The 144,179-nt window shown below is 38.4% G+C and overlaps 3 pseudogenes; 2 read left to right on the forward strand and 1 right to left on the reverse strand.

Moving 5' to 3' along the window:
* The first annotated feature begins 9,223 nt into the window (after window positions 1–9,223).
* Window positions 9,224–68,206, forward strand: LOC119065848 (28S ribosomal protein S31, mitochondrial-like; annotated as a pseudogene).
* A 4,209-nt stretch (window positions 68,207–72,415) lies between these two features.
* Window positions 72,416–82,216, reverse strand: LOC119065849 (programmed cell death protein 2-like; annotated as a pseudogene).
* Window positions 82,217–99,258: 17,042 nt separating this feature from the next.
* LOC119065850 (ATP synthase F(0) complex subunit B1, mitochondrial-like) lies at window positions 99,259–99,992 on the forward strand (annotated as a pseudogene).
* The last annotated feature ends 44,187 nt before the right edge of the window (window positions 99,993–144,179 follow it).

A 144,179-nucleotide genomic window follows, 5' to 3' on the forward strand; every position in this document is an offset into this window, starting at 1 on the left:
AACAATATTGTGGGGACACAGAAAAAACTGTCGGTTATTCTGCCCTGTCACTAGGACTTCTTTTACTCTCTCTTCTGAAAGCCTATAGACTTGCACCTAAGATGCAAGTCTATCATCCAAGATGAGAGACACCAGCAGTCGCCACTGCTGGCTCGGACACTCCACACATTTCCTCCTCAGAGCAGTGGATGTGAATTCATCCACAATGAAGAGCTTACATAATATGTTCTCTTAGAGTGGCAAAGTGGAGTGTATTTGCAGTAAGGCCAATTCATATCGTAGGTGCTAATGTATTTGGTCTTTATTTTTCATTGAAAACCAGTACCAAGGACTAATGGCCTCTCTCATCTTGGCCAGGACAGGGCAGATTTAGTAGGTTGCGTTCAGGCTGCAGAGTCTCACGATGCTCTCCAGTAAGGAAAAGCCTTGGAGACAGCCAGTGTTGCGAAGGCTTACGGCAAATTGGTTTCCACTTAGTGGTCCTGATATTTTAGGTTCAACAAACCAATTAATATAGTTTACTGGTAAAGAAAAGGATTTAGGTTGGATTAGATACAAATTTAGGGCAATTTTCTCCCTTCTACTGGTGGTAAAAAGATTTAAAAAAAATAAGCTTAAACTGTGGCTACTAACATACCTGTAAACCACCCCCATATTATGTAAATTTTCTGGTTTTCTGAGGCCTTGATTCTAATAAGGATCTGGTAAATATTATGAGATATTTAATACTCTATTGTTTTTATTCAGGACCTAAATTAGGATTAATTTTTTTAGGATTTTTGTTTTCATTTTTCACTTAAGTAAGCTTTATTGAACTTGGAATGTTTCTGACAACTGTATCTTCTAAAGGTCTGTAAAAGACCTTTTGCCTCAATTTCCCCTGAAAACATATTTCATGAGAAGTAAGAATTACTAAGAATACCCAAATAAAAGTCATATCATTTTACCTTTATTGTTTCAAAGATCAAGTGACTTGAAAATAGGCATATTTTTTTCTATAACACAGTCTGAAGGCTGTGACATGGACTGAAACCCATTTTCTACCCAGTGGGCCTGAAATTCTAGCAGGTTCATTCCTGACCTCTGTTGCCTCTGAAAACACACGCAAACATGCCACACAGACAAAGCTGAGAGCAGAAGCAGGGATGAGAGGACAGCTTTATTGCTTGTCATGCCAATGCCTTCTCCACCCGCTTAGGTGCTCTTTCTCTTTTATAAAATAATATTTTATTCCTTCAATAATATGAATTAGCATTTATATAGCATAAACTATGTTATAAAATATTGCAAATTTCCAGCTCATTTCTCTTAAATGATTTACTCATTTCATGCTCCCAGACCAAAAAAAAAAAATGTACACTACAGGGCAACAGGTGCTTCAAAGTGCCTCGAGAAAAACACATCCATCATAATGCCATTATGTGTTATCTGCACATTATTTATTGACTTTCTAGCCTTGTCCTAAGGTAGAGTAAGCACCTGCAAGCCATGGTAATGGTTTTCACAGGATGCTTCCACATTCTAGGCCATTTTCATCAAAGCATTGAAGATTTGTGGCTTGATATCCTTTATATACTTTATATAGAGCACACTCTTCAGCTAATATAAAAATAAAGAAAGCTACATAAAATAATTTTCTTCAGTCCTTCTCTCACATCTAAATATGTGTGTTGCAATAATATCTCTTTATTCTGGAGGTGTGCCCTCTCCTCCTCCTGCCACTTACACCTTTGTGCTACTCTAGTACCAGGTTGGATCACCACATACTATGTATTTTCTCAATGCATCATACTTACAGAAAGACCCATGCTTTACAACTCTATGCAGGTTTCCTAGTGAAAAACTTCAGTGTGGCAACAACCCTTAGAACTCCTCATTTTCTGCATGAAATATAATGGTTTTGTAATTTTACATGGGGTGGGAGGGTTGCAACACGAAGAAGGCAAGGCTATTATGAATGAATTATAAAATAATCCTGTAGGGTAATTAAAAACCTATATTTTTCCATCCTTATAAAAGTTTTTTTCTTGCATTAGTATAGAAAAAGGTGCTTTAGTATAAATAGGGTCTTTGGCTTTAGTTCTAAGGGCTGATGTAAACTGCAAAGATTTTCTTCTTTTTCAGAAAGCCAGTGTGATAAAAGGATTTATGGAGCCAACTATTGTTGAGTGATGATGACATGAGGCACAGCTGGGAAGTAGATGGTTAGATATTTCTCGTTTTTCCTTTTTCTTTTTCAAAGTGTGAGTATCTACTTATTCTATTTTTTACTAGTGTTATTTGGCAAGGGTGAGTGCATATCTTGCCCAGTATAGTTTGGTTCTAAATGATATTCTTAATGTCCATTGCACAAGGCCATGGAGTGAGATACTGAAAAATATAGAGGAAGTGGTCAATATTATTAAGAAGCAGTCAAGGATTATACCAGGCTTTTTTCTTAATGGCTGTTGTAAAAAAGCTTAATAAATTAGCATGAGCAAATGCACGTGGTTAACTAGTTCTTGTAACCCAAATGCAGTCATGCAACACACACAGTTGGCCTTAGGGACGATGGGGACAGGGAGGCATTCACCTTCTGAGAGTCTCTTCTTCTTTGTGTGGGTTGGATTTAATTTTACTGATGAAAATGGGTTTTCTCCATATGTGGTAGGAATTCCAGCCTTACATTCCTCCAGCTTAATAATTTGAGAAGAAAGTAGTTCTTTCTCTTCTAAGTCTAGTTAGTAAATTTTCTGGTGCTAGAAGTTTTCTGAGCCAGTTCCTCCTGAGGATATATATGAGAAATAATATTGCTATGAGCAATGTCCAATATCTTACTGCCTATGTTTTCTTTAAGGATGTTTTATGGCTTTGAGTCTAACATTTAAGTATTTAATCTATGTTAAGTTTATCCTTGTGTATTGTATAAGAAGGTGGTCCGACTTCATTGTCCCCCAAACCACTTGTTGAATAGACTATCTTTACCCCATTGCATATTCTTACATCCTTTGTCAAATATTAATTTATCATGAAGATGTGAATTTATTTTTGGGTTCTCTATTTGTTCCAGTGATCTATATGTCTGTCTTTATGCCAATACCAGGTTGTTTTGATTACTATGGCCTTGTAGTATATTTTGATATCAGGTAGCATGATTCCACCAACTTTGTTCTTCTTTCTCAAGATCGCTGTGGCTATTTCAGGGTCTTTTGTGGTTTCATATAAATTTTTGAAAAATATTTATTCTAGTTCTATGAAATATGGCATTGGTATCTTGATTAGAATTGCATTGATTCTGTAGATTGCTTTGGGTAGTATGAACATTTTAATGATGTTAATTCTTTTTATCCATTAACAGTATATCCTCCCATTTATTTATATCTTCTTCAATTTCTTTTTTTCAGTGCCATAATTTTCTAAGTATAGGTCTTTTACATTATTGGTTAAATTAATCCCTAGGTATTTTATTTTTTCCATGTAATTGTAAATGAGATTGTTTTCTTACCTTTCCTTTGTGATTATTATTGGTATATAAAAATACAACTGATTTCTGGATATATATATATATATATATATATATATATATATATATAGTATCTTGCTATTTTACTGAATTCATTTATCAGTTCTAGTAGTTTTTTGTGGAATATTTAGGGTTCTCTATATTCACTATCATGTCATCTGCAAATATGGCAGTTTTACTTCTTCTTTTCTAGTTTGAATGCTTTTTATTTCTTTGTCTTGTCTGATTTCTGTAGCTAGTACTTCCAGTACTCTGTTGAATAAAAGTGGTAAAAGAATATCCCTGCCTTGTTTGTGAACTTAAATGCTTTTATTTCTTGCCCATTGAGTAATATGTTGGCTATAGGTTTGTTGTATATAACCTTTATAATGTTGAGCTATGCTCCCTCTATTCCCATTTTGCTAGAGCTTTTATCATAAATGGGTGCTGGGTAGTTTATCAAATGTTTTTTCTGCATCTATTAATATGATCATGTGATTTTTATTCATTTTGTTTATGTGCTGTATCACATTTATTGATTTATGAAAACTGTATTGACCTTGCAACCTCAGAATAAGTTCCACTTGATCATGATGTGTGATCTTTTTAAAGTACTGCTGGATCCAGTTCAACCTACACAAGAAACATTCCTGAAGCACCCAGCTCAGGCAATGAAGGAGACTACACCACGGGTCCCATAGGACACTTACTGTATAAGGCCACCCAACTAAGACAGAGTATAGTAGATCTACCTAATACATATAAACATACATAAAGAGGCAGCCAAAATTGGGATACAAAGAAACATTCTCAAATGAAAGAACAGAAGGCACTCCAGAAAAAGAGCGAAATTAAATAGAGTCAAGCAATTTATCAGATACAGGGAACAAAAAGAATGGTTGTTAAAAAGATGCTCAAAGAAGATAATGAGAACTACCACAGAATGAAAAACAGACATAGGACACAGAAATGATAAAAAAGAACCAGTCAGAAACAAAGAGTATAATAATGGAAATGAAGAATACACTAGAAGGAATAAACAGTAGGTCGGATGAAGCAGAGGATCAAATCAGTGATTTGTAAGAAGAGGTAGCAGAAAACACCCAACCAAAGCAACAGAAAGTACAAAGAATTTTTAAAATATTATGATAACTTAAAGCACCTTTGGAACAACCCAAAGTGTAGCAATATCTACATCATAGGGCTACCGGAAGGAGAAGAGATAGAGAGCAAGGGATCGAGAACCTATAAGAGGAAATAATGAGCAAAAACTTCCAACAGTGTGGTGATTGTTGGGGGGAGGAGGCTACAAGGGCACTGACTGGTAATGGGAAAAAATGTAATAAAGATTGAATAAAAAATAAAAGTAAAAGTAAAAACTTTCCTAACGTGGTAGAAAAAAGTAGACACACAAGTACCAGAAGCACAGAGTCCCAAACAAGATAAACCTACACTGAGACACATCATAATTAAATGACAAAGTTTAAAGACAAAGAGAGAATCTTAAAAGCAGCAAGAGGAAGACAGTTACCTACAAGGGAGCTCCCATAAGTCTGTCAGCTGATTTCTCAACAGATACATTTCAGGGCAGAGAATTTGGCATGAAATATTGAAAGTGATGAAAAGTAAGGACATACAACCAAGACTACTATACCTAGCTAGTCTATTATTTAAAAGATACAGAGCTTCACAACCAAAGAAAAACAAAAAACTAAAACAGTTTGTTACCACCAAACCATTATTATAAGAAATCTTAAAGAGGCTTCTTTAAGAAGAAGAGGAAACAATAAGAATAACAACAGCAACAACAGAGGACATAGTTAAAATAATGGCAATAAATATGTATCTATCAATAATTGCTTTAAAAGTAAGTGACTTACATGCTTTAATAAAAAGATGTAAGGCAGTTGAATGGTTGAATGGTTAAGAAAATAAAACCCATATAAGAGACACACACAGATTAAGAGTAAAGGAATGAAAAAAGATATTTCGTGCAGATGGAAGTGAAAAAAAGCTGGAGTAGCAATATTTACATTTGAAAAAATATTCTCCAGAAAAAGGCTAGAGTAAGAGACAAAGAAGGACACTATATAATAATAAAGGAGCAGTCAAAAAAGAGAATATAATCCCTGTAAGTATTTATGTACCCAACATAGGAGCACCTAAATATATAAAGCAAAACTGTTTTTTAAAGATTTTATTTTATTTTTTATTCTGGTTGGTGTGCCTCAGTGGATTGAGTGCTGGCATGTAAACCACAGGGTCACCAGTTTGATTCCTGATCAGGGAATTATGCCTGGTTCCTGGATTCCCAGTCAGGGCATATGCCCAGTAGGGGGTACATGAGAGGCAGCCATACATTGATGTTTCCCTTCCTCTCTTCTTCTCTCTCTAAAAATAAAATAAATAAAATTTTTAAGAGAGAGGAGAAAAAGAGGGAGAGAAACATCAATGTGTGAGTGATACATCGATCAGTTGCTTCTTATACACTTCTAATTGGGGATATGGCCACAATCCAGGAATGTGCCCTGGCTGGGAATTGAACTAGTGACCTTCCTGTTCTCAGGCCAGCACTCAGTTCACTGAGCCACACCAGCCAGGGCATATAAAGCAAATTGTGATGGACATACAGGAAGAGATCAACAATCATACACTCATAGTATGGTATTTTAACACTCCATTGACATCAATGAATAGATCTTCTAGACAGAAAATCAACAAGGAAACAGTGGCTTTAAATGAAACACTAGATCAGATGGATTTCATCGCTATTTTCAGAGCATTTCACTGCACAGCAGTAGAATATACATTCGTTTCAAGTGTACATAAAATATTTTCGGCTAGACCACACATTAGGACACAAAGTAAGTCTCAATAATGTTAAGATGACAGAAATCCTATCAAGTATTTTCTCTGACCATGTGGTATGAAACTAGAAATCAATTAAAAAAAAACTAAAAAACACACAAAGACACGGAGGCTAAATAACATTGTTACTAAGCAATGGATGGGTTAACGATGAGATCAAGGAAGGAATCAGAAGATACCTTGAAACAAACAAAAATGAGAAACAGCAACCAAAAATCTATGGAACACAGTAAAAGGAGTCTTATGGGGGATATTCATAGCATTAAAGGCTTATCTCAAGAAACAAGAAAAATCTCAAATATACAATATAACTTTACACTTAAAGAAACTTGATAAAGAAACAAACAAAGCCCAAAGTAAGTAGAAGGAAGGAAATAATAAAGGTCAGAGCAGAAATAAATAAAGTTACGTCTAAAAAAATATGAAAGATCTTTGAAAAGAGACACAAGATTGACAAACATTTAATCATAATCATCAAAGGAAAAAAGAGAGGACACAAATAAAATAAAAAATGAAAGAGAAGTAACAACTAACACCAAAGAAATACAAAGAATTATAAGGAAATATTTTGAGCAGCTACATACCAAACAAATTGGACAATCTGGAAGAAATGGATATATTCCTAGAAACATACAATCTTCCAAAACTGAATCAGGAAGAAACAGAAAATCCAAATAGACAGATTACAACCAATGGAATTGAGGCATCATTTAAAACAAACACACAAATTAACAAACAAAAGTCCTGGATTGGATGGCTTCACAGTTGAATTTTACCAAACATTCTAAAAACTAACACCTATCCTCACACTATTTCCAAAGATTCAAGAGGAGCAAAGACTCCCAAGCACATTTTGCAAGGCCAGTATTGTCCTAAATTCAAAACCAGAATTTTCTTTCTACAAAGAAAAAAAAATTATAGGCCAATATTCCTGCTGAACATAGATGCTAAATTCCTCAACAAAATATTCCTCAGGTTTATGTGAGGGATAGCTAATCAATACCTGTAAGAGTCTTGAATATATTAAGTGTTCTATAAATATTAAATGGCTAGGTGCATATCCCTTTTGTGAAAATAACAGGAATATTAAAATTTGAAAAATTTATATCCAATTCCTATTCCTTCACAATGGGAATGACCATGTTCCAAATAAGGAATCCCAGAATATTTTAAATATATACCTCAAAATATGAAAATTTAGTTTTATACTCATGTAGATGATTTCTGAGGCATTTAATCAATATAAAATTAAAAAACATGCTATGCATATTTATAATAATACTGGTATAAATTTCAAAGAGCCTACATATTTATTACTCTAATTGAATTACAAAATTGTAGATAGGAAGAAACTTTAGCTAACATGTAGTGTAGTTCCATTCTTCCTTCTTTCTTTCTTTCTTTCTTTCTTTCTTTCTTTCTTTCTTTCTTTCTTTCTTTCTTTCTTTCTTTCTTTCTTTTACCAAATTTATGATCTGAGAGGCTCAATACATTTATATTACACAGCTAATACATACGATACTCCCATAAGTCCTCTGAGGTAACTAGGGAATTTTATTTATCTTCATTTTTCTAAACGATTTATCGGATTCAAAATATTTGAAGGTTTTGGAGACAAGTCTCAATTCTGGATTAAGAAACAGAGACAGGTGAACTGGCTTGAATGTAGAGCTGTGGACAGAATTGGCAGACGAAGCCCAGGTTTTCAGTCTTGGATATTCTTTCCATCCCGTCTCGCTACACTGAATCCTTCCTGCCATATCAGGCTTCCAAATTAGGGTCTAAACTGCAGTTTAGGCTTTTATCATGTATCTCGGGGCTGCTAGAGTGTGACAGGACAAACAAATGACTGGCTTTGTCTGGCCTGGCACTAAGAGAGTCAGATCCCTCAGCTGCTGGGAAAGGACTCTCCGTTCTTAACCAAAGAGAGAGCTGGAGAGCAGCAGTTTGATTTAAAGAGTACAGGACACGTAGGGGAAGGACAATTAGATTCCTTGAGGTAGTGCTTGAAGTTCCTGGCCCCTTTCTCTTCGATATTGTCTGTGACCTAAAGGGAAAGGAGCTAAGAGAAACCAGCTACAACCAGCAGCGATGATAACCAGGTCACGATTTCTCTGTGAGGACAAGAGGACAGTTGCATGGAATCCACATCTGTTGAGTAAAGCATGTTTCCTTCTGTCTCCCAGATGCAGAGTGTATGAGAAAGGAAAGCTGATTGACCAGAGTAGAAAAGAGAAAAGCATTTTGCTGAGGTGTGTGAATTACTCAGTGGTTGATAGTGAGTCCACACACCACTGAGCCCTCTCAGCATGGATTGGCAGGCTTCAGAAACCACGAATATACATCACAGATGAGATTCATGGCGTCGGGGAAGTGAGAGCACATGGGAAAACAGAAAATGGAAATTCGTGGAATATAATGCAGGCCACCCCACCTGCTTACATACACTTTGATATAAAGGGAGAGGCCTTGAAGGACTGCAGTCCTATGGTTTAGTTGTTGGAAGGAACCCAGGCTCACAGCTTCTCTATGTGTGCATATCTGTGGGGTACTGGTAGGCCGTTACACCTCTAGGGCTGCTGATGTGGATGGTGTGTTGATGCTGAAAATGGTGATAAAATCAGTTTTATTCTCATTTATCAGCAGAAATTTAATTTAACCTAAAATCATTTAAAAAACCCTAACCACTGTCATCTCTTTCCTAGCATATGGTGAGACAGACGGAAGATGAACACTGGGGAGGTGAAGGTGGTTTATTTCCTGGGCAAACCAGGCCAGCCCCCCTTCCTTTGCAGGAAGTCTTTTGCTGACCTTTCCAACAGTTACTTTTAACTTCTCTAGTCATTCATACCCTTCCATATAAGGCCCCTGGACATGGATGGTCTGTACTTGCAGGTAGAAGATGAAGGTAAGTAATTAATGTAAAAGACTGTGGAGCATGGTTGAACTGCTTTATATTCAGAATAAAGTGCTAGTGAAATAGCGCGGGAGTCCAACCCTGAAGAAAGTAGATAGTATAGGCTTACTAATTTTATTTATTCAGGACATTTCCAAATTTTTGAGTTTTAGCTGTTTTTTCCATAAATGAAAATCAAGAATAAAATATCCCCACTTGTAAGCTTACAGGTATGCTTCCTTACTATTATGCTTCCCAGTCCTGGCTACCTTTCTGACCCACCTGTCCTACAAAAACATATTTAAGGCCATAATGAGGATAATGAATGTTAAGAAAATAAATATTATTTCATTAAGAAATGTTATTAACTATAACTCTCCATTTATCACTGCATACTCTCTATAAAATATCTTTATTATTAAGTGACTAGTTAGTTTTCAATAAGTTTAATAGAAAATGTAATTATATTTTATATCATGGAGATACATTTTCACATATGCATATTCATATCAATGTATAGAATGACAGAACACGTACTCCAACTCTGTATGTCAAAACTTTGTGCACACTTTTCAAAGTGTCTATTTTCATTTGGAGAAGCTGTGCTCCTGGAACAAATGTAATCTCCAATCTCTGTACCCCACTAAAGTCATATAGGACCACCAAAAACCTGTTGTGCTGCAGTTGCTAAAGGTATCCTAGGATTGTTTAAATTAAACTTGTTAGTACTTGGTGGAAAAAATAACACAAATTTAAAGAAAAGCTTTTTTTTAATATGAAAATAATTCTAGCAGAATATCCTGAATCCTAACATGATTAACAATACACAGCAACCTTCAGAAGATTTAGCATTCTATGCTGTGCTCACCATCCAAAGAGCAGGCACCTAACATAGTAGACACTGTGCCTTATACCCTGAGATATGGTTTGACTCATATTTTAGCTGAATCCATGCCACTGCACCGAGTATTTAATTGTCTTTTTCCTGCGCGTGTCTCAGTTGCAAATAATTCTGCCACACCTGGATTCAAATACTTCCAGACCTGACCCAATCCAACTTTCTAAGAGACCTCCCAGGCTCCAAGATGTTTCTCATTGGCTGCCATGGTCCCTGAAATTTCTATCATTAAACTCATTTCTTTCAAATGAGCTGAACTTGCCCTGACTGGTGTGGTTCAGTTGGTTGGGCATCGCCCCACAAATCGAAAGGTAGCAGGTTCGATTTTTGGTCAGAGCACATGCCTGGGTAGGGGACCAGGTTCCCAGCTGGGAGTGTGCCAGAGGCAACTGATTGACATTTCTCCCACACATCAATGCTTTCTCCCTCTTTTTCTTCCCCCTTCCCCTCTCTCTAAAAATAAATAAAATCTTAAAAAAATAAAATAATCTGAATTTTCCTTTTTAAGTTATGAATATATTATCTGGAAAGGGTAGGATTACAAATTAACATATTAAATTCATTACTAGTATGGGATTATTTCATGCATGGGCAACCCCCACTCATTTCCCCCCAGTTTCACCTGACCGTGTCTATGAAGCACTGGAGTGGTCGTTTCCACCCAATGTGCACGAAGCGCGTAAACCTTGACAGGAAAAAGAAGAAGAGAACATGCAGGGAAGTTTTAGACCACAGGTACCTGCCGAGGGAAGGCAAGCCCAGGTGGGGTAGGAAGGAGCAAAACCCCAAACAGCTGTGTGGACAGCGTGACAATACCAAGGGCCTGAAAAAGGAGCCCCGGGGGCATTGGGCGGGGGGAGGGAAGACAGACCGGACCTGCTTTGTAGTTTTGAGCTTTCTTTCAGAAGACGCTAGAGATACAACAGAACCAGGAGGAGGAAGGAGACGGGGAATGCAAATTATTTATGGATGTAATAAGGCTTTAAGAGTGTAAAGCAGGCAGTGGAGACAAGTGTGGGTAGACTGAGGGGAAGGATATGAACAAAAGAGGGGGTCTCAATAGCTTCTTTGGGGTAGCAGTGATTCAAAGGCACAGGTGTGGATTCAACTTAGACCCCCTGATCGGGTGGGTAAGTGCATATTTTCTTTTTACACGGCTGGGTTGAATTACTTCCCCTTGGTCATCCAATTAATCACTTGGAGAGCAAGGGATAGAATGCAGCTCTCAAGGATCTCATTTCACATCTGGAGCAGTCGGACCAGGCTTCTCTCTCCTGAAAAACCCTCTTCATTAAAAAAAAAAACTTTTGCGAATCAATAAAGTTTTGAGTTTTTTTTAACAAAGAATTTGTGAAACCCTCTTATTATCAGTGTGATGTAAAATTAGGGTAGTATTAATTTGTAAAAAATCCACTTATAAATTGCTTTCTGGTTTATCTTTGACTCAGGGATTTAAAATATCTATCAAAATTGGTTTGATTCCTCCCCTCACCACCAACCCCCTCAACCTCAAGGTTTAAGATATTGTTCTGGGGAGCTTACAAAAATGAGTTACAGATCTGAGAAATCCGTGCAGGGCTTAACTGACGCATGACTGATTGTGTGATATATTGCTCTTTTCACTAATAACCACAAAACAGGTAGAGGCATGGCAGACTAATTTGGTTTTTATGTCCAGCTGTAAGGCTAGACACTGCATCATTCTTTTCAGAAACCAGTGACTTTAGGCATGTGGAACTCGTAGCCATGACAACAATAAACCAGCTTTGAGTCTGAGTTTCAGCTCAGAAACTGCCTTGTCTCCATTACTTCCTGCTCCTGACCTGACTTTTCTTACTCTCTGGGGCAGGGGGCTGGGGATTTATGAAAGATCTATTGAACAGAGCTCCAGTATATGTTGAAGGCTTAAAATGTCTGGCTTGAAAGTTGTGCTTGCACAGATGGCTAAAGGCTGGAAGGAGGATAGATCAATCATTATTATAGCTAATGACACGGTTATAAGGGCATACACAAAGGTGAGTTGATTTGGAAAATGGGAAAAGGCGATGTGAAAGGAGGGATTTGGAAGCATTTCTGTAAATAACATAAAGATAGCTATCATAACTAAAATGCACTTTTAAACACATGGGGAAATTATACTGCTCTTCTGAGAGGACTTATCAAATGAGTACAGTGAAGATTAATCGAACAAAAATTAGTACACAGAAGTGAGTGTGTGTGAGGGTGTGTGTGTTTTAAATTGGAAGAAACAATCAGCAGATGGTCATGGCAAAAATCTACAAGTAATCATTTTTGTGTTCTACGTGATTAATGGATTTAACAGTGACTATTTGAGAGACAGCCTAGCCCAGTGATATCAGTATGCACCACTGGGTCCAATGGACTCTGTGAAATACCCGCTACATTATTAGCAAGTTCTCTATGCACTCTGATTATTCAGCTTCGAAGAGAAATGATGTGATTCGCACTGTTGGGTTGGTGAGAGATGAAATGAGATAATGGAGGCAAGGAGCTGAGCTCAGCGCCTGGGACAGAGCAGACGCTCCGTGACACGCAGCTGTCTGTGTGGGTGCCAGGGACACCGCTGCCAGCAGGCTTTGCCCCATGATCAAAACCTGCCCATCACATGACAGAAATAGACAAACTGTTCGTTGTTACAGAGACATCATCATAGAGCCTGAAAGACTCTTTTTTTTCTGGAGAGATGTTTTCTGGCTTTGCTATTTTCTCTATATAATCTCATCTTTAAGGAGGGCAGAGAATTACTGGCCTGAGAAGGCAGGAAAAGTAGAGCGTAAATTGCCAACATAAAAGATGACATGTCTGGAGATGCTTGTACCTTTTTACTGTGCAGCTTTCTCTTTTTCACAGGAAGTGAAAAATTCCAGCATCATTTTGGTTTCCTATTCGTTTAGCACATTGACCTAGTTTGATATGATTGCCCTTTTTTTTAAGCTCCTATTTTCCCACAAGTTACTACCTCAAATCAATGGGAAGAGAAATAAGATATAGATCAAATCTTAGAAGGAAGCCAAGTGCTTCCTTTCTTTTCCATGTACTGAGAAATTAAATGATTTGCTTTCCTCAGATCAAGTTTATAATTTTACGATCATGTGGTTAAACTTTAGTAAGTGAGATGCGGCCCAGAGGCCAGGTTGGCCTCCAGGACCTTGATGAGTGTTGGTCACCATGAGAAATCTGATAAAGTGCATCCATTTATGAAGTTACAGTTTGAGAAACCATGAACCACAAACTGATTACGGATTTTTTCTTATTATAAGAGTTTAATGGTGTTGCAAATAATTGCATTTCTCTTTCAATGTCCCCAGACAGGCAGTTAAAATTCATAGCAATGTAAGATTATTTTCTGGTATGCAATTAGGTCACATTTTATCTTACAAAGTTTATGATAGAAATACATTTTTACACATATCATCAGCATGAAAGAGTTAATATGCTGCCAGAAAAAGATAAATATAATCAATTTCTCTATTAAAATATATTAATTTTATGGATTTTAAATTGATTACTGATTAATGAGAGAAATTAAACACTAGCAAAAAGACATTTGAAAATATAAAATAAATATATATTATATAATTACTGTATTGCAGAATAGATGTGATAAATTGTCTGAATATCTGATACATTATTGACAAGTAAAATTACATTTTTATAAAGGACGATTGCAATAAAAACAATACTTTTCTATCCAAATGGGCTCGTGTTGAAGCTTTTTCACCATCTTTTAATTAGATTCTGATAAAAATGTAGCCAAAGTTTGGAAGACTTTACTGTTCTGTCAAAAGACATTGTAATTTCATAAATATCTATCCACTAATGCTTCCACGCTTTGAAGCGATTTCAAACAGCACAGGTCATTTTTTACTAAGCAGAATGTTTAGTCTGTGCAAAAGATAAATCTTTTGAAGATTCAAAGTCTTTAAACATGCACAGGAGAAAAAATTGTCTTTCCAGAAATTTCTTGCTAGAATATTTCTGTCTCTTTAATACTGGTATATTTTTGTTATTGATCACTAATGTTGCTGATAAAAGCATTTTAAGTAAGGGAATTCAAACGGTGGGATAATAAATTTATTCCTTAATATGTAACAGAAGGTTGATTCATCAAATGTGGATTAATGTTCGTGATGTGCTTAACAGCTGAGAGCTCCGGTGTATCTGGTAGACGTATAGGCATAATAATGACGAAAGGCCAGACTCTTCCCCTTTGAATTCTCTGTGGGTCTCTGTCGAGCGCCAGGGCAGAAGCAGAATCCAGGAGTGCAGACACAGACTCAGTCAATGTAAACCTCTATTCCAGAGCTCAATTTTATATGTGTGTATATTTAAAGAGACCTAAGGTTCTTGCTGATAGGTTCAATAAGTCAATTAATTTGTAGCTTCTTAAACTCTAAGGTATTCAAGTCAGCAGCAAAGTTTTTAAACTTGGGCTGGAGCTAAAACACCACTAGTTAGCCAAAAAAACTTTCTACAAAGTTAAATATGCTGTTTGCAAATATTCATTATAATTCGTTGACGAGAATTGATATACAGTAGCTAGGCTGATTTATTTGTAGTTTATATATGTATATATTTTGATGTTATGTTCATTCACCTTTTATTCAAGGCTCATTGTTCATTAATTATGATTATTATAGCATTACTACTTTCTGAAAACTTTCAGATGATTTTATTTTTTGTTGTTTGTCTAGTGTCCTCATTAAATGTAAAATAAAATCTTCTTTTTCCTTCTCACTGACCTTATCTTCTGATTCTTCTTGAACCAGTAGCTTAAGGATAGATACAGAAGTGATGAGAGTTTGATTCAGCTTTGGTTTTTACTATCAGATACCCACAAGGAAATAAAGCTTTGATCTACTTCCTTGGAAAGTTAATCCCCGTGATTATGTGGAGATGTGTGCAGTGGTAGCTACAGGGATGTACATCTTTAATCTCTTGGTGTTGAATACTTAATCCAGTTCGGATTCTTGGCAAAGAGATTTAAAGAAAGAAAAAAATAATTACACTTTTCATGGGCTTTGTATTCTGGAAGGAATATTTGGTAGCTCTGCCCACTCTTTTACAGTTCAAGAAGCATGCTTAGGAAAATAGATTTAGGCTTACTGACAGTGATGTAAAAATTGATAATTTTTTGTGGTATTCAGTAGGCAAATTTAAAGTATGCCTATTAACTATGAGGCAGTTTGGGTGGGGCTTTTGTTATTCATTTTATTTATCTCAGCAAAGTGAAGGCTGAATAGAGAACATGTTATTTCCAGTGGAAAAGTTTAAAAATTATTCTAGAACTGAAAAAACTGTTACTAAAAAATGTTCATTTTTTTTATAAATAAAAATTTTATGTGCTTGTGTAGGCCATAATACGGTCACTAAATATAAATATAACACAGCTTTATTAAAAAATGTCCCTAAGTCAAACACATTTAGAATTGCTACTCTATTTTTTTGAGAAAATATGAGTTCAGTGACAGTATGTTTAAGCCAATTTTATTAGTTAACCTATGTTAAGATAATACATATCATCTTTCAGTTTATATGACACATTATAATTTATAAGTGTCATGTCAAAAAGGGAAATATAAAACAATCAAAATCTCGTCACTCTTACATAAACATTTAGTATTCTTGATGCTTTAAGGTGGTATATACACAACTTAGTATCTTTTTAGAATTAATGTTGTTAGTGATATTTTTCTTCACACCATTTCATATTATGCATACATATAATCATATATTTGTAATATGCCATCAGGTATATTATCATCATTTACTCAACTCCTCCTCCAGTTACCTTTCTCTGTTATGAATAATATCAGAACTTACTTGAATTGAAATCTGAAGTGTTGGCAAAATAAATAACATCATTATATTATTTGTGCTAAATTTTCATTCCTGATTACAAAAAGTTGTAAGTATGTCAACCTGTTAGAAGTTACTCTTGATATCAGAACACGGGTAAGTAATATTTTGCACAGGTCTCATTCAGTTTCAATCCAATAATTTATACTGTTAAATCAACTGATGTGCCAAGCAAATATTTAAATGATGAGGCTGTCTCTTCGAAGTCATTTTTGGTCATTGGTGTGTTACATAGCAGTCTGACAGTCGTTCAGATTCAGCCGTCTGTGTTAATTTATCAAAAACAGAAGAAGCCCTTCCCTTCCTGAAGTCGAGTGTAGCTCTAGTTTCTTTTGTGACTGAGGCCCCCAAATTTGGTGACCTTCTTTATCTTGTAAAAGTTCTTGTTCCCATGAAGTAAATTTTAACGTTCAGAATTTGTCTTGGTTATGTATAGAATGGCAACTGGGGAGCAAGTGAATAAAGGTTTCTGTGTCACTTGGGGGAAGAGATGTTGGATTTTACATTGTATCAAAATGTATTTTTTAGGGCCTCCTGAAACACTCCCTAAAAATATGCTATGATCAAACAAAATTTCATAGATTTCCTGAAGGTTCTTTAGTATGCGCACGTGTAATTTAAGAATATATTTGGGGTTTTTATAAACACTTCCAAGGGAAGAATTCAACTAGGTGTTTAAATTAGACTAGTTTTGTTTTTGAAATGGATTGAAAGGGCTTTCTGGCATTAGGTAGATAAAGGATAAATTATATTTGCAACCAACTCTAAATATTCCTTATCTTACATATTTTCGCTTTCTGTGCCTTGCCTACTCTGCTTAATAGCAATTTATAGAAGTGACTTTGGTACTAACGCTATTTATTATTCGGGAATTTTTCTAAAACTAGAGAGATTAAAATCCTCAAGAAGAACTTTGCATTCAGCATAAAACCTTCTCTTTTACTTCCTTCTTGAAGCTGACCTTAAAACTGTGGGCGGCTCCCGGTGGAGGCCCCGCCTTTCGGTGCGCAGGTGTGGAAAGCGCATGGCAGTGGCGGGGCAGGGGAGTGGGGGCCGCTAGGAAATGTGTGAAGAAGAGAAACAAGTTGCCAGGTAAAGAAAGAGTAACCTAACTCCTGGGATACGTGTTACCTCAGTGCAACAGGAAAAACTCAGTTCACTGACTAGGTGAGTGTCAATCCTTGCCACTGCACCTTCTGGAGTCACCATTTATAGTGGTTATCTGGGCATTTTTCTCCATATTGTTTAAATATTCCAAAATCTTTAGTGTACCAAGTATCCAGGTCAGCTCTATGATAATTTATATCACTGTCCTTAAACATGTGATATAGGGACCCAGGTGGGTCCTAGAACTGCTTGTTACTGATTTGGGATGAGATAAGGAGTTGGGCCAGAATGTCAATCAACCAAGTTGCTAAGCACATCATTTAGTTCACCTAATATATATATAGGTGAAAATAACTATAATATATATATTATATAGTAAAACTTTCTACCTGGCTGGTGTAGCTCAGTGGATTGAACGCAGACTGCAAACCAAGGGATTGCTGGTTCAATTCCCAGTCAGGGCAAATGCCTGGGTTATGGGCCAGGTCCCCAGTGTGGGACACGTGAGAGGCAACTTCACATTGATGTTTCGTTCCTTCTCTTTCTCCTTCCCTTCTCCTCTCTCTAAAAAAATTAATAAATCTTTGAAAAATATATAGTAAAGCTTTCTTATTCTTGGAGTGCTGGTAATAAATAGTTCAAAGGCTACTTTGAGTAGCAGTTATTAGATCTTTCCTTTAGACTTTGTACTGATGTTGACTATGTGCAAACCTACAAGTACTTAATGTGAAAAAAGAAAATTTGCTGATAAAATTGCAAAGCAGCAGCATGGGCTGTGGGTTGGACAGTGAGGCAGAGAACCTGGGTCTTGGTTTAGACTCTGCCATTTACCAGGTGTGTGACCTAAAGTGAGTATTTTAATCTCTGTGAGTTACTTTTTTCTTATTTGCAAAATGACCTGGGATTGTTTTAGATAAAATATTCTAAATAAATGTATCAAATTTAAAGGAACTGAAGCATTATATTCTTATATTTAGGCCCGTACTGTTAGCACATGAAAACTGACTACTGATTAAACAAGAGGACAGGGGCTAAATGTGCTCATTTACAGATTTAACTTGGACACCTTTACAACTCTTACCCCTTGAATGTTTTTCATCCTTAAGCACACACTTTGGTGTTTGAAAAAGTCTTTTTCTATGGTCACAGCATGTCTTCATTGCTTGTGATAATGTTCTGCGATTCACCCTAAAGGTTAAGGAATATGCTTTACTGGGATGGGAGAAATAGACAAAAAAACTGTACTTGAAAAATAAGTAACTGAAAAAAAAAAGAAATATGCTTTAGCCCTGCCTGGTGCAGCTCAGTTGGAATGTCATCCTACAAAGAGAGAGGTCGCCATTCCCAGTCAGGGCACAGGCCTGTGTTTCGGGGAGCTCCCTGGGTGGGGCTTGTGTGAGAGGCAGCAGATCCATGGTCCTCTCACACATCGATGTTTCTTGCCCTCTCTTTCTCCCTCCCTCCCCTTCTCACTAAAAATAAATAAGTAAAATCTTTTTTAAAAAACCAAATATACTTTAGCCAAAAACCACATTTATTTCCATGTCACCTTTATGAGGAGGAACCATGGCAACATCCATTTTTGCTTTCATGCAGTCACAAAACCTTCAGTCAATAGGAAAATGCAATGAGTTGCCAACTTTTCCTGCACTTTTATATATGATAAAACCTTACTCATTCATAACAAAAACATTATAAATAGGCATTGCAAGTTTTTTTTGTGATAGTCCAACCTCTTGTTTATAAAAATAGCAAAGCCAAATTCACAGTATGAAAAAACTAAGGAAAGATATTTTTCTAGAAATGGGAATGCCATTAAAAGTAAATTGTTTTAGAAAAAGCTTGCAATATTACCAAAAATGTAACATGTTAATTTCTAACTAAACAGGTTTATCATCCAATAAGCTGGTCAACTCACATCATTTCAATTTGCAGGGTTGGGGGAGATTTTTCCAGGGACACTGAATGTGTGCGTGTCCATGTGCGACTGCCTTTATTGTCCTTTTCCTACTTCCATCCCTTTCCGTAGTCCATCGCCACACTCTGGGTTTACTTCACTGGGTCTCTCTGTAGCATCTAGTCTCAGGTGCCTTCGCAGTACTGGGGTGCCCAGTGATTTCCCACCTCTCTTTCAGCCTCCTCCTCTACACAAAGACGTCTAGGCCGAAGGAGACCAGGCTCCCAGATCACCTCTCCTGCACCATATCACTTTCCTCTGTTCATGTCTTTTTTACCTGGATTCTAGAGCCTTTTGTATAAACTGCCCAATCGCTCTTTTTCCTTTTTAAAAAAATTTATTTAGTGATTTAGAGAGAGGAAAGGTTGGGGGGGGGAAGAGAGAGAGAGAGAGGTTCCACTTATTTCTGCATTCATTGGCTGATTCTTGCACATGCCCTGACCAGGGATCAAACCTGCAGCCTTGGCATATCTGGATGATACTCTAACCAACTGAGCTACCCAGCCAGGGGTATACCCAACCTTGGCAATATGTGGATGGTGATCTAACCAACTGAGCTACCCAGTTATTCTTTTTCAATTCACATTTAAAGTTAGCAAGCCGTTATCAATTATGTTCATGACTATATTTGGAAAGGGTAGCTGCTCAAATAAACATTTGTTGAATTCAGTTATTGAAATCACCAGGAGCTAGGCCAGTTGCTTCTTTCTTTATATCAATTTCCTAACACTTCAGTTGGACATGATCTCCTTTAGACTCACATAGCACCGTCGTTGAACCTGTCTTGTCACGTTTATCACTTAGTGTGTACAAATGCAGGTTTTGTTGTCAGACAGATGGAAGTTCAAGCCCTGGCTTCTACCTAACTACATAATCTTGAGCAAGTTGTTCAATCTCTCAAGAACACAGTGTCTTCTGTCAAGTGAGAATGATCGCGTCTACCCCATTAAGTTTGTGGGAAGTTTATAGGGCACAAAATACATACAGAGTACTTTGCTTGTAGTAAGTACTTAATAATAAGAGGAACTAAGACTTATGTTCCACACACTGTTTTAAATTCTTTACATTTATTAACTCATTTGTTCCTCCCAACAACACAACAGAACAGACCCATACTCTCTGTGTCCTGCAGATGAGGAATCTAAGGCACAGAAAGGTTGGTTAGTTACCTTCCCAAGGACACAGCACGGACAGGGTGAGAGAGTCAGTATTACACGGGGGTATCTGGCTTCCGCATTAACCATTTGCTGTGCAGCCTCTCAGTACTTGTGTGTTGTTCTTATAATGGAAAGAGCCATACAACCTGCATTTTACTCCTAGGTTATCAGCAGCTGTGTACTCATGGGCAAATCACTTATTCTCTTTGGGACTTAATTCAGTATTTTTATCTATAAAACAAAAGAATAGTGAGGCATACAACCTCTTTGACTTCCCAGCATCCTTTTTTTTAGGGAGTTGCCCTCCTCCCACCCTATTTCTAGAGGGGCTGTCAGTCATATGGCCGCCAGCTTACCCAGTTCAGGGCCTCCAGAGTTTTCCATGTTCCCAGAGAGAGTAATTGGTGCAGGGTTGAATGTATGAACTAAGCAGGGTTATATCCTCTTAGACATCAAAAATATGTTTTTTTAACAAATAGATACTAAATAAATATTTTTTAAATGAATTGTTGAACCTGTAACTCAGGGTACAATAAGTATACCCAGGATTAGGAGCATATATTTCAAATAACTTTTCTAGGCTCCTGGCAATTGACCACTTTAAGAATGATCTACAATAATTAAATCCAGTCTTTCATTGGCTTAGAGATTGTTTCTGAACCAACTGACTTCTCCTGGACCTCGTTTGGAGACTCAGCTCTAACAAGGGGAGGGATGCAAATACAAGAGCGGTTTGCTTGGTGAAATGGCTCCTGGGATTCACAAGCAAAACAAAAGAGAAGCTTGTTGAGGGATAATTAGGATATAAAGAAAACTTCTAATTATCATCTCTGTACAATAACATAGGGGCTCTTAAGAGAATAGGACAAAATGGTTCTTTCCATTGCGATCATATCTGTTCTACGTTAAATCCTCCTACACTCACATACACCCACATGTATGCACACAACACAATTCCATCTCACAAAGATGCAGATATTCCCATGTTGCATGTGAGCCATGCATAAAGACATTAAAAGCTGTTTTCAGTTTGATACTTGTGTATATATCTACGCCCACTGCTTCTTGTGTCCAAATGCATTTATGTACTTAGAAACACAGGGAAAGATTTCTGGAATCATCCACAGTTGAATCCTTTAAAAAGAAAGCAGGCTCTCTTAATTCTGTCCCATGTGCCAAAAAGTATCTAAGCGCTTTGTGCATCACCTCATAATCCTCTCAACAGAGATCTGAGACAAATAATATCATCACCTCCATTTTATCAAGGGGGGGACTGAGATTTAAAGAGTTTAAATAACTTGCCCAAAGTTTCACACCTAGTTAAGTAGTGCAACCCTTTCTGACTTTAAATGCTCACTCTTAATCACCATGCTCTGCTACCCCTCCCAGAGCTAATTAGTATTAATAATAAAAATACAGAGGTATTGCCTGCCCAACAAAAGAAGGAATAAGTGGTTGAGCTGAGATAGTGCAATATCGTATGTGTGAGAGGGAGAGAGTAGGTATATAGCACATGGGAAAAGAGTCAAGTTTTAAACAGTAAGGGAGCTCATATTGGAAAAAAAAATTAAACTAAGACACACAGTCCCTTCCCAAGTGATAAATCTTTTCCATTTGCTGTGACTTTCATGCTAAATACCTTCTATGTTTAACATGAACTCATAGTTGCATAGCTCCAACTACTTGGCTGCTGCATTCTCCTAGGGCTCTGCCAGCCAGAAAGTGAGCAAGGCTGCCAGCAATGGCCAGGGCGTGCGTGCTACAGCCTGCCAGATGTAGCTGCAGAAATCTAGCAGCAGATTTAGTACTTCCTGTAGAGGCTTTCTGAGAAGAAAAGTTCCCAGCTTGTTTGTATATGGCCAGCTTATGTTTCCATGATGTCTTGAACCACGGCTTTTTAGGGGTCATTTCATTTCGTAAACATTGTTCTGACTCTATAGGGAATCAGCTGCATTCACACAGTCCTACTTATGGAAACAATAACATTTGATTTTTTTAATGGAAAATATATTGTTTATAATTAGCCTTACAGAAGGGACTTTTTGGAGTCATGCAAAAGATTAGGGCCGTGTTTGGTGCCATGTTCATCCATTTACAGAGGTGAGGGAGACAAGGTAACATTTGCTGATGAGATAAAGCTTTAAAAGCCTTGGAATTGTGGGAGGTCTTCAGAGCGGGCACCGAACTCTGTTTAACACAACACACACAGTATTAGCTGCTCACATCTGTCTGTAGCTCAAGCAGAAGTAGTGATGGAGTTTCTGAGAGCTAGGGGTTGGGTCCTGGTGGCTTCACTCCAGAGTCTTGTGTAGCTTTGGGGAATAGCTTCAGTGTGGTTGCACATGTGGTTCCTTTTTGTGATGTCAGATGACGATCTGCTTCAACATCGCTGAACCTGGGATTTGGGGCTCAGTTCAGAAGATGTAATATTTCTTTATACCTAGCTTTAATGTATTTGTTATAATACTTAAGCTTCTGCGATTTAGGGGATTCCATGAAACATACTTTACATTTTTATTTAATATTGATATATCGAGGTCTTATATATATTTTATCAATTGCATTTAGTGAAAGCTTTCTATACATTTGCAATCGGCTATGGCTTACCGTTTGGCATTCAGTCCATTTTATCTCTTCGCTTTGTTTATTGCTGTCTCCCTTCACTAGAGTGTAAGCCCCAGGGGGGAAGGTCTTACATCCGCTTTATGCACTGCTAAATCTAAGCACCTGTAATGATGCCCGGCCTCAGTTAGGGTTTCAATAAGTGTGTTTCACATGAACGAACAGGGACTATGCTAAGGGTTTTATAGGCGTAACTTTTTGAATCTTCATATCGACCCATTAAGGCATTAAACCATTAAAGCATATTATGTTTTCATTTCCATTTACTAATGAGAAAAATGAGGCTTGGAGAATTTAAATAAATTTCTCAAGGCTGTATAGAAGATAAATTACAAAATGTGGGTTTGAATATAAGATTCTGTCTCCAAATTTCATAATCTCTGGCTCATGTTTTTCTTCTGAGCAATTCTCCGTGAAATCTGAGCCCTTGTGACTGAAATACCTGGCCCTCTTCTGGACACAGAAATTCTCAGCTGGGAGTAAGCCATTTTCATGTTCCCTAGACTTTTATCTGTGCCTGCCATTAGATAAAATCATACTTTTACTGTGTTCTGGGATGCATCCCCTTTTTGCCACCGATCTGACCGTCACAGTCCGGGAGAGAGGCCACCAGTTTAAAGTTTCTCCTTCCCACGCATGAGAGACAGTGAAGGATCTACGCAGAGGAAAGAGCCAGACCCATTTGTGAAGCCTCAGGAAATCACTTATCGCTTTTGTCTCTCAATTTCCTCACCTGCCTCAGTGCGTTTCCTATTGTAGAAAATGCACACATTTGTACAGGGTATGTTTTTGATTTGGGTTTAAAGGGGAATGAGAGAAGAAAAAAAGTTAAAGAAGAAGCCAGGTAAATAAAGACAATACCTCCAAAACTAGGGAAGAATAAAATTATTTTTAAAAGACACTTAAACTGCAATATCTCTAATAAGTTATTTTCCATTTAGAAAAGATGGAAAGGTCACCAGAACACTGGAAATGGAAGGTATCATCAATTCTAAAACCCTAGGCCCCTGGCCTTTCCCCAGCCAGCTGCTTGCTCCTGTCATTCTGACCCATCTGTTAGTGCGCCTTCTTGGTCGTTCCCCTCTGCCCTTGGCCTTTTGTTCATGGCTTTTTATCTCGTGTAGTGTAAGTCTCAGAGATGATTCAGACATTTATAAGACACATTTTATCTTTTAAGATTTTTAAAATGATGTATAGCTACTAACTGCTATGCTTTTTCTATACAGAAGACATTTTGCCTGGGATTCTGTCAAAAAATACCGAAGAAGCTACATCAGTGAAGAATCAATACCTAGCACTCTACTCTCTCTGGAGGCCAAGACTCAGCTTAAATATTATCTGCTACTTTTTAGACTATTTAACCTGAACTGAATGGTTAGCAAATTTTGGGTGAGAGCAGGGATCTGAAAATGAGGTGAGTGGTGGGGAGAATGAAATGAGGGGACATAAGGTTGTTGTTTTTCCCTTCACCTTATATTCCCAGAGACTCATAACATTTGGGTGGTTGCATATGGTTCACTACTGGGACTGTCAGCACTGACTGCCTGTTGTAACTACCCAGGGAACTTTAAAACACGTGCTTCTGTGGGCCCACCCCAAACCAGTTAAATCGGAATCTCCAGGAGTGAGGCTTGGGCACTGACATATTGTAGAAGCTCCCATGTGGTTCTAACGTACAGCGGGGCTGAGGGCCACGGAAGTGCTGCAAGGCGAGGACTGTGGGTTTCAGAGCCTGGGAGGCCTGTGCTTGAATCCCAGTTACGCCACTGTGTGACACTGGGAAAAATTTTGACACTTCCCAAACTCATGTTCTTACCTTGTAAAGTGGAGACCATAGCCTTCATCAGGAGATTATTTCAAAGATCAAATGAGAACATGTATGTGATGTAGATAGCACAGTGCCTAGCATATTACTGGTGTTTAATAAATTAGGGTTATTATCACTATCATCATCATTATCAGGCTTTGAAAAGATCGTCATTTCTATATGTAAACATCACATAATAGAGAAGAGTAGGCACCTGCTAGAGACCACTGCAGCCATCTGCTCTTTGTCAGAGGGAATATTGTACTGTGATTATTTCTATTGCTTTATCTAATCTATTTCTGAACCTCTGTCAAGTGCTGCAAAGGATAAAACTCTCCTGACAGATTTCTACTGAAGGATAAAGAGTTCTCAATGTTAAGACACTTCCAACATTCAGATTTAGTTTATTAATTTTAATTTTGGTTTTACTATTCTTTTATTTGCATCCTTCCAATATGCTGGACATTTTAAAGCATTTGTATTATTATTCTATCATGAATTACTCTTCATCTCTCTTTGGCGAGATCAAAATCCCATTGTTTAGTAACCCCTTGAGAATAGATAAGAAGCCATATCATGTTTTTGGTCTTTAATTAACAACTGGGTCTTGAATCTATTGCCACAGACTTTACTCTCTTTTATGTAAACCAGGCATTGTACGAGTTACAAAGTTGCACACTGGATAAAACTCACTATTACAATTGATTAAAATGGTGTTAAAAGTGCTGGTCACTGTAGATGAAAGTCTTGCACAAATAAGTGCTCATATGACTGCTAAAGTAAAAGGCAGTGCCCTGCTGTTCAACAAAATGATCTTCCTTACGTACGTTGTGTATGTAAAAATCTAGTGATGCATCAAGGGTAAAGGTTAATACCCACTTTTCCCATTCTATGAAGGCAAATACACTCTGTGACAGATGACACCACTGTTCTCATTGGCTCTGGGTTTTGGAATCATTCTTGATTGAGTCCAATAAACCCATTGGCTTGGCTAGGTAGGGTCCGCCCCTGAAACAGCTCTCCGATGTTGTTTCAGTTACCAGCTTTCTTTTCTAACCTTCACCTCTCTTTGCCCCTTTATGTGTAGTGTCTGTACCTGCCAATGAATCCCATACAACGAATCCAGAAAACTCTTAGTTAATTCATTTTCCTATTCACAAATCTCTAGAAACTCTCTGTATTTCTAATTAAGTCCAAATCATGTGGGGCAAATGGAAGGAGTTCAACTTACTTGAATTTTGAGCCAGGCAGAGTGGGTTTGGGTCCTGGCTTTGTGACTTTCAAGCTTTTAGTTGTGTGAATGCGGGTATATTACTTTTCTTCTCTAAGCTGGTTTTGTCATATGTAAAATGATGATTAAAACATCTACCTTAGGGTTTAATGAGCACTAAATGCAGTGAGTTCTGCTCATTAGCTAGTACAGTGGCTGGCTCCCAGTGAACGCTCTGTTAACACCGTCACCTTCTTTGACTACTGTACACCTGACCTACCTCTCCAGTGCCATCTCTCTCAGCACAGTCCCTCTTTCACATACCCTCATCTCCCTTGCTTGTCTACTATCACTGAATGTACATGCCTTTATTACCTTGCTTCTATGCTTTGCTCATCTATACATTTGTGTGTTTGTCTTTCTCAGAAGTTCTCTTTCCCTAGTATCTCACTAAGGAAACAGTGACCCAGCTGATCCCTTACTTTTCATCAAGATTGAGAGTCAAAATTAATCTCCAACCTGCTACTTGGAGCCCTGTCATTCCTTCACAATGACCTTTCCATCCTGCCTTTAGCTGCACTCCATGTTGGGGTTCTCACCCACCTCCTCCACGTGATGACGAGCCCCTTAAGGAAAGTGGCAGGGTCTTCTTGTGCTTCACCAGCCCATCTCCACCACACCTTCTTGAGGGTCTAGCAGGATTTGAACAGGAAACACCCACACACTTTAGTGAACATGTGAATTATTTCATGATTTTTTGCACAGCCCTCAAATTTTGCACAGCCCTTATAATGCAAAAACATTATATATACACACATACACACATGATGGTAATAACACTACAATTGATTATATAACTCAAAGTTAATCAAGTCTGCTAAGTTTAAGTAAATTCACAGAGTAATACCATGAATAAAACATGTCATGTTTTGGGAGCTTTTATAAAAGCCCTGAACAGGCCCCGGAGACTGAAGTATACCCAGCAAGCTCACAGCAACACAACACTCAAAAACACCAAGATTAAGTCAGCAGAATAGACAAAGCATTGAGATGCCGGCTAAAGTGCTCAACCCTCAAGAGTATGACTAATTTTAGGCTAGATGGGGAAACCTCAGTCATGTTTATTCTGGCCTATAGAAGCTTGCAGGACGATATTCTCTTTCCTCCCACTGTTCCTATTGGCAAGTAGAGAAATAGACTAAATAGAGGAAAGGAATGAATTCTGAACTTAACACAAACCAATACTCCATCTGCCTCTATCGCTTGCATTAATCATGCCTTTTTCTTTCTCTTGTTTGTATGTGTTTCATGGGTAATGGATGTATGCACATAGTAGGTACTGACTCTTCATTATATTTCTCCATCATGATTGAATCCATTTGATAACCACCCTCAGTTTCTCCATTAATGAAACCTTTGCAGTCAGTCAATGTTTCAATCATCAAACACATTTTTTCTGTATTTTTCATTTATGCTTAACTGATAGGGTGACTAGCCAGCTCAGTTTGCCAGGGACTGTGAGGTTTTCTGGGACATGGGGCTTTTTTTCCCCATTCTTCAACCTGGGAGATATCTGGAAAACTGAAAAATTTAGCACCATGCAACAGGATTTTTCAGCTTTCCACAAAGAAATATAAAATATTATTCTCTTTCACAGGGTGTTTGCAATCTGTTTGAAGACATAAGATACAAGAAGCCAGATACAGGATGGTTCAAGAGAGAAAAACCTTGGGCACAGACCCACAGAGGGCAGAATACTAGGGATGCAGTGTTTTAGATCTGAAGTGGGAGCGTGATGGTGCAGAGACACCTTCTTTGCAAAAGTGAGTCTAGAGTGGGGATGTTCAGACAGGATAGGAGCTTAGAAACTGAAGAGGAGATGGGTAAGAGGTAAATAGGGAAGAGAGGAGGTGTGAGTATGAAACCATAAGAGCTGCAGCAGCGTGGCCTAGGGCGGTGGGGGTGGTCCCGATGGTGCAGAAATGCACGCTGTGAACGCAAACTTGAAATAAAGCCTGACAAGTGGTAACTTTTGTCTGGCCTTCTACCGTATGCTTGAATAATTGATAATCAGCTGGTATTAAGATGTACAATCGGGTGTTCTACTTCCTCAAAAGGAGAATTTATGTGTCTCATGGAAGAAACCAACATGGTTACTGATGCTCATATGTGTTTAAATGGAGGGCTGTTGTACAGTAAGTCAGAGAGAGAGAGAGAGATCTATCATGAAATGTTTTGGGTGGTGAAATACTCTTTAGCAAAACCAAATGCTGGGTTAAGGAAGTTTCAGCAAAGAAAAGAAAGTAACTGTTTTTCTCACATAGAATCTACCCATTATGGGATATTGGCAGCCCTAAACGTTCAGCTCACGGGAAGAAACCTTGCCATTGGTTTTATTGCTGCAAGCGACTTGTCTCCAGTGTTAGCAGCTGAAGTATTATTTCAATCCTTCTCAGTTAACACGCCTTCTGCATCATCGAGGAGCTGGAGTGAAAAAGGAAGTTACGTGGGAATGACATTCCATCTTTCCTGAAGAACAATTTTCCTGTCAAAAATTCAGGAGGAAGAATGCAAGGTTATTATTTTTTCCTTCATTTGTTGCCAGTCTCTACCTAAAATTCAGATGGACTGCCTTTTCTCTGACTGGTTTTCTTTCACGTGAACTCTGTAAAATTTCCATTTTCTTCTCACCACCCCTTCCTTCTCCTCCTCCAAAGCAAGCACTTATATAAAGAAGGAAAGAGATTGCTTCTCAGAGTAAACAGGCCCCGCTGAGCAGGGCTCTAGGCCCGTGGAAAGCCCACCCTTTCAGAAGGAAATCAGATCCTTGAGCAAAATAGGTGAAGAAAAAAAAAGGGCAGCTGTTAAAACATTTAGTCTGTTTTTCTCCTCAACCCCTGCTGGTCCCCTGGCTGCCCAGCCCCCGCCTCCACATGATTTTTTCCATCCTTGGCTTATGTGCTGGAAAAGTGGGACCCTCGGTGCGGAGCGAGTGTGCGAGGGAGAACATTCCGCAGCATCCTTGCCGCCGCCGTGTGCCTCCTCTCCCCCCCCACATCCTCCCCTCCTTGCCACATTCCTGGAGGATAGTCCGAAGATTGATTGGATGATTTTTTGGCAGCTTTTCTCAGAGCCTGCAGCCACAGCTTGGTTTAATTAGGGAATCAGCATTTCTTTTATGTAGGTCACATCAGGTTTTGATTCCAGATCTCATATAGCTCTAACCTTTCTAAAAAGTCAGAAACGCATGTGCAATGGGAAGAAAGATTTTTTGAAAAAGATTTTTCATAATTCTCACTGGGCTTATTTATGTTGGCATAACTTTTGTCTCTCTGTCTTTGTCTAATTATGAGAATGACGGTATCATTCTATGAGGCCTTTTCTTCTACAAGGGTCTTGTTTTTGGAATCACAGAATACGCCTGCGATATAAAATGGCTAGCAGGGATCCGGGTAAGGGCTGATGGTCTTTGGCTTGTTTCCTCGTGCATTTGTACCCAAAAGTTTAATGGATTTTCTTTCTACCGAATCCAAGATGAAAAAGTCTACTTGGTATGAGTGTAAAAATATTTAATCAATTAATCTTTGAGATGTAATTAGAAATAAATACAATGTTGTGAGAGGGAACAGACTGGGTGTTATAATGAACTTCATGACCTGAAACCTCATAGTAAACACTCTCAGATTATAGGTGGCCCTTAGGAAACTTTGTGTAAAGAGTTTATAATGAACAAAGAATATTCCTTGGCAGGTAGCCCTAAAAGAACCACTGATTAGATTAGGGAGGTCTGAATGATGAACATGGATACTGATACTGCCTTTGAAAAAAATGTAAACAAATACTCTGCCTTTCGAAAATTTGTTATAATTAGGGCATGAGTGTAATTTAACTTTTATTCAGATACTAGGTTTTGTGTTTACATTTGTTTATGGAAATTTTGAAATTTTAGCAGTTGAATAAAATATAAATACTAAATATTCAGACATTGAAAAAGCATGGCAGCCACCTTAACCATCACCTGCAAAAACACAGATATTCAGAGTGACTGTCCACACAGGCAATGCATATTTAAGTGAGTAACGGGACTGCATGTAATCTGCTGCCCACAGATAACTAATTAGGCTACTCAGCGAGGGTCATGCGAACAAGTGAATATTACAAGCTCCTGGGAAGGAGCTCATGAAGCAGTGTCCTGTTTACACTGCCTGGATGGTTAAATGAGGAGTGGTGTGAAGCATTGAAAGGAAATACTACGAGCCATTTCAAGTTGTGCACCTTTCAAAATGTTAAGAGGGGCTATTATCTCTAAAACGCTGCAGGTTTGATGAATTTCAAATTGTTAAAAGCAGCTGCAAGGAGATGTCCATCAATGGAAGAGGCATCTCCTCTGTTGGAGGAATGCACAGACTCTTGGGCTCATTATTTCCAGAGTGCAAAGGGAACTGCAGCTGTCTGTTTTGATACATTTGATTAAACTGCTCAACCAAGGGTTAGAAAAAGATTGAGGAGCCTTTGGTTGAGTTTCACAGCTAATGGTCTCAGTGCATATGAGGTGTGTCCAGAAGGTATCCAGCCATGTAATATGAAAAACACAGGTATATATTGAAAATGATACAAGATACAAGAAACACTATACATGAGACAATAATGCCTTAGACCCCTTCAAAATAGGCACCTTGGGACCTCACACAGTTCTTCCAATTGCCATCAGCTGCTTCATTATATTTGCTGAATCTCATCAATGTTCTGAAATCTCTTCCCTTTTGAAGGTGATTTTAGTTTGGGAAAGATCCAGGAGTCTCAGGGTGCCAATTCTGCACCTCTAGAGGGGCTGAGTCACTTGGGTGATTTGATGTTTCACCAAAAACTCTGCACAAGACATGACGTATGAACTGCAGGGTTGTCGTGATGAAGCTGCTAATCACCAGTTGCCCCTAGATGTGGCCTTCTGAGTCAACCAAATAGTTTCTGCGGAGGAATACTCAGGCTTAACGCAAAATCTGATGCAAATACATTGTTCTACTCCCTCACTCATTTTGAATGTGATGGCCACACACACACTCAAGGTGGCTACCACCCCCACTGACTAGCACAGTGAAGTCGTCATTGTTCATGCATGTGCATTCCAGTCCACTCTCCTTGGCTGCCAGGACACACCAGTATTGCACAAATCATTCTGGTTATATTAACAACAGTTGGGCTTTTTTTGTATATTGACTTTCCAAACTTGCTATTGGGCAGGAAATACCACAATACTAGGACATGCTAAGAGCTCTCTGCAATTCATTCATTTTTGGAACCGCATCACTGGAACTGCTTGTCTTAGGATATTTTATTCTTGTTCTCCTCACCTGTGACTCTCACCCCAATAAATAATATCTAAGAAGAATAAAATGAAATCATTATAGTTTCAAGTTGCTTGAAGCGGAAATGTCACCTTTGCCTTTGAAAGGAGGAGCTAGCACTGGTACCAAATACACAAAAAAAGGTAGAGTTTGTATACCTCCAAATCAAATGTAACTCACCAAAGGTCTGTTGGCTGTGATCTTAAATCCTTTAGGTAGAGATGTCTTGGAATAGGTCTTAAATCACTTTCACTAAACCCATTCTAGAGCATATAGGGTTTCATATTTTTGTTATGCTTGGAGTTAAACCACAGACCCTCTTCCACTTGCAATGTGTGATATCTTAGTACTCCTCGACCTAAAAAATCCCACAGTGTTTTCTGTAGAGCTGCAATGCTCTCTGTTGTCTGCTCTGTTTGGGGTGTAAAAACTCACTTGAGTTTATAGAGTGAAAATTGTTTCTATACTTTTCTCTATCATCATTCTCCTACGCACACGAGAGCTATTAAAGCCATATTTGCCAGTAACAATACAATAAAACAAATTCTACTCTCCATTTGGCCTCCTGTAATCTACAGGAAATAAAATATAACACTTAAGGTGACTGCTCTTTTTATTAAATTGCCCAGTTAAGTCCAATTATCTTGGTGGCTAGGTAGATGGGGGCAAGGGGTAAAAATATCTTGTTTATTCTAATATGTAAGTAATCTTATCCAAACAGCAACAGATATTTTTCAACCACTAGAATCTTGATAAAAATAAATTGGAGTTACCTGACTTGTATATCTATGGTCAGTATGACACTTCATTTATTCTTTATCTTATAAAGCCCATGAAATAATTTATCAAATATACTCAATATAGATCCTCTCTTAATGTCTGAAAACTTCTCAAAAAGGAATGGTGAGACCCTTAGCCAGGAGTAATCAAAGGAACAAAATATCCTCAATCTGGTCTGTATTTTCTTTTTTTTCCCCACCCTTGGTTTGCTATTATTGCATCTTTGTTTTTCATATCCTCTGTCATTCATGCCCACAAGGTCTGCACACAGTGGTTACCTCCCTGGCAAGGCTGTTAATAAATATAGCGGAAGATTCTCAGGACCTCTCACTGAGTTTGTTCAAAGTTCAGATTTTCCTTCAATGATAGAGAGAGACTTCATCAATGATATTTTAAAAACAAGTTTATGTGTTTATATCATAATCTGAAAACTGGTTCAAGTGCTTGGTGAAGTAAAGAAATTCTATGCCTTCTCTTAAAGACTGTAGGGGGGTGTGTGTGTGTACGGATTTGTGTTTGGGTGTAGTGTGCTCGTGTGTGAATGCAAACTATGTTTCTACCACAGAGGGTTAAACTCAGGCTTTGTGTTGAAAAGAAAAAGAAAGCTTTTTCTCTGAGGTATAATGTGGGAGCTGAAAAAAATACTTTTCCTCCCACCTTCTAAATTCTTCTAGCTGGGCTAACAAATTAACAGAGACAGATTAATAGGAAAAAATGTACAAAGTTATTATACCAGTGCACATTCTGGGATACCATATAAAAATGAGACCTGAAACACACTGGGCAGTTGAAGTTTATATGCAATTATGGGCAAAGGAAAAAGGGGGACAGGGACCGGAGATTTCAAAGGAAATAAGCAGTTTACAGGTAGTTAAGGAAGACTGCAACACACGTGACAGGCACGTTCTTTCTTGCGACCCAGAGACAGTGGGATGCAGGGTGTGATCTAGTCGGCAAGCCCCCCTCTTGGAGCCTTTTTATGTCCCGCAATGCGGTGGACATGCTAAGTTCCCCTCCTGGAGCAGGTCTCTGTATCAGAATCTCTTAGGCAGGGAGAAGGGAGAGTCAAAAGTTCTTTCCGAGTCTCTTGTTTCTTAATAGTCAGCTTAAAATCAACGCCTGAAAAGGCAGTGTGAGGGTGGTGCAACTTGGATCCCCTTCAATAACCTAAAAAAATTCTTGCCCATTACCTATAAATAACAAAGCTGAAACCTCCTACAGACAATTATTAACTTCTTACTTTTTAGATTTTTATATGCCCTTAATTGTGTTGGGGACAATGATTTTAGGTCAAATCACTTTTAACCTACAAAATGAGCTAATAGATTCCTTTATAGATTCGTTTTGAATAAAGTTAGGTTTAGAGTCTCCAAGTCAGAGCTGCAGTTGCGGGGGCAGGGTCAACACACAGCTCTCCTTCGGGACAGAAGGATGAATCGTGTACGGGGGTACGAGTACAGAAGTTCAGGCATGCTTCGTAGTTTATTTCCTTATCACACATTTGGGGCCTCCATGATATTAGTGCATCTTAGTGTCACTTGGCAGGCAGTGGAGTCAAGTTTAAAACATTGCAAATAGAAAGAGATGAACTATTGATTTTATTATGGGTGGAAGTGGGTTCTTATGGTGTTTAAAGGAAAAGAATTCCTGAGACCTGCGTGGAGGACATGGCTCTGTGGTGTGGTTTATTGATGATGTACAATTAAGGGGCTCCCCTCCTGACTTCCTAAGTCCTATCTCTTTCTGTCTTGCCACAGAAAATTCCAATCTTTTATTCAATAGCACCAGGATGAAAGCCATTGCCCAGGGTTCATGCTCCATATTCGAGTACAATCCATAAAGTAAATAGTCTATGATTTCACTCTTAGGTGAGATCTAATGAACAAACTGAACTAACAAGCAAAATAGAAACAGACTCATAGATAGAGCACAGGATGACAGCTATAGGGGAGAGATTAGGGAATGGAGGAATCAAGCAGAAAAGGAAAAAGGACTCAGACATGGACAACGGTGGGGTGATTGCAGGGGGACAGTGGTATAAGGGGTCTAAATGATAGTGGAAAAAGAATAAAATATTGAATAAAAAAATTTGTTTAAAGTCCAGTCCAGTCTAGCATCTGGCTAGCTTTGGACGTGTTGCTGGTATTCAGGCTCCCTTCTGGAGGCTATGAGCCACTTGGCTGCTAAGGCCATGTGACCACAGAGAGAACAGGTGTGTGCACCTTGTGAGTGTAGCTCACAAGTGAGAGAGAGAGAGAGAGAGAGAGAGAGAGAGAGAGAGAGATTCCTTGTTCCCTGGGGTTACAACAGGAGCTTGGGTGTGGGATGGACCAGGGCTTTCTCAAAAGAACCAATCAACTTCCCAAACCTTCATGGGCTACGGATGGGTTTTATACCCTCTAGTTAGATTAACAGGTCTCTTTGGTCCAGCACCTCCACTTGTGCCCCCCAAAATTTGGTACAGACGAGGCGAAAGGAGGATAATTTGGTTAATCCCCCTGGAAGAGCAATGCTGTAATGCTCTGGGCTGTGAAGCTGTTCTTTCCCGGCTAGGAAGCAAGCAGGCTTATGCTTCCTAGTTAGTGAAACTCAATGTCTACCTCCCTTTGATCTCCTTCTCAATATCTAGCTAAACACCAATGTGACAATACCATATTTTCTTAGCTTCCCTCTTTATTTGATAATCACTGAAATGTGATTATAACCTGGTCTACTCTATAGCCATAAAAGGCCTTTGTTGGGTAGGAGGACTTTACTATTGAGATGCCTGTGTTCTGATAATACTGATGACTCATCTATGCCTCCAGCTGGCTAAGGGATCTTTGGAAAAAATATTAATTGTTCTACAATTTTCCCTCTGGGTCTCCCAACTAGTACTGAATCATCAACAATGACCTATTTTTCTTTGGTGTCTCTAAGGTGCCTTGGTAACTGAATCTTAACCCAGAAAGTTACAACTTTTTGTGTCTCATGATGAGTTTGAACCTGAAGTTGAAATTGTAAGTGGGAGAACTTGTTAAATATTTAAACACCTATCTGACTCCATGAGAATATTGTTTTTAGAGGAAAGAAACCTTTAGTCTACTAGCAAAAATCAGGCAAGCCGAGAACAGTCTCCCATATCATATCTACTCTTTGGGGGTAGCTCTCAGGCAGTCAAATTTAGAGTGCTGTGGCACAAAAGTACACAGTGGGAAAGTGACACTTTGAAATGAATCAGTATTCATTTCAAATATTATAGAGTTGGTACCAATGAATGTACCAACTCTATAATATTTAGACACCTTTTAAAAATTAAATGTATTGGGGTGACATTGGCTAAGATTACATAGGTTTCAAGTGCACGATTCTGTGATACATCATCTGTACATTGTGTTGTGTGTCCACCGTCCCAAGTCCAATTCCCTTCTGTCATCACGCATTTGACCCCCTTTACCCTTTGCTATGCCCCCACCCCTCTTCCCTCTGGTAACCACCAAATTGTTGTCTTTTTCTATGATGTCTTATTTATTTGTTTGTCTTATTTGGTGTTATCCTACACATGAGTAAAATTATATGGTTTCAAGGGTCTTAATCACCAGTGATACTTTGGAAAAGTTCTGCACAGGGGAAGAGATAAAATAGCTAAAGAGGAAAAACTAATTAGAAAATAGAGTTCTAATAAATTAAGCCAGCTGTACTCAGAGTCAAAATAAGTTGTTCCCTCAGGGGAAAAAAGTAGAATATTTGCACTGAAGATATTTGTCATTCTTTAAAATATATTTTAACTTCTCGTTAACTGCTTTTCAAAAACTGCATATGCTCATTCTAACTAATTGCATATACTTAAGATAATATCCCCTCCTGAAAATGTTGAATTTTAATATTTGAAATAGTCCAGAAACATTGTAAAATGAGTAAAAATGGTGAATACTAAATATTTTACAGCAACTTCGGGTACTGGGAAGTTTGCTGAGATCTTTCCAGATGTTCCTCACAGCTCTCCCAGGAGGTGCTGCTGTCACTGAAGATGGATACTAAGTCACAAACAGTGCCCTTGGACTTGAGCGTGTGTGTTTAATGGCAGAAACTGAAGTCCTAACTCATAGGCTTTGCTGCCCTAGAAATCATTTGGGGAAATGATACATATGATTTAAATATAGGGTCTGTTTCTAGCTATTATGATGTCTTCTTCTGGAGTACTAGAAAAAATCCAGATCATTATTTATACTGAAATTCTTTGTTGATCCAATCGGTAACTTCCAGTGACTGAATTATGGATAATCAGTCATTCTGATTATCCATAAAATAATCAACTATCCACTTTTCCCTTTTTTGCTTCTTCACTTTTCTCCCACAGTCTTGATGAAGAGAACTAGAGTGATTATAATCATCATAAAAATTCATTGTAAACATAATAAACTCAAGTTGTCCACCTCTTTGGGCAGCAACTCACGGAGGTGAAATAGAACTCCCCACTCCTTAAGTGTTGGGTATGCATAGCGACTTCCTTCCAAAGGGCACGTTATGGAAAGGGAGAAAAAAGGAGTAACTTCGCAGTGGAGAAAACTGACAGACACCACCTCAGGCATGTGATCAAGTTTAATGTCAACAGTGATAAGTCAGGCTGCTAGTGTATGTTTTGGGGATGATGTGATGAAAATGGCACTTTACCGCTATGATTTTCTTCTGAAAAAAACACATTAGCCCAGTGTAATAGTGAGAAAAAACATCAGAAAATTCCCAGTCCAGGGACATTGTAAAAAATATCTGACTACTTACTCTCAAAATTGTTAAGTTCCTTAAAAAAAAAAAAAAGACAAGGAAAGTCTGAAAAGCTGCCACAGCCGCAACCAAGAGGAGTCTAAGGACATGTGATGACTAAATGTAAAGTGTTATCCTGGATGGGTCCTGGAGCCAAAAAAAGGACATTAAGTAAAAACTATGGAATCTGGAAGATGGCTAGAGTTGCTGGCAGCTCTGAGCACTCGCTCCCAGACCCAGACTGGTCTTGTAGCTAAACCACAGAGCAATTAACTTGAAAATCCAGCTGAGAGGGAGTGAGAGCATGTGTGAGTGGGTTCTCAGACTAGTATGTGGAGCATGTGTGTGCGTGAATGGGCAAGAACCTCCCCACGTGCAAGGCCCTTGGGAGCGGGAGCCCAGACCCTCCTGAAGGAGCAGCTGCCAATGCTGCTGCCCAGCCTGGAACTTCTGGCTGCACAGACTTGGGGTTGGAGCCATTTTGAAGAATTTAAAATATCTTCCTTGGGGAGAAGCCTTAGGGGTGTCCAAGCTCAGTGCCCAGATATGTCCCTGTGCCCTTCACGCTGAGCAGGGCCACCCACCCTGCTGCCCCCAAGAGCTAACATCTGAGGACTACAGTACTTACTGGGAAGGGAGCTGGCACATCCCAGATCCTGGGTGCCATGGGACCCATGAATGGGACAAAGTGTGACTGAGGAGGCTGCTGATTGGCTCAGAAGCTGCAAGTTCCAGGGGTGGAGAGAGACAACTGGAGAAGAGCTGTCTGAGAGACAGCATGGTGGGAGCAGAGCTGCCCAAGGCTGACTCACTGGAGGGAGCTCAAGAGCACCCTGCCACCACCCTGTGCCACAGTATCGCTGTTGGATTCTTCCCAGCGCCATCTGGGAGAGGTTCAGAGAGAAACTTCATGTGAAATTGTCAGAGGTTCTGGCAGGCTGTGGTTGGCCCTGACTAAGAGAGACTTTGTACTTTTGGGGGAGGGGGAGTGTGTGGAGACCAGGCCCTCCAGGGTTCAGTGCTACTGTGTGGGGACCACCTAGAAACTCTTTTAAAAGAGGAGCTGAGGCAGGACTCAGGACTCAGCAGGGACCCTGTGTTTCCAAGCATATGTACATATGTTGTGGCTCTGCCAACAAAGAAACCAGAGTGATAGTGTCATGCTGAAGGGCCTGGGGTACCAGACACAGCATGGCTAATGAGCAAGGGACTGTACAGAGTGGAGAGTTCAGGCTTGGGTCTTCTGTGAGAGCAGCAGGCTGGGAACTGGATGGCCAGGAGATGAATGCCTGAGATTCTTTGCAACCAAGAAGGTCACCTAACAGGCAGGAGTGCCCAACCCGACCTGTGGGATTACAGGTTCTTCAGATCAATGAGGCCAGGCCTGGGAGCTCCTTAATGGGTGCATATCAGCAGGGGAAAGAAGGAAAGGCTCTGAAAGGGCCCCTTCTACCAGACACTTCAAGCTACACTGTTCCTCAGACCCTGACCCACTGAAACCAGCAGAACAGAGAGGTTAGGTGCAACAAAGGGCGTTCAGGGCCCTGCCCAGCCTCAGTGCTTAGACAGAGCTTCACTCTGCTCCAAGCAGGAAAGGGCTACCCCTTTTCCAGATTGGCTCCTCACAGGAAACATTCATCAGAAACCATACATATATGGAAAGAATCTGGGAGAATCCAAGGTGTGTGGGGCGAAGCCAGGGAATCACTCCCACCATCTTCCCTGAAGACTGAACAGCTCCCACACTTCAGGGGTGACCCAGGGTTCCCACCCTCTCAATCACAGCAGAGGTCCCCTCTGAAGGCAGGTGGTGGAGGTACTGGCAGTCCTTTTGGGTCATTATATGAACCACTCCTGGGCCCTGTGCTGATGGAAAACTTGTCAGGGCAGAAATGTGAGGACCAACCAAGCCTGAAAGAGACAGCCACGGGCTGTGTGTAGCTTGTAGTCTTGAACAGGCTACCTAGGGCCAGACTAAGACACCATCTGACATTACCAGGGGTGGCTCCAGAAACAGAAAACAGTGGCAAACGGTGGTTGCTGCTGAGACAAATCCCACCGCAGTCTTCTCATTATTTGTGTTATTTTTTCTCCTACATAGCTTTTTAAAATTCATTTCTTTTCTTTCTAGTTTGTGCCTATTATTTCATTAGTTTTTGTGTTTTAGTTTATTTCAAATCTCATAGTTTGCTCTTCCCTTCTCTAGTCCATTCTACCTTCTTTTTTCTCCTTCTTATTTTTATTTTAATTTTAACTTTTTCTCTTGCTACAACTTGTTTCTAGTGCGTACTCTTACTATTTCTTCCCACTCCAGCCTCTCAAAACCATTTTTCTTCTCATTAGGCATCTCACATTCTTTTTCCTGTTCTTCTAATACCCTTACTCTCTCTCCACCTTTATTAATCTTTGCTCATTGATTGTTGATATAGTGATTATTGTTGCATCTCTTCAATTTTATTCCTGGGTCTTCATTATTTTTGTATTGCAAATCTCAAATTTTACTGTTCCCTTCTCTTACTCCATTTTGTCTTCCTCCTGCCTTTTCTTTTTATTTTTCACTTTAAATTTTACTTTTTTCTTCTCTTAGCTTGGTTTTCATTTTTTATTCTTATTATTTTTTTCTCCTTCTATCCTCTCAAAGTCATTTTTCTTTCCTTTAGACACCTCATAAACTTTTTTCTTTATTTATTCCTTCTTATTCGCACTCCATCTGTATTAATCTCTGCTAATTTGTTATTGATACTGCTGTGGTGGTACTGCTGTGGTTTTCTCCAATTTGATTCCTAGTTTTTCACCATTTAAAAAATTTTTTTAAACCCCATACTGTGCTCTTCCCTGTTCTGGCTCCATTTTGCCTTTCCCCCCACCTTTTCTATTTACAATGTAAATTCTATTTTACTTCTTTCTTCACCTTGTTACTTTTCTGTACTCGTATTATTTCTCCTGCCTCTACCTTCTCAAGATCTTTTTTTTCAGTTAGTCATCTCAAATTCATCTTTCCTTTCCTATAATAGTCTTAAGCTCTTTACACCTTTATTAATATTTTCTCATTTGCTCTTGATAATGTGGTTATGGGAGGCAGTTATTTTTGCAGGTGTGGGTTTTTCTCGTTGTTTTTTTTTTTTTTTTTTTTTTTTAGCAGAACCTGTACAACAGCATACAAGACATGGTGGGTGTTGTGGCTCTCAGTCAGCCATTCAGAGGGAAGAACCCACCAAAGAACAACTCTACAACAACCAAAACCAATTACAACTAAAGAGCCCATAAAGGACATCCCAAGAAAACCCAGCTCAGGAGATCAAGGAGACTGCACCACTGAGACCCACAGGTCTCCTACCACAGAAGGACATCCCATGAAGACAGGAAGTCAAAGATCAATCTAACATGCAGAAAAAAAACCCAAGAAGAACCACCTAAAATGGGGAGACAAAGAAACAACACCTTCAATTAAAAAAGGAGGAATTACCAGAAAGATTGCTAAATGAAATTGAGGCAAGCAATCTATCAGACACGAAGTTCAAACTAATGGTTATAAGGATTCTCAAGGAGCTTAGTGAGAACTATAAGGAACTCCATAGAAGCTTCAAGGAACATACTAGGAACTACATCTGCATGAAAAAGGACATAGAAACTATCAATGTGCTCAAAAGTTGTCTTATATCATCTAATTTAGTTTGTACAACAACATTTTGAACTGGCTGTTATTATTGTAATTTTACAGATGAGGAAACTGAGGCTTAGAGAAGCTAAATATCTCATCAGAGGTTATTTGGCTAAGTTGTAGAGCCAGGGTGTGACTCTATGTGGCCTGTCCATGCTTTTCGTGCTGTGTTAGACACTTTGTCAGGTAGGGGTACATTCTGATGTAGGTAACAGAAACCCAAGTATAATTGGTAGGATTTCTTTTTCTCATGTAAAAAAGACCGAGGCTTGTGTGGCTAATCCAGGAAATAATCAAAGACTCAGACTCCTGCATTTCTCCTCCTTTATCCTGCGTATAAGTATTGTTCTCTTATAATCCAGTCTCATGTATGTTTTCTAGGATAAAAGAAGTTAATCATAGAGCAGAAAGGGTGTCATGATTATCAGGAAAACAAAACTACTCCCAAATTTCTAGCAGTCTTATGCTAATATGTTATTGTGAGAATGACACCATGTAACTGTAAGAGGGACTGGGGATTTACTTTGGTATGACTGTAGACCATATAATTGGGAAATGAATTAAAGAATGGATATTGGGTGGCAACTGGAATGTCTGCCAGTTTTGAGTTCTGCTAGTCTGCTGGGGTACAAATCCACTCAGGGAGCAACTTCTACTCTTAGATCACTTATAGTTAACCAGAAGAGATGATCTTATAGGTCCTGCAGAATTACAGAGATAGTCACAGGGAGAAAGTAATGACACTGAAGCAGCCTGGAGAGTAGTAGAGAGGTCTTTCTGAGGAAAAGGGCCTCTGAACTTGGAATAAAAACATAAATGAAAAGCATGCAAAAAGGAGGGAAAAACTATTTCAGGCATCGAGTTGAAACACATGGTGCTTGTTAGGGACCATAAGCAACTTGGTATTAAGGAAGCTCCGTGTCGTTCCCCTGATGCACATCTCCAGACTACGCCGGTCATTTTCACCCTCTTCCCACTTCCCTTGTTGCTCCTCCTCACCTGTGAGGTGTTGGCATAGGTGCCTTCTCAGGGAGACTTCCCCCAAGGCCCCACTTAAACCACCCCCTGCACAACTGTTAATCTCTAGTTTAGGTGTTGTTTTATTTTTTCTTCTTACTACTATATACCAAGTATTTGGAAAGCAATCAACAAATACCCATAAATGGCAGGAATGATAGTTACTTAGTATGTTTAATGTTAGGGGTATGAACTTCAAATTATTTTCTTCTGGGTATAATTCCAGATGTGTTTCTCACATATTTAATCCTTGATTATCCTTAACATTAATCTTATCATTCTTTTTTTTTCTCTTTTGGGAATTTCTCTTATGGTTTGATTGGTTAAGGATGAAGGGCATTGAGGTAGGGATCATATCTAATACAATATATCTCTAAATTCTTCAAAGGATTTAATAAAATACTTACCCGAAGATGAACAATACTGCTATTGAATGTGCATGTAATATAAAACTAGGGACTTGTGAAAATGTATTAAATATAACCCTTTCTGTTGTGAAAGTTCATTTCTACCATTATTTAAAACTATTCTCATCTGACTTATTAGTAGATCAGTTGATGTTTTCGTAAGTTCAAGCAAAATACCACTATTGTTGATTGCTATGCCACGGTAGAACAGAATGTACGACATGCCATTTTATGATTCAGATTTCTGCATGACTGCAGAGAAATGTTTATGTATACAGTTCTGCCTGCTGAGGACCCATGAACTGCCAGAAATACAATAATGAGAAAAATAAATTCATTTCTTAGAAATTCTGAGACAGTTGAATGTGATCTGTAGAGAGTTTTCTCATTGCATACTCCTCATTTGTACTGGCAAAGCAAGTTTTCCTGTAGTTTTATTCTTTATTTATGATGCATTTTCTGCCTTTACCTCATGCTGTGTCATAGCAAATAATCTTGCTTTGAGATGCAGTATGACAAGAAAGCAAGAGACCATATCTCTGAAGCAGCCCCCTCTGCAGCGGAGTCCAGCATTCCCATGGGGGCCCCAGAACCTCATGTAACATTGTCAAAGCTGAAAATGTCGTCTGGGGAAAAAAGGGTTAGAAAGAGACTGGGGAGGTAATCCAGGAGGAACTAAGAGAGGTAGAGAGCGCAGAACAAAGCTATAAATTATTCGTTGGGAAAAAACATGTAGAGACCCAGAGAAAGGCCCAGATGTAGATAAAACTAACCACAACAAATGTGCAGTGTTACTTAGTGGAATGTTGGTATGGAATTAGACAGGTACAGAGGTAACCCCTCCAGATTAAAGTAGTTAGGCATTTCTATGGGTCTATGGCTGAGGCGGGGAGAAGGTTTATTTCTACTGAGATTCTGTCAGTAGGAATAAATCCAGGCTAATGAGCTGATGCGATCTCTAGAGGTTCTCCCTGGTTGTCTCCAGTGTCTAGCACCTAAGGGTCCTCTAGCAGGGACTGGATGTGGTGCCTCTGTCCAGGGCTGTTACACAGAACTGTTAAAAGTACCAGACCTCTCCTATCTTCTGCTTTAAGCATCGCCCTTTCCTGTCACGTGTTCTCGCTGTCTCCGTTTTCTCTGTGGCATTCAATTGTAGGTTTGAAAAGAAATGTTGAGTTACCATATTTGAATAAAGAGGGCACACAGACAGTTTTGAATGTGAAGGATATCCCAGGGATCCAAAGCCTTTCATGCAGCACATGTTGTGGACATCTCTTCCCCATAACAACTCAGAAAGAGTCATCTGTCTTTTTCCTACTTTCTAGTGCATAATGTTTCCTAGAGAATCGCCTCACAAGCTTCAATATTCTTGAATTGTAGGCTCCAAAAATAGGAGATAAACTGCCATCCGTGGTTGGAAGCCAGGTTCCTTAGACTTCTGTGATGATATTTTACCTAGTGCATGGCAGAAGTTGACACAATGGTTGGAGCCTGCTAGCTTTTATGGATGTTAACTACCAGTACAATTTAGTCTTGCCCATAAGATAAGGACAAGTTTAAGAGTAAATTCAGGAGCATTTGAGGTGCAGGATAGTTTTAGGGATACTCAGAATATAGGCATTGCAGGTGTTACTTCTGGGGAAGCAGGATCTGAGAATAGATACCTAAACTGAAATCTGAAGAACAAAAAGGAGTTAACCAGATTGAAGGAATAGTGGGAAATTTGAGATGACTAAAGAAGAACCTTCCAGGCTGAGGCAAGGGGTCTGTGGCATATTTGGCAGAGCTGCAAGTTATCTGTAGGGCTGGATTAGAGCACACAGTTGAGGGAAGACATGCAGAGGTGAGGATAGAGACATGAGCAAGGTGGTATTGTGGAAATGACCTGTGAAAAGATTGGAAGAGCTCTAAAGAAATTTAGAGTTCATTTTGAAAGCAGTGGGGATCCCCTCATGGCTGTTAACCTAAGAAAGTATCATAATCAGAGAGATGTTTGGAAAGATTTCCCCTGCCATTTAGAAAATAATGTGGAAACCTACAATGACAAAGGGCAGGTAGGGTGGTTAGGAAGATCTTAGAGAAGCCCAGGCAAAAAGAATGGTGACTTGAATTGGATCCATGTCTTGGTTATCTATGGTTGCGTAACATCCCCCCCCAAGAAATAACATAAAATAACTTAGTGGATAAAACTGCAGTCATTCTAACCTAGTTTTGGTGAGTAAGGAGTTTGCACAGGTGATGGAGACCCTGGCTTGTGGGGTCCACCACATTGTGGGTGAGATATGAGAAATTCACGTGGACTACAGAGTCCTGTGGAGGAAAAGGGACAGCATGGCCTCTCTCTCAAGAGGAGACAAAGCTGCGGCTGTCGCCGTGACAGGCCTTTATTTCTTTTCTGGCCACATTACATGATGGTCCTCATTTACTATTCACAGGTTGCTTTAGGTGATTACCTTTTATAGAAAACAAAGGACGGGATGCCGCTAATCACATCACAGAAGAAGGATATTTGCAAATGCAAGGGGAAAAGTGGTTGAACTGGTCATACTCCGTATTTGGGAGTTTTAGCACAGACTTTAGGAAGTTACAGTTAGCACTTGTGACTCAATTCAAGGTGAGGGAGTTTTAGCAAAAGCAAGTCTCAAAGCAGCCTAGGTACATTGCAGGCCTGATTCCCCACGGAAGAACCTATCCATGGGCGTGGGTCCTGTGCATCTTTGAGTGGGAGCTGGGCCCACGCCATGCAGAACAGTCTCCTATACACAGGGCCCAGAGGGATGAACTGTTTCTGGTGTTTGATGATGGGTCTCTGAGATGCTTACGTGGCTTGAGTGGGTTCTTTGTGTGGGTGTCGCTTTTTCTGCTGGGGCAGGGATGACCCAAATGTCTCCTTATTTGCCTCCCTTACATTTCCATGAACAATATAGAATAAATAGATATCTCTTTTAATCTGTGTCCCCAAAATATTCACACATCCTTTTATTATAGAACTCATCATATTGATTGTATATGTAAATCAAATATTACCATGCAATTTCTCTCTCTTTCATTTTCAACCAAGATCCTAAAAGTTATTCAATATATATTTTGCTTCATTGAATCTAATTATAAAATAGATACAATATTTTTATGTAAATATTTCAATATCCAACAATTAAATTGGCATTAGTTTAATTAGGATATTAGTCTAGTAAATTACAGAGGTAAAATGTCTCAATCATTTCTCATACAAAAGCTAATGTTCTTTTGATAACTAGTGATAAGAAAAGAAGATTGTCAAACATTGATGTGCAATTCTAGGACAGTCAAATTTTATGATTAATTATGAAAGCAACCGAATTAGTCCCCATTAATATTTGCTGCTTCTTTGTTTGATACCTTGATTTTACTTTTTAATTTATTTTAATGAGCTACATGGTCAATATAACTCAGTCACTTTTGGAAAGAGATGGAATATAAGAAGTAAATACATGAGTACACTCAGATGAATATTTTTATCATCAGGTAGAAAAACATTTATTATGCCTTTTAACATCAAAAAGTTTAATTTTTAGTCGATTAATTAATGGAACACAATTTGTAGCTCCCTCCCACACATTATCTCCATTTAATGACCTAGAATACAAGGTTTGTTCAGGAAGTATCTAGCCATGTAGTAGAAAAACAGAGACATTTACTAAAGAAAATACAAGATAATAAAAACACTGCACATAGGACAATGATGCCTCAGTCCCCTTCAAAGTAGGCACTTTGGGACCTCACACAGTTCTCCCAGTGTCCCTTCCACTGTTCAATAGTTTCTGCAAATCCTTTGTTGGAGTCATCATTAGCTGCCCCATGGTATTTTCCTGAATCTCATCGACGGTCTGAAATCTCTTCCCTTTCAAAGGTGATTTTAATTTTGGGAAAAACCAGTAGTTACAGGGTGTCAAATCTGGGTTGTAGGGGGCTGAGCCACCTGAGCAATTTGATGTTTCACAAAAAAACTCCACAAGAAATGCTGCATGAGTGGCTGCATTGTCGGGGCGAAGCTGCCAGTTACCAGTTGCCCATAAGGACAGCCATCTTTGTTGTACTACATCTCTCAACTAATGAAGAACACTGAAGCAGTACTCCTTATTAATTTTTTGGCTTGGAGGGGTGTACTCATGATGGACAACACCTTCCCAATCAAGAAATACAGTTAACATGGTCTTGATCTTGCTGTGACTTTGCCTTGCCTTCTTTGGGTTTGGAGTACCAGGTGACTTCCATTGGGACAACTTGGCCTTTGTTTCTGGATCATAGCCATAGAACCATGTTTCATCTCTGGTTACAACCTTCTTGAGGAAATCTTGTTTATTGGCAGTGGTTTAAATCAAGTCATTAGCAACTGCAGTACAATGTTCTTTCTGCTCTGGTAGCAGAAGCTTCTTAACGAATTTTGCCACAATAGGTTTCATACCAAGATCCTGCATCAAAATCTCAGTCACAGTAGTTTTTGGAACCCCAGGATCAGCTTCTAGTTCTCACACTGTCAGTCTCTGATCTTTGTTGATTGCAGCTGGTACACGTTCAACACTCTCAAGTGTTCTGCTTGTTGCAGACCTTCCAGAAAATGGATCACTTTCAGCAGTTTCTTGACCATCTTTGTGCCACACTTTTATTTATGCTGCACTCATTGCATTGTTCCTGAAAGCCTTCTGAATCATCCAAATAGTTTCTGCAAAGTGATGTTCAAGCTTAATGCAAAATTTGATGCAGATTTGTTGCTATACTCACTCAGTCATTTTTAATGTGATGGACACACAGTACACATACTCAACAGCATCTACTGCCCTCACTGACTAGTACAGTGAAGTCATAATTGTTCATGCATCTGCATTCCAGTCCACCCTCCTTGGCTGCTAGATCACATTGATGTTGTGCAAACCATTCTCGTTATATTAACAATGGCTGGACTTTTCCCAGACAGACCTTGTAGGTAGTAATACAGCACTGAAAAAATTTTTAAAGATTTTATTTATTTATCTGTAGAGGGGAAGGGAAGGAGAGAGGGAGAGAAACATCAATGTATGGTTGCCTCTCGTGCATCCCCTGCTGGGAACTGGCCTGCAACCCAGGCATGTGCCCTGACTGGGAATGGAACTGCGATCTCTTAGTTCACAGGCCCAGTCCACTGGTGCTCAGTGCTGGTGTTAGTGCTCAGTCCACTGAGCTACACCAGCCAGGGCAGCACTGACAATTTTAATGACATTAAATGTGGTGGTTTGACAAGCAATCATAGGATAAAGAAACTACATGAATGAGCATAAAGAATTTAGGAATCTGAGCAAAAAAGAAAACTAGGTTCAAGCAGGAATGAAATGAAGATGAAGACATCTGGAGAGAGGTATTAAATGCAGACATTCGGGAAGCAGGTAAAATCATAAAGGCTGTGAGAAAGCAATGCCGAGGTAATAGCACACCAGCTATTTCATTATGCAGCAGCAGCATAATGACCGATTCACTTTTTGTTTCCAATTTTGAATCCCTCTAAAGAAAAGTGATAGATTATGCTTCTCTTGAAAGAACTTTAGTATTCCAGAAGCTTCAGTGGAAGTGTTACATAATTATCAGAATGAGAGAACTGTCTAGTATTCTATTACAAGATATCCACCTTGCCTCTCCCATCTATTTCACACTAAAAAAGAAAGCATACCATGGTCCCTATCAAGGGAGCCACTAATGTGATGAATAATAAAAGCATTCATATATAGAATGGCCCAGAACCTCAATATCCGTCATTAACTTTGTTCTCATGCCTTATGTATTATAAATGGCCTTATGCAAATACCGCACTGCAAAGAAAGTACTGGCATCCAGTGCATGTCCCACACTTGGCTCTGAAAGGGAGGACTGACTGTATCATATCCATTTTATTGAATTTATTATTGAGGAAAATTTAAAACGTATATATAGTACCTATTATGCTGCTTATCAACTCATGTCCAAACCATCTGTATGTACTCATACCCTTCAGCCCCCTCACTTTGTGGGTAAAATGAAGCACACCTCCTAAATATGGATCATATGTATATCTAAAAGATAAAGATATAAACATATATTTATATTTTATATACATATATATTTGATACTACACACAACCCTAGCAGCATGATAGCTATATCATTACCATTCCAAAAACATGATCAAAACTTTCTTAATAACATTATATTCATTTTTATATATTCATTGCCTAGCCTGGTCCTCAAATAATAGTGTTCAGTAAATATCAGTATGAATTAATGAGTAAAACTTCTGACCATTTCTTCAACTTACTAATCTGAGAACAAAATATCATTACTTCCAGGTTATTGCTGCTCCTCTTTATCTCTCAAAACCCATCCCAAGGGTCTTTTATATGTGAAAATTTCCACAATATTCCTAAATAAAGACTATTACCTCTAAGTTTATTACACTGTTGTGAATCCTGAATGTTTTGATCACAGACAATGTGCTGGGAACTGTGCTAAACACTCAGCAAAGATACATACATACATATGTTTTCGACTCAGTTTGATTCTAAAGTTTATGCTTTTCTTCGTTTTCATTTATCTGTGCACTGAACCTACTAACAAAGTGCCTAATGTATAGCAGAAACTGAGAAAAGTCTTTAAGAGGGGAAGAATGGAAGAAGAGAGTAATGAAGAGGGAGAAAGATGGAGGAACAAGGGAGAGAGAAGGAGGGAGGGAAGAAGGAAGAAAAAGGGAAAGAAGAAAAATGAAAGAGAGTGGGGAGGGAAGGAGGGAAGAAAAGAAGGAAGAGAGGAAGGGGGAGGGGGAAGGAAGAAATGTATGTGTTACTGAGACTACAAGAGAAGGGAAAATAAGACAAACAATTATACAGCAGTACATAGTTTCAAAGTGTATTTTCATTTATCTTGCTTTTCTTAATAATCTATAATGTAAATATACCCATCTTTAATATCTAGAGATGCTGAAACTTGTTGAAACTTATAGAAATAGCTTTGGATCCTCAATCTTCCGAGTCCACATCCTATTCTTTTCAGTAACTGAAAAGTCAGACTATGTCTCTGTTGATGTGACCAGGATCCTAATAGAAAGAGCTATGGGGCTCTTGTTCAGAATGTAATACTTTATATCAGGGGCCTGCAACGCCTTTTAGAAGAGAAGCGAAGTGGTTGAGCCATTGGAGCCTTAGAATGACTAAGACTGATGCTTTGTCAGGGGTGGTGAGAGGGTGTCTACAGGCAGGGAGACCTACGTGTGACGTGGAGGAGAGAGTGGATGGGGATACCACCGGGCAGCATTCAGCTGCATCTCTCTCCCCTGTAGTTTGTAAGCTGCCTACAACCAGGGCCCTGGAATCAGTCATTCCTGATAAAAACACCACCAGCAAAAAGTGACCTCCTACACGGTGGTCTCAATTGCAAGGTGGTTCCATGTGGTAATTTATTACGGTTAAGCTGTGGCCAATCTAAAGTAGCACCCCAGCCTCACCCTGTAAATCTCTCCAAGAATGCTCTTTGATTCTTTATAGCTCTTGTGACACTTTGTACTTTAATATTTAAATAGTTTCCATTAATTTCATCACAATTAGATGATAAAAATCCACAAGAAAGAAACCACATCTGTTTTGTTTATCACCATACATATCACTTACAATAGTTCCTGAAACATAATAATTAATTATTCAATAAATGCATACTGGGTAAATGGATGGATGAATGAATGAATGAATAAAGCGTATGCCATTTTTTGTAACTTAGAGAGCATTAATATCATTTTCAAAAAGTGTGAAAATGTGACTATACAAACATGGTGCATTTACAATGGTCTGTTTTTAGTTGAAGGACTACTGCATATTGAATTTGTGTACTATTGTATATTTTATGTTTACAATTTAGGTACAAATTGATATTGAATATTGATTAAGGAGGAAGAATAGAAATATAAAGGCAGCCCAAAAGCCATCGCGCATGAGCAATGCAGATATCTTTTCAGTTGTAAAACTTCTGAAGAAATCTTGGAATCTATGTAATCTGATTCTTTTTTCTCCATCATTTTAGAGACTAGGCTAAAAGTTTTACACAAGATCACAGTTAATTAATAGTGAAACTGGGGCCAGATCAAAGGCTCTTCCCTTTTCACCTAGTAATTTTCCTTGAATTCATCCTACCTCATGTGGTCACGATCAATTCAGCTTTAAAATTTCTTGGTTTATGGCGGATAAAATCTGAAAATTTAACAATGTATTTCCAAGTATAAAATTTAACCTACCCTTCCTTTTCCAAACAAGCATTCAATGCGAGTTCCAAATGGGCGAAGGAGGTAAAACGTGAGCATTTCTTCTAAGCGTCATTTAAACCCACCATTTGAAGTCACGCACAATAAACCATTTATTCATGGGCACAATCCTCCTGGTGTCCAATTTCTCACATATGTGATTTCATTTCAGAAACACAACTTGACCTATTTCCATGGTAATGTAACATTACAATATTGCAAAGGTTTTGCCAACAAAGCAAAAATGCCATGTTGGACCATTGGAGGATTCACACAGAAATCTAGGCTACAGATCTATTTTCTGAAATATTTCTTTATTGTGACAGAAATGGAAAATTAGCAAATATTTTTCTTTGGGAGGAAATCAAGGCCATACCAATTAGCATTAATTTGAAATGAACTCAATATAGCTTGACAATTAAATAATTCAAATGTTATGTAAAAGCCAAATCTATTTAAACAATGATTTTTCCCAATAACTCACTACAATTTTCACTTTATAAAACACTGTAGGAATGATTTAATGGGACTTTGCTCCTATGCTTAATACTAAGGAAGCAAATATTGTGCACAAACAAGGCATAAAAATATGTCATTTAATCTAAGGACTTTAAGTTAATGATCAAAATAATTGTATTAGATTTTTCTTCACAGATCCATTCTTCGTTACTGAATTATGTCCCTTAGAAAAACATATACAAACCCTTTACACTTACTAATAAATTAGTGCCCCAAGTCATGGGTACAGTCAACTCTTACTTACCTAACCATCCCTATGAAGGTTTGAGTTTTTATTGCAACAAGGTTCATCAAAGGACATGAGGATGAGCTAGTGGAAGCATTCTGTTTCAGTAGCCCTAGATCTTGGCTGGATGTCTCGGAACTCTGGTAAGAGAAGAGCAAAACACAAAAAGAAGAAGAAAGAGTTTTACGTGATGTAGATTTCCTATATTTCCCTGTTGGAGGTGAGCTCATAACTCTGTCTTTCCTGAATCTCCTTGACAAAACTGGGGCAATGTTTGTCTCTACTTAAATTCCTTTTGGGAAAGCAATTCACCTCCTCACAAGCCTCTTCTGCCAGTGTCTGTTAGCTGTCATTGTTAGGGTATTTTTCCCCCTGTACTTCCCAAATATCAGTCATCCTTCTGTCCTTTGGGTCTTCATAGAAGAAGCCCATCCTCCCCTTTTTATGACAGCTTGTCATATACATGAGGAATGTTATCACAACTCTGCACATATTTTTATATGTGACTTCACAGGCGATTCTTTAAAGCCACTGTCATTATAGGTAGGGGAGGAGAGGTGAAGGGATTTTCTCTGGATTTGGTGGTGTTTGGGAACCTGACTTCTATCAGGGCAGAGGCGGCGAGAAAGAAAACTGGCGCTACCGGGCACAGGACCCAGGCATGTCCTTGCATCCCCTTGGGATCTTCCCTGTTACAGTCATAGGCAGAATAGGTGGGTCCAAATCCCTGAGAACAGAGCAGCAGATGCTCTAAGAGCCTCAGAAATGGATGATAAAGAAAAGGGCTGACAAAAAGGAGGAAGAAGAACGATGAAAGAAGTAAATGGAATTTAGGTAGGGCACCCATTCTACAACAGAATTAAATGAGCACAGATCACTTCTGGTTAAATAATTGGATTTTGGATTAATATAAATGCACCAGAAAGTGGTATCTTGGGGATCTGATAGTTTCTAATACATGAACATTTCTACAAAGAAAACATTAACTTTGCTGTAAACTACAGTTTTTGACCATGTTATCATGTCAAGTCATTTATTTGAGAAACATGTGTATGCTTTTCAAATTTGTATCATACTCAGAAGAAACATTTTTGTATTGCAGGTGAAGGTGAGGAGACATTTTAAAAACATAAATATACCTTCACCTTTACTTGGGAGGAGCTCATACTCTATTTTAAGTAGGCAATGAAAATAGGTACATTGTAATGTCATGGTATAATAATACCACAGAGATACGAACAAAGCCCTGTGGGAGCAGAGAAAAACCAGTGTGGAAAGTGCCTTCCCAGTGGTGCCAAAGAAGTTTTGCTGAGGACTTGGCATCATAATACTGACCTGAGTATTGAGCAGTGGGCTGTAGTTTACTAAGTAAAAAAAAATGGGGTAGGAGGGAGTGTTTTAGAAATGGGGGAAACTTATGCACAGGCAACATTATGAAAGGATTGGTGTGTCCAAAACCCAAGACAAATTCAATAAGGCCGGAGAGGGAGGACGTGGAGATGATTCAAAAGGCACAAGTACAGTGGGCTGGATTGTAAAGAGCTTCATTTACCAAATCAGGAAGCTGGAGTCTTCATTCAATAACCAATGAGAAATAAGAGCCTTGGGTTTTTAATTTGGAAGTGAGATGATTAGCTTTGTTTTCTAAATTAAAAAGAATGTTTTAATGAAACCATCTCTGGAAGCCATGTGGAAAATTTAAGTGGAAAGAAATCAGGACCCTATTGCAACAGTTCTTGTGTGATGTGGATTTGAATTGAAAAGTGGCGGCAGCAAAATGGAACAGCAGTACATTTTTAAGAGTTATTTCTGACACATAACTTTGATTGGTATCCATCTGGATATGATGGTGCTGAGAAAGAAAGGTGAATGGGACTGTTTAAGCTTTTTAGTAGGAGATTATGTGGAGGGTTTCAGTCTTATCCTGGTTATAATTATTGAACAAATTACATTTGAGGCATCTGTGTACATCCAGGTGTGTGGGAGGGTGTGCTTCCCTCTGGGTCCACGGGAGGGCTCCATTCCCGGGCAGATCCTTGGGTTGGCAAGACTGACCCCAGACTGAAGCTAGACTGAGCCACAGGGCTTCTTCAGAATCTGCAGCTGGGCAGGCTTTCCTTCAGAGGTGCAGATGAGTGTGCCTCCCACCATATTTCTGGGCAGAAGGAAATGGTCCGGGTCTGGAGCTGAGAAGGGCTGGAATGTCACAGAGCCCCTTCAGGATGTGCAGCTGCACCAGTGTGGGTGGGCCTGCCTCTGGAGCACTGATGAACGTGTCTCCTTCAGGTGTCTTGGAGGACAGGGCTGCTCTGGACCATGGCTTTGAGGGGTGGAGTCAGATTATGGGGTTGCTTCCAGATCTGCAGCTGGACCTGTGTTTGTAAACTTGCCTCAGGGGCATGGATGGGCGTGTCTCCCTCCAGGTGCCCATGCTGTGAGGACTGGCAGTTATGAGGGGCTGCTGCCAGGTTACATGCCATGTCAGGGTCCACAGCCTGCACTGAGATCATTGGGTACAGGTGGCTGTGACTCCTCCCAGGTCCCTTGGTGAACGGTGCTGGTGGCAGGAACTAGGTGAGACAGGGCCAGGGCTGCAGTACAGGCCAGAGTGGGACAGCGCTGTTGCTGGGTTATAGCCACCACCTACCTTCTTAAAATGGCCCACCTTGGGTTCCACCAGGGGTTCACAGTCTCCCACCTGGATCCCGTAATGTCCACAAAGGCACTTTTGTCTGTGGCTGGCTCCCAAATCGCTGTTGCTGAGTAGGGATGTGAGCGAGGGAGCTACTATTCTGCTGAGTTTTCTGATGACACTCCTCCTCACACTTCTCTGTGATGAACACTTCAAAATTATTTATGTCATTATTACAGTTTCCATGAAGACAGGAATTTTTTGACCATTTATTAAATTATGGATGGTTTACTGATATAGGTCATATCAGCTTTTGGAATTATGGTTTGATCATGTTTTTATTGCAATTGTATATTTGTTCTTCTGTGGGCTGTGTGTCTTAAGTAATAGACACAAAGATGGTAGTGACTCCGTTGGGCTTGCTTTCTTGTGGCTTGATTAGAGGTTGTTTGCAAATGCTGTTTGATAAAAAGTTAAGCATAAAACATGAACATTTAAAAATTAGTATAGGATTAATTTGTTCTGAATACCTCTGTGAGGGAAAAATACATCTCTGGGAATAAAACCATCCCAAATTTTTTTCTAACCCATCTATACTCCTCCTTAGACTCATAATTCTTGAACTAAAGATTAAAAATAATAGAAGCTCTATTATTTATACATTATTTCCTGTTATTTGGTTTGGGTGTAGAGAGACAACTATTATTCAATAACATCTGAGACAATATGGCATTAAGAGTTAATGTTTCAAAATTCAGAGTACAGCAGAAGTAAGGCCTCTGCTTGAGTGTGGTTGGTAGGGTAATAATATGGGTGTAAAATGTATAGTTTTAATTTGAACATTTCACCTAAAATATGATATGATGTGCTGAAGTGTGATATTGCTATGTTACAGAAATACATGCTTATGATCCTGTAATAAAAGGGGGGGTTATTTGTGTGGGACCATTTTTTTTAATACTGATTAATAATGGAACAGTTATTGCTCAATTCTGGATCTGGACAGTAGGACACTGCAGGAGTTTTATTCTTGAGAGATAAACTTAACCATCTGAAAATATATACAAAATATATGTTCCATGTACATAGTGGTATTTTGATTGCAAACAGACCATAGGTACAATGTACAATGGTGGTTCTATAACACTGAAATGAAGCTGAAAATTCCTATTGCCTAGTGTCGCAGTAGCTATGTTAACAAAGCAGCTCACATTACTCCCATGTCTGTGGTGATGCTGGTGAAAACAAACCTACTGCACTGCCAGTCATATGACTGTATAGCCCATACAATTATGTACAGTATGTAATAATTGAAAATGATGATAAAAGATAGTTGCCAGTTTATGCATTTACTGTACTATTCTTTTTATTGTTATTTTAGAGTATACTCTTTCTACTTATTAAAAAACATTTGCTGTAAACAATACTCCATGTTATGCTGGCAACAGCCTTATATATCTCTTAATGGCATCTTTTGATTACATAATTTTCTCTTGTGCTTGACTTAATCGTGTGTTGCTTTATAAGTCTAGTGTGTCCTAAGTGTGCATTGCTTATAGAGTCTACAGTGGTGTACAGTATGCCCGAGACCTTCACCCTCACTCACCCAGAGCAACTTCCAGTCCTCCAAGCTCCATTCATGGTAAGTGTCCTATATGGGTGTACCAGTTTTTTAAATATTTTATACTGTATTTTTACTATACCTCTTTATGTTGAGGTATATAAATACTTATTGTGCTATAATTGCCTACAGTGTTTAGTACAGTAATATGATCTATAGGTTTGTAGCCTGGAGCAATAGGCTATACCATCTAGCCCAGGTGTGTAGTAGGTGGTACCATGTACATTTGTGTAAATGCATTCTTCAATGTCTGCACACTAATGAACTCATGTAACTACACATTCGTAGAATGTATTCCTGTCATTAAGCAGTGCAAGGCTATATATATGTATATGTACACACATATATACTATCCAGTATCCTAGTGCACCTGTTATACAACTCCTGAAATACTGCTGTTGATTGACATTGGTTTCAAGAATGCTCATAACAACTTCAATTTTAATCCCTCCCAAATATTCTGCTTTAGGTAACTCATGTAATAGCATGAGTTGCTACACTCAGGTAGAGAGCTCTGGGGTCATAAGGGGATAGCAAATGTAAGAAGAAAACCATCAGACATTTTTACTTTTAACTTAAAAGCAAAATAGTTACTAAAGCTAAGATTTTGTGAAATATTACATGGGCATTCATTTTCCACCTGTAGAATTTTGTAAAACTTAAATGAAATTAATTAACTCTACAATATTGCTAGAACGGAATGTAAGATCATGTAATAAAATTTAATGTACGGATCAAATAAACATATTTCTTTATAATTGACTTTCAATCCTATTTGCGTATCAGAATCATCTGTGAAGCTTTATATACTTTATACAGTTTTGTAAGTTATAACTCAATAAAGCTGAAAAAATGAGTTACCTGTGAAGATTGTTAAAGCTTAGATGTTTCAATTCTATACATCTCTGTCACTTAGCTTTGGGCAAGTCACCAAATCTCTCTGTGCCTCAGTTACTTCATCTGTTAAATGGGGAAAATAACTCTTCCTCATAGGCATGCTATGAGGATGAGATGAGTTAGTATATATAAAGCCATGAGAACAGTGCCTGCTACATAGAAAACATGTCCTCATATAGTCCTTGGTACTGTTATTCTACATTTAAGTAACTGAAATCTTTGTTTCTAGGGATTCTGGTCTGACTCCCAATCTGGGTTTATTCCAAGAAGGAGCTCAATTTCCCTAGTCTGGCATTGTGACTGTGAGGATCAATGGAGAGAAAAAGTTGTGTGTGTTGCTGTGGCTGTTAGGACCATAACGGTCATGTGTGTGGGGGGGAAGCTGAGGAAGAGGAAGAAAGGGAAGGCTCGCCAAGGCAATGCATGGGGACTGGAAGCAGGTAATCCAGCTCTGTAATGATTCCAGAATGAGATTTAGCCTTGCCATTATTCCTAAGTTCCACAGTCTACTGAGAAGTGTTTATTTTTTAAAATGAAAATAGATATGTTTATGCAAAGGAATCCCAGTCTGTAAATTTTGTTTACATTTATGGAAAGCATAGATCCAAAATTTCAAAATATGACAGCAAAATCTTGCTATCATACTAGCAATCTTGGAACATATCTTGGAACATAGTAGAGAAGGTTTGGCAGTAGTAGTACAAAATAAGTAGCACCAGAGCTGAATGGATCTTCAAATAGATATACAAGACATTTTTTATGGAAATCTATGTTTCTATGGCAACTGGAGGATCGGCTAGTTCCCCTCTTTCCTAAGGGTGGGTATACCAAACAAATGGAGCTTGAATTTCTTGCTAGCCCAGCAGTGGGAGAAGGAGGGAATTAAATAAAACATTTACAATTGTAGTAAGTCCAACTGATGTTATGGCTTGAGATGCATACCTGTTCCATAGTAGAATTTGTCTGTTATTATTAAGAATTCTTATGCAATCCCACCAACAGTGAATTAAGGATTGCAGACTGGTACAACCATTATGAAAAACAGTATGGAATTTTCTCAGAAAAATAAAAATTGACCTGCCTTTTGATCCAGCAATTCCACTGCTAGGATTATATCCTAGAAACCCCAAAACATCAATTTCAAAGAACCTATGCACCACAATGTTCGTAGCAGCACAATTTACAATAGCCAAGAGCTGGAAGCAACTTAGGTGCCAGTCAGTAAATGAATGGATCAAAAAATTGTGGTACATATACACCATGGAATTCTATGCTGCAGAGAGAAAGAAGGAACTACTACCCTCTGCAACAACATGGATGGGACTGGAAAGCATTATGCTGAGTGAAATAAGCCAGGGGTTGAAAGACAAATACCATATGATCTCACCTTTAACAGAAAGCTAAACAACAAAACAGACAAGCAAGCAGAATAAAAACAAATACACTGAAATAGAGAACAGGGGGACAGCGACCAGAGGGGAAAGGGGAGGGAATTTAAGAAGAAAAAATGGGAGGGATTTAGAGGAACAAGTATAAAGGACACAGGGACAATAACTAAGGGGGGTGGAAATGGGAGGGAGGTGAGGTGCATGGGGGAAGGGTGGGCTGGGATGGGAGAAATAAACAGAAAACTGTATTTGAAAAATAACTAAATAAAAATGTATTTTAAAAAAAGAATTCTTATGCATTGTGATGATTATCAGTTTATTACCTCTGCTCCCAATCTACCTTTTTATCACTGGCCTTGCAGCAAGCATGATGCTCAACTTATCAGTAGAGGGCACTGGAGGGACATTGTAGGAGGAAGAAGTTGGCCCTCCTGGTTCCTTTGTGCAGTCAGTTTTTTGTCTTCCACATCTTCTGCATTGCTGCTGGGGCTGATCTGTTGTTCCATCTATGCACTCTGCCTGTGCAGTCTGCTGTCAAACTTACAGCCTCAATGTCAGCCTGGTGACCATCTCACTGACTGTCATTCCTAATGACATTTCTAATGCCCTGTCAGTAAGTAAACTCCCTGGTCAGTACTTGAGAGGCTTCTTCTCCTTGCCCTTAGAATGTCAATCAGCTCTGGGCAAGACAATGCAATGAACTTTACCATCCAGAGGACCCTAACTATGCCATCTGGACCCCAGGTCTGGACCCCAACTTGAAGAAGCTGGCTTACTTTCCAAGTTGTTCTTTTCTTGGGTCCTCTCTCTCAGCCCTGTTAAAGAACAAAACTCAACCAAATATATCTGAAGATCTATTGGCTGTATTAAGCAATTTACAAGTCGGGCAGCATCCCACCTAGCAGCTAGAAGGGTGCTCAGAGGGGTATACTAACAGTGAGGGTCTTATAGGAAGCTATTAGCAAAAGAAAAGAAAGGGTTATTTTTAGACCATATATTTTTTTTGGTGAAAGAAAATGGAAAGGGTTTTTAACATGCCGAGTGCCTGCTCTTTCTGTGAGAAATGGAGTGGGCCCATTTGATGGATTACTTCCTTGGTGCTTGACCAGAAAGTTCCAATTATTGATTAAGATTATGTTTCCAGGAGTGGTTAAAACAGCAATTAGATTGGGTATTAAATCTAGGTTTGATATTGTTTCAGGAGGTAGTTTGTTAGATATTAACGAAGGGAGGGAGAAAATGGAATCAGGCATTAAACTGGATTAACTAGAAAGGGGCAGCATCACAGTCACTTTGGACACATGAATGGACAGGAAAGATGGGCTTTCCAATGTCCCTGCAGAGCAACCCATCCATTTGCCTGGTCTACTGGGGTAGGGAGAACCAACTAGAATAAACTTCCTCTGCATGTGCATTAGAAACCAGATGAGGAGGCAAAACTATGAGGCAGGCAAAGCAGGAGCTAAAATGGCAACCATAAAGTGGAGGAGTCTAGTATGGAAAAATCCGGGAAAAGAAGTGGATAGGATAAGGGCAGGAAACCCTGGAAGACCTAGTAATAGGACTGGATAGAAAGAGGAAATAGCATAGCCCCAGGAAAGAGATTGGAGTTTAAAAGAAAGCCTCTCTCCAAAGCCAAAGGAAATGTAATCACAGCTCAGTATGGGCCTAGGGATTCACACATTCCCTCCCTGTGGCAGCAGCAGTGCAGGCCTGGACGTGGCAGCTATGTAGGCCAAATGAGGAAGATGGGCCAGAGGGAAACAGAGACTAAGCTAGTCTACTAGAGCTTCAGATGCTGCTGCATGGCACCTCTGGGCCCTGGCCCTCCTCCAGGGCATGGTAAGATTAAGTGTGGGCTCGTGACCCGAGAGGCTGGGCTTCTTCCACAGCGAAGCAGAGCTAAGCCACCTGGTCATGGATAAGTTAGTGTGGCAGCCTTTTCTGTGTGCCCTTTCGCTTCCAAAAAAAAGTCTTACTACTACACCTCACATTCTTCTAGGTGTGAGCCCTGGGAATTTTTGTGATTTTGCAAGGACTTATTTCTAGACCAGTCAGGCAGACCTGTCTTGGTCCTGGCCCATATCTGAAAAGAGTAGCATAGGTGATGTCCTTTTGCATCTGTGGTTTTCTGTTTAACAGCCCAGGTGATTCATTAGAACAGGGCTCAGTAACTTCAAACTGCTGTTGGCTTTTGTACATAAAGATTTATCATAAAGATTTATCAGAACACAGCCATGCTCATTTATTTATATTTGTCTATGGCTGCTTTGATGCTGCAATGGCATAACTGAATAGTTGCAAAAGAGACCTAATGGTCCACAAAGCCTAAAATTTGGACTATCTGGCCTTTTAGCAGAAAAAAGTTTGTCAATTTCTGCCTTAGAGGTCTTTTTTCTTTTTCTCAATTACTCCATCATTACATTTAATAATTGTTTATATTAAAATGTCCTTGTTCAAATTACTATGTGATTTCTGTCTCCTAATTGAACCTTTCTGATACACCCAGTACCTATCTGCACCTCTCTAGGGGGTGACAGTCCATAGAATTGGTGCTGTTTTCATTTGGGAAAGAAGCAGCTACTACTTTACCCACAACCAGCAAAATCCCCAAGGCCAGGAATTACTATGGGTCTGGCAACTCCATACAAAGTGGGAAAGAAAAAAAAAAAAGAACAATCATAAATTAATTACATCAGTAAATTACCTTATTTCATCCATACCTTTATTCATTTGTTACACTGGAAAGCAATTGAGATGCCTACCTCAGAGTAACCATTTACTGAATGATTTTGAAAAAATGAAGTGAGTTTAAGAATGGTGCAAGAAAAACTGAAAGTACACCATGGGCAGCGTTTTTGTTCCAGTGCAAAGAAATTCAAAGAATATAATGTTAATAAGCTGTGGGTTCTGTTTTTCTTCAAATATTTGCTCTATGAAAATTAGGGAAAATATATAAAGAAAAGAGATGTGCCTGTGAATACATTATTTCAAGCTGTACATGCAAATGATGTGGAAAACACAAGAAAAATCATTTTCTCCTGAAACATTCTGATAATTGAGACAAGCATTGCGGTTTTGGTCTGAATTAGCCGAGCTGAACCAGTTATGCATTTGACTTTGCCTGGGAGGCCACCGCCGTGAGAGGTTCACTCCGGGTTCATTTCAACAAACAGCTGTGGACCGAGGTCAATTCTTATTTTATTTAGCATTAGCCATTCATTCAGATTCCATATTCAGCTAATTACTTGCAGGAGCAGTACTTATTAAGAAGAATAACTCATTTACATGGAAGAAGCCTGTAGTTTGCCCTTTTGCTTTTATCTCCCTTCCTTTCCGTTGCATTTATTCTTTTTTCATTCGGATTAATATGAAGCATACGAACCCAGTCCAGGCACTGTGCATTCTGATTTCTTGTTTCCTAAACACTCAAACTTTTTGTGAGCAGAAATTAGCCTTTGCCAGGGAACTCGAACACAAACGTGCGTTTCATTTTACCCTCTCCAAGGGCGCGCGCTGCCATGCTTATCACAGCTTCCTGTCTGCCTGCAGACGACTCTGTCACGGGTAGCTCTGCCTTCCCTGAGCTGCCGGCAGGGCGTTCAGGGGGAACTTCACATGCTGGTGATATTTTCTCTACTGTTTACAAAAGCAGAAAAGAATTTCACACTTTTTTGAGCGCCGCAGGTGTTTCAGCACCTTCAAATGCCACTTATAAGCCATTCTAAACAAACCAACCTGCAGACCAGGAAACCAAAATACCTGTTAGCACTTTTTTTTTCTCTTCCCTGAAGGATGAAGAGGTTTCTTTAATGCACCAAATGAATTCAAGGAATGCATTTTCTTTCTGGGCCCATACTTGAAGACAGAAATGTAGTTAGCCCAACATTAAAAATATATAAGTAGTTTCTATTGTTATCAGCAATTAGGGACTTGAGAGAGGGGGAAAGAGGTGATTAGTCCCTAATAGCAACTTTCTAGACAAGTAAATCATGTAAATTATCCTGTCATTTTGTTTATTTCTTTTTTAAAAAGATTTTATTTATGTATTTTTAGAGGTAGGAGAAAGGAGGGAGAAAGAGAGGGAGAGAAACATTGATGTGAGAGAGAAACATGGATTAGTTTTCTCTCATTTGTGCCCCGACTGGGAACCAAACCTGCAACCCAGGCATGTGTGCCTGATCAGGCATCGAGCTGGCAACCCTGTCCTTTAGTTTAAACCAGCGACAAGTTTAGTGGTTCTCAAACTTCTCTGCACACTGTAATCGCTTGGGAAGCTTAGAAAATAATAATTAATGATGATGCTTGAATTCACCCCTAGAGACTGGGGTTTAATTGGTCTGGGTGTAGCCTCTGCTTCGGAAGGTTGAAAAAGTTCCTTCAGCGATTGCCCTGTGCATACAAGTTTAAGAGCCATTACCTAGGATGACCTTGGGGTCCAAGAAGCAGTGTAGCCTGGGCCAGTGGAGCTTTCTGAGATGAGGTGATAGTAACTGCAGTGCGCTATCACCCCGACAGCAGGAAGAACAGAGGGGAGAGGTTGGCGTTTTCACAACCAGGAAGCTTATGTATGGGAGGACCCTGTGGACCTGAGACCCAGACCTCTGAACAGAGCGTTTGGCCGCTGGGGCTGGGGCCGCTGAGAGGAGTGCGTCACTCTGGGAGTGTGGGAGGAAAACGGAGCCAATGGCTGCTGCCAGGGAGAGGGGCCCAGGCTGGGAAGACTGAGGAACAAGCAGGAAGGAAGAAGTCTTTCTTTTCCCTTCTCCTGCTTTGCAGTCTCCTTGCAGGGACTGCTGGTCACAGGGTCTAATGGGAAAGTGCCGGCCAAAGGGAAAGGGTCTGCCGAGTCCTAGCCCCAGTCGGCATCTCCAAGCTGCTGCTGGGGGGTGGATGTGGAGCTGAACAACGATATTTAATACCCCAGATATTCGAACCAAACAAATGCAAAAAATAAACATCTTTACATAGCCAATGAACATAGATTTTTAAAAATAGTATGAGCACTTTTAGATACCATTGGTAGATATGTGAATTAATATCCTGGAAGGCAAGCTGGCAAGTCCTAAAGTATCTATAACCCTTGACTCAATAGTTTTGCTCTCAGAAATTTATCCCAGAGACACAATGAAAACTATGATCCAAGATTTATGTACAATGCTGAGCCATTGTTCCTCCTCCTACAAACCTTGAGGCCCAAATAGGAAATGGGTAAGTGCTTTGAAGAATACAAATTTATAATTTTATGAAATGATTAAAATAGGATCTACATTGCAATTGATGGAGAAAACATGATTATGGTAATGGTTGAGAAATCTTTGATTTACTACTTTACCATAAACATTGTTGTTGACTTTTTATTTTCTTCTCTCTATATTGTAGCATTTTATGTTTCCTATAATATATCAATATTACATTAATAATAAAATAGTGCAAATAATAAAACAAATAACAAAGAAGCAAATCCATTATTTTAATAGGGTTAGAATTAAGATGTTTGGATGTAAATAAAACACATAAAAATACATTGGGGAAACCCCTGGAGCAAGTGTGATACTTTTTTCTTTCATACATAATGAGTTCACGTAGATTCCTAAGAAAATCACCAAAATTGCCAAAAGATAAATGAATGAAGGGTCAGAATGACTTATAAAGGAAAAATACATGTGATTAATGAACTCATAGGAAAATATTTATTACCATGTTAACAAAGTTCACAAAACTTGATGGGAATAGTGTTGTCGGTGTAGCATAGTGTCATGGAACGATTTTGGCAAAGAAACCGGACTATTAATTAATAGTTAAAATACATATATCCTTTAATCTTTTCTTTAAAATATTTTATTTGTTTATTTTTTAGAGAGAGAGGAAGGGAAGGAGAAAGAGTGGGAGAGAAGCATGAATGTGTGGTTGCCTCTCATGTGTCCCCTCCTGGGAACCTGGCCTGCAACCCAGGCATGTGCCCTGACTGTGAATCGAACCAGTGACCCTTTGCTTCATAGGCCCGTGCTTAATCCACTGAGCTACACCAGCCAAGGCTCTTTAATCTTGTAAAAACAATTCTTAGAATCTATCCTAGGATTATAGTTTGAAATTCAAGAAAGTTTATTCCCAAAGGTATTCATAACTTTATTATTAAAAAATAAAAGCTATCAAATGTCTAAACATGTAAGAATATTTAATAGCCCTAAAGTTATAGAGTGAAATTTAATGTATCTGTTAAAATTGTGTTTATAGAGGTTTTTTAAAAATTTAATAATGTTTAAATTTTAATAATGAGTGTGACATCCAGGTTACATAATTTAATATTCAGTATTATCCCAGTGAGGCAATGTTATGCATTTAACAAAGTCAGAAAGAATACTGTGTGAAATGTAGTTGCCTGTACTTATTAGAATTAAACATGAAATTTCATTTCTTTACATACATCAATTTTCAAAAACTTCTAAAATTAATGTGTTCTTTCATAATTTGACAAATAAGCATTACTAAAATTTCAATATCATAATTATAGTAAGAATAAAATTGGCCCTGATTAAGTTTATTTGACCTATCTCATCCCTAATTCCTCCAATACTAGGAGGAGAGGCTCTGCTTTTCCTATGGCCATGTGTTAGAAAACTCTGACTACATTTTGACAGTATGATGTGAAAAGACTACAGACAACAGGAAGTTCAGTTCCCACTAAATCTGGTAAATTCTGTTCCACAGATATTTGTGTCCTCGTTCAGGGGTTGATAAACTCTTTCTGTGAATGTCTGGGTAGTAAATATTTTAGGATTTGCAGGTCTCTGTCACATATTTATCTTCGTTTTTTTATGACACCCTAAAATGCCAAAACCATCCTTAGCTCATGTGGATTAAGGTCCTGATTCTGTGACCTGCAGAATCAGGTCACAGACTGGACTTGACTTGAGGACCATGGTTTGTTGATCTCGGTTGCAGACCGAATACATAGTGAACAGCTAGAGATTCTGTGTGATGTTTTTCTTATGTGTTCATATGCCAGGGCAGCTGACTAAAATCTCTGCCCTTTGTATCTTCTGGTCCTTGATAACCATCCTTGATAAAAAAAAGGAGGAATAGAAATTGATTAGCCAATGTGTCTGTCAGTTGCTGCCCTTCCAAAAAAATCTGCAAAATAAATCACTGAAAACTTAGGCTTATAACAATAATTACTTATTTCCACAAACCTGAGTTGGTCAATTGCTGACCGAGGCCATGCTAAGCTTAGTGGCTCTGCTGATGCACACAGCTGAGGGCCATCTGGACCCAACAGAACCAGGATATCCTCAGCTAGGGTAGTCTGGCTCTGCTCTCACTCTCCTCCTGGGACCAGCGAGCTTGCCTGGGCTTCTTTATTCAATGGCAACAGTAGGTATTCAAGAGAGTAAGACCAACACTCAAGTGTTTTTCAAACCTTTAATCAAGGAGTAGTTCAGCCATAGCAGAAGCTCAAATAGAACAACTGACTGAAGCAGATAAGGTTAAAGGAAGATGCCATGCAAGGTGTTTTCAATACAGTCAACACCTTGAACCATTAAGATTCACTGCTACCCTCTTCTTGTCTCTGGTGTCCATTCTACAAAGTTGAATCTATGCTTTCTCTCCTAACAAGATGTCCTCCTTTCTTCCTTGAAGATGGGACCAGTCATAATCTCCTTGAGATTTAAGAAGATTAGTGGTGAAATAAACTAGAATTTATATTGCTGCTGCTGGCTTTATCTAATTTGTGTCCTTGAACCAATTAATGTGGCTAGAGGCCTGGGTACTATAATTAGCAGCTCTCCTATTTGAAACAGGTTTAGGAGACTGCTGTTCATAGAAGATAGGGGTGTTGTGTAGCGACAGGAAAATATGCCCAATAAAATAGAAATAGCTACAGATATTGATTATGTATACACGACAAACTGTTCAGTAACCTATATGAACCTGATAGCATTTCACATGACAATCATCTAATAAAGTGGTTGTTACTAATTCCTGCTTAACATATGAGGAAACTAAAGTATAAGAGGTGGCTTGCAGGTCCATGTATGTGGTAGAATCATAATTCGAACTTGGAGCTCTCCAATTTAAGAAACTAGGCTCTTAACTACAATGGCTTTACTGACTCTTTGAAGTCATATTTATTTTCTTTAATTTTTCCCCAGAATTTTCTTTGAAATTATCTTTTTTTATCTTCAGTTTGCTTATACTTACTTTTTAATGGCTACCCCTTTACCAGTCACCCCCAGTGCCTGGAAATCCACTAATGTTTTAGCTTTTTGTGATAGTATGATTTATTGCTTAGCAAATATTTACTCTCCCTTGATGTTGGGTTTGACTATCTGATGATGTTAGTGGACATGTTAGTGGGCAAAAAGAGATGCCTTCAATGTGCCTGCCAGACTTAGCTAGCCCCTGGTGTTGTGAACTTCATTTTAACCCAGGCCCTAGAATGAGATGCATGAAACAAGTCTGCAGCTTGGAGCAGAGCAGCCCTGCTGAGTTCATCCTACACTGGGGGAACCATAGTTGACCTGAGGACTTGTGAGAATAAATGCTGTTATAAGTCACTGAGTTTGAAAGTGGCTGGTTCTGCAGCTCACATCATTGGCTTCGTGGTTGGTTTAAGGAATTGTGACAAACTAGAGCTGTTCCTTTAATAGCAAAGTATTACCACAAGATAAAAAGAAATGAAACTGCTCTGAATGGTGGCCAGCGTGGGGGTCTCAAAAAATACTTCTCTTTTTTCTTTCAGCAGCAGCAAGTTTGTCATTGTAAAAAATCGCAAAAAGGTAGACAACCATTATAACTTTGTTGATAACATTGTCTTTTTAGCAATTATATCTCATAAAGAACTTAAATTATAGTTAATAATGTTTATTGTAATCATAATATATGGCTTTAATGTGGTTATGCTTACATTTTCATGCACCTCATAAACTGATTACCACCTATTACCCTAAACATACCTACAGTGTCACAGAAACCTAACTATGCTACATGTTATAAATAAAAGAATTAAGTCTAGGGAAGGAGGCATTAGAGATCAAAATGACCTCTTAAGTTGTTATAGATGAGATGGGCCGAAGCTGGATTCAGAATTATGGGTAGGATTCGGAAAAGAGCAGAAGAGGTCACCCCAATTTGGGTCAAAATCTACTGGAATAAGGATTGTGGAAGGGTGAGAATAGAAGTCAGTTGTGATTCCAGGATACCTGGAATAGAAGATTTGTTTAGGAATTGGTGATAAATATGTAAAATGTACAGTCGGAAATACTGTCAGACATTGAAAAACTGACAGAGAAATTTACACTGGGTGGGACAGACAGTGGAGAGCATTTATGAAATCACTCTGAAAATAATGATTTATTAAGAACTGTCTTCTGATGACACTTAAAATCCTTAGCTGTTGAAAAACATGTTTTAACTGGCTCCCATATGCCTATAATGTGCCAAACAGTGGTTGGTAGTTATACGAACAGAAATGGAAAACCAGGCATGACAAGGATTAAAAAATTGAATAAGATATTGTCCCCTCTCTCAGTAAAGCAGGCAGATATTGTTACACCTGTAATACAAGTTATATGTTAATAATGGTTACAGGAAATGTAAAAGAATTAAGAGAATATAGTGAGATGAAAGAGGTGACACATGAGTTTTGTTCACAGTTCAGTTCGTTTCTGGGCAATGTTTCCAAGAGTGTTGGTGATCCTACCTCTTCCCCTGCCTTTCCCACCTCCCAGAGGCATCTGCGGCTGCAACTGTGCTACTTGGCACTCCTTATAGACCGGTCAGGACAAAAAAAATAATATTCAAAGATATTTTGATAGTAACAATGTGATCTATAGAAAGAAAGATGATAAGTCCAATTCAACTGATGAGATTTCCAAGAGGACAGAGAGCCAAGACAGTGAAAAGGAAGATACTAAAAAAAAACAAACTTGTAACATATCAGTAAGGGCACAAAAGTCAAATTAAGCACAGTAAATTTACAAACCACAAATTGGCCCAACCTAAGACCACTCAAAAGTTTGGAGGCCACAACTGGCAGGCTTCAAAAAGCTACAGAAGATGCCCCCAAAAGAGAAGCGAGCCACTGAGTCCTGAATTGGCAGCTGCTGCGTCTGCCATTGCAGCGTCTCTCCTTTTGACAAGCAGACAACCAGCTGCTCACGTAGCTCCCGCAGCACGAGGAGAACTCAATGGCACAGAAAGATGAAGAAAGACCAAGAAGAAGATTCCGTGCCATAACGTCAGATGTGAAAGCTGCCCAATGTGCCACAGATAGAGCTGGTACCAGACCAGCTCACCAGACAGTTTCATGAAGGATCTGCCAATTGTGTTGGCGGGAGAAGACTGCTGCTCTTAGAAAAGGTTTTAGGAACAATATATTCAAGGTGAAAGGACTTAATATTTTCCATCATCAGGCAGCTACTTGAGAGACACCTGAAACAGAAACAGCCCCTTCGTTCGCTCTGAGATGTGGAATTTGCCAAGCAGGGAGCTGCCGTAAATGAACAGCCCTTTCAGGGTGATAATTGAAGAGATGATCCGGTAAATGGGAGAGGGGAAACTGTGGGACTTCCCAACTAACAATGGAGCAGGTTTTGATGATGGTGGTTCAGAATTTCAGGAACATATATTTCTGGGTAAATCCCTGGAAGGTTTTCCAAAACAAGGGCCAATTCACTGCTTCATGGAGCTGGTGGCATGTGGCCTTTCTGAAAACCCATATCTGAGTGTTAAAAAGTGGAACACATTGAGTGGCTTAAAAATTCTTTTAATGCCAAAAATAGACATACTAAAAGAAGGTGACATACAGTTCAGTTGAGGACCATGTACATTTTTATTTCAAGCTGTTGGAGATTGGTTTGCTATCTGAACAAAATAATTTTACGAGATAAAAAGAGAATATAGGTGATGGAGAGATTAGTTACTATTGGGAGGATTGAGGCAGTTTGAGATGAGGTTGCAAATGGGCTTACTGGTAACTTACTTATAATGGGCCATAAGAGGGCAGGATCAAAAAGGATGTCACAGCTTCTAATCCAGGAGACCGAAATAACTGTGTTGGCACTGACAGAAATAGGAACCTGGAAATCATGATAACATTAACTTTGCATCAATTTCCTAATTGATACAGGTCGTGATAAGCCAACTGTTTTTGATTCAGTTCTAAATTCTGTAGAATGGTTATAAAACACTTGTTTTTTAAGAGTTAACCTCATTGAACTCAAGATGTTTAACTCAAACTGTGTTGAAATGAGTAAAGAATGAGGAAATATATCCCCATGTGGCTCTTCTTGGATGCAAATGTTCTGGAAAATGTGAACAAACACTTAGCTTTGCTAAAAATGTATTATCTTACAAGCCATCTGCAGTGCCTTACCTTTTGGAAAGTTTGGGAGGAGGTAGAGAAATAAAAAAATTTAACTGTAACCTTGAAAAATTTAGCTATAACACGGAAAAGTTTGATAATAACCACAACATACATAAAAACATGGACATGGGAAAGGGAATCTCATTGTGCTGCTGCAAAGCCTCAGCAAACATGAGCGCTGGTCTAAGGGAAGACAAACCTAAGCCGACTCCATGAAGTCTTGGAAAATATGTACAAAGACATTGCCAGTAACATCACATTCCAATCAGTAACACATGCTTTTCTTGAGGTTAAAATGACTATTCGAAATAAATCAGCAAAGACAGTAAAATTTCTGCAGATGTTATTATTTTTTAAGTCTCTTGTTAATGCTGGAAGTCCAACCTCCCTCCGCCACATTAAAATGCTGTTTCTGCAGACTGCATTGGGCACTTTTATCTCTCATGACCTGCCGCCCTCTCTGAGGAACGAGAGGTAAGACTTGGCTTCCTTCCTCCCTCCCTTTTTCCTAACCTCTTTTTCTCCTTCCCTTGTTTCTTCCTTCCCTGAACATTAATTGACGACCTATGCATCCCAGTTTACACTCGTACACTTTACTCAGAATGCTATAATCCTTAACAAGTCTTCCTACCTGTAGCATTGTCATTTCCAAGGTCATTTAAAAAAGCCTGATTGATGAATCTGACTTTCCAGTGTGACTGTGTTCTTTCTTGGTTTACTATTGATAATTCTACCTGATGGAGCTTTCCATAATTCTTCCACTGACCTGTCCACAGCTTCATCTTCGGCTGCTTTCCCCCCCATTGTCTCATCCCAGTCAGGGCAGCATTCCCTGAATGCAGCGAGAACCCTCTCTGGTTTTGTGCACAAGCAAGCTCCTACTCTTTCTTCAAACTGTTATCACATGTCCTTTCCTCTGAACTGCCTTCAAAAAGATTAGTCTCTTTTCTCCCCTCTAGTCCCGTTGCTTGGTATTTGCCTCTGTGGAGTACACTTATTCCGTAGTATTACACTTAATATTTTTTTATTATGTCTGTTTCTTCCAGCCCTGCCCATTATGAGTGGTCAGTAAGTATGTGCTGAGTTGTGTGTCAGTGATTTTCATTTTGAACTGAACTACCCAAGTGGCCTCGATTTTCAACAGCTTTTTGGTAAATCTAGAAATCACTGAAAAATTATAAGAGCAGGAAAATGCGACTTTAGTATTTCTTAATAAAAATGTATATCTGAGATGTGATTCTTTATCAATTTCATGTATTGATAACTAAATAAAGCAGTACATTTGGTGATCATTTTAAGCCATGGAGAAATGTCTGGGCTTCTTCTAGGCGTTAAGAAGGCTTTGAACAATTGTTCGTACTGTGGATTCCTGAGCTATTTTTGCCCAAATCAACACATCTGTTTCCTGCCCTGTAGAAAAATTCTTTGCTCACCTGTAGTTTGACTTCACGTTATGTCTTCTGACATGTCCTTGGAAAGCCTGTGTGACACATTTTCCTATAAATTTGGCTACAGTTTGTGTTGTACCAACTTGACCACTTTGCCTTATGAAAACACTATAAATTCCAGGATCTAATTGGCACAGGATTGCTTTTCCACAGACGAAGCCAGATGCAGAGCAGAGCCCCAGCTGTGTGCTCTTGGCCAGCATTTTCCTGGTTTTCTTTCCTGCCCCCCCCAGCAGCATCTTTTTAAACAATATTAGGAAATTGAGGAAGAAAATACATATTTGAGGGTTAGTTGAGCAAAACGTGAAGAAATGCAGAGAAAATGTTATCCTTGCTCTTAAAAAGTTGTTCAAAGAACCATCTTTTAGAAAAAAACAACATCACATTTCACTTTATTAAAACTAAAAATATTACAATTTTAGAGGTGCAGATTGAGGATAGAAATTTGGAGCTGGCCCAGTTAGTGAAAAACAAGCAAGGCCATTAACTTCACATGTAACTGAGAGTGAACAGGCCTTTGAGCCTGGTGGGAAATTGCTTATCAGTGACTTTCACCTGAACAATTTTAATAAAATGATACAAATTTAAGTCATTTTATCATAGAGGAAATAGGTAATGGATGGCAAGAAAAATAAGTACACTGTGGTTAAAATTTATTTTAACCAAATTAGAAGAGAAAAAAAGATATTAAACCAAAGGGGTAGGAGAGGCATCATGGTCAAATAAAATAATCTTTCTTTATAATTCATTATTTATTAGAAAATACTGAAGAGCAATCAAAAGCAGGCAAAACTGGGTAGGAATTCCACCCATGAAAACAGGTTAAATCCATGTTCCTGTTTGCATTAAGGGTCAGGCTATGACACAGGATGGATAGAACTCAAGTAGAAAACCACAGTCTTATTAGCTTGTGGTATCAAAGGAGAGGGTTTCAGGCTTAGAGTGGCTGGGGATTAAGGAGAAGATTCTGGAAAGGATGAGTGCACAGGTGGGGAACCCCTGTGTCACCATGAAAATGCCCCTGAATCGCAAAGGCACTGAGGAGACTCCAATGAGCTGATGGAATGCAAACACTAGAGCTGAACATATTTTGCTGCTGCTAAATTAGATTGGCTAAATACCAAGTGTTTTGGAAAAACCGCAACTTTTATACGGTTCTGATGAAAATGCAAAAAGCTATAAACTACATTAAAAAAGTATGACAGTTTTGTTTATAATGTGAAATATCCACCAGGCCTATGACTCAGCCATTGCATTCATAGGTATTTGCCAAAACAAAATGAAACATATGTTCCCGTGAAGACTTAGACATGAATGTTCACAGAAGTTTATTTTTTTGACTTAATTAGGCACAGAACCTATTTTTATTGGAGAAATATACTTTGAGGCGTAAAGGTCATTTCACTTAACCCCACCCTCCATAGTTAACCAGTTCACACCTAGTATGTATTTCTCCGACTTTACTTCTGTGCACATACATATGTGCAATATTTTTCAAAAGTGTATGTTCATACTAGGAATACCATGTATAATGACGACTTGTCAATTTAGATCTGATCTTATTCGGTATGCAGACAGCTCTGTATCATTATAACTGCACAGCCTTCCACTTGACAGATACCCCACACTTTATGCTCTTCCATGTCACTGGACATCTTTATTTCATTAAGATTTCTACGTTGCAAACAATGCTTAGAACATCTTTGTACCTCTCTCGGTGTAATTACTTTCTAATGATAAATCCTAAAAATTGAATTGCAAGGTCTAAGAGATTATGAGTGTTTTTAAAGCTTTGCAACCAGGTGTCCAGCCTGCAGTGCATGGGCCACATGCAGGACAGGATGGAGTCCAGGATGGCTAGCACTGCGGCCCAACGCAGAATTGTAAATTTACTTAAAACATGATTTAGTTTTATTAGTAAGTGTTATTACTTAGATATGTACTTTTCTATGTTAGCCATCACAAACTTGGGACCTGCTCGACAATTTAAAAATATTATCAAAAGGGCCGCTGCATAATTAGGGTTATCCTGTGAAGACTTTTATGCTTATCTGTGGTGGCAGATGTCACGAAAATTATCACGGACCTTTTTTTTGCTCATCAGTTTTCATTAGTGTTTTTGTATTTAATGTGTGGCCCAGGACAACTCTTCTTCTTCCAGTGTGGCCCAGAGATGCCAAAAAGTTGGATCCCCTGAATCATGATGTTGTCGTTAATGTGTATCCATTACATCTTGCTCCCAAACAGATTCCTCTGTGTAGCCAGTTCCCAGCCTGCAGCCTGCAGCCTCCAGCACAGGTGAAGACGGCCAGGAGGCCCCAGTCAGCCCTCCTGCCCAGCCCGCAGCCTCCATGCAGTTGAAGAGTTGAGGCGTGATATTCTGGAGTTCAGATATTCTCTCGGTACCACAGGGGCAATGTGGAATACCCTTCATTGAGGGATATTTTTGTCAGAAATCCCCATGGGGGCAATTCCTCTGCCCTACCTGAGAATCTGTTCTGGTTCCAGGGCTATTTTAGTTTTTAACTTCTGGAAAATTTCATCTTCCCTAGATTCATGTTTTGCCATGGAATTCAATTCTTGAGGTTCTTCAGCCATGTCCTATATAATCTCTGATTCATCTTTTTCCAAAGTTTCCGGTGTAATCCCATCTTCTGTGGCTATCATGATTTTAAACCCTTGAAAGCTGTGGTCTGAAACTGTATTGTCTGAATTATCCGAGTGTGTGCAAGCCTGTCTACGTCTCTTATCTCGAGTCCCGCGTCTGGGTGCTCCTCACTGCCGTGATGTGCCTTGTGCCTCCTGCACCTTCAGAAGATCCTCAGAAGGTGGCTCACAGGCATAAAAGTGATTTGTCCCTGGCAGCTAAGTTATAAACACCTGTTGGGGAACTGGTCACTGCGTAGCCGCCCTGTGCCCGCCGCCTCCTCAAAGCCCAGCTCCCCTCCCCACTGACCGACCCCGCAGTGCCACCAAGACGACGCACCACACCCTTGGAAGGCAAAAGTGGGTCATCTGACATCTTTATTTTTATCAGCCAAGGATTAAACAAATTGTAGTGCACCCATTACAATGGGACCCAAGTCAGCCATAAAAATAAACAATTATTAATACACCCAATAACATGAATGTCTCAATGAGTGAAAGATGCAAGCCATGAAACAGTATATACTACATTATTGCATTTATATAAAAGTATATAAATTGCAAATTAACTTGTGCTAATGACGAGTAATCAGCAGTTGCATGATGAGGGACGCATCCTTATGGTGTGAGGAAGGGGCTGTAAAGGGCAACGGAAACTTGGTGGTGACAGAAATATGTGTTATATTAGTGTGTCGACAGCATCACAGTGAGTCCATATGCCAAATCTTATCACACTGAACTCCAGTTATGTGAATATATAATTATGGGAGTTTTAAAAAATTATACCTTAATGACCTTTTGTTTTAATATTTTTATAAATTTTTTTGTTAAAACACATGCTACCAGCTTTACTTAATCTTTTCCCACTGCAAAGTTTAATTTTCCATGGGGGCTCAAAAGTCAATATTGGAGATTGGTCATCATGGACTGTATCAGACCCTAACTCGAACTATTGAGGCCTGGGAGGTTGTTTCCCTCTTTCCATTAATCTGAAGACAGATATACTTACCTTTATACATTTTTTTCACTAAGTGTATTATTGCCCAGAAGCTCAAAGTGTGAAATGGTGCCATAAGAAGTGAATCAAAGAGATAATTTAATCAGCATTATTATCTTCCTGTTAAACTCCATATATATTCGCTACTAACATTGAGATACATATTTAAAATAAATTAGAGAGAAACCATCACTCCAGTCTAACCCCACCTTTCAGGTTACTAACCAGGGAGCCTAGCTATGAACAGGAATTGAAAAGTATGGGCCTGAGATTTTTAAAGGGTACTGGGGATTTTTTCTTAGTCGAACTCCTTTAATGAATACTCTGCCTTGGTTACTTTGAAAGACATTTTGTGCCATTTATTTTCAATCAAAGGGTTATTAAAAACTTAAATTCTGGCCACATCATATGTTGAAGTTTATTATATCTTAAAGCTTATGGCCCTCCAAGTGTGAGGACTGATAAAGACTGCCAAATATAAAGTAACAAAATAGAAGAGCTTTGACAAGTTATAGAAAAGAAATGATAATGAAAACCAGGAAAGCAGACAGGGACCGTTTGCAATGTAAATAATTTAAAATAAATTATTTTCTCAAAAATAGATATTAATCCCACATGAGCAGCCCTGATTTTGACTGTCAGTGCTCACAGGGTACAGACTCTAGGATATAGTTATACAAACAATAATTTGGTCAAACCTGGCTGGTGTGACTCAGTGGACTGAGTGCTGGCCTCAATCCACTTGCGACTGAGAGTCGCTGGTTCAATTCTCCACCAGGGCACATGCCTGGGTTGCAGGCCAGGTCCCCAGTAGGGGGCGCATGAGAGGCAACGGATCACTGTTTCTTTCTTTTCCTCTCTCCCTTCCCCACTCTTGAAAAATAAGTAAGTAAATAGAAAGGATAATTAAAAAACAGAATAGTTGGGTCAGAGGAGTTTTCACAAACTCATCCAAAGGGATTCTTGCCTCAGCCTTACAGATAAGGGACAGGCCACCTAACCTGCGCAAAACCGTAACAGTCCAAGCCTTAGAGAAAATCCCTCTTTGGGTGCAGCTGGGGAAGGAGTTCAAACCACCTCATGCACTTACAAAGTGCATTTCTAGCACTAGAGTTTTTAAAAGTCTTTTTTCAACAATGAAGGCATTCCCATCTATTTCCTTTTGGTCAACACTAAGCGTGAGGATAATGTACTTATTTTGCAAGCGATATATGCTTTTTGTCTGGAATAAGCCAACTTTCATTATGATCTAGTAAATATTGTATATCAGTATTAACTAACTTTAAATTTCATTTTTCACAACACTAATTATGAGAAATACAGTGGTTCTCATTTTTTATAATTTTAAAATAATTAAAAAAAATTTTAAAGTAATTTTTAATAATTTATTTAATAATCATTTAAAATAATTTTTTAATAATCATTTTTAAATAATTTTAAAAATATGCTTTCCTTAAAGAGACAATACTAGAGTCCATTTCAAAACTCAAGAATCCTTAAATGATCAGATCATTAATATCACTGTCTTGGGAAAAAAGAAATAGTTTCACAGATAGAAACAGTGCCTAGTGCATCAATTTAATGGAGCAACAATTTTACTGACTTTACAAAAATCATGCATAAGAATTTGGTCAGCATTCTTAGGTCAAATAGTTCTTGATGGTATTTGCTTAGTTTGCTTGAAGTGTTTTTTGTACAACTTAATCCTAACAAATCCTTTATAAAGGTAGAGTGAGAAATATTATGATTAATCTTTTATACTTAAAAATGAAGCTTAAAATGGTGATGTTTACAACATATTTACTTAACAGCAAAGCTTCGGGTATGTATATAACTTCGAAACTATAAGATGTCAGTTTTCCAAGAATTTTTTGTCTTCCTTTGAAGGAAAATATTGACATACATTGTTAATATGTAAGGAGCAAGTGCTTGCAAGCCATTATTATTGCAGCCTCTGTGCTTATGCTACTTATCTCTAAAGATCTTGGAACTATTGACAAATTTACTCTTTTGTTGCAATCTCACAAAGTAGATTCAAGAAAGGGACAAGCCCATTTTAGAGTGTGGAGATTTAAGGTCTAGGGATGTGATCTGCCATTGTTCCAATCTGAGATTTGGCCGGGGAACATCCTGAGGGTCTTAAGGCCTTTGCAGCTGTGCCTGTACGCACAGCTCCGTGCACCTGTGTGCACGGGACTGTGAGCACAACGAGGGGCTGGCAGGTAGCAAACTCTGCTGATAGGAGTCTTCTCTTAACAACACAAGGCAGTCTACGCAATGCCTCTAAGAGTTTAGCTTGGCTTTCTAACTTAGTGAAATCCAAACAAGTAGTTTTCAAAATGTCCATTCTTAAATTAGCACTTTCTCTTTTAGCTGGAATCCAAATATAAAAACTTGCCTAAAATTTATTTTACCTTAGCAAAACTATGTAGAGGTTTTGCTAATATCTAAAGAAGACATCCATATAGAATTTTTAAAAATGCCCAACAATACAAAAATAATATAAAAATAAAGAGGGTATTATATTAATCTGTTGTGAGGGGCATATTATATAAAATTAGATGTTCGAAAAGAAATTAATATGTCATTATTTCAAATTACTTAGATAATTTTTCCTTTAGAGTAGGTTCTATATTTTTAGGGTTTGAGTAAGTATAAAGGAGAAAACTGCTTACATGTAATTTTTTATTACATTAAAAAAACTGTAACACCAAATTTATGCCTCTCGCATTTAGTGGGAAAGTGGCCAGGTCATTGCGGAGGGCAGCTGGCATGGACTGCCTCACTTGACATTGTGGACACACCTTGTGAACTTAGATTTACTGAAACTGAGAAAGTTTAAAATGGAAGAACATGCACGGGAAAATCAGTGCACTTTTAATTTTTATTATGAACAATTAGATTTTAACGTAAACTAAAATGAGATTGCAGATTATATTTGGAGAAAGTCCTGCCATTTACACATTTAAAATACCAACTTGTTACTAATTAGATCATTTTAATTGCTTCTTAAGGAAAGAGTGCAGGAGAGAAAGAAGAGTTGATATTTTGCACTAAGCAGTTGCTGATCATGGAAGATCCTGTCTGCTGATGGTGTAGTGAAAGTACCAAAGTTTATGCTTAGTGTATATATATTTGTGAATGTTTCTTCCTCGGGTACTGTCACTTCCACTTGTAAGGATAAATTTCCTAATTTAGCATTTAAATTGACTAGATTAAAATGTTGCCTCCCGAAAGCCTGTGTGTGCGTGTGTGTGTGTGTGTCCCTCCGGATCATTCTAAGCCTGACCCGCGATTTTTCTTCCTACTCTCACGTTTTAAAACAGCTCCCAGGTTAGGCAGGGCCCGCCAGCTTTTTGGTTTATAATTCTCTCTTTGTGCTGTTAGAGGGGCGAGAGGGAAACAATGTGCCCTTTCTGATCTCCTCTATCATTCTGCATAAACTAGAAGAAAGATAAATAGAAAGAGGAAAGGGAGAAAGAAGAGAGAGGGAGAGAAGCTGGGAGAGAGAGAGAGGGAGAGAGAGAAAGATCTTTTCATTTAACAGTTAGCACCTGAGAAAACACCCACTGGACTGCATTTTTTCATCCCTCTGGCAAACCTGCACATGGCCTTTGTTTGGGTTAGCCTGGATAGGGCTTTGTTTATGTGTGCTAACTGACAATTTAAATTTAGGTCACTGTTTATAATTCAAGGTATGTGTGAAAAACAAACCGAGGGGATTGTTCTAAAGGTAAAGACATTTAGTAAAGAAAAGACAGAGATGGCTTTCTTGAATAAAATGGCATTTTTCATTATTTTTTATGTCTTGATATATCTCCCCAGGGGTACCCTTTGGGGTCACCAGTGAAGAGGAACTGAAAGAATCCTAAACAACCAGATGGATTCCTATTGATTCTCCAGATGTATCTTTTCAAGTAGTTTTCCACTTGTGGAAAGGCCAACCATACATTAATTATTGTTTAACTCCTCACATTTTATCCAAACTATGTGTCAAATAAGTAATTTTTCCTTGCTTTACTCACATGTAGCCTTCATTTGACTATAAAGCCTGCCAAAGGTTGCTTATCCAACTTCAGGTTTAATTGTAAAATGTAAATGGCTGGCTCCTTGCTTTCCTCTGTTCTATTGTCTATCATTCTTCACCCCATAGAACAATGATTGTCCTTAAAGACTATGCATCCATCGCCTTTGTTCTCAGTTGCCCCACTATTTCTGTCTGTGGAGCACCACACTCTCAGAGCTTGGGGTACAAACCTGTCCCGAAATGTAAACTCCACACATATTGATGCAATAGATTTTCTCTAAAAGTAAGATTTGTACCTGCAATCTACCATGGAATTTATAGCACAAATAGATCCCTTGTTTCTCCTGTTTTAAAATAAGAAATTAGAGTCTCTTGAGTTCTAGTTTCTGTAAGAACAACAGAAGAGACAAACACTCAGCTAATGTTTAGTATCCATATGCTTCAATAAAGAGACCAGATGTCCTGCATTTGTCAAGAGGGACAAAGAACTATTTTTTTCTCTCTCACTTCTGATTATTTCTTTCAAAAAGTCTATCATGGACACATTTTGTGCTATTACTGGCTCTCCTTGCAATTCTTATTCATGCCTGGCTGTAAAAGTATCATAACCGATAACCTCGTGCTTCATAGTTGGGACTTGAGGAAAATAAAAGTTTGTCACCCCTGTAGGGGTTCTGTAGTTTATTGTATGAAAACTTGTGGCAGAATCCTCATATTGCCTATGTCATCATGTAAAGTAAATTAATAATGTAAAGCAGGTGTGACCTTGCTTTTTTAAATACTGAGCTTTGACACATTTTTTTAAATCTTTTAAGCACAATAATAAAATGTGATCTCATTATATAGTAAATACTGTCAGGAAAAACTGTCCAAGAATTGGAAATGGGATGAAAAGATTGTGGGAGACCCTTCGCATGGAGCGCTGGGTACTGTCTGTCAGACTCCTCAACACTTATCAGATTCTTAAGGGGTGAGCATCTTTGAGTAACTTTTATTCATTAAGTCAGGTATTTGTAAGCATTTAGTCTCAGAATGTCATGACATTCTTTAAAGAAAATCATCAACAAAATACAGTGACAACTCGAAGAATGGGAGAACATATTTAATAATATCTCTGATAAGGTGTTCATATCCAAAGTTTATAGAGAACTTACAAAACTCAACACCAAAAAAACAAGCAAGTGAATTAAACAATAGGCAAAGGACCTGAATAGACACTTTTCCAAAAAGGACATACAGATGACCCATAGACATATGAAAAGAGGCTCAACATCACTAACCATCAGAGAAAGACAAATTTAAACCACAGTGAGATATTGTCTCTCACTTGCCAGAATGGCTATCATCAATAAATCAACAAAGAACAAATGCTGGTGAAGATGTGGGAAAGGGGCAATACCTGCACTGTTGGTGGGAATGCAGATGGGTACAGCCACTGTGGAAAGCAATATGGAGATATCTCAAAAAATGAAAAATGGAACTGCCTTTTGGACCAGCAATCCCACTTCTGGGAATATATTCAGACACCCAAAACAGTGATTTGAAAGAACATAAGCACCCTACGTTCATTGCAGCGTTATTTATAATCACCAAGATATGGAAGTAACCCATGTGTCCATTAGTAGATGAGTGGGTTAAGTACCCATGGGACATTTACACAGTGGAATACTTGGCAGTAAAGAAAGAAGAAAGTTTTGCCCTTTGCAACAGTATGGGTGGACCTGGAGAACATTATGCTAAGTGAAATAAGCCAGTCAGAGAAAGATAAAGAGTGTATGACTTCACTTTTACATGGAATCTAATGAACAAACTGAACTGAAGGGAAGTGGGGACAGACTCACAGATGGAGAGCAGATGACAGCTGTAGAGGAGGGGAGGTTACAGGGTGAAGGGACTGAGCAAAAAGGAAAAAGGACTCATGTACGTGGACAACAGTGTGTTGATTTTGGGGGGAGGGTATATAAGGGGACTAAATGGTACTGGAAAAAGATGCAATAAAGATTAAATAAAAAAATAGTTGGTGACCTCATAAATAGTTTTGTTTATAGTGGCTTTATCCATGGATATTTAACATATACATCAAAACAAAGAAATTAATATATATATATTTGTTAATTTAAGTAACAATAATAAATCCATCACCTATTTATATAGGCACTTGCTTTTTTTTAAAAAGTCCTCACCCAAGGAAATGTTTTTATTGATTTGGTTTCAGAGAGAGAAAGAATGGTGGTGGAGGAGAGAGAGAGAGACAGACAGACAGACAGACATTGATTGTTTGCCTCCTGTATGCCTCCTGACTGGGGGTCGAACCCACGACTTAGGTATGTGTCCTGAACAGAAATTGAACCTGCAACCTTCTGGAGTACAGGACAACACTCTAACCAACTGAGCCAACTGGCCAGGGCAGCACCTCCTTATTTTTATGAAAAATATTATGTTTTCCCAAATAAAATGTTTAGGGGAAGAGCAACATTATTTCACAGTTTTGCAAATTTCTTTCATGTCTGTCTGGCTTGATGGAAGACAGCTGGGTTCTCCTGTCTGCCTCTGCCTACAATTTATTGCAGTCTGTTTTCTTTTTTTTTGGTTGGAATATGTAAAAAAATCTAACCCCACATAGATATGTAGTCAGAAAAAGCAGGAGTATCTGCAGAGCCCTTCCATTTAACTGTGCATGTTCTTCTTGGATATGACACCTTGGTGGACGAGTGGTAGCTTCTTGAAGGTTAGTGGCAATGTGGAATCTGAAGCCATGCCAATGAGGTTCCAAAATTGTTCCTTTTAAATTTATGTATCTTGTACTTTAAATAGATCACTTACGTATGTTGCATAATATAACTTGTTGTTTTGAAATATAAACACAAAGATATCCATCACACAATGTTTGTGATAGAGAAGGGCTGGAAATAACCTAACTTAGATTTGCCCTATAGAAAACTTGTTAAACTGTGGGAATACCAAAAAAACCCACAAAGATTATTTTACATGCATTAAATTACTATGTGCATGTGTGTGTATCCAATGTCAGAAATAGATATAGATGGGCTATTGAAGAGTGGCAAATTTCATCATAAAGCTGCATTATAGCATAGTCATGTTCATAGAACTTTGTATACACATGTCAGCATAGCTAGGTAGATGAAGTTTTGAAGGAAATTTTCCAAAATATCGTATTTGCGATTATAGGTTAATCACAAATATCTCTGGGTTGAGAGATTTGGGGGCTTGTTAATAGAAGCATCTATAAATTTTTATTATTAGAGAAAACAATAAAGCTATTTTCTTTTTGGACAATGAAAGTCAGTTTTGTCCTTAAAAATAGAAAATAATGCCTTTTATTTTGATAGTCAATGTTGGCAGGAGCTCAAAGCAAGATGTTGCTTATGTGCCATTTAGCAGAAGTATTAGTGCAATCTTCCTGATCAGAAATTTGGCTGAAAACTCTTAAATTTTATACTTGCTAATTTAACCAGTTTAATTCTACTAATTAATTTTACAGGAGTACTCAGAGATATATACTCAAAGACTTATGTGTTGGGTTGGCCAAAAGGTTCATTTAGATTTTTTGTGCAATGGCTCTAATAGTGCTTACCATAGTTATCTTCAACTTCATCTGAAACAATTTTGTTAGATTGTATTGTGACAGCTGTCATATCAGTGTGCATTTAAAAATTAAAACTGGTAAATTTTTGTGCAGCCACTTTAATATTGAAGATGAAAAAGAAATATGCAACATTTTTAACATATTATGCTTTATTATTTCAAGAAAGGTAAAAGCACAAAAAAAGATTTGTGCAGTGTATGGAGAAGGCTATGTGACTGATTGAATGTGTCAAAACTGGTTTGTGGAGTTTCTTGGTACTATTTTGCCCAAATAATTTTTTGCTGTGGGGCTGTCTTATGCATTAGAAAATGTTTAGCAGCACCTTTGGCTTCTACCCACACTAGAAGCTAATGGCAGGAGATAGCTGATGCACTCAAAATATCCAAATTAATAATAAAACACAAAAACAAAGCGGCACGAGCCCCCAGAGAAAAAAAGAACCACCCAAAAAAAAAAAAAAAAAAAAAAAAAAAAAAGTTATTGGTGAAAATGGAAAATGTGTCTTTTACTTTATGGAAAAAACTACATGGACTTTATCGGCCAACCCAATAAAACAGTAATGCCAACCAATAGGAAATAACTTGAGTATATCATAGTGTGTCCACCTGATGTAATGCCAGGCAGAGGATGCTGCGAATCACTCTCGTATTTTACCTGTTTGCACGTCTGTAGCTACGGGCTGCTGGGATTCAGGAAAGGAAGCTATAAGAAGTTGAGAACTAGGGGCCATGGCCATCTTTTCTCTTTTTGGTTGATTATTTGGGATTTGTTGCCTTGCCATTTCTCTTTTGATCCTTCTTGGACCTCAAGTCTCCACTATTCTTTGTCTTTAGTTGCCTCCACTCGGGTTTATTAGTGACCCATGATTTCAAGTGCTACTTAGAGTTATAGGTGCACATTCTTCTGCCTTTCTTATAATACTTTATTTCTGAGATTCTGAAATACTATTTTAAAAACCAGTGATAGCAAGAAAGAATAGTTTTTTAGTTTTTATTTTTAAATTTATTTTTAAGTTAAATTTGAGATACCATATTACATTAGTTTCAAATGTAGAACACGGTGAGTAGACATTTATATAGCCTATGAAGTGATCACCCTGATATGTCTAGTACCCACCTGACATTATATGTAGTTATTACAATATTATTGACTATTTCCTTATGTTGTACTTTACATCGCTGTGAATATTTTTATAACTTTAATTTTATAAGAAATTATATTTCTTAATCCATTTCCCCATTTTCACCGTTCCCCCCACCCCTGCCGTCCAGCACCATCAGTTTATCCTCTGTATCTATGAATTTGTTTTGGTTTTGTTTATTCATTATTTTGTTTTTTTAGATTGCACATTTCAGTGAAATCATATGTTATTTGTATTCCTCTTACTTCATTGAGCATAATTCCTTCTAAATCTTGTTACAAATAGCAAGATTTTGCTCTATTTTATAGCTGAGAAATATCCCATTGTACACATGTATCACTTGTTCTTTATCCTGTTGTCTGTTGGTGAATGCTTAGATGGCCTCCATATCTTGGCTATTGTAAACAATGCTGCCATGAACATAGTGAGGGGGATAGAAAAAAGTGGGGGGAAGCTCCCAACGAGTGGGATGAGAAAGGAGGTACGGAGGTCAAAGGCCAATAGGCCACTAGGTCTTCCCACCTCTGTGAGTGATCAAAGGGAAACAGTTTATGGCAGGAAACTCCTCCATCGCAGCAGAAGTCAACAACAATACAAACCAGATAAAACCAGATCAATCCAAGATAGAGGAAAAATTGACCAGGAACAACCCCAAAGCTCATTTTATCAACATTATAAGGAAAACTGACACTCTAAGTACAAGAAGGATCCAGAGGGTTGGACGCCATGACACTCTGCAAGGGACCGCATCAGGAACAAGAACCCCTGGCAGCCATAAAGCGGAGTCAGAATTTGGAGGCACCCAGTTCAGAAACAACCCGCCCATGGGAACACGGAAAATCCCGAGAACTGACTGGGGCACACAACTCACTCCCTGGTTGGCCCATGCCCACTTGGGCTTTCCCTGACTTCGTGGGGAGGTGGCTGTGAGATTTGCAACCAGAGGGACATCAGACGGCGGTGCCCAGTACTGGGATCAACCTCCGATCCTGTCTTTAAGAACTCGTGGCTTACCCTCTTTTTTTTTTTACCTAAATAAAATTTTCTTTAGCTCCCAATCGGACTTGCCCTTGAATTCTTTCCTGTGCGAGTCAAAATCCTGGAGGTCCCAGACGGTGCCAGGGCAGGGCTGCCGAGGCGTGCAACGGTCCGGCGACGACAGGAGTGCATATATCTTCTCAAATTATTGTTTTTGGCAATACCGAGACAGGAGGAGAAAAAACATTTAGAAAGCCAAGTAGAAAATAATTTTTTATCTTAATCATAACTTTTCATGTTAATGCCACATAATTTTTCATCTGAATTGTAAAACTATTTTTACTGTCCAAAAATATTTCTACACCTCCATTGTAAAAAGGCAGTTTCACTATCTCCAGACAATGTCTGATTTCTTTTCATGCATTACATTTTGTTACTATGAAAAATCTAAACCTAAAGAAAATTTACATAGCTCTCTCACTAAAAGCAAACAGGGAAAGCAGCAGTAAAAAGAATAGAAATAAAATAGCTGTCTCTCACTGAAAAATAACTAGTAAAATATTGTTTTAATTTCTTGGCCTCTACAATAATTTCTTTTGTTGTTGCTGTTGTTGTTTAAGTCATAGGCACATAAGGAGGATTTAAAACGATGTAAATTTTGAAAGAAAATTCACAGAATTTGGGGTTTGGTTCATGCGGATTCACCCACTCTAGTTTTATTTAGGTTAGATTTCAAGTGAATTCAAAATTTCTAAACAAGGCCTGCTATTGCTGCCAATATTTGCATGGTTTGGAGTGTAAACTATTATTGTCCTTAATGATAACAAAAGCAAGCACTATGCCTTTCTAAGTATTCGCTGCACAAAAGTGCTTAATGACATTTTTCAACTTTGAAAGAGCTGCTTTTATGGTCTATAAATTTGAACATACTGAGCTAAAAGGCTGGTTTTATGAAGTTTTAGCATTAGTAAGATGGAAACAAATAATTTTACTGCTATTGAAAAATATGACCACTTATTATTATGGAAAAATAAAAAAATTATACATTTTTATCACATGTTAAATCACACATATTTTTATACGTCCTAAAAGAATCTGAATAGTATTGAGGAAATGATTTTTCAAAAAAGTGCTTTGTTTTCTATTTATGCATGTACATTGGAGCATTTTTTGTCTCCAACACATTTGCTTTTATATTTTAACAGCAAACTACGTTGCTTCCCAGTTATATCTCTTATAATGTTGTGCTAAAGAAAAGTCCTTACAACCTATATGCAGAGTATATGGGATGAAGTCAGAGGCAGATTCATGATGAATTTATTGTATTTACACAGCACTTTATACTTATAAAGTTATTTACATATAGTGTTTCATTGCTCATCAGAACAACTCGACTGTGCAAATGGCATCCACAGTGATCAGATGGTCACCCCGTGGCCCAGATTGACTAACAGTTGCTAGTTAAATGGGGGATTTGAGAAAAGCGTTTTGCTCTCCTGACCTCCTATCAGATGTTCTATTCACAACCACACTGAAGACAGGGATCATTAACTCAAATACTGGAGGCTACCATGACGTGAATCCTTGCTCATAACTCACCTGAATTATTCTGATCTACAACTGTTTAAATTAAAATTTGACAAATAATTGCTCAATTTCATTTTATGCTGACTACAGGGACCTGGCCTTGGAGGGCCTAAAAAGGGAATTAATTACTCAGAAAATAAAGAAAAGCTTTTATTGAATTGAATTAACGTGATTCACTTATTTTTTCTTCTTTAAAGATCTTTTCATTGATTGTTATTTTAGAAAATCCCTTAGGAAATTCTTCATAAATGAACAAGGTTGATTTTGTGATAACACTAAATTCTGCTACTTGCTTTTTTTCCCCCCTTAACGTGCTTGGGACTTTTCTCCTCCCCACGTCTCCTTGGACTCCTTCTGTCCACCCCCAAGTGGACTTCCTCATTTTTCCCACCCTTTAATCTCTTTTCCGCTAAGATAGGCTTACTGCAAAGATACACTTCAACCCTGTGGCGAGTGTTTAAAAGTAAAAATTTTAAAAAAGTAATGTATTTAGTATTATTCCAGTATTGATTCTGCCTTTATAAGCATATGTTGAACTGAAAAAAAATCTTGGTCAAATTTTTGAGCAGTTCCTCATGCTCTTGAAGAAAATCTTTTGAGATTTTACTAAGTGTGGGGTGTGAACCTACATACTAGGAATTAAAGGATGAGTAGACCCAGTCCATGATCGTGAGAAGCCTTGAGTTAAGAAAAATCTTCCAATTTAGTATATTGACGTATTTATTTTTGGCTTATTTCAAGATTTTTATCAGAATTTTTAAAAAGATGTTATTTATTTTTAGAGAGAGAGAAAGTAAAGGAGAAAGAGAGAGAAATATTAATGCATGGTTGCCTCTCACATGCACCCCACTGGGGATCTGGCCTGTCATAACCCAGGCATGTGCCCTGACTGGGAATTGAACTGGTGACCCTTTGGTTTGCAGCCCACGCTCAGTCCACTGAGCTACACCAGCCAGGGCACTAGAATTTTTAATAGGCCTTTGATTTAGCCATGACTCTGTGACTGACACTCTGCAGAATGGAATTTCATTGGCTGCATTAATTGGAAAGGAAAGGATGAGTTAGATAGAAAGATCATGAGGCCTTCATCAGTAATAAAAGCCAATTTAATAAAGAATGGATTGCTTACATAGATTCAGTACTGTCGAAGGTGGAAAAGTTAGAGTTTGAAGAACCATGATTAGCTAGCTATATACTGAAGAAAAATTGCAACTCATTTTCTGATAGTTTGTGTGACTGGTTTAATTCCTATTTTTTTCTTTTTTAAAAACTGGTTTGAATTTCCTAGTTTCTATCACTGCATAACCTCTTTCTTCTTAGTAAAGAGGGTTACTATTTTATAATAGTAAATTATTTTATAGAGCTTTATATAAAGCATTTCAGACACATATCAATGCTAAGGTTTTTCATAATCATTATTTTAGATTACTTGATGAAATATTAACATTTTATCTAGATGTGAAGCAGGATTTTTCCCCGAAATTTCCAAATGGTTACTGAAAACAGTGAAACCCTATATTTTATTGGCCAAGAGCTATAAGGGTTTGAACCTTTAATCAAGAATTGCTAAATGTTTCAGTTTATAAATTGTATATAAGTTTACTAGGGCTCCCCACCCAAATCTGTTCCACTTGAATGTAAGGGCTGGTTCTCTGCTTACAGTACCCTCTACAGTACAGGCTTCTATGGTTCACACATGACTGAATCCGAAATGAGATGAGAGTGATCTGATCGTGTGCAGACATGTTTAAACATTGCTGATGTGGGCCGGCTCAGAGTTACTGAGCTTGCACTTGAGACAGAACCTGGAAGTGTGTTTTAAATGACATTCTATCTCCTCTTCTGCTTGTCTCTTAAAACCCTTGCCTGTCTCTTTCAGTCGATACAACACATTAAGTCTTCCAGGAGGGCAGGCGGGCAAACACAGGGCTTGGTTCACAGCCAGTTTTGTTCCTACACAGTTGTATGAGTGCCACATTCATGAAACTAATGCTTTTTCTCTGGACCTTCTACGGGATTCCAAGTTTTCTTTCCCGATGGCTGCGTGGCTTCAGCTCCACCAACAGACTGCTGCCTTCATCTGCCCAACAAAAGACACATCTGCTTGACAATGGAATATTAGCATAGCATTTCTAATAACAATGCCAAGAAGCATGCAGCTAGAGATATACATATAAAAGACAATCTTGTGAGGTTAATAGTTGGTGTGGAAATTTTTTCTTGGCCATCCATCCTAAAAAATGATATAGCCTATCTTTAATGTCAGGAGAATACATTCTTTCATGTAAGCATTCAATCAGTTATTGAAAAATCATTTGCAGAGAACCATTCACTGTGTTTGTCTCTGTGCTGGTTTCTGGAGATACAAAAGCAAATAAGATTTGCTTCTCATTTCTATTGACCATAGACTGGTAAATAAGTACGAGACAGATGAGAGTAACAGGAGAGGTGAGAATAACCAGCATCGTCCTGAGGAGAGAAAACTGTAGAAGCAGGTAAGGAAGGTCCTCAGAGGAAAGACTTCTCGGCTGAGCATGTGCTGTTTTTGATTTATTTATTTGTTCTTGTTTCTCATTGTCTCCTAAAGTGAAGGAAATTCACCTGACTCGGTCTAACATTCATAGTTTTAACTACACATAAATGCTCTCTTTTAATCCCTCCAACAATGTCTGGCAGATATGTGTTATTCCTTTTTACATACAAGAAAGTCGACCCTCAGAGATTCAGTGACTTACTCAAGGTCACATAACTAGTAATTGGAGAAACCGTAGCTAAAATACTTGCTTGGCACCAATTCTTCTGCTTTTTTTCACCAACACGCTGCCTCTACTTAATTCTTCTGCTTTTTTTCACCAACACGCTGCCTCTACTTAAGTCATAATATTTCATGACTTAAAGTCAGCTCACAACTGATTATCCAATTTGATTTCAGTTGATCCAAATGCAAAAGAATGTGCTCTTGTTTTTGATTGCAAGTATTAAAAGAACAAAGAAAATTACACAAGTAATGTTTATTGTGTAATTATTAAACACCGGGCCCAGTATTTGTATTGCACTTGAGTGGTTTAGCTCACCATAATTTTATAATGCAGCTGCTTCATTTCCATTTTACAGATAAGCAAACTGAACGTATCTTGGAGCGATGAGGTCACTTGCCCAACAGCGCACACTGGGCATGTAGAGGCACTTGGATTTAGTCCTAGCAGTCTGATTCCAGAGCTCAGGGACTTTACCACTGTGTTCTAATGTCTGGTAAGACACAACTTTAGTCCATTCTATGACAGTACAGGAATTAATGAAATAGATGGTCCAAGCTGTTTGGGGACCCTTTCTGGACTTTTAAGAAATACGATTATTCTACTGTATAAACCTGAATGAAAAGTAGAAAAGATGTGGTATTGGGAAACCTACACTGTGCTTTTTATCCACACACCACTTTATATCCCCACTCCTGTCTGTTGGAAAACACAAGACGTTGTAATGGCTTTGAATTTATGCATAACACATTGCATATTAGTGATGGCTATTCAGATAGCAAAGCAAGTGTATTGAGGGCGAGTTGGACGCTCTCACATCCATCCCTTCTGATCACATTGTCTGATAAGTGGCTTCCCCAAAATAGAGTAGTAATACTTTGGTCCTATCACTTGGCTCACCTTCTAGATTTGGTCAAGAGGTAGGAAGATCTATCTCTTCCACATTTCAAATTTGTTTGTATTTTTCTATCTTCAAAGGGCTTGTGGGCTTTTCTCTGCAGAGCATGTAGAAAAAAGAGGATGAAAGATGGGAGGAAAAAGAGAAGTAAGAGAGAATATAAATTCAAGGAGACTGAGAATCAGGGTACCTTTTTGAATGCATGACTCCGAATTGGGTTTCATGGAGTGCTAAGTCAGGGTGTGGTCATCTGGTAGAGTTAGAGGTGTCTGAATTCTCAGAGAAACATTACGGTTGGTGTGCCATTTTACACAGTAAGAAATACTGGTGATGAAAGGATTTTATGGAAGGGTCAGCTATTTAGTGCAGCAAATGCACTGGTTCTTGTTTATTAAATCCAACAAACAATGACAACAAAAAAGACCAAAATATAAACACCCACTATGACCCTTAGAGTGGGCTTCTAGAATATCTGTTTTAAAATTATTTTTTACAATAGTAGAGTGTAAAACTTTTTATTTGATAAGTTATCTTTTCTTAGCATCATACTGATATAAAAGATCCAAGGGACAATTAGAGAAGCTGGGAGAAGGGCGAGGGATGCAGATGCCGTGTGAAGATTCTTCATCCTGTTACTGGGTTGTTTCTCCCTGTTCATGTGATGAAGGTCAGGGATCTAACTAGAGCTGAGAAATTAAAGGGGTGCCCTTCATCCCAATTGGAAGGCCAGATTTTGTAGCAATTATAGTATATGGATTAAATGGGAATGGAAGGGCAGAGGACATACCCAGAAGTCCATTCACCTGACAGAGGAGTGTGTCAGGCTAAGGTTGTGAGAGGTATTCCATGAGTAAGGATCGCAGAACAAATCTTGAAGCTAAAAAGAAAGAAGACCATTGTTGGCTCAGGGTGGCACTGGATTCAATCAGATGCCTTATATTGAGGGTATATATTTATGCTGAAAATAATTTGAATATTGAAGTTCTTTCTGAATATTAAAGTTATTTCCTGCAGGCTTGATTTTCCTAATAGTCAAATTAATAACAGCTAGTTTCCTAACCAGGTAATTCAGGGTAGTCATGTTAGCATAAAATGAACATGCCTCACAAGTTTTCTATCAAGAAAACTTGGTAAATGTCCACATTCTCAAGCTCTTATTATAAAATTAGTTTTAAAGTCTTCAGTTGTGTTTTCTGTTGTTGCAGGATATGATAGGAATCATTTAATGTGGGAGTGCTATTTACCCCAATTAATTCAATATTCTCCTACTCATCTTCTGGACTGGTTAAGAACTTCATTTCCTGGGACTAGTTGGCTCTGGAATAATGCTTTAGATAGGTGCATGGAATATAACATTGCAGCTTGCCCCCCCAAAGAAATATATGTATATATTAAAGTGAACTTCAACAGCTGGCAAATACCTGCTTAGAAGTTGTTCTCATTTTAAAATAAAACATGCAACTAATCGAATTACTGTTGATTTAAGTTTAGATTTTTTTGGAACTGCAGAATTATATTTTTTGCTGTCATTATATGAAAGTAATTTTTAAAGTGTTATCTTACAATAGAAATATATATCTTAAGTGCTAGTGCAAAATTAAAAGAGCACTTTTTAACACCATCAGAGAGAAAAGCTGAGAGAGAAAGGCTATGAGGGGAGAAGGGGCACAGGATGAAAACGAGAGGAATGTGATAAGTAAAGAGAAAGCATGTGCGCGGGTCTGACTTCTGAATTATTCTGCTTTGTTCTTCCACAGAAACAGGAAGTGCTGTGTCACATGAAGTCACTAAAATCATAAATTCCCATATCTTCTTGAGGAAAAATTATGTAGAATCTGATTGAAAAATAATGAGCTGATCAAAACAGGAGATTAGCAGAGAGCATCATTGCCTTTGGTCGTTCTTCAATATCATCTTTGATGCCAAGGTTATTAGTCACTCATTTGTAATGAGGTACCTCATCTCCTATGTCAATCTCCACGTTAAAATCCCACAAGAATCTATACTGCTTCCCAGAGCACTCACAAAACACAAAGATCGACATGCCCTTGTGATCAAGTTGTGTACAAAATATATGATATATTCACCTAAAATGAAGTTATTTTATATCTCTGTCGCTAGACTTAATTGGGTGGTTAGGTGACTTACAAGAAAGTCTTCTTTGATGTATTTAAGGGAAAGTTAAGCTTATTGAGAATCCTCCTACCAGGAGTGAGATTGTAAAAAGATAAGCTTTACACAGAAAGCAATGTACTAATCATTTCCAGAATCTGTTTCTCTTTCTTCGGGTATTGCTTTTGGGTGAAGTGTGCTTTCTCTTACCTTATCCTACAGTAGGATTTCAGCTGTGCTGGTGACACAGTAATTCATGGGAGAGACAGCCTCCCAGCATCCCCAGCACCCGAGCAGAGACAGTAAGGTCAGTCCTGTGGTGATCAGCTGTCACATATCCAAGATGCAATGACGACAATAGGGTCAGCGTGATTAGGCACAGATGCAATTGCAACCATGAAAATATCAAAAGTCGTAAGGACAAATACTCAGGTTAAGAAATGAAAATTCTGAGCAAAAGAGAAAACGTACCAAGGTATCCATTGAACTCTTGAAAACTTTTTGTTTAAATTGGTTTTTTGAGTTCAATTTTTTTTCTGCGATGTTTTTTATTTTTGTGTGTTGGGCTTGAAAAAATATTTTCTATCTTAAAATGGCAACTTAGTGATGTCAAATAATCATAAAGTAGTAGGCTTTTTTTAAGTGGAAAACGAAAATTTAGTCACCATGCAGCCTATTTATAATAATGACAGATCATCAGACTTACCTAGAATCAGACACACATGCATGTGTATGTCCGGTCTGGCAGAGGTGATGCCTGCCTGAGTGTGGTTGGTAGGGTGATGATATGGGTGTCATAATGTATAGCTTATTTGCACATTTCATCTAAAATGTCACATGGTGTGCTTGTATGATATTGTTATGTTACAGAATTACATGCTTATGATTTTGTAATAAGGGGCATTATTTGTGCTAGACCATGTGAGTGTGCATATATATATATACACATATATTAAACTGCACAACTATAATGTGTGTATATATGTACACAGGTTCTACATATACATGCATATGTATGTGTGTTGTTGAGACTCAGCTCTAATTCAGTGGGTCTGGACACTGGCCAATTGAGGTTTCCAATGACCAGGCAGCTTTGGAAATCACTTATGTCACAACTTCCAGAATTTTGCCTCTGAAGCAACTGCAGGCTCGCCTGGACCGGCCAGCTTACCACTTGTCACACAGCCGACAGATAGCACTTAGGGATCAAACCCAGGCTTCCTGATTCTTGACTTTTTCCATTAACCCAGACTTCTTCTTCTTGATGTTTTATGAGAAATGGCTAATCCCATCTGTCACTTTACTTACAGCTTTCTCTAGTTTTTGTTTCATAAAAAATTATTTATGCTGCTGATTCACTACTTAGCCTTTAAGAGTAACCTGATATTGTGTTTGTACATAAAAATAAAGCTGTTAACACTTGGTCTCTTTGATTGGAAATGATTTTCATATGTCTTATTTCCCTTTGTTAAAATTTATCTTCTGACTTGTGTTTTTTTTTTCACTTCAAAGTTAAACTATTTAAATCTAGAGACAAGCAAATTGTTTATTAAACTGACTTGCTTAACAGTTTCAGAAGTCTGCCAATGAATTGTTTATTGAGAGGGTTGTGTTCTTTCTCTCTCTCTCTCCTCCCTCTTATAATCCCCAAAGGGAATGGCAGATGGAAGAGCTGAAATGTAATCCACTGACTTGTTTGCCTGGTACTCGTGTGACTGCCCTCTGTTGGATAAAATTAGATCTGCTCTAATATGTTAGATTGTCTTGCCCTCTAGCGGTTCGGGTGGAGGATAGTAATGAGGACATTGGAAAACTGCATGAAGGACCAGGTAATTATTTCTTTACTTTACATAACAAAATTCAACCAAAAGCTTGGTGTAATAATAACTGTAATTTCAGAAGCAAGAAATAACCATGATTGTACCATACATTTTATTTATGGATAAATCAATATAATCAGTAAGTGAAATTAAATGAATGTGTTTTATATGAAATGTGAATTTACTGTTACTTTTTATACACAATTCAATTTACCACTTCTTTAATTGTAAACTAATAGGTTTTTTTTTTTAAATGAAATTTCTTGAACAAGAATGAATCTTATTCATTATGGCTTAGATTCTATAAATTGAAGAAACAACATAAAAAAAGATTTTAAATGAAAAAAATCCTCTCATTTTTAAAGAAAAAGTATCTATGACTTAAAATATAAAAATTAAGTTGCCTGTATTGAATTCACTGCCCTTTAACCTTAAACACAAACTTCATTATCAGTCATTTAATTAATTCATTCAAAATTAATTAAGCATAACGCTTTTTTTCCCAGCTCTCAAGTGAATAAGAAATAAATAAGACTCAATCATTAGTAACCTACCGTAATTAGATTTGAAGATTCTGACAGGGCTGAGTCTTATTTCTAAAGATAATTATCTTTCCATTTGTTTTATCACCCAAAATTTGCCCCTTCCTTGACTCTTACAAAGTGAATTTTTTTTCTTGTTTATCATCTCAGTAATTCACCTCTGACTTCTCAGGGTAAAGTATTGAACCTGAACCATGATGAGCCTTTAATAGATCTTTGTTTCTGGCACCTCTCCTAACCTTTACTTCTTCTTTTGCTTCTCCTGGTGTCTAAGAAATCCTTAAACACCAGCACCAAAACCTCCACTGAAAGGTAAATCAGGCGACTATTGCCTTAAAATAAAGTCAATGACTTCTTCACTTTTTAAGAAATTTATGTTATATATATATACACACACATAGAGGATAGATATTCTGGAGGATACAGGGCAGCTATTCTAACCCAGTTAAAGAGATTACACTATGAGCATTTGTATGCTTTCTTTTAAAAAATTTGGTCTTCTCACTTCATAAAATACTATTTTTCCCTGTTCTATCCATTATTTTTGCTTTTCCCAAATCATATTTGCTCATTAAAAAAAAAAACTAGGTTGGACACCAAACCTGAACTTTCCAATTAAGCCACAGGACTTGCCCTTCACTTCTGGTACCAACAGGATGACACTCAGCCTGGTCACACTGGTGTGCAGAGGCCGTGTCTGTCCTAGTCCATTGCTGCATCTGTCCTAATGAGTTGGCATTTACTAAATATTCTGGTGACCACCATAGGGCAGCAGAGCTCTTTCCTTTGTCCACACGGGAGCTTCCCATGCCCTGCTCCCTCCTCCTGGAATCATTCGCCTTCCCAGCCACATTGGACCTAGTCATGTACATACATGTTACTTGGTAACCTCTAAAGACTCCAGGATATAACTGGTCATAACTTCATTTGTGGAGTTTGTCAAAACACTGTTAAGTTACTTCTATGGTCTAGCCTACTCCTGAGCACTGGAAAACTTCAGTTATGTTCGGTTTTTAATTTAAAAAATCATTGTTAAATTTGGCTTGTCCTTAAAATTTTTACCATTAATTCTTCTGGGGGATCGTTTTTTAAATCAATGTTACCAATTCCAACTAGGTTCTTTTGCATATTACCTTTTATATGTTCTATCTTTCTGGAAGGTTTTTAAAAATATTTCATCTTTCAGTTAATTAAATAATCTTCCAATAAGTTTTTTAATTCATAGATTGTTATTTTTCATAACACGCCATTCTAAGTTTTTGGTCACTACATTTTCTTTAGTCTCTCTGAAAAATCAAAGAACTTGTTTGATTTTAAACAAGGTCTCATTATCGTGATATGCAAATTATACATTACTGTTGGTTTTTCTCTGTCATGTTGCAGATTCCGTCCAGACTGTGTTGAACACCGGTTTTCCGCTCTCATTGAAGAAGAAATGAACACAAAGCTCTGTGTGTGTCTAGTTCAGCAGACCTCATGTTCGAGTGAGTGGGTGGGAGCAGCCCTTAAACTAGGAAGCCTGGAAAAGCCAGGATAAGGGGAGCTTTGCTCTGCATATTTTCACTCAAAGGGTCGTGCTGGTTGTCCAGAGCTAGATGATGCAGTTTTTTAAAAGAAGAACCATGTTTTCCCCCCCACAACTAAGTTCCTGGTTATACATGTGGTGGTAGGCGATTTCTACCCTCTGCTGAACTTGAGGTCAAAGAAAGACAAAGAAAGAGAACACCAAATACTTGTTTTGTCTTTGTGATGAGGAAATGGAGTGGCAGAGAATAGTACAGCGGTGCTGTTCCCCTCATATTCTCAAAGCCTGCCTGTTGTACTGGATGCACTGTCTTTATTTGAATCCAATGATAAAAATCTGAAAGTGTTCTCTGAGGTCATCTTGTCGAACTTCAGTTTGGAAGTTAGAATTCCTTTTATACCATTTTACTCAATCTGCTTACAGCATATACTTAATTATTCTCACTGAGTACTTCAAGAAGCACAAAATCACTGAAAAAATATGTTTTGCTAGAAAACCTTTTTAATTTAGGAATAAATTCAGCTTCTCTTTTCATTTCACCTACTAATTTTAATTTATCCCTTAAAAACATGCATTTCAGGAAACCCTATGAACACCTGAAATTGTATGTAAAAGTAATTTTATATGTGCATAGAACCATTTTCTGGGAAGAGAGACCATAGGTTTTATTATAGATTTTTTCAACTTAATCTGCAAACAAAGAAAAGGCTATAAGTCACTGATCTCAAAACCATGCAGAGAAAGGTGGCTTCCTTTAATTTCTGGCAGTTCTCCAAATACCTAAAGATAACTCCAATCCATTTTTGTTTTTTATATTTATACAAGGAAAACCTCAAAGTCATTAAATAGCATGATATTGCAGCTATTTGAATAGGATTCAGATTTTAAAGAGCTCAACCTAAAGTTATAAATTTTGTTCATGTCCATTACCCATAAATAAAAAGGGTCATTAGTAAAACAAAGCAATAAGTTCAGCACACTCTAAGTGATAGGAACTAGAGGTTCATTGTCTTTCTCAAGAAAGACAATGATCAAAATAATTCAGGGAATTTTCTGTGTGCTCTAGTGTTAAATCACCACACTTGTAAGCTTTTCTGTAACAAAGGGTAGGATCAAATCAGTGAGATTTTTGCTTTCACTGGAAAATACATCACACTATTTACAAAAATCACTATAAAATCCGGAACAATTTTTAGAACAATTTGAGCAATTTTTGCACAAAATTAGCATGGCTTTGTGAAAAGTATCACCATTATCAGGACTTGATAAAATTTCGAGTTAATTTTTATATCATGTAATTTTTCTTTGTTAAATAACTTAAAAAATAAGTGCTAATTTTAATATAAATTAGAAAAATTAGATAAAGCAAATGTTACATAAATATCATTACCCAGTGTATTAATGTTAAGATTTAGGTATATATACTTTCAGAATAAAATATATTCTTCGATCTTTTTAATTATCAACATATTATGAATGTCCATTCAGGAAAGTGAATATAGACCTAACTTTTTTGTTTAAATTAAAACATGGCATTCATTCCATTGTCTAGATGTGCTACCATTCATTTAATCTGTTTTAATAGACATTTTGTTTCCATTCTTTGCTTTCATGAACAACAGTATAATACAAACCTTATGCACATATATTGTGATTATACTATACATATTGCCAACATTCCCTTTAGGCAAATTTATATCCCCACCCCATAGTACATTAGAATCTTCCCCCCTTTGGCACATTCGGGCTAGACCAGGGTATCCTGGTGCATATTACTTTTTACAGATTTGTTAGGCAAAGCGTGGTATCTGTCCTTGTTTATGAGGCTTTCTTCCTTTTGGGCAGCGATGCAGCCCGTTGCAAAGACCACTGTTTACAAGTAGAGGTAATAGCAGGGTCAACTCGGATTCTCCTGGTTTTGAAGCTTGTGATTCCATGAATAATAAGAGCCATTGTAAGAAGTCTGTGAAGATCCTGCAGTTTTGAAATAGCCTTTGCTTGATAATTTTAAAAGATTATTTCAGTCTCTCCCTACAAAGAGGAAATACATCCTAATACTCCTATAAAGTTAGAAAATGCTATATAAACATCAATACCTATTATAGTAAATTCCCAATTTCAAGGTGTGAGGGTGAAAGTAAGGAAAACAATGTGGAGAAAGGATTGCTGGATTCAGAGATAATGCAAAAGCTTTATTTTGACCAATAGCTTATATGAATCTCTAATGCCTGATATTTCTCTTAAAAACTAACAATACATTATTAAAAATAAAATTAAAGTGAAAAATGAAAATAAAATTTAAATTACATTGTTTGAAATATATTTTTATAATACCCTAGTTTGAATAGTTATTAATGAGCAGAAAATATTTTTTAAAAAGGTACCAAGAGCAGAGACCCAAGTTTACATTGATTGCCAATGATCATTGCATGAAAAATCACGTTATTATTCAATTACTTTAATTATAATGCACCTTAGAAATTAATCTATATTATTCAATTTTTTCACACATAAAAATGGAGCCAAAAAGTAATATACAATAGTTGTTTAAACTTATACCATATGTACAGAAGGATATTATTCTTTACTTTATTTTAAATATGACAACTAAACTTCAGTGTATTAACAACTGACGTTAGTCATAAATAGGCTTTATGGCCTTTTTAAGCCAAAGCTTAACAGAAAAAGCAATTGTGTACCTGAAATGTCCTGAAATTAACCTAATTTAGAATAATAGTTCCAGAATATGATCATGTTAAGTCCATTTTCCCTACTTCTACACCCTTATTTAGCTACAAGATTTGTAATATAAATTGTATAATTTGATAATCAATGCTTTAAAATTTATGCCACTCCCGAACATAGAAATGACGGAGAACGTTGCACCAAGCGTGTGAACAGAACCGCTGTGACGCGCTGTGACGACCCACTCGGTCCCGCCTGAGCTGTGCGCATCACAGCGGCCCGGCCTCTGCGCCAATGACCATTGGCGGTCTAGCCGACCACATCCTCACTACGTGCTGTGCACAATGACAGGTGAGTTTCCTCTCAGGCCAGTCTTCACCGGTTGCTCCCTCTGCCCGCTACACCACTGGTGTATGTGCACCTCTGCTGGGTACCATCTTCTTCACTTTTGGTGGCATTTCCTCCATGTGTCTCCAGGGTTGAATGCTCCAGGCCCCTCTTTATGGACCCCGCATTTGGTCTGCTCCTTTATTTTGCTGGAGCACGTTCTCCTGTGGCTTCTTTCCCTGAGGAGCAGGTTTTTAAAAATATATTCTTGAGCTCTTGCATGTTTAAAATTCATGATCCTACCTTGATTTATGATTAAATTGTGTCCAAGTTTAAAACTCATAAGTTAGAAACAATTCTCCTGAAGATTTTGATGTCATTATACCATTGTCCTCTAATCTTCCGGGTTTATGCTGTAGAATCCCATACCTCTTTCATTCTTGACATTGCATACAGTGTATTCTCGCACTCTGTTTCTTTTAACTCTCTGGGAGCATTTGAAATATCTTTGTCTAAATACTTTAAAAATTTTCATGGTGATATACCTTGCTTTGGGCTTTTTCCCCCCACATATTTTGTTGGATGGTTTCTTAGACCAGCATTTTAGTTCTGGGAAAAATTACTTTATTATTTCTTTTTAATGGATTTCTTTTCTATTATCCATCTATCCATCATCTAATATATCTAATCTATCTGCCTTTCTTTCATTCTCTCCAAAAATTTCTATTAGCTAATGTTGGACCTTGGGTATGTAAAGTATTTTTGTATATTGTTTGTCCCTTGTTCTATTTTCTAAATGATTTCCTGAACATTTTTTGATGTTTAACATGCATCAAAATTATTTTTAATAATCTCATTATTATTTTAAAGCATCCTGTTCTCATTTCACAGATGCTTAATTTTCTCTTATCCAAAAGCTATATTTAAAAAAATATCCTCTATCTACTCCCTGAATTTTTCCTGAATTTCTCTAATTTGTCTGATGTTCATTTCAACTGTTTGCAAAAACAAACTGCTCATTGGCATTGGAAACATCATTAACTTATCTGGAGATGCTTTATTGTCCAGTCATTTCTAAGAGGGAGATATGAAGAAACAAAGAATAACCTCTGTTGGCTTATGGACTCCTGTAAAGCTTTGCACGAGGATTACTGGGTTGGGAACCTGACCATGAGACCCAAACCATCAAAGTCTGGGGGCGTTTTTGTTGGGCAGGCAGTAAATCCAAGGAAAAACCTTAAGCCTGGCGTTATAAACTGCTTTGCAGCCTCCTTTTTGAATCAAGGAAATCCCAGCTTTTGGTTCCTCTAAGTTTTTATCACCACTTTGTCTGAGTGGCGGATTTGGGCAAACACCAACATTTTGGGCGGGGCTGGATTTTGTAACCCAAACAGACCCTTGCTGACCATGCTACTTTCTGCTTCTGCCACAGTGGTCCCCCTCTCTGAAGAATGCCGCCCTCCTCAGTCCAGGGGTATTGCAGGCAACAAGGGTCTTTCACACCCGCAGCCAAGTCTTGCCCCTGTGTTACCTCTTCTTGAATATAGAGGAGAAGTTCATCATGGGCTGATCCCAGAAGAATTCTTCCAGTTCCTTTACCCTAAAACCAGTGTAACAGGACGCAATGTACTCAGAACTTAGCTTATCCTATATTTACTCTACAAAGTAATATATGTGATTATTTCAGAGACCATCTCTGCCATATCAACAATAGGGTTGCCTGTCTATGTAATTAAAGATATAGTGCCTCTGTTGGGGAATTTGCTGATAAACTCAATAAGCAAAACAATTGCTCAACTAGAAGAAGCAAAACAGGCTTCTGTCAAAAACATCCAGGGTGCAATAGATCTGGAGGAGTCCTTGCAGGCACTGGTTCCAAAACACCATTACGTTTCTGAGGTCCGGAGGGATAGCATTGCTGTGGAATTGGAGGTAAAAAAATCGCCTGCACTATAACGTCTCTGTGCAGAATATGATGCACCAAAAGAAACGAGCACATGGTGAAGTGAGTGAAGAAACACATGGTGCAGAGCATCTCTGCACAGCAGGAAAAGGAGACAGTTGCCAAGTGCATTGCAGAGCTAAATCCGCTTGCAAAGAAGGCTCAAGTACAGCCAGTTCGGCAAAAGCATCTATCCTAATTGAGATAGCTAGAAGCACTTGACTGACTAAATGGAAACTTGACTGTGACAAAAGCTTTCTGTACCACCGAGAATAAGTAGCATAAATGATAGGTAGAAAATAGACAGGGGAAGGTTAAGATAATAAAGGAAATGTTGAGAAGCCAAAGAATTTACATGTGTGACCCATGGACATGAACTAAAGGAGGGGAATGTGGGTGGGAGGGAGTGTGCAGGGTGGAGGGGAAAAAGGGGAGGGGAATGGGACAACTGTAATAGCATAATCAATAAAATATATTTTTAAAAAAGCTTTCTGTACCACCAAGTATGGTGTTAGAGTTTACTCCACCTAAAAATGAAAAGTGTGGGATTCATCTAGGGACAGAAATACAGAATTAAAACAATCCATTGGTCAGTGAAATGTTTCTTATTCTTCTTGCCCCACATTTTGAATTGTTCCATGATCTCTTTTGAATAAGCAGTTTGCTTCTAATAAAGTTTGGTACCTGACTAAAGACTATCCAGTTATAATTTAAATTTGTAACTAATTTTACCACCTTACCATAAAATTGACAGTTGAAACAAACAAGCAAAATAAAAAAAATCCAGAGTTCATAGCTGAATGCAGGAAATCTTAGGATTCAGCCTACAGCATCCTTCTAGGTAAAGGGAGTAGACCTAGATAGCTTCTCAAAGCCTAGTTTATACAACCTAGTTTATTTAGCAAACAGGCCAATATATTTCATCAACATTTAATAAATTAACTGGCAATCTTTGGGTGCTAGTTAAAATATGAATAACAAAGACAAGTATATCAGCCACACCTGGAGTAGGGATCTCCTTAATACACGATCTGATCCTAATTTAACTATACATTCTTTTGTTTCCTTGTTTGTCTTATATAATCTATGAACTATCTTAATTTTAATACTTAGGTTGAATGTTGTGTCTGAAATAAATAATTGAAGTGATTTTATCTAGGCTGGATGATGTTTGAAATAAACAATAATTGAAATGATTTTATCTAGGAACCAAAAGGAAATTCTTAAAAATATTTTTCAAAATGCAAGCCAATAAAAGTAGTGACTTAAATTGAACACATTTCAATACTATATACAGTCCCCCCATTTTTTTAGTTTTTATTATAAAAACATCTGAAACACATGCCGAATTTAGGGGCACATCTTGTTGCACCCACCGGCCCACCTTCCATCACCCCATTCCGCACTGATTGATTCTGAAGCAAATCTCAGACACATTGCATAAACATGTTCATAACGCAAAACATATCTTGACAGGATCGCTCATCTCTATTAAGAGTTGTATTTGCACAGAAACACTGATAAAGGGTACAACTCTATTGACAAAATAATTCTTAAAAATATTTCAGAATGTCAAATCAGACAGACCAGAAGAGCATGGTTAAACTATTTGTAGTTCTCAAACAAGTTTATGATTAAATTGCAAATGTAACAACTGGTAAGAATGCTATTAAATTATGTCTATTTTACAGTTCCTTTCTTATTTCAATTTACTAAAATTCATCTGTGTTTTATCTAAAAGGGAAATTTCAACAAAGAATATACCAATTTAATATTTCTAAATGTAAAAGATGGCACTAAATAGAGAAATTCCACTAACAAAAATTCTTCCTCTCCCATCACACTGTTTGGTAGCATTTTTCCTCAATGTGCTTTTCTCCCGAGTTTGCTTAGCAACCCTCTTTTTTACAGTTTTCCCAATTTTTCCCCCTTTATCCCCCCTCCTCCCTGCCCCCCAACCCTCCAGCATTCCCCCCACTTAGTTCATGTCTATGGGTTGTACATATAAGTTCTTTGAGTCCTCTGTTTCCTATACCATTTTTATCTTTCACCATCTATCTTATACCTACTAATTATGCTTATTCTTCTCCGTACCTTTGCCCTCCTATTCCTCCCTTCCCACTCCCTCTGTGTGATGTCCATTTCTCTGGCTGATATGCAAAGGCTTGTGGTGAGTTGTTAGTTATAGTTTCTGAAAGATCTCATTAAAGGACATTGAAGTCTTGTATATATGCTAAGTAACACACATATCATATCACACTGCCTATCCTCAACTATTTAATAAAGTATTGGATTGGCCAAAAGAAGTCCATTTAGTTTTTTTCCATAAAATAAAAGACATATTTTTCATTTTTAACACTAAGTTTATTGATTTGGATATTTTGAGTATGTCATCTATCTCCTGCTATTGGCTTCTAGTGGGTAGAGGCCAGGGGTGCTGCTAAACATCTTCCAATGTATAAGACACCCGCACAGCAAAGAATTAGCTGGCCAAAATGTCAACAGTACCAGGAAACTTCACAAACCACTCTTGACATGTTTGATCAGTCATAACACCTTCTCCATACACTGCACAAATCTTATTTTTGTGTGTGTGTGTTTTGCTTGTGTTTTTACTTTTCTTGAATTAATCAAGCACGATATGTCAAAAATGTGCATTTTCTTCCACCTTCAGTATTAAAATGACTACACAAAATTTCATCAATTTTGGTAAGTTTTTTTAAATACACACTGATATGACAGCTGTCACAATACAAAAAATTGTTTTGAATGAAGTTGAAGACAACTAAGCACTACTAGAGCCATTGTACAGAAAAACTAAACAAACTTTTTGGCCAACCCAATACATTAAGACTGTAACATTTGTCTTCAAAGGAAATTGTGCTTCTAAGAACCACTCCCAGCCTCTTCATTCTTTATTGGCTTCCTTATACTGGTTTGAGTTTTCTGAGCTGTCTCCACTCTGTGAAGTCATCTACTTTCTTACTGACAGAGAATTGCTGACATCTCTCTTCTGCCATCGCAGACCCTCAGTTTCCTTGTCCTTCTGGACGTATACACCTTTAAAAAACACCTTCTGTCATGTTGGTGAAGTTGTAGAAATAGCAAAGACAAACTTAAACTAAGCCTCATCTTAACAAACACTCCATTAAATATGTTTCCTAAAAGTGAAAACATTTTCTCATCAGATTACTTAGGCATCACTTGGGAAGAGCATATATTTCCTACCAATGTTTTCTATAAAGTCAGGGAAAAGCTATGGAGTTAATGGTGCTTAGAATCACCTACCTTCTCATGCAGAGTGGGAATTCTCTACAAACAGAAGAAATAGTTTAGAAGAAATGATAAGAATGAGTCACTAGTTGACCAGCATCATTTTAGATGTTTCCTATTGTTTAGATCTCTGTTCAGCAGCTACTCCAAATATTCATGAAAAATAAAACATAATAAAATTTACCGATAAATCCTTCGATGCTTCTCTAAATGGTGAACATGGTTGCCGATAAAATACAGAGTGGCTGTTGTTAGGATGTTGCGAAGAAGTCACCGAAGAATGTCGTTGTGCCTGGAAAAATGACCAGAGAGGTTGCTGGGGGCAGCATATAAACTGTTAGAGTTGATTGTAATAAACCGTCCCAGAAAGAAGCTTCTGCGACAGTACTGAGGACCGCCTTCATCATAAACACATCCAGTTGGCTGAAGGTGTGTTTATAAAAAATAACAAAATGTTATGTATTATTTTATAAAAACATTTTCATGTTTAAAACAATTTTAAACATTGAGCTTTAAAAACCTCAATCAATTGGTAATTTCTATGTGGCCGTGTCTTAATAGTCGAGAATGTTTCTGTGGTCTGCCTCAATTTGGGTCACGCTGATTTAAAAAAATGGAAGCCTATTTCCACCAATTATAATCAAAATGATAAAATATAACCACATTGCTAGTTAGATTTCCAATGGGCTACATTTTACAATAATATCAGAATACTTTTTAAAACTTTGACTATTAAAAACTAAAGTTATATTTTCACAATGGGTATATTTACTATCACTTAACTATTCAATTTCTATTACCACTTAGAATAAACTTACTTGAAACCTCTGGCTTTGAATAACATATATTCCACATTTAAGTTGTAAGTATAAATATATAAAAAGCATTTCATCTTTTTCTAGAAATGTTTTAAGTTGAAAAAACTAATATTTTAAATTTTCTTTTCCAAGGAGAGACATTATGTGGAATATATAGTCTTTTCCCCAGTGTATCTTTTGTATCACAGATAATCAATGCCTAATCTGTGTCATTACTGGAGAACAAAATGAACCAATGGAGAACTAAACTATTTCTTAAAAATAGTTTATGGCATGAAGCAAATAAGCAAATGGGAGATAGGTATGCAGACAATTTCTTGCAACTAGGTTATTTATGCCACATCCCTATGGGCTTTGAAAATCGCCATTGTTAGTTTATAAATTACTTAAGATGATACCACTTTTCCTATTTAATGATGAAGTTATAGATCAGAACTCTATATAGACAAATCACACTATATCTAGTTTTTATTCAAGGAATTTCATTTCAGGGTATGTTATCTCATTGGCAGACATAAAACTATAGCAAGGTCCCACTGCATAACACCTGAGGGTTGATCTCTCAGTAACGATACTAATAATAACTTAAGATGATCAACTATTACTTACTGTGTCCATATCTGTATGTTGTTTTATAATAATCTTATGAGCAGATAGTAATATTACTTCATATTTTACATTTTCACATTTTATTGAGACAGAGAGCAGGGTCGTCCATTTGAGCCCAGAATAGATAGGGAGGAAATTGAGTATAAGCTCAATTTTGTTGAGTATAAGCTAGAAAATTATTGAATACTGTATCTATAATTTTGTTTCATAGTTGTCAAAGTTTTAACAGGATATTATTGCTATTTGACAAGGAATTAAGACTCAGAGATATCAAGTAAATTAGTCAAAGTTGCACAGCTAGAGTGTGACAGGTTCCAAAAACAACTCCAAATATTCTGACTACATGCCAATGCGTGTAAAAAGTTCTGTAAGACATGAAATATAACTTCTGTAAAAGCATGATTTATATTCATTCTAACAGGTACATGAAAATGTTCAAAAACTTAAAGATACAGAACTTTCCATATTGATATCACTTAAAACCATTAAACCAGTATGTAAGCATTTTATAAATAAGTTACACTAGATTATGACATATCAAATTATTTATATTTAGTGCCATTCACTGAGAGGTAAAGGTCTACGCTATAACTATTACTTGAATAACTTCAAAACGTTATTTTATTATTGCCACATAAAGGGAAGTATAAGTTATATGTGAACTAAGAATGCCAATGCTACAGATTCAACTTAAAAACACTAAAATAATAACTGGAGTATGTAACTGAGACATTTAATTAGTTTCAAAATAAATGAGTCTTTATTACTAGCGCAATTCTTTGGATCCAGTGCTTTCAACCCAGTGAAGTTTGTATGCTTTTACTTTAATATGTATTTCATGTTGTAATGAAATGAAAGCAACCCAGAGAGTAGGAGCTTGTTAATATTGGTAATGCATTACAATAAAACCACATTTCTGTTTCAAATATATCATTTTTAACATACACAGTAAAATTGTTCAGAAATATAATTTCCATGTTCACAAGTTTATCATTGCTTAAGATGTCTATGTTAAGAAATCTAGAAACTAAAAATAGTTCACCATATGATGGAGAAATTTCACTTCAGAGTGTTTATCCAGAGAAAATGAAAGCACTAATCTGTAAAGACATATGCACTCTAGGGTTATTTGCTTATTATTTACAGTAGCTAGGATGAAGAAACACCTAGGTGTCCACTATAGATGAATGGATAAAGATGTGATACACACACATGTACACACCCAGGAATATTACACAACAATGAAATTTTGCCATTTGAGACAACAGAGAGAGTATTATGTTAAATGAAATAAGTCAGACAAATACTTTAGGGATTTGTAACAAAGCCCCTGGGTTCTATTGCTCTGGGTTCTACTGCCCACCACTAGTAAGAACTGTGACTCCCAATGCCAGAGTCTTATGAAAAGGAAAGAAACTATTTAAAAGTTACACAGGTTTAGAACGATGTTGGAATTCTTCTCTTAAATCTCACTCCCTTTAGAAACAAAAACACCCCCCCACACACAGTCATGCCCCACCTTGCCAAACCAGGCCAGTCAGAGAGGTATTGTGTCTCAGGAAAAGAAATAGAAGTTTGTAGTTTAGCTGGGCAAGTTCCCATCTGTATCCTGGCTTCTCCCAGCTGTCCACGCTTTGCTAGCTAGACTCTTGCTTTTAATCCAAAACTGCGTCCTCATGGTGGGCTGGGAAATGCTTCTGCATCCTTTCAAACTGTGTGGCCCAGCCCCTTCACTGCTGCTTCAAGGTCAAGAAGCTTCTCCTTCCCCAGCTACATGGTCAAGAGAGCACACTAGAGAGCCCCTCATGGCTCTCCTACTCTCCACATGGTCCAGAGTTACTGCATGGCTAAGAGAGAGCTCTCTCTCCACTCTCACTACATGGTGAAGCCCTGGCAAGGCTACCCTGCCTGAGTGTAAAGCCTGGCACAGATCTTCCTTTGTAACCCCATTTCCAACTACTCCCACAAGGGGTTTATAACTGCCAGGATTCTGATTTCTTCTGCTTTTCTCGGCTGCCATTCTTAGTCTGGGCAAGCATGGCCTCATGATGAAGAGCTAACTGCCTTCTCTTGCAGGTGGCTCAAGCCCCTCACATCATGGGCTAGAATCACATCCATCTTCCTGGCCCCCAGCAGGCACAGCCCCTTAACATCACTAAAACACTGGTCAAGTTCTTCAGATATGCAGAGTAACTCTCAATGGCCCTGCTGGGCTTCATTCATCAACCAGGTGATAGCTGTGGGGTTTTTTCCATTTGGGGGGGCCTGTACTTCAGTACCCCATTACAGTTTCCCTTGTATGTGTAATCTAAGAAAACAAAGTAAATTAAACGAAAACAGACTCATAGACACAGAGACCAAAGGGACGGTTGCCAGAGGGGAAAAGAATGGACAAATGGATGTAAAGGGGAATAGTCAACAATATTGTGAAATAAATAATACCAGAATTAGTGGGATTGTTACAGAACAAGAGGTCTGACGAAGGGGGGGGACAATACAATATTTGGCCCACCTAGGGATGCCAAAAACTGCTATACAACATGGGCCCCTCCCAAGGACAGAATACTAATATCTACTGGGCTCTTCTGTCCGCCGCCAATTGGAAAGACATCTCTCAATGCCAGAGATTTGTGAAAAGGAAACAAAATGTTTATTTAATGCTATTTAGGCCTAACGCCTCCACTAAAATATCAAAGTCCTTTAGGGTATACACCTACACCCACACAGCTCTCCCTTCTCCCACCGTCCCAACTCCGGGTACCGTAAATCAGGAAAAGAGCACACGTCTGTGTTGCAGGCCGCTGGCACCGTCAGCTGTGTCACCGTGCAGGCAGGATTCTCGAGTTAATCCAAAGTACTGTGGTACCCTCTCATGGTCCACTGGCAAGAGTTCTTTGTACCCGGTTCCAGTCAAAGTCTCTCTTGCTTTCCAGGCCACGCAGCCAAAGGGGGCACCCCAAAGCCTCGTGGGCCTCTTCTACCAAAGCTGCAGGGGTTCGTACTCCACCAAAAGCATATGGCTTTCTTCTTCACCTGGCTGCAGGGATCTCCATTCTGCCCCAAACGGCGTGGCCCTCTCCTCACCTGGGCAGTTATCCCCTCATGTCCTGGAACCAGTCTTTTCCAAGCTCCCACACAGGTCCTTCTCACTCAGGAGCGCAGCCCCTAGTCACATCCTCCTGAGTCCCTGCTACTCCCTTCTCCCCTGCTCCAAACTTGGCCACTGCTATTTAACATATCTATGAAACCAGTTAAAGGTTATAGATATGTTAAATAACCATTCCAGAGGTTAGCTGCAAAACTGTTGCTATGCAAAACAGCTCTCAATGGCCTTGCTCCATTCGTTTCTTCCCCCTGGGGGGAGGTGTGAGGACATCTTATATGTCTCTCCAATATTCCTATACACTTTGAATTCTGGACACCATTCCAAATCTTTTTTTTGCCACCCCCCCTTGGCTGCACCCTGTATCAGGATAAGTCCCTCCCTGTTCACTCCATCTGCTCTCCCTTCTCCCAGGAGCCATTCGGGGCCAGTACGTGCACCAGTAACGTGAGGCGTGGTGAAACGAACCTGAAGCATACGTTTACTCATTAGACATTTTAAAAATACAGTTGTAGGCCCACTTTATAAACCGGATTGTTTGTTTGGTGATGGGGGCAGAGAGGGGAAAAATGGGGGGCAACTGTCTGTAATAGTGATACAGGGTGCAGCCAGGGGGAGGCCCCCCCAAAAAAAGATTTAGAAAGGTGTCCAGAATTCAAAGTGTATAGGAATATTGGAGAGACATATAGGATGTCCTCACCCCCCTCCCACCAAGGGGGAAGAAAGGAATGGAGCCAGGCCATTGAGAACTGTTTTGCATAGCAATAGTTTTGCAACTAACCTCTGGAATGATTATTTAACATATCTATAACCTTTAACTGGTTTCATAGATATGTTAAATAGCAGTGGCCAAGTTTGGAGCCAGGGAGAGGGGAGTAGCAGGGGACTCAGGAGAATGTAACTAGGGTCGGCGCTCCTAAGTGAGGGAGAAGGTAGTGGACTGGGACTCAGGAGGATGTAACTAAGGTCTGCACTCCTGAGTGAGAAGGGCTTGAACTCAAGATGGAACTAGTGGGGACTGAGGATGGAACTAGGAGGACTCAAGATGGGAACTAGGGTCTGCGCTCCGGAGTGAGGAGTGCCTGTGTGGGAGCTTGGAAAAGACTGGCTCCAGGACATGAAGGGCCCCCACTTGGCCGGATGAAGAGAGAGCCACGCGGTTTCAGCAGAGTGAGGACCCCCTCTTGGTGAGGTGAAAGAGGGAGCCACACGGTTTTGGCAGGGTGTGGACCCCCTCTTTCCCAGGTGAAAGGGAAGAACCACGCAGCTTTGCCAGAATGGAGATCCCTGCAGCCAGGTGAAGAAGAAAGCCACATGCTTTTGGTGGAGTGCGGACCCCTGCAGCTTTGGTAGAAGAGGCCCACGTGGCTTTGGGGTGCCCCCTTTGGCCATGGGGCCTGAAAAGCAACAGAGACTTTGACTGGAACTGGGTAGAAAGGATTCTTGCCAGTGGACCATGAGAGGGTACCACAGTACTTTGGATTAACTCGAGGTCCTGCACAGTGACACAGCTGACGATGCCAGCGGCCTGCAACACAGACGTGTGCTCTTTTCCTGATTTACGGTACCCGGAGTTGGGACGGTGGGAGAAGGGAGCGCTGTGTGGGTGTAGGTGTATACCCTAAAGGACTTTGATATTTTAGTGTGGTGGCATTAGGCATGAATAGCATTAAATAAACATTTTGTTTCCTTTTCACAAATCTCTGGCATTGAGAGATGTCTTTCCAATTGGCGGCGGACAGAAGAGCCCAGTAGATTTTAGTATTCTGTTTTTGGGAGGGGCCCCTGTTGTATAGCAGTTTTGGGCATCCCTAGGTGGGCCAAATATTGCATTGCCCCTCCCTCGGACCTCTTGTTCGGTAACAATAGCATACACAATAAATATTTTAAAAATGATAGTAGGGGATGAACTATAAAAACAGTTAAAAGCATAGGGCTTTCCTGTTACCAGGAAAATTTTGGATCTAATAAAACTGGAAATATTAGAAACATTAGTTACTGAAATACAGAAATAAATTTCTGTACATTATGGGAGTAAATATTAGAAGGTTTATGTGGCATAAAGGAAAAGGAAAGTGAAACTCAATTTAATTAATTTATTACTTTGCTTAATCATAAATAAACGTTGTGTGAGTACCTACCGTGGGTAGGACTTGTGCGGGACCTTGCCAGTAGAATAAAGACGCAGAACACAGGTCTCCTGCCTCGGGGCACTCACAGCCGCGGTCTGGTGAGCCGTGAGCAGTAATAAAAACTCAGTGCACAAAAGGAAGGATTTGCGTGATCAATGTGCCGGGGATTAAAGTCTGGTAAGCCCTCCATCCACAACGGTTGATTTATTGATTTTTACCTTATCTTATTCCAGAAAGAATGTTTTAGGAATGAGATAGACACAGTGAAACAAATATGAAATCGGCAGTGTTCAGGAAAAAATAAAAACCCTTACAAAGGTGGAAATAATTACGTACCTCTCCTTCCAAAGTATAAACTGCAGCCCCAGTCAAGTCTGAGGTAGAGCGAGACAAAAGAAAATACTCAGAAAGAAGAAGATGAGTGAACTATTGACTTTCTTTTGAAGAAAAAACCCCAAATGGTATATATTTCAAATAGTATTACATTTACTTGAGAGGGCTTTGAAAAATTAAATATCTCTCAGTGTGGGGTGATAGCCACAAATGTGCTTTAAACTCTTTTAGAGACAGTATGTGGCATTCTCTTTTCTATCTGTTTATATTTTTTTATCATTTGCTTATTACAAAATCCCCATGACATTAAATTTGAAAGGAGATTAAAAGCTTAAATCACTGTTATTTTCTTAAAGCTTCATTGGAGATTTGAATAAAAATTTATAGTTTGGTATCTTTTTGACTCGGACTTACTCTCACAGAAGCTACAAATTTGCCCCAGGGCCTGAGGCGCCGAAACACCACAGAGCTCGGCAATAATTTCCCGTCAGATCGGACAACCCAGTTATTCCCTTTCCCAGGTGTCCCAGTGACCTACATTATTGGCAACAATAGGAGTGCTTCGGCTTACCATTGAGCTGAAAGTGTACAGTGCATTTTAGAGTGGTAAGGTTTGTTCTGCTCATTCATCCACCTATCTTTACTTTCTTTGTATTTGGTTCTTCCTGCAAAAGAAAGAGTGCCACCTACTGGGTGTGGGATATGAAGAGCACATTAGCATACAAATGTAAGGTCTTGTCAAAGGTTGATTCAAAGTAACTGAGTAAGAAAAAAAATCCAAAGAATATCTCCCTTTACTAATAATGATTGTATGTATGTATGTATGTATATATGTGTTAATATGTTTTTATTATCAATACACACTGAATGGCATTTAAAATTTCCATCTAAATATTTAGAAATAAAGATTCCTTCTATCTTCTACCTTATACTTTGTTTTAGATAGGAACGTATTGTTTTGTAGCAGTTTTAGGTTCATGGCAAAATTAAAAGGAAGGGACAAAGATTTCCTCTATCCAACGTCCCCATGAATGCACAGCCTCCGCCATCAGCATTACCATAGTGGTTCCATTGACATTGGTTACACTCGGTGGAGCTACAGTTGACAAATCACAACCAACCAGGCTGTACAGTTTATATTAGGGTTCACTCTTGGTGTCCCACAGTCTATGGATTTGGACAAATGTGTAATGACAATGTATCTATAATTATAATACAATACACGGTCTTTTCAGTGCCCTAAAAATCCTTTGTGCTTCATGTATTCACTCTTCTCCTCCTCCCCCCATGGCGACCACTGATCTTTTTACTGTCTTCATATTTTGCCTTTTCAGAACACCATGTAGTTGGAATCATGTGGTATATAAGTTTTCCATATTGGCTCCTTTCACTTAGTGATATTTAAGTTTCCTCCATGTTTCCTCATAGCTCCACACCTTCTTTTTTTTCCCATTGTCTAGATGTGCAATTTATTAATGCCTTCACTCACTGAAAGACATTGTGGTTACTTCCAAGTTTTGCTAATTATGGTTCAAGCTGCTGTACAAATCTATGTCCAGGTCTTTGTGTGGACACGAGTTTTCAGCCCCTTTGGGTAAATACCAAATGAGCGTGATTGCTGGATTGTATTGTAAGAGTATGTTTAGTTTTGCACAGAACTGGAAAACTGTCTTCCAAAGAAAGTACTTATACTTAGGTATAAATCTAACAAAATATGTATAAGAGCTACATAAGGAAATTTACAGATCTTTGATGGATGAAATTAAAGAACTAAACAAATGAAGAGATATTTCATGTTCACTGATAAGTAAACTCAATATTTGCAAGATGTCAGTTCTACATAATTTGATCTACAAAGTCAATATAATCCCAATAAAAATCCCAGCAAGTTATTTTGTGGATATTGAAAAATTGATTCTAGAGATTATATGGAGAGATGAAAGACCAAGAATAGCCAACACAATGTTGAAGGAGAGTAAAAAATTGGAGAATTGACACTATGCAACTTCAAGACTTACTATAAAACTTCAGTGATAAAGACAGTGCTGTATCAGGGAACCAATGGATCAGTAGAACAGAATGGGAAGCCCAGAAATAGACCCACATACAAGTAGTCAGCCAGTCTTTGATAGAGGAGCAAAGGCAATGCAATACAACAACACAGAATTCCTTGAACAAATGATGCTATACAATCTGGACATTCACATGAAAAAAATTAAATCTAGAACTTACACCCATCACAAAAATTAATTCAAAATAGATTTCAGACCTAGATGCAAAAGCAAAGCAGTAACATTCCTAAGCAGATAACACAGGGGAAAACCTAGACGACATTTGGTATGTTCCTCAGTACCACTGATAACTCGTTTCTATGAAACCTGCTCTGCCTGAGATTAGTATGGCTTCTCTTGCTTTATTTTGATTAGTGTTACTATGATACATTTTTCTCCATTCATTTACTTTTAATCTATATTTATATTTAATGTGGGTTTCTTATGGACAATATACAGTTGGGACATGAATTTTTATCCACTCTGATAATCTCTATCTTTTAATTGGTACACTTAGACCATTGACATTCAAAGTGATTATTGATATGGTTGAACTAATATCTATCATGTTTGTTACTGTTTTCTATTTGTTTCCTTTGTTCCTACTTCTATATTCTATCTTTTGCTACCTTTTGTGGTTTTAACAGAGCAATTTACTTATTTATTTACTTATACATACTTGGAGGTGACATTGGTTCATAAAATCATACAGGTTTCAAATGTACAATTCTATGATACAAAAGGGAATCCAAAAAATCAGAATTATCTTCTGGAGCACAGACCCCTTGTAGTACAGGCTTCTCCTGCTAGGTCAGTGCTCTAGAAACATATCTGTAGCAGTGTACCAGCTGGTGTTGTTGTGAGAGGCTGTGTTCAGCTTCAGTGAATTTCTTCTGAAGATGCTTTCAACACATTTGCCCATTTCATGATGGGTAATTTATAAGTGAACCATGTTGTGTTCAGTTTTCGACCAAAAATGGCATGACCCGCATAATCCACCCTCCTTATTCACCTGATCTCACCCTGAGAAATGTTTTTTGGTTTCCCTGGAAAAAAAAGTTCTCAAATGGAAATGTTTTGTCAATGTGAAAGAGGTGAGACAAAAAATGGCAGAAGCACTAAACAGCATCAAAATTGACAAGTTCAAAAACTGTTTTGAGGAGTGGAAAAAATGTCTCAATAGATGTATTGCATCAAATGAGAGTACACTGAAGGTGTCTGATGTCAGGATAAATGCACAATTTTTATAAATGAATTCTGTTATTTGGGGTCCCCCCTCGTTCATCATCCATGCATTACATTACATGTTTACCACTCAAAGTCAAATCTTCTTCCATCACCATATGCTTGACCTTCTTTACCCTTGACTATCTCCTCCAACTCTCTTCCCCTTTGATGAACAGGAGCCTGTGGTCTGTGCTATCATAACTGAGCATTTTAATTGATTCCATTTTCTCTCCTTGCTTAGCATATCAGTTACACGTTTCCCTTATTTTTTTCTTTAGTGGTTACCTAGAATTTGCAATATGCATTTATAACTAACAAAGTCTGCTTTTGAGTAACACAAGGCAAGACCACTTCACTGGTGGTGTGAGTACCTTATAATAACAAAATAAGCATATTGCTAATTCCTCCTGCCAATCATTTGAATCATTGCTGTCATCAATTTCACTTACATAACAAATATACACAAGTATGTATATACATATATGATATATACACAAGCATACACAATCAAATCCATCGTTACTATTATTTTGAACAAACTGTTATATGGACCATTTAAGAATAAGAGGAATAAGTTTTTGTCTATCGTTAATTTAATCTTTTTTGATGTTCTTTCTTTCTTTATGTAGATTGAGTTTCTAACCTATTTCATTTTCCTTCTCTTTAAAGAATGACATTTATTATCATCATCATTACCATCATCATCATTACCACCATCATCATTATTATTTTTGCAAGGCAGGTCTAGTGGCAACAAAGTCCTCCAGTTTTTTATTTGTCTAAGAAAGTTATTATTTCTCCTTCACTTTTGAAGGATAATTTCACAGGGTATAGAGTTCTAGGTTGGTGATTTTTTTCTTTCTCAGCACTTCAGGCATTTGACTGCATTCTCTTCTTTCTTACATGGTTTATGAAGAGAATTTGGATGTAATTCTTATCTTTGTTCTTGTATGGGTAAGAATTTCCACTGCCCTCTGGTTTCCTTCAAGATTTTTTCTTGATCTCTGATTTTCTGTAATTTGAAAATGACATGCCTAGTTGTAGGGTTTTTAGTTTTGTTTTGTTTCTGCATTTATTCTGCTTGTTGTTCTCTGAGCTTCTTGCATCTGTAGTCTGGTGTCTGATATGAATTTGAGAAAGTTCCCAGTGCTTATTATTCCAAATACTTTTCCTATTTCTTCTTTCTTTCTTTCCTTCTTTTTCCATTTCTTTTTCGCTACTCCCATTAAATGTATGTTACACCTTTTTACCCTGTTCCATAGTCCTTGGATACTATGGCCTTTTTTTTCAGTTTTTGTTTCTTTGCCTTTCAGTTTTGAGGGTTTTATTCAGAAAGCCTCAAGTTTAGGAACCCTCTTCTCGGAAGCGTTCAGTCTACTAGGAAGCCCATCAAAAGCATGCTTCATGTCAGTCAGTGTTTTCTGTTGTTTTTTTGTCTCTAGCACTTCTTTTTGGTTCTTAGCATTTCTATCTCTGGGCTTACATCACCCTCATTCTGTGTATTCATTAGAGTCCTTAGTGTCTAAATCATAATTGTTTTATATTTCCAGTCTGATAATTTCAACATCCTTATCCTGTCTGATTCTGATGCTTGCTCTGTGCTTTCAAATTGTGGTTTTTTTTTCCTTTTGGTATGCCTGGTAAGTTTTTCTTAATAGCCAGACATGACGTACTGGTAAAGGAACTCCTGTAAACAGACCTTTAGTAATGTGATTGTGAGGTGAGGGGGAAGAGTGGGAAGAGTTTTACAGTCCTGTGATCAGGTCTCAGCCTCTGGACTCATACTTCACAAGTGTTTCTCGTTTTTATCTCCCCTCTTACATGGGAGGGGATGGCTAGCTTGGGCTGGAGCTGGGTATTTCCTTTCCCCAGTGAACTAGGCTCTGAGAAAACCCCAACAGGTTAGGCTTTTATTAACTACTTCTCCGGAGGTTGAGTAAAACAGATTGCTCCAGGGTATTTTAAAACGACTCCTTTCCCTTCCCCTGCCAGAAGTATGAGGGGATTTTCTCCAAAATACTGTTGGAACCCGGTTGAGCTGGTGGAGGTAAATCTCACAAAATTGTGGTGCCTCTGTGACAGGAAGGGTCCCCTCAGAGGCACCCACACTGAGCCACCAGCAACCAGCCAACTGCACTTCTGGTCCCCGCACCAGCACTGGCGTTCCTGGGCTCTGAGCTCTCGACTCTTTGCTCCAGTAATTTATTCTCTGTATTGGTGCCCAGGTCTCTCCAATTCTGTGGGCAGTGATTTGTGCAGTGTTTTTGTCCCTTTCATGGATTCTAGAAGGATATTTGATTTTTTTTAGTAAATCACCTTTTTATTTGTTTGGATAGAGTGGTAGCTTAGAAGATCCTTGTGTGCGGAACTGACACTGCAAGCCCATCTTTCATGTTTTATATTAAAGTCGATTTATCTTTTCCCTAGGAGTGTAGAATAATTAAATATCCTCTTATATTGTCTATGTGAAAAAGATTAAATATCTTGACAGTCTAATTCTATTTCATAATATAAAAAAACTCAGGTTAGGGAAATACTAAAAACCTTATACCCTGGATCAATCCAAAGTCATCACTTAAGGCTTAAATGGCTGGTTCTCTACTTGTTGTTTTGCATGCTTTAAGTCTCTGTAATTTACTTCATAGAAGTAAAGTTATTTTACTTTATTTTAAAGTTATCCTTTAAAAATACTCATTAGGCCTCTTTGCTTTCAGATGCTCTAATATTTATGCTTATTGGAAATCTAATTCCCAAATAACGTGGAATAGAGTCATCATAAATTCTAGGTATATAAATATGGTATACTTTTCCTAAAAGTCAGATTCATGCCTTAATCTACCATGGAAAGTATATTATCATAAATTCTGTTTTCTCCTGTTTGTGTTAAAATAAGGAGTTGTAGTCTCTTGAGGTCTACTTTTATAATTGATTATTTAGAATTTATTTGTTTAGCAAATATTGTGTCTGTTTTATGGTAGTTCTTATAATCAAGAATAAACACACAGAATGATCTTTCCTAATGGAATCTACAGTTTAGTGGAGAATTTTTAGGGCATTGTTCAAAAATTATTATAACATAATGTATAATCTTGTGTTATATGTCCATAATAATGGAGGTCACACTTAGGAACATCAGGTATGAGAGGTGTATTTTTTAGATTGGCTCATTAAGTACTTGGTCATAACTCTCTCTAGGCTTTCTGTACTATAGGGTGTGCAAAGCTAAAAATCTATATTTCTCAGCCTTCTTAGAACTGGGGCTCCCCTCATAAACTGGATTTTATTTGAAAGCACCCAAGTCATATTAGAAAGGCAAAAGTGGGCAACTTGCGGTAACATCTGAGAAAATCAGAGCTCTGGCAGTTGTGGCATGAGTTCAAGTGCTCCCAGCAACAGAGGAATTGAGCAGCAGACACGGGGTGCAGTGGACTTTTCATCGGACCGCTCCTGTGGGCCGGCTGTCCGTTTCCCCAAAATGTATGTTTCTTCCTTGACTTTATTGCAACCAACCTTGTTTTCCTGGCCTGGAAGAAACTCATTGTTACCTTAACACCCTTTATTGATGCCCTTTCTTATTAACCTAGCTAAAGGAGACTCTGTGTTCTGTAGTATGGAAAAAAGAGTATTCTTTTTAAGTTCCATTGAAGGTTTTTCTTCTGGGTCCTACATTTTCAATGATTCTAAGTCTGGTTGTATATGTTATTTTTACAAGCTTGAGGTACCCACAGTTCATAGTTGCATACAGTTGTAATCTCCGTCCATCTGTGCCGAGGGCCTGGAATTTGATTTCTGCTAGGTGGTTTTTGTCTTTTCTTCTTTGTTAAATTGGACTCAAGAATCCAGACTAATGGCAGACTCTTGAAGCACAAATTTTATTCTGTCCCTTGCTTACAGACTATAGAGATTTCCAGGCTCCTAGAGTTATGAGGCTCCTTTGCCAAATCCTGGATTTAAAATCCTAACCCACTGCCCCTGAAACCTTTTATCAGGGTCTGAAATCTTAAGGGTTCTGAGTATCATCTCTCATTTGTCTCTCTTCTTTTTTTCTTTCTCCATTTCTAGCACATGTGGAATTTTCTCTTATTATTTAGAATGCATGAAAGGTTAAAATTTTGTTTAAATAGTTTTTGACTTGGAGTTAGTGAGGTCATGGTTTTTATCAGTTTATTCTTCTATTTTGCTGTAAGTCCATGTCTAAAAATATCCATGAGCATTCATCAAAATGATTAGAGTATATTTTTATTAAATTGTAACATGAGCTGATGATTATCTATAAAAAGGACAATGGTTGGCATGTAGTCTTATGGGAGCAAAAAGGTTCCCAAGGAGAAAAACATTTTTGTGGGTTACAACACAGTCCAGGTGGAAGCTACTGGGAACACTAGAACTGACTACCAAGGGCTGTGCATTCCTTATGATAGCTACTAGTGACATGGGGATAGTGAGATTTAAATTAATCACATAAATGAAATATTTAGTTCTTCATTAATAGCAGCCATATTTTGAATGCTCACGCATGTCTATGGGACACCTACTGGGCATCAGGCACTGTTGGAATCATTGGCCTTAATGGGACCGAGCCCCTAAGCTGAGGGGCTGTGCTCTAGTTAGGGAACAGAGAGAGTGAACTCGTAATTAAGTAAAAACACTTTGGGTATTGGTAGGTAATGGCAAAGATAAAACCGGTTAATATTACAGTGACTAGAGGGCTGCTTTACTCTAGATTGATTTCAAAGGCCCTCTAAGTTGTTGGCTGAAGGAACACAACAAAGTTTAAGAAAGAGTGTATGAGCAGATAAAGCAGTGAGTGCGAAAGCCCCAGACAAAAGAAGCTTGGCATGTATCATGTGCAGGCAAAGGCCAACGTGACTGAAAATTAGTGAAAAGGGTAAGAATGGAGGGAGATGACATCAGAGAAGTTGGCCTGCTAGTTTGGGTTTTCTTCTGGTTGCAGTGAGAAATCATTGAAGAATTTCAAATAAGATAATGACATGATATGGTATATACTAAAATAATAAATAAAATTAGAGGCAGCAGAACAAATTTAATAGAAGTGACTGTTTAAGTTTTGAAAACATTGTTTCTTCATCGCCATCCATTATTTTGCATATTTCCAGGGTATGAGAAAAGGAAGTCTCCCTTATAGTCCCCACTAATAGACTTCTCCACCCTCCAGGTCACTTAGTGGATTTTTCTGGGCAGGGATCTTGATTTATGGTGAGAGTAGAATTGTGGGGGGAGGGAATCTGATAGTAAATTGGGGTGGATGAGCAGGTCATGTTTGTTGGGAAGAGGTCATGTATGATGCCAATTTAACCAAAGTTAGAAAAAGAAAATATAAATTATTGTATGTAAATTTTTGCAAGTATATTAAATATGCCAAATTGATTCCTCATCTTACCTCACTAATACTATGAAAACTAAGGGTTGATGTATTCTTTTAAGGATATTAATTGGCCACAGTGAGATGTCACCTGATGCCTGTCAGCATGGCAATCATCAATAAATCAAATAAACAATGCATTAGTGAGGATGTGGAGGAAAGGGAACCATTGTGCATTGTCGGTGGGAATGCAGACTGGTGCAGCCACTGTGGAAAGCAGAATGAAGTTTTCTTAAAAATTAAAAATGGAACTGCCTTATGATCCAGCAATTCCACTTCTGGGAATATACCTAAAGAAACCGAAACACTGATTCAAAAGAATGTATGCACCTTATGTTGATTGCAGTGTAATTTTCGATAGCCAAGATTTGGAAGCAGCCCAAGTAGATGAGTGGGTCAAAAAATTGTGGTACATTTGCACAATGGAATACTATGAAGCAGAAAGAAAGAAGGAGCTCCTACCCTTCATGACAGCATGGATGGAACTGGAGTATATTATGCTAACTGAAGTAAACCAGTCAGAAATAGATAAATACCAGATGATTTCACTCATACGTGGACTCTAACGAACAAAATAAACTAATAAACAATAGAAAAAGATTCAGATAGAGAACAGACAGCTGTCAGAGGGGAGGGTTGTTGCAGGGCTGGGTAAAAAAGGTGAAGGGATTAAGCAAAAAGAAAACAAAATAACTCATAGACATAGACAATAGTATGCTGGTTACCAGAGGGAAAGGGGTGGGGGGACATAGACAAGGGTATAGGGGAGATAAATGGTGATGGAAGGAAACTTGACTTGGGGTGGGGAACACACAATACAGTATACACGATGAGGTATTATAGAATTGTACGCCTGAAGTCTATATAATTTTATTAACCAATGTCACCCCAATACATTCTATAAAAAGTAAAAATAAAGAGTATCAATTAGCTACCTGCATATGACTTCTTTGAAACCCCATTAATGCAACTATAATGGGGCATATGCAAGTTCAAAGCACTGAAGGATAATATTTTCAACCCCGTCTGCTTTGTTTAACGAGACAATGAATTCAGTCGACTTAAAGTGTGTCGTGCCTTGTAAATCACTGGGTTATTAACTTTAATAGGGTGAGTGAAGGCACTGCTCCCATCTCCATTTCACAGAATTGGTAGTCTAGAAATAGCCGAGGAACACGGGGTAGGGGAATAATCACCGCATTATTGGCTTATAAGACTGACCCTCTTGTGTGTGAGGGATTTAGAATGAAGGTGCATTTATGGGCATGAGAAAAAAGGAAAAACTTATAAAATGTAGATAAAACAGTTTTACATTTTCTCTATTCAGTCAGGACGTTAATTGGGTGGCAAATTAGGATTTGTGTTTACAGGCACAAGTTATTGTTCACTTTTGCTTATTTCCCTGGTCTTCAGTAGTTTTATGAGTTTTAATTTTAGTGTAGTAGTGAAAAACACAGTATAATTGCTGCACTTCTGTTTTACTTTAGAGTCTCTCAGAATGTACTTAAGCTATTCCCTGGTGGGTGGGATGCCACTGAGTATGTCTCGGTGTCCCATAATATTGCACCGGTGGTCCCAAAGAATTTAAGCTGTGCTAGTGCCTTAGTGATCAGTGACTGCAGGCTTGGGTAATTTCAATTTTTTCTCTGTAGCTCAGTATATTTTGAACTGTTTTGATGTTGATAATAGCTGGGCTGGTTAGCGGTATGAGCAAATTCTGCATTTCAGGGCCTGATATATCAAGAGAGTGCAGCTGTCATAATTAAAAAGGAAGGACACTTAAGCCATCACAGACACAAGCTACTGCTGTAATAAACTGAACCTACAAAATGTGCAGTGGCCCAGCTATGCATATGCAATCATATTTTATTTAATACCTCTTCCTCGTGAGAATGTGACTCTAGCCTTAGGCACCGGGCTGAGGAAGCATTACTCAGTTGCCAAATGGCAAGGATTAATGATTCTCATCCACTCATAGGTTTGTGAGCTTTATCAAACAGCACAGTGTGCATAGCTAAGGAAACACTTTTGCCTTCTCTTTTATCAAAATTAATGAAATGACAGAGGTCCTGCTTCTGAGTCACACTTGTCATTGTGCAGTTAAAAAAAAAACTGTGTGAATCTTCTACCTATCCTCTAAAAAATGTTAATTTCTGTACTGTTACTGGAATCAGAGGAAAAATGGAATGTAAAATGCAATTCAGATTTTCTGGGTTTTACTGGATGAACCAATCTCGGTAACTTAGCTCTATGAATTCCTACTTGTCTATGCTAATTGTACGGAGAAGGGAAAGAAAAGTTTCCTGCCCTTTTTTTCTTCCTGGATTTAAAATCAGCAAACAGCTGCAGTAATATAAACCTGCATTTAAGTCCCTTATATTTGTCTTTATAGACACAGTTGTGAATTGTGTTCTCCCTACATTTGTAATTAGAGGGTGAAACAGATGGCAAAGGCTCAGTGTAAAGAGATGTCCATTAAAATAACTTCTGCTGCCAGGTGATTGCTCACTGCAAGAGGGGAGCTCAATTTCCCCCACGCAAAACAAAGCAGCAGCGCATACCATTTCGAGGAAACTTCGTTATGCAGGGAAACTAACACAGAGGCTGGGCCATACACTGAAAATACTAAAGCTAAAATAAAGCATCGTTGATGAGCATTATTGGAGGTAGGAGCTGAGGCTCAGACGAAAGCCCTTCACAGTGCCGTTTAGTATACTGACCGTATCTCTGCCATGGGCCTGCTGTGGGGTGTACAGCAAATGTGCGGAATACTTTCTTTTCTTTCTTTCCGAATTTTTAGTCACTCTCTTGGCAACAAATGTAGCATCACCTGTAGTAATTTTTTTTGTTGGAGGGTAGTTTGTAGTGATTAGAGATACCCCTCTCCATGCATTAAATACGTATTTAGGAAGGAAACATAAGACATTTTAACTATCACATGAGGCAGCAAATGTAGTGATGAAGAATGAGGACTCTGGAGTCGGTCCCTCTGGGTTTGAATTGTATCGGCCACTTACCTGATGAGTGACCTTGTTGAAATTACCTAACAACTCTGCGCTTCGATTTCTTCTTACGTTAAGTTGGAATAACTGAAAGTGCTAATCTCAGTGGTTTGTTGTGCTCAACAGATATTATTGAAATTTTGTTACTAAATAAATGGAGTGTCATCACCAGAATTTTACTTAATATCATCCTAATATTTTATATTCCCTTAATCTTTTCTTTTTAAATGAAAACAACTGTAACACGTCTTTAGTTTACAGAAGGAGGCAACTACAGTTTCTCTGGAAAAAAAAAGTGAACTCCCTAAATTCAAGGCAGATCTTTATATAACTACAAGTCTCAAGTTCTAATCTTGGAAAAGTTCTTTGCCTGGTGCCTGTGTTTTTGACAGCTTTCTTGTCTACAGAGATGAAGAACTTAAAATAGAAAACTGTTATACAACATACGACTTACACAGATTCTCCTTCAGAAAGGAAACTATATGGATATTTCGGTAGCTCAGTATGTGAGCATCTTCCCTTTGAGTGGCACAGCAATATGCATCATTACCAATCAATAGAAAACTATCTTCGATACTTCACATTTTGCACTATTCTGGACACTGCATTTTGAAACCGACTCAGACTGTGCTCAGAGAGCCCACGTTTTGAAGGATGAGCACCTCTGCCTTTTCAGCCCTGTTCTCTCTGCAGTAAACCCAGGAAAGGAGGAGAAATACCCGCAGACCTCTGGGGCCCTCTGTGAGGTTATTAGAGCCTTCTAGAACTTACTCTCTGTTAAACTGCAACCAGAATTTCAATATGTCAACTTCCTGTGAGACCTTGGTCAAGTTTCAGCTTCACTTTAAAAGATTGGAATTCTTTATCTTAAAGAGTCGTTATGAAGAATAATGGCATCAGTCTAGTACAGTTCCTGGAGCATATTTTATATTAAATAAAAAGAATGATTAACTTTCTCCCCTTTTCTAGATTTCTACCCCAATGCACTCTATTCAAGGCACTTCCTTCAATGCACATAGTTCGATGCATTTTATTTAAGGTGTTATTTGAAGCCTAATGCTAATACTGTGCAATTCTTTTTGCTAATATTTAATAATAGTTCAAATTCCAGATGTGTGTCTATACCTGAGGGCATTGACTCTTACATCAAACGTCATATTGAATGTCCAAATAGGAATAATAATAGCTAACATTTGCATAACACTATATGCCAGACACTTTTTAAGCACTATTCGTATATTTATTCATGTAGCCCTCACAACAACCCTAGGAAATAAGTGCTATTATTTTTGTTTTGGTGCAAGGAGATAAAAACTTGCTGAAGGTCACACAGTTGGTGATGGGTGAAGTCGATATTTAAACTCAGTATCTGTCGTAGTGTCCACGTACACAGGTGCATCTCAGAGGGGTCTCAGCAAGGAACAAGAAAGGCAGCGTATCTTACAATATTTGACGCATGGCCCTAACTCTGCAATATAAACAAAAAACAATCAAATTAAATATATATTTTTAAAGATTTTATTTATTTATCTTTAGAGAGGAAGGGAAGGAGAGAGGGAGAGAAACATCAATGTATGGTTGCCTTTTGTACATCCCCTGCTGGGAATTGGCCTGCAGGGAACCAGCCTGCAACCCATGTACGTGCCCTGACTGGGAATCGAACCGCGATTGTCTGGTTCGCAGGCCCACGCTCAATCCACTGAGCTACAACAGCCAGGGCTTGATCTTATCATCTTGATAATAAAATTAAATATTGAAGAGAAAAATATAAAAGCATTTTTCTATGAGGATGATATTATCCTCTGTAGAGGGATTTCAAATAATCAATGAACAAATTATGAGAAATGGTAAAATAGATCCATAAAGTGATCTTATACAAAAAGTCAAAGCACAAAGCATTTTAAATAAATAACAACTAAAATATAAAAATATTTTATTCAAAAATAAAAATATAAATTATAAAGTGATAAGAATAAATCTTGTAAGAACCATGTACAAAGAAAGGCTTTATGCTAAAAATATAAAATTCTAAAGCTAGGCCTAAAAATATCTAAATAAGTAAAGATATGTTCATGGATGTAAAATCTCAACAGTCTAAAATTTTAATTTTTAAAATAATACTTAAACTTGATACAATTATCAGAGAATTTCCAATAGAATTTTTAATGAAAACTGAGAATCCACTCTAAAATTTATATGGGAAAAACATACAGAAGAAGAGTAAAACCAGTTCTGAGAAACAGTAATAAATGTCTTAGATATCAAAACACAATTGAAAAAATGTAGTAAATAATACATCGAGATGTTTATTGGAACTCAAAAAAGCATCCAGAAGTGGGTGAATAGAAATTTAATATACCAAAAATGTCTTTTCAAATCAGTTAATAGAATGGAGTTTGGATAATATTCTCTCCACCTAGGTAAATAAATCTTGAATTCCTATCTTTGAAGATTCACAAAAATGTATTCAAGATGGGCCTAAGACCAATATGAAAAAAGCAACAAAAATGAAAAGCCTACAAATACACTACAGTAAAAGAGGAAAATGTTCTGTGACCTTAGAGGAGGGAAGATATTCTTTTAAAAAATGTACAAGAAAACACATAAATAAAAATTTTTACATTTAGTCCTGATATTGAAATAGCTGTAAAAATAAGATTATATTATACAAGTATTGAGGTGGTTTATGGAAGAATTCTATAATCTTGTTGCCTTTGCTATTATTTCATATATTTCTCAAAATATTGGGGTTTAATAATTAAAAAATTGTCATATGAATTTACTTATTTTTTAAAAGCCATTTCTAATTAATTTACAAATTCTGTTGTAAAAGTAATCTTCTCAATTTGCAAATTTTAAAGCTGTGGCAAAGTTATTTTGTTAAGCCATAAAAGTATTAACAGTTGTGAGTCATGTTTTTTTCCATAGAAGAATTTTCCATTATAGTAAAATGTTGTCAAAAAGAGATAAAAATCTATCATATTTCTTTTTAAAGAGAAGACAATCTTCCTCAGCACTGCTCTAGCGTGTTAGGTTCACCTCCACATTGTACTGTGTTTTAATGTTGGATTAACTTGGAATCAGCCCAAAGGGATGGAGGTGCTCCCAGAGCAGCCCAGCTCTGAAGCTCCAGTATCTGACCTGGCAGAGGGGATATACAAAGAGCGTGAGAAGCATTAGTAAATAAATAGAAGCATCTTTGAGACTTTAAATCTTTTCCTTCTTAAAAAATCTTTATCTAACCCTTTCTTAGAAGAACATGTTGGCGAACAGACAGCACAAACTTTGCAATCAACTGAGACAAATCTCAGTTGAATTCTGGCTGCATCCTACTGGTTGCTGAAACAGACATTTTCCTTTAACTCTCTCAGCTAGACCCGCACAACGGTGACGACACCCACCTAGAGGTTATCAGGCTAATTAAATGAGACATTGCATGCAAAGCACTTAGTACGTGATACATAACAGATGCACAAAATACTGCATTCCCTCAACTTTAAGGCACCGTCATCTTGCAATCATTTTATGAACCGCAGGTAAAGAAAAAGACTGCGAATCATGATGCCATTGAGAGGCACCTCCATTTCAGAAATGTTAACCTATGCAAATATGTGTATGGGAAGAGATGCAATACAGTGATGGACTGTTTTATCAGACTGTCCTTCTACTAAAAAATGTAACCATTTTCAGTTCTACTTGTCACTTGAACTGAGTCATTAACAGGTATTTATTTTCTTAAACACTACTTTTATGTAAGAATACATAAACATAAGGAGACATACTCCTTTCTTCAAAAGAATTTATAATGTATTGGGAGAGGCAAGTGTGCATTAGTTTTTAAGTAGTTCAGGCTTCTTACACAGAAACAGCTTCTGTGACCTCTCTGACTGAGTGGCATTTCACCTGTGCTCGGACACATTCTGAGGCAGCTCGGGACCAAAACTCTGTCCTGCTTTTTCATATCTGAATAGACCTAGCTTTTAGAATGTTACTGCTGCTTACATTATACACAAACTGTCTAAAAAACCATCATGTGGTTCTAATTCTTTTCTTCCACATGTGGTATTAACAAAATGTCTTGCATAACAGTTCGTGATAGCCATTTTGTCTAATTTCTCCTTTAAAAAGTTGTCTCTTCTTTGCACACTTGTAACAGTTCATATTTTCTAAGGGCTCAGTAGAAAGAGGTAGTGTCCTACATGGCAGAGGTGGTTTACTCCAGGTCATCTGCCAGCGACGCGTCCTGTTTAACACAGTCTATTGATGTCCTAATTTTACAGTGGAAGGAGTTACGTACAGAGGGGTCAAGCAACCCTCCTCCGCATTTTGTGCTGATGGGAGGTGGAGCCCCCGCCCAGCCCCAGGCCCTCTCGTTGTTGAGGAAAGACTATTTGTTAGAGGGGAGTGCTGCTTTTAGGAATAGTCTCATTCCTTCCCAGGGTTCTCAAGGTTGCTATTACATTTCTTGGGATATATTATAGTAAATAGAAATCCTACTCAAAATATAGTATCCCAGACTCAACTTTGGGTGGTGGGCATGCAATGCAATATACAGATGAGGTATTGCAGACCTGCGTATTTGCAACTTATATAATGTATTCATCAATGCCACCCCAATACATTTAATTCAATAAAAAAGAATAACTGTGAATTCTCACACGCACAAATATATGTATAGCATTCCAGATAGGGAACAGTTCTTCGGAAGTGGCCTGATTGCGTAAGGGGGAAGGGAGCCTGTCACCAGCCTTGGCATTAATACAGTTGCATTCTGCTTGCAAACTGAATTTACACTTGCTTCTTAGGTGTACACAGCATGCAAGAGGGCATCTGTGAGAGAGTTCAAGTGAAACCTTAAGGATCTTATTCTACGTCAAAATTTGTAGCTTTCATCTCTGAGCCGCTGTGGGAGAATTTTTTCAATCTACTTTTTGAAGCAGTCTAGAAATTGGCATTTGTGAAGAATGCATATGGAGAATGATTGAGATATCTCAAGTTTAAAGTTTATTCCCCAAAGTGTTTGTATGTTAACCATTCCCAGGAGGAATAACTACATTTGATGTTTCATTTATTTTTATTTCACTTCTATATTCATTATGCAAAGGTAGAACTCTTTAATGGGAACCTTGCCTCTGAGCACCAGTAGATACTGCGGGTAAGTAAAATTTCTGCTACAGAATTTCTGCGGGCACCTACTTTTCTACATCAGACAGCCATGGGGTCATTTTGGGGGGGAAACGTTTGTTGTGCCTGATCTATTGTTATTGTTACGGTGACTAGATGATCCTTGCAGTTACGCAGGAAAAATTTGCATAATCCCTAGAGACTGAAGATAATCTTTATTTTTCATAAATTTTTGAGGTTCTGGCTTACATGGTTTTTTGATATTACAACCATTTAAAGTCAAATCACCATATATTGATAGTAAGACTGCTTCTCTAATAGATACTTTTTGCTTCTATGATCTGAGACTTGGTCAAAAAGTCTACCTTCTGCAAAGTAATACACTTTGCGATTTAATAAATGGCATCTTATCACTCAGTTTTCATTGCATGCATTGAAAACCCATCTATTTCTGTGATAACTTAAAGTTGATTTTCTGAACCGATTAACTAGGCTGTTTGCTTTGCTTGGAAAGGGGAACACAATTTCAAGAAGTGGTCCGCGCAGGTGTCAGTAGGGGGCTTGCCTCTAAACGTCCTGCAGCTTTGTTTGTTTTTTTCATCTTGATAAAATCTAGTGTTTGAACTTGAGCAGCACATGCATTTCATAGCTGCAGAGAATAGTGTTTAATGATTTTTTCCCATGGAACGTAACTGATGTTACAAAACCAACCCTCCAAGTCTTTGGGTCAATTTCCAAAAAGGGTAGTATTTTACCTTTGCCCAAAGCAGCATTCGCATGCCCTCCTGGTTTCCTGCATTTCCCTGCTGCTTCACATTTTACATGTGGAAGGGCTTTATGTGAATCTGAAAATATAGATTTCTCTGTGTAATTTCTTTCTAGATCATAATAAGTTTAAGTAAACTTATTTATGGAGGACTCCCATCATTACATTTTCTCTATTCGGAAAAGTGCCCATTTGTTCTTGTTTCTTATCATTTTTCAGTTACAATCAAATGTTTCTCCAAGAATACACATTTTCCCAAAATGGGGCCAATTGATCTTAGGATCTTAGAATTCATTTTAGTATCTGACCGATGGCTGAATTCAACTGCAATATAAAGAAACCTTAAAGCCTTCTCTGGGAGGCAAGCCATTTTACCTTTGGACAGTGTTGTCTGCTAGGTGGTGTTACCAAAGGAGACGCTACCAAAGAATTAGCCATAGACTTTCTTTAGTTAATCTTTTTCATATATTGGGAGAAAGCATAGAAATTAAATAAATTAAATTTGCATACAGTTATCTGAGTCTTAAATGATGTTATCTGTTGTTATGTGGTTTGTGAGAAAATTTCATTTCTTTGCAGATATACTATACATATCTATTCAGGTATCTTGTTATATCCAAATTACTCTTTAGAACAATTGACCTTTATTCCCTATTTAGTAAGCTAAAAGCAACATGACAGGGTATGAAGAATAAAGTGTACAGAATAAAAACTAATTTTATATTTCAATTTTGCTACTTACCAATTCTGGAAACTCAGTTAACCCCTCTGAGCCTTAATTTCTTTTTATGTGAATTATAATAGCAATAACACACACATATGTATACATTTGCACATATATATGTATATATATATATATCTGTGTATTTGTCTCAGGATAATTATGTGGATTTTGTATGTGAAAATCCTTTGGAAAATACAAAACACTTTATTTAACTATATTTAATAAAGAAATACCAATGTATTTCTAAAGTACGTGCTATGGAATTGGTTCACATGAGACCAAAGAGCATGGTTATTTGGTAAGTGTCTTACATATTTCACATGAGAACGTGGTAGTACATTTTACTATTTTATTGTATTTTTAAAATCAAGTGTAAGCTGGGTAACCTAGCCATTCTATAAATCATAACATATGATAAATTTAAAATGACCCTCTGGTCTCACAGTATTTTCTCAGGATTTCATTTTGGAAAACATGAAGACTAGACAATAGCCAAGTATAGCATTGGTTTTATTTCTGATGGGGAGTGCTGGGAATTGGGGTTGGTCATTTCAGGAAAACAGTAAATGCCACAATTTTTAGGGAAGGCGAATGGAAACACCTAAGGGGACAGTTCCTTAAAGAGCTTTATCCTAGCCTGAGTTCCTTAGAAACAGAGTTTATTCTGTGTTAGATTATACTGGGGGCTGCTCTCCTAGGAAAGCAGAAGTGAGGGAAAGGGAAATGAGACAGAGAAGAGGGGACATCAAAGACACCATGAGACATTGCCGAGATGATCACAGCTTCTCAAGAAAACATGGTTGGTACCTGGCTCACATGTGACTTCCCAGAAGAGAAAAGAGTGAACTTTCTTGGCTGATTCCACCTAGCTTCATGTCTCTTGTTTCTCATCCATCCAAGTCTGACCCACTGCAGACTGAGGTTATTCTATGTGGACTCCTGGGAAGCTGTCGGGGAACCCAGACTGCAGTGGAGGTGACCAGACCCCACCTCTAAAGAAGCTGAGGCTGCGGTGCTGTCAGTAGGTGAAGTGCTTGTGGCCAGGGCTATACAGCCATGAGGATGGCTTGAGCGGTCCATGGGGCCCTTCAGCCAACCAGGAAACAAGACATACAGCAGGGCCCTGGATGGGGGTAGACATACAGGGTGACTTGGGTGAAGCATCCCCCACCATACCATTCCAAAAAGAATTACATAATTTGCTTTATTAAATCGGAAAATGCAAGAAACTTTCCACACCCATAGAGCTAATCTCATCTATTTAGAAGAGTGTAACCTAAGAAAAGAAGTATCTTCTGATTCTCTACCAACTCCAAGCCATACTTACAAAAAGTCATTTATACAAACAACTCTGCATGTTGCAAATGACCAAGATCATTATCATCTAATTGCAATCATTATCATTACCTAATGGTATTTCTGAAAGAGACCACCTGCCCATTTCTAAACAGATGCACCGAGTGATGGATTGACAAGTAGACCATTACATTAGGGTACCTTAAAATAGGTTAAGAATTTAATTTGGAATTAGACCAAGATAAAGTTGCCTCTACTTTCCTGAATAGAAAATGTTTTTAGAGGAAGAGTGTTTTTAGGGTTTTTGAAATTTTTTAATAGTTTATTTTTTCATTTTAATCCTTTTTTTAAAGAAAGATTTTATGTATTTATTTTTAGAGAGAAGGAAAGAAGAAAGATAGGGAGAGAAATATCAGTGTGTGGTTACCTCTTGCACACCCCCAACTGAGGACCCGGCCTGCAACCCAGGCATGTGCCCTGACTGGGAATAGAACCAGTAACCCTTTGTTTCACAGGTGGGCACTCAATCCACTGAACCACACCAGCCAGGGCTATTTTGCTTAATTTTTTATCTGAGAGGACAAAAGAAAATATACTGCAATAAAAACTACTTTAATTTTGACTAGGAAAAGTTGTATACATAGAAATTGGAAAAGAAATAAATAGAGCCAGTTAGAAAATACATTAAAAGCGAAGATACACCATTTGAAAACATTTGTTACTAGCACGTAATCTCCCTCTGAAAGAGATAAGGATACGTTAAATTGAAAGGCAAAGAAAAATAAGGACTGGTTGGTTGGATCATTATTGAAAAGTCAATAAGCTAGGCATTTGAGGGCCAGCTTAGTGATATAACTGCTGACTCGTGAAAAATTAATCCTTTAAAACAATATTTGATTAAATTGTACAAATGAGGTTAAAACTTAATGAAACCAAATCAGTTCTTCCTTGAGGAGTATAAATCACGCTTGCCTGCCTTGGCATACAGTGTTCTCATGTAGACTGCCTATCTTAGGTTTTGTTATTTTTATTTATTTAGTTAGTTAGTTTCTTAGTAGGTCTTTATTCATTTATTTTTAAATCATTTTATTGTTATTCAATTACAGTTGTCCCAACTTGTCCCGCTTTGCCCTCCTCTGCCCATCCCATGCCCCCCAGTCAGCCCCTACCCTGTGGTCCATGTCCATGGGTCATTCGTACATGTTCTTTGACTAGTCCCTTCCCCTTCTTTCCACCGTTATCTCCCTGCCCCTCCCCTCTGGCAGCTGTCAGTCTGTTCCACGTTTCCCTGCTTGTGGTTCTATTTTGCTCATGAGCTTTGTTCATTCAATTCAGACCACCCCATTTTTAGAGTGAAGTACACTATTTAGGGGCTTGTATCACGCCTAATAGAAAAATGTACTGAACATGACGGTTATTCCAGTGAATTCTGGAAGCACTTAGGAACACTAATAGTCTCATTTTTCAAACATGCTTAATGATATAATGAATATAAAATAATTCCCTCTGCAAATCAATATGACCTTTTTTATAACAAAAGAGGGGCATAATGATTCATTACTTTTCAGAAATTGTCATCTATACCAGGTACTTGAATTCTATCCTTAGGATTATATTAAAAGCAGAGACTGTGAGGTGAAAAAAGACATTTTTCTCCCTCACACATAATAATGTTAGATGTGATTATGAAGAGTAGATGATTTCAACAATTTCAATGGCAGATATTTCCATAATTAAAACTTCTAACTAACTCTATGGGTATAGAAACATAATAGTGAGTCAAATTTTAACATTTAAGATCAGTTTTATTAGTAATTTGAAAAGAAAAACTATTATTAATATAAATTAATAATTTATTACCCTGTGAGGTTAGAGAATTGAGTTTTATAATCTGCTAGATAATCAAGAAGCATAGTTAGACAAATTAATTTGTCATAAAAATCTTCAACATTTGAGAAAGAGTAATGTTTTTCAGAGAAGTGAATGGAAAGTTACCCACAGCAAAAGTATAAATGGTATTAAACATAAACTTGCATGTGAAAAAAATCTTTAGACATCCAGGATAATAAAAATCACAACTTACAAAGCCAATATTACATGGTTATTATATAAAGCAAAAGATCAACACTCTAAAAACAGTTTATGCTACCAATCAAAAATTTTGAATGAAAATAATAAGATTGGTTGGTCCAAATAAAAGTTACAATAATGACTTTTTGGGTTAAGATGATCCTTACGTTGTTGCTTGGGGCATCGTTACCTCTTCTCCCGCCTTCTGACTTCCTCCATTGAGTACCCTGGAGCCTACCAGACTTCAAGTCATCTTTGACTCTAAGTGATGCGGTCTTTTATGAACTGACCATCTGCCACATTTGACCTGACCTGTACAGAGCATAACATTTCTCCTGGAGAATAAACACATATTGTGATTTTAGGAGGGAAAGAGAAAGATAAAAAGCAGGTGGATAGAAGTGAGATAATGCACATGAAAAAATGAGCACTTTGCATAACACACTGGGTTTCTCAAAAGTATGATGATTATTATTATTCAGATTAGATGAAAGGATTCATACTTAGGAACTTCATTAACCTATGTTCTAAGAGGCCATTGAAAAAGCATTGAAATAATATTAAATTAAATCATATGAATATTTATTAGAGGGATTTACATTTGAATATACATGTCTGAGTGAAAGTACTTTCAGTAAATCACTTTTATTTTTATGCCATCAGCCGAGAGTTCTCCACACAAGTCCTGCTCTAAACACCTCACATCCTCCTCCTGAGGTTTTACACTTTTTTATCCGCTCATAGAAAGAATATTGCTATCCTGCATTTTCCTTTTGAATCACAAGCTTAAAAAGCCTAAAACAAATAAGCAAACAAACAAAAACCACCTATTAGTAAGGAAACCAGAGCGGCTTCTACTGATTTTCATAAGTGTGTGCATACCAAGGTCAGAGCGTGAATGTATGACAGAGAAAAAACCTGCCCCCAAACCGCCAAACAGCAACAGGAGCAAACATTAAATGGAAGCCAGTGAGGGAGAGTGGGTGTGCGTGTGCGTCCTGACAACACAGTGGGCATGGAGGCTACCCCATGGGGGGAGCAGTGGGGTAAGAAGTGTAACCCCCGTTGTCATGACACGCAAAAATAAAAGGGAGGCTGCCACATCGTCACCAAACCAAGCAAATAGGCAAGTCCTGTAGTCATTTACTGTCCCTCCATGCAAACTGATATAAAGCACACACAAAATGCAATTTATCTAAGTATAGTAAGTGTTTAGTTAATTTCTACTTGTGTTATTGTAGCAGAACTTCTCTCCTTTAAAAACACGTTCTAAACACTTAAAGCATAAATTTATTCTAAACATCGGCTAACTTTAAGATACAGAAAAATAGAGAGGAAAATGTGAAGGTTTTTGAGATACGGGTTTCCTGAAAAACATTGTTTTCACATTTTCAGCTACTCATGTGGTAACAATGTCAAGTTGAGATTGTCAGCATTTGGGGAAGATCAATGTGCAAGCGCCGTTGCTCCAGTTCTTTAACTTGTCATCGCTGATGGAATGGCAGGTCAATTTTAGCATTTGCTTAAATGTTTGTTAGGCAAATCCTCAAAATCATGGGCTGATATAACCTCAGTTAAGAGCTTGAGTGTTCCCAATTTTCATTTTCTTAAAATCTTTGTGAAAATATTCTATTTCTTCAGAAGCCAAAGTGACTTTTTTCTTTTGCTTCCCTCACCTTCATTGCAGCGTAAAATGCTTACCTTGCAATTCACTGCAAAGACTTTGCTTCTAGCCTCAGTGATATTTTGCCTATGTGCATATGTGTATTTTCCAGGGCAGGGAACGGGGTAGAAATAGGTAGTTTATTGTGAAATGAGGTATAATTCACAAGTGTTTTCAGATGTGTGGGAAAATAAATAACTTACAAACTAAGTGACCTGTTTAATCCACACTCTATCTTTCATCTGAACACATGAGGGAAGGGATTTGAACAGATAAAAGACTCATTCTGAATTTAGTAAAGCAAGAAGCTGTAGGGGGCACATCCAACGCCTGACTATACCGCTCTCCACGACTTTTATCTGGCTAAATAAAGCTCATTCTCCCCTGGTCAGGCTATAAATAGTTTTTTGTTCAAACCCCAGTAAACCAACAGTAAAATCCAACTCTTTATTTTATGCCGATTACTCAAAGGCACACATGTTAAAGTTTCAGTTTCATTTTAACACAGCAATGGTGTTTTTGAGAGTGACTAGTTGAGCAATGTGTGGCAATGAAACCCTAGGGAAGATAACATGTTTTTGTCTGTTTGATTTGAGAATTTCAGAACAGAGTAGATTTTTTTTTTATCATTTAAAAGGATTCACAAGAAGGCAAGTTTGCAAGACTTTAGCCAACTCTTTCCCATAAAACCAAAATTCTATTAAAAAAAAGACTTGGGATACTTTATATCTCTGTATTTGGATTCTCTTAGAATTGGTGTAATTGAAGAAGAAAGCTGCATGCCATGTGATATAAAGAGATTGCAATCCCAGCTCAACTAGCATTCAATTCTAAGTCTAGAATCCAATAAAAGTTATGAGTGGGTTGTAAACTTGCTAATGCACTTTCCATGCCCAATTCCAATTTCTTATTATATCTCCTGGAGGTATGTTTAAAGGTGATCCCTATTTTAAAAGAGGAACCTGAAATAGCTTATACCTAAACAAATACCCTCTATGGTTTTAAACACACAGTTAAACAAAGACATGACTAAGCTTGCCCTCGTTCAGCTAGTATACTCTTCAATAGATTAAAAAAAAAAACCCAGAAAATGAAAAAGAAGATTCTCACCTGAATTTAATTGGGAATGGAAGAGTGGGAAAAGGGTGGATAATCAATACTGGGGGGAAAGCAAGGGCAAAGGATAGGAAGGAAGACACTTTATTTTTCTACTTTAAAGTTAATTACAAATAGAACAGTATAGTTCAGCTCAGGATGCTCTGATATCACTGTGCAAAAGGTGCACGCCTCTCCAAGCAACTAAAAATACAAGCAATTAAAACAGTCGTTTCTTCCACCTCCTTGTTCTTCCCTCTCACTTCATTCACCAAAAACGGAAGACAAAGTGGGTAGAGAAGCTGTCATGCCCAGGAGTCATCAAAGTTCTGACTGTCTAACCTAGCGCAGATTGGGGTTATGGGAAGGTTAAGTAGTAAAATGGGAGAAAATTAACTTGTCAGGATAAGGTTGTGAGGCCAGCAGGCATTAGTTGTTAGGTCCTTCCAAGTGGCTGCAACACACAGACTCGGGTACCTCCTGGGGCGGGTGTGGGGGAGGTCACACCCTCTGAGACTGGATGACAATCAGCTGATTCAGCCACCGGCCCAGGGCCACCTGGTTTTACTAAGTAATACCTCAAACTTGGAGATGTCTGAACGGGTATGTGTAGGGGGGATAAATTCTAGCTAAATGCATCCCAGACACAAGTATGATTTTATTTTCCTGTTCTGTTAACTGCAGAAGACCAGGCCACTGGCACGAGGCTGCTCAGGGTCCCAGGGCTAATGAGCACTGTGTGGACCCCACCTCAGTGCACTGATCTCAGAGGGAGAGAAGGCGCACAGTTGCGGACCCATGCAGCACGGAGCAGCGTCCTGCGGGCGCCACCAGTGAGGCACTCACCTGCAGAGCGCCGCCTGGCACTCCATGGGACTTGGCCTCTGCGAGCCAGTGTGTGACAGGGCGTGCAAGGGGGCACAGCAAGGGAAAATGGGGTGACTGGCCCTGGTGCCCGCCAGTCCTGTGAGCACTTCTGTCCCCCAACCAGATAAGTGAGGCGGAGGGAAAAAAGGGCGAGTCTCGGCATAACCCCTGTGGTTAAAAGTCCAGGCCCCAAATTCCATGTGCAGCGGAAGTGCCTAAGTTCACAGCCAGTCCCGGCTAGCATCCCAGACGCGCGTCAGCCTGTGCAGTGACTCAGCCCCTGCTCTGCCACCGTGATAACCTCCAGGGTTCATGTGTTGTGACCTTGTCAGCGTGCTCGTACTCTGTGTAAGCTTCTTCTTGCTGTGTGATGAACCACACTTATTAATTATGGGATACAATCTGCAAATTCTAGATTATAATAAATGCTATAGGACAAATGATCTGATCTTTCAAAGAAACCTATTTCAGGAGAATAAGCGGGAGAGTGGGACCAATGGTTTAGAAGAGAGAGAACCAATTGCAACAGATTTTTTTTTGCTCCAAAGCGACTTTTTAAAAAGCTTTTCCACATTTTTTATTGCTGATCAAGCACAGTTGTCTCCATTCCCCCCACCCCACCGCTCCTCCGAGCCCCAGCCGTCCCCACCCTCGCTCGATCCTACCCCCGCTCTGGCTTTGCCCGTGTGTCCCTTATACCATAGATATTATTTTGATTCTGATTAAACGCACCATTAAAAATCTATGAGACAATAAAAATTGGATGATTTAAACAATATCACAAGTGTGACAATATTTTGATTGTGTTTAAAAAAAGAAGAACCCTTATTTTTCAGAGATCTGTACTAAATTGCCTTGATAGCCAAGATTGGATTCAAAGCAATCTCAGGCAGGGGTATCAATGAAATAAGACTGGCCGTGTGTTTGCCGGTAATGGTTGGAAACTAAGTGATGGTCCCGTGGATATTCTTTATATTAATCTCTGTTTTTACATGTTTGAACATTTTCCATTATGTAAAGGTTTTTTAAAAAATGCCTCTGCACTACTGAATGCTAATCCTTGGGTCTCTTAGCTTTTGGGCATTATCTTCTTCTCCCATATTGTGGTGCCCCCTATTGGTCAATCGGAGCAGCTGAATCTGGCTATACAAATTGTTAACCAGATTTTCTACATGGAGTGAGGAAATTCGAATTTTTATTTTCAGGAAAAAGGCTCTTAAGTCTTACAGTTTAATTCTTTGCTAATTTCTGTCATACAACTAAGCTAAATGAAGACTCTAGGCATAAAAATAATACTAGAAAGAAACAGAGGAAAACATTGCTTCAGAACTGAGCAAATTATCAGAGGCAGAATAGAGGGAAGAGTGTTGCTGAGGTCAGCAAATCAGGATTCCTTCTCCAGGTCTTTATTAATAAGGGGAGTGACCTTAGGCGGATCATGTGATCCTGTGGCTTCATTTTTCTCACCTGGTTCCCACATGATGGTCTGGTCTCCCTGGAATCTAATCCTGTCCAAACCTACTACAATTCAGTGCAGTTCAGTTCTGCTGTATTCTGTCTTCTTCCACGAACTATTTGTTCAAAAATACTAATTGCAATAAACAGCTGAATCTATCTTGCCTAGAAATGATATTTGCTGGCTGAGAGAGGAAGGAGATTCTTTATCTAAATAAAAATTTCATTTATTATGTCAACAGTTATACTAAGAGCTACTTCATTATATTTAAATATCCTCCTCTGTAATTAGATTAGACATGAAGTAATACATCAGTCTTTTATGAAAAAATATGAGAATTTAAAGGAAATTCACCCTGACTTTATATGGGGGGGATAAAAGTAGGTTTACAGTTATGAGTATTTTAAACACAATGTTTATTCTTGTATTATTATCTATTAATTATTATATTCTCCATACAGACAACTGTAAACTGATGTTTGCTCTACCCTATACTTCTTTTTATTTAGTGTACCTGAAAAACTCTAAGGTACTCGTACGACAGCCAGGAAAGTTTCACGGGATGAATATAAGTCTGAATCTTTCTCGTACGAATGTTTTGAACATTTGAATGGAGTAGTGTTGAGAAAGCATTTTCTTTTATTTAACATGTGCGTGCAGTGTCTATGTATCACTGAGGGTGGTATTTAACCTCCACTTCTGTTTCCACAGGAAAGAATTCCACCAGAGTAGCGGTCTGGCCCCTTGTGCTGCTCATGACCTTCACTCACTCCTCCAGAGAGGAATGAGTCTCTTCCCTGGCTTGTGAGTTTACAAGAAGACGGACATGCGTGACTGACCCCTTTTCCTCTTCACTCTACTCAACCAGCTTGGCTATGGAGTCAGTTCTGAGCCTCTTTCATCCTCTGTGAGGATGGTCAACAGAAAATGACCAACCCTGCTTGAGAATGGATTAGTCTGTGGTTTTGTGTTTGTGATGACACATGAGCAAGCACATTTGTCCACAGATCCACAATTATGTCACACCTGATGATCCTCTATGTTTTGTTTAATATTTACTATCCATGCTGTGAAATAGATTATCTAATTTTAACTTTTCAGATGAGCAAACTAGGTTTCTCAGACATGACCAGATCACATTATTAGCAAATTATAGAGGCCAGCTCTGATCCTTTTGGAAGTCTTCAAGAGGGTCAGTTAAAGAGTATCATACCCCTTTCCACGAACCCAGTTCTGAGAAGATTAAGAAATAAATCAAAAAGTGGAGGAGATAGGAAAGAAATCAAAATATTTATACCGAGTTAAGTTGGAACTCATTTACTTGCTAATAGCAAAAACCAGAATCAGGCGGATTTTCCTACATGGGACTGGAACACACCTCCCACCCCACCCCTCTCGGCTCTCCTTCCCCTTACTTTCCTTCTTCCTTTCTTTCCTTCTCCCCTCCCCCACTCCTTAGCAAGGATAGAACCTCTTAATTAGTGTAGACTCTAGAAAAACTAAGGAGACAGCTTGCTCCCTGCGAGTAGCTAACTCTCACAGTTAGAATCTCAGAGAGGAGATGGACACACCAAGTCTAGCTACTCCAGTTTGCCAGTCAGACAAATGACCTAGTTTCCTTTGGGCTGGAGTGAGTGGAAGTGAGAAAGCAGCTGTAGGATAACCCTAACAATTTTCTATCCACGTGGTCGGAAATATCTAGAGCAGGGAATAATCATTATCCCCAAATTCCCCAGATTAATTTTTCTCTTAACATAATACACTGAAATAATATCACCATGCCTAGCCCTCTGAGAAGATGTGCAAGCTATTAGGACAGTTTCACTTCTAGCTTCATGACATTGTTCTCCAAATTATTCCTGCCTGCCTTTTGGATTCTCCTGGGGTCCCTGGACCACTATGAAATTTTCCTCCAGAATGCTCTGAGGTGGATTTAAGTTGGTCAACTTTAAGGCCAGTTTCTTTCCAAAGTTGAAAATTTGTCCTCTATTCTATTCCCATTTCCAAATTATGTCCAGCTGCATGTTCCCACAGCATGTCAGAGGTTCTTCGGTGACATTTAATGACAACAAAAAGGTAGAAACCATAAAATTCCTCTAATAAGGAGGTGCCAGCACTATAAAAATACCCCGAATCTGAACACAAAGACCCCCCACTGTTATTATAGTCCCAGGGCAAAACTGAAGTTCAAAGATTAAATCTTCTTTCAAGTTGAAGTCCAAATATATTAAAGCCCAAATGAATTAAAGTCTGATATCATATCACTCCCCTCTGTGGAATTAAGTGTTTGAAGTTTAGAATGTCTGAGTTGTAATTAAGACTCCAACTCTCTGCCCAAATGGATCACTCAGCTCAGCTGAACAGAGGGATGTCTGGGTCCAGTTGGTCGTTCAGTAGCTTCTTTCTGAGACACACTCAGAGCAATAGGTCTAGTTCACTTGATGCTGGGCAGCACCGGGGGAGGCCAGGGGAGGCCTCAGCCCATTCCAGGCCCTTGTCACAGAACAGGAAGGAATTCAAGAGTGTGGCAGAAAAATTTAGTGAAGCAAAATAAATGTATTAAAGTGATAGTACACACCTGAGTGTGTACTATCACACTCAGGCAGAAATGACCTCAGAGAATGAGATATGCTGAAGGCCTGTGTGGAAGGTTTTTATTAAACATGGGCAGGGGGCGGATAGAGTGGTCTTCTCCCTCTGACACTGGATACAGCTCGTCCTTGTTGATGCAGACCCCAGACCGTGGAGTCCATGTGCTGTGGCTGCCATGAACAAATTCACATGACTGCAGAAGTCCTGTGGAGAAAAAGAATGGCATGGCTGCTCTCTAAGTGAGAGAGAGAGGGCCCTGGCCCCTGACTGGACAGGTTTTTATTGCTTTTCTGGGCACATTACATGGCAGGTGGTCCTCATTTACTATGCACAGGTTTGCTATAGGTGATCACCTTTTACAGATAACAAAGGAAAGAATGCTGCTATTTAATTCAAAGAGAAGGATGCTATAGATCAAGGGGAGATGTGGCTGAAGCGGTCACACTTCATACTTGGGAGGTTTAGCTCAGATTTTAGGAAGTTACAGTAAGCACTTATGCCTCAATTCAGGGTGAGGGAGTTTTAGCAAAAGCAAGTCTCATAGTGGTCTAGGTACAATGCAGGCCTGATTCCCCACGGGAGAAACTATCTGTGGGCGTGGGTCCTGTGTGCCAACTCGCTCCCCACTGGATTTTCTGAGTTAAGGGCTGGGTTACGTTCCCCACTGCCACACAGAATGGTCCCCTATACTTGTATGTCCTCTCCAGATAGTGATTTGTTTTTCATCCCCCCAATTACAGGAAACAGGGCAGAAGGAAGCTGGGGAACAGTGATCGCTGAAAGTCACATCTGTGATGTTCCAGCCAAGACTGAGAGGAGAGTAGTAGAGCTTGAGGCTTTTGTTCCCTATTTTAACTTTCCTATCTCACCTTCATTTAGACTTTCAGAATTTTTAATGTCAAGTCTCTGATAAACCACACTTTAAAGAATCCAAAAGATTCATAAAAAAACAAGAGGTCATTACAGCATTGTTTTCACACTCACCAAACTTAGAAAACAAGCTGATCTCCAGTCCTCAGAGGTATTATCCCGTGCTGAATTATGTTGCCAGAAGTCGGTGTTACCAAGGCCATGGCAGAGACCCAGTGTTCTTGGAAAGAGAGGTAGATGAATGCTGGTCAGTCTGCACCAGTTGTTTGCAATCTGCTAGCCATAAATCTAAACTCCACTGAGATAAATATTCCAGGGAGAGGCTAATCTAGACACTGCAGTTTGCATATCTGGGGTTGGGGAGGATTGATTATCCTGTGAATACCGCTTTCTCAGAAGTAACATAAGAAGCCATTGGCTGTCCTTACACGAGTCGAGAAGTTGGCATTGTTGGCAGTCCCAAACATCAGGGTCTAGTACAGTGGGCACAACCCCTTAATGGCACATTCAAAACCTTGATTTCTCCTGCCCCCGGTGCTGAGTGTGGGCTCCAGCAAGTGCCACAGCATCTTTCTTTTGTAAGTGGACATCAGTTTTGGGGCCACTATTATTGCTGCTGTGCCTTTTTCTTTTGTCATATTTGTGTCACGCAAAATTGCACCCTGAGGATGTTTGTCATTTTAATTACAATCAGCTAGTCTAGAATAAAAATGAATTTGTACACAAGCCTTATAAATCCAAGGCTAATCTCTACATTTTCGTTTTGGAACCTTGATGATAATTGAAAACAACCACAAAAGGATAATTGGGGAAGACGTCCCAGGCCTGGCACTAAAAAGGTAAAGCCAGAACCTCCTGACTGCTCTCTGCAATACTTGGCTCTCTTCGACCCTAAAGCAGCAATGATTCTGTCCAACAGCTTTCACACAACCGCTAAGACATTTAACAATGGAAGGTTGCCTCGACCACTACTTCCGAAGAGCTGTGCCTGCTTTTTACAGTGAGCTGGGGCCTCCTGCGACTTCCTGAGAGACTCCCAGTGGGGCTCCATTGCTCCAGCCCATGCTGCCAGGATTTCACTGAGGGCGGATCCTTACCAAGGCCCATGCCGTGCTGAGGTCCCAGTGTTTATGAAAACAAAGCAACACTTATTCACCTGTGGACAAAGCTGCCATAACCTTACACGTATGTGTACTTCACTTACACAAGTGAGCAGGTCAGTGTCCTATTATTGCATCTCAGAGTCAGAACGCATCACGTGGTTACCGATAGCAGGAGATTGGTGGGCCTCTTGCCACAGGTGTTAGAGTGACCGAGAGGAAGAAGGGCGGAGCTCAGCTGAAAATGCCTGACTTATTGTTTATAAATTTATACATTGTGTAAGTCTTTCCTCCTCCCTGGGCAGGAGTGAGGGAGTGACTGGGGAGTTAATGCTAATGAACTCTATGCTGAAAGATGCGCCCCAGGGAGTTATTCTACCTCCTTCTCCACCACTCCTAACAGATCCAAAACTGCGAGTCTCCTTCTTTCTATTAGCAAGCACCTGTTTTCCTACTTTTTCTTACCAGTAAAGGGTCCATTTGTACTACTGTTCAGATGCTTATCTAATTATATATATAGACAGTTATCTTTAAACAGGCCATTATCTCTTCTTATTTCTGGTCTCTGCAAAAACTGTCTTCGGGTCTGGCTAAACCTGCCCTGTCATAAGTCTCAGCTGACACCATTAAAGTGGTGGTGGAATTAGGCAAAATCAAACTGTTCTATGGCAAAGGGCCTTTAGGTTTTATTGTAGGTATTACTGTAGGCCACAGAGACCGGTGACATTATCCCGTGTCCTTCCCACAGCCTCTGGAATTGGAATGGAAGACAAAGTCCATGAGAGACCACTTATGTGAGATCCTCTGTCGTGTGATTAGGTGCAGTGCCTGTGAGTTCTCTCCCTCCTTTCCTCGGCAGGAGACACATTGTGGACACATGGAGGATGGAAACAAATGAGTGCAACTTTATTCTTCGTGCTGAAATGACATTATTTATTTAAATGATTGATGATACTTCGTGGAGCATAATGATTATAATTGTAGCTGGGAATAAGCTATTTTCAGCCTTTCTTCCTCTCTGTTTCTCAACAGAGGAAGAAGTCACGAGAAATCCACCGGAACGGGGCATGCGATTCTTATTTGACTCCACCTGTTGATTACAATTTGGGCCTCAGAAATTTTCTTCCTTATTGTAAAAGAAAAGGAAGATGCTGGGATTGTTAGCGCTGGGGAGTAGGAGAGCAAATAATGCTAAGGGAATGAATAATACATTACTTATTAAAACTGTTCTTTAGTGATTTATACCAAGTCACTTTACTAGACTCAAAACACAATATTTAACAAGCTCTAACAAGTTTCATGGACAGATATTACTTTGTCATTCAGCAAGAATTCTTGATAGACTGCCTAAATTAGACAGCATACTAAAACATACTGGTCGGACAACATCCTACAGTTATACTTTTGTCTGGGGAATAGGCTGCTTGGTGTGCATGATATTAGTAACTTTTGCCTGTATATATTTTTTAGGATTTTAGCTGACTGAGTTTTGTCAATGTAAGAAACATTCGAACCTGTATTGGTGTGTTTATTTGAGCCGAACTGATGATAGTTGCCAGGAAGCAAAATATCCATGGATTGAGAAATGCTGCAGAGAATGGCAGCTTAGCACCTATTTTTAGAGATTTACAATCAAAAGAGAAAGCACAAGCGGTTTATATGCAATCCACTGGTGATAGATTAGGGAGGTAGGAGAAAGCAAAATGGGAAAACTCTGGGACTGGATAGAAAGTAAGATGATAGACATTTTATAAATGTGGGTACAGAATAGGAGAGTGAACAGTCAACAGTGGACTTGCTAACAATAACAATGAGGGGATTCGCTCGTTATTGTTAGCCTGTGTTTTCAAAACACAGGCACCGCACAAGAAAACTAAAACAGTTTTCCCAGGCCAGTTTGCCAAGCCCAGATCTATCTCAGAAAGAGCCTTGCTCACTGAGAAGTTAAGACAACACTTGGGAGCATTACTGGGAGGCAGGAGGGTTTTGTTGAATCGGTTCAAGTTCTTTTTTTTTTTTAAAGATTTTATTTATTTATCTTTAGAGGGGAAGGAGAGAGGGAGAGAAACATCAATGTATGGTTGCCTTCGTGCATCCCCTGCTGGGAATTCACCTGCAGGGAATCAGCCTGCATCCCAGGTATGTGCCCTGACTGGAAATTGAACTGTGATTGTCCGGTTCGCAGGCCTGCGCTCAATCCACTGAGCTACAACAGCCAGGGCTGGTTCAAGTTCTTAATATGAAAAATAGCCTTCTCCAGTGCCCAGTTACGTTTTGAGAGACTAAAATATGAAAACTGGGCTTGCAAACTAGGCTGGAAAATGTACAGGAGCCTTGCTCACTCACCAGTTAAGAAAAAGCTCAGGAGCCTTGCCAGGTGTTTTTTTGCCTAATGGATTTCAGTTTCATCAGAAGGGAAATAGCCTTTTCCAGTGCCACGATAGGTTCTTTCCGGGTAAAATAAGAAACTGGGCTTGAAAAACCAGCATGGAAAACTGAATGAGCCTTTCTAACACTGGAGTTAAGACAAAACTCGGGAACCGTGATGGATGATTTTTTGCCAAAGCTTTTGGTGAAACTGAACTGCCACAGGCTGTGAACACAAAATTATATTTAGAGAGTTTTATAGATACACACAACGTCTACACACTTAAAACTTACTAATCTTGTGTATCCATCTGCTGGCCCATGAGGAATAGAACAGAGACTATACTCCCTGTGTCCTCTGTTTTCCTCCCCGCCCACTGTAGCTGTGAGCAAGGGCAGTGTTGCTACAGATGATCAGACACAGAGAAATTTGACTGGGCACGGTCCCAGGGACTATATGCCAAC

The sequence above is a fragment of the Artibeus jamaicensis genome, unplaced genomic scaffold, assembly GCF_021234435.1.
Source record: "Artibeus jamaicensis isolate MK-2021 breed Jamaican fruit bat unplaced genomic scaffold, CSHL_Jam_final contig_233, whole genome shotgun sequence".
Taxonomy (NCBI): Eukaryota; Metazoa; Chordata; class Mammalia; order Chiroptera; family Phyllostomidae; genus Artibeus; species Artibeus jamaicensis.